The sequence below is a fragment of the Mustela putorius genome, unplaced genomic scaffold (genome assembly GCF_011764305.1).
Source record: "Mustela putorius furo isolate JIRA1106 unplaced genomic scaffold, ASM1176430v1.1 tig00000281_pilon_pilon_pilon, whole genome shotgun sequence".
NCBI lineage: Eukaryota > Metazoa > Chordata > Mammalia > Carnivora > Mustelidae > Mustela > Mustela putorius.
Window position 1 is genome coordinate 800,449 of NW_025421343.1, and position 114,982 is coordinate 915,430.

Consider the following 114,982-nt stretch of genomic DNA (forward strand, 5'->3'; position numbering starts at 1 on the left):
AGAGCCTGGGCAGCTCAGTTGATTAGTTGTCTGCCTTTGGCTCAGGTCATGATCCCAGAGTCCCGGGGTTCGAGCCCCACGTAAGGCTCCTTGTAGCAGGGAGTCTGTTTCTCCCTCTCCCTCTGCCTGCCGCTCTACCTACTTGTGCTCTCTGTCAAATAAATAAAAAAATCTTTAAAAACAAACAAACTATGAAGAGCGGTGGGCAAATCTCTTCCTCTCTTAAACCTCTCTGCACAGGGGAACCTGGGTGGCTGGGTGGGTTAAGCTGCTGCTTTTGGCTCAGGTCATGATCTCAGGGTCCTGGGATCGAGCCCCGCGTCGGGCTCTCTGCTCCGCAGGGAGCCTGCTTCCCTCTCTCTCTCTCTCTGCCTGCCTCTGTCTACTTGTGATCTCTCTCTGTCAAATAAATAAATAGAATCTTAACCCACTGAGCCACCCAGGCGCCCCTAAATAATTAAAATCTTTAAAAAAAAAAAAAGAAAAGAAAAACCTCTCTGCACACACACTATTTAGTGTTCAGCTTTTTAAGGGACGCTTGGCTGGCTCAGTCAGTGGAGCATGTGACTCTTGATCTTAAGATTGTGAGTTCCATCCCTAAGCGCTGGGCCGGTGGGCGTAGAGATCACTTAAAAAAACAACAAAAAAAGAGTCGCCTGGGTAGCTCAGTCAGTTAAGTGTACTTCTTAAGTACACAAGCGCTATCGGTTGTGGCCTGGGGGTGGGGTGGGGTGGGGGTGGGGAAAGGGGCCTTTATCACTTTCTGGAAAGTAAGGACGCGTTTCCTTGCACTGGTATTTGCTAAGAAATACGGGATCAACCACCAGGGCCAGACCTCGGGGAGGGGACAGCCAGGAGACTACAGCAGTGGCTTGGCAAGGTGACAAATGAGGCCCAAAGAAGGCGGAGTCAGAGGAACAAAAAGGAGGGATGAGAGAAGTAAACACTGCAAAAGCTGCAGTGTCTGCGCCCAAGGCACCTGATAAGATAAGGAAAGGAGCGTAGTGGGAGGGACTAGAATGGAGTTTCCAGGCCCTGAAAGAAAGCAGCTTGCACGGTGTGAGAAGGGCCGAAGGGGAGGATGGGGCAGAGGCTGGTGAGGAGCCAGAGAGAGCAGGTGGACTTCCAAGAAGTTCTGCGCCAATGCAGAGTTGTCAGCGCCTCTGCGGCTGTTTGTGGGACACACACACCGCTAGAACTCTGCGGGGGTAAAAGTACAGAAGCGTAGGCGACGGTGGCCTGGGGGTAGGGGAGCGAGCAGACAAGGGTCGGCTGGCTCTCCCCTTCAGAGTCCATCTTTGGATGATGAACCCTGGGCATCTAAAAGCGAGGTCAACTAACCAGAAACAGTCTTCCAAGTTGTGTAGTAAATGTCAGGAGAGAAACTGGGCCTTAGCAGAAGGGAGTGGCCGCTCCTTTCCTCCTGAGAGCACCTTGGCCGGCCGAGACCGAAAATGTGAGGGGGAGGGGTTAGGGGGACCCAGGCCGGAGTGGGCGGAGAGCGCAGCGAGGGCGCACGGGGAAGCTCTCGGGGCGAGGAAGGAGAAGGGGCCCTGGGGAGCGGCGGGTGGGAGTGGTGAGGAGGCGGCGAGAAAATGGAGAGGGCGCTGCCCGGATGGCATCCCGGCGATCCCGGGCGCGGACGCGGTACTGTCTGCCGCGGTGGGACCTGCCGAGAGCTCTCGGGCCGGCGGAGAGCGCGCTCTCAGCCGCACTGGCGCGAACGGGAATCGTTTGGCGTTGGGGGCCGGGTGCTGAAGGCGGCGCCGACCGTGGTGGTGAAACACAGCAAACAAAGGGGAAGGGCAGGAGCCACAGAACTGTTACCGGAGCGGAGACGCCGTCACCCCCTGGTCTAATATTCGGCCCCTTGGTAGCGTGAACCCGCCTGGGACCTGGGGTTGCCACCGCGTGCTAGAAAAGCAAGATGCCAGTGGCGTAGGTTCTGGGATGCCATTTTGGAAAACAAAAGGAAACGTGTGTGCGTGCTGAGTGTGTGAGTGTGGTTTTACGCGAGCGCGGGGGAAATTACGGAAGTATCTGCTGGCTGGCTAAAACTGGGATGGTGGAAGAAGAGCAAGAGAGAGGGGGGAAATGCTCCATACTTGAAGAGTAAAAGGAGCAAGTGCAAAATAAAAACAAAAAACCACCTAGGGCCCCAGGCTCGGGGGTAAACACAGCGAAGCAGGGAAGATGCCGGCGCAGGCCGAGCGGCACCGGACCCCTGGCGCCTCCCGCTTCGCTGCCCGCGGCTATCTCCAGTTCGTGGACGAGTGTAGTCGGTGCGGGGTTCCTCGAGCTCTTTGTTAACCGAAGGTGGGGAGAAAGCGGAGCTCGCGGGACGGGGGGCGTCCGGCGACGACAGCTGCCCAGATCGCGTCTTCTCTGCGGCCGGCACTCCCCGGCCGGGACTGCTGCCGCCGCCCATCCACATAAAGCCGCGAGCGCCCGGGCGGGGAGCGCAGGGGCCCGGCGCGCACAGCCTGCGGGCCTTCTGTCTGCACCCTTCTCCCTGACGCCGCGGTGCCCGCACTCCCTCGTCTCTTCCTGCACCAGCAGCCATTTACTCCCCACCTCCCCCCACTCAGCTATGGGTAATCTCAGGTCTACTTCTAGCCTCTCCCAATTTGCCCATTCTAGATTATCTCATGGAACTGGAATCCTACGAGATTTGTCCTTTTAAAAAAAAAAATCAGGCTTATTTTGCTTAGCATGATGTTTACAGGGTTCTTCCATATTGTAATATGTAGGAGTTTCATTTTTATGTTTATTGTACATAAAAGGCACATACCATAAAATTTACCGCTGTAACCAAATTTAAGTGTATAGTGTTCAGTAGCACTAAGTACAGTCACATGGTTGTGCAACCACAGCCACTGTCGATCTCCAGAATGTTACCAACATCCCTAACGGAATATAGCCCTTAGACAATAACTGCCCCCAACCCCTGGAAACCACAATTCTACTTTGTGTCTGGGAATTTGGGGGGGATCATCTTTGTATTTGCAAAGACTGTTTTCTCTCTTTAGGAGGTTGTGGGAGACAAAGCCATGCACTGGAGAATAGGCAGATGTGGATGACAAGGTGGTAAAACCTGGTCAAATGAGAAAGAGTGGAGGGAACTAAGGATATTCAAGAAAGTGAGGTCCTGGAATGATTTTAGATCATACAAAACAAACAAACAAAAAAAAAAACTGGAGGTTTTAGTTTAACGATAAATTTAAAAGCCAACAGAATGATAACCATGAAACACTCAAGGGACCATGAAGACTGCCTTCACCAAAGAACAGCAGTATAAGAAAGTGGTTAGAACTGTCCTATGTTTCACATTTAAAATGTTCTAGCAACTACATTAAAAAAATAAAAATAAACACTAAAAGAGCCTAATGTATTCAAAATGCTGGTTCAACATGTAATCAAAATTAATAATGAGGTTACCTCCTATTCTTTCTTTCATACTTAGTCTTTCAAATCAGGCTAGCCACATTTCAAGTGCTCAACAGCCATTTATCACTACTGTATTGGGTAGTGCAGTGTTGGAACATGGGACATGGGTATCAGATGGGTTTGGGATCAAGATCCATATTCCATCCCTTAGTAGGCTGTGTGATTAGGCAAATTACCCTCTTATCTCAGTTTCTTTACTTCTAAAGTAGAACTGACAATAGCACCCACATTGTAGGCTAACTGTGGGGATTAATAGCACTTGAAGCACTTCATACATGTTCACTAAATGTTGAGGATTATTAGTGGTAAATAAGGTGATTATTAATTGAAATGATGAGATTTTAGTATTACTGTTAGTATGACCTCATTCATTTCCATCAGATGATGTGGCTTGGAGACATTCCAGAGGAACAAAATTAAAAGACAATGGACAAACTGGGAAAACCTCTTTGTAACACATATAACAAACAAAATGTTATTTTTCATATGTCGGAAGAGCTTGCAAATAAATAAGAAAATGAGGACTATGAATGGGAAGTTCAAAAAAGAAACATCTGATGTAATTTCTTTTTCTTTTTTTTTAAATTTTATTTATTTATGGGGGGGGAGAGCGAGCACAGGCACACAGAATGGCAGGCAGAGGCAGAGGGAGAAGCAGGCTCCCTGCTGAGCAAGGAGCCCGATGTGGGACTCGATCCCGGGATCATGACCCGAGCCGAAGGCAGCCGCTTAACCAACTGAGCCACCCAGGCATCCCTGTAATTTCTTTTCTAAAGAAGACCGATTTGAAGTAAGTTCAACTCTCCTAAGAACTGAATGAACACAAGAACATTGTTGAGTAATAAACTGCCAACAACCAGAATTTTTTTTTCAAAGATTTTATTTATTTATTTGACAGACAGAGATCACAAGTAGGCAGAGAGGCAGGCAGAGAGAGAGAGAGAGAGAGAGAGGAGGAAGCCGACTCCCAGCTGAGCAGAGAGCCCAATTCAAGGCTCCATCCCAGGAACCTGGGATTATGACCTGAGTCAAAGGCAGAGGCTTTAACCCACTGACCCATCCAGGTGCCCAACAACCCGAATTTTAAGGCACCTAATACGGAAGAAAATGTGAAGAGATCAAATCTGTTTTCAAATCAAGATTTTCTGAAGTTTTGATAGATCGGATTCCAAATTATCAGGATAAACAAACTCAGTTCTTGCTTAAGAGGGTACTGATGTGGGAAACAAAGAAGAAATACCACTAAAGTCCCTTTGACAAATAGCCCATTGACAAAGTCCTTGAAACAGGCAGGGTGACATTTCTCTAGGGACTCTGCCTCAATGTTAACACTTTGTTAAGGGCAAAACGCAATCCTAGCCCTGAACCGCCCCCTCGCCCCAAATCAGGATCCTGTAAGTCTACTATAAAGTACAAAAATTCCTTTGGAAACTTCATCTCTAAACCCCCCAAGATACGTATTGGCAATCATCCCCCAAGCATATGGCCCACCGATATATATCTGAAGGGTCTCATGACTAAGGTTTTATTAGACGGTAATAAATGACCTTTTCCCAACAACAGCTAGCTTCCTCAAGGTCCTGGAAACCTTGCTTCCAAAATTCCTCAGAGACTAACTCTATCCCTAAGGCCCTCCCAACTTGAAAGTATATAATGGTCACTCCTCATGACCGAATTGCAGCTCTTTCTACCCATGGATCCTGTCCCCGTGCTTTTATAAAATCACCTTTTTGCACCAAAAAGTCTCAAATAGTCTTTCTTGGACCTCAGCTTCAAACCGTAACATTATCTTTCCTACATCAGGTACTACCCAGACAGCCTTTTCTACCCACCATCTGCCTTTTCCAAATGAAGCTCGACAGCCAATGTACACCTAGCAAGTTTGATTTTTTCCTTATCACATGTGCATTCATTTCACATTTGCTTTGCTAATCATCCTCTGCCACTACTGTTGACATTTCACGTGGCTTGAAATAGCCCCAACATTGTTCCAGATTTGGGCAGGGCTAACTTACATTCTTACTGAAGCCATAATACCCCCAGAATATTCTTAGACTTCTGGCTAACTCCTTTGGGAATGCCTTCCCCACCAGTGGGATCACCTATGTAATTTGTGGACCTCAGTGTGAAATGAAAATATGGGACCCCCTTTTTCATGAAAGAAGGGAAGAGGCTCTTCCTTTCTTCTACAATTGCTCTCTTGGTTTCTCATGGTGTTTTTAATTTGCTATTTATTGTTGTGCTTTCAGGTACGGGGATACTTGAGAGGCAAGTTTGGATCCTCACAGGAGCCCAGTGGCAGGGTCTTGCCCTAGACAGTGTCTATTTTCCAGTCTGGGAAAACTTGATCTGGTGGGGGTGAGGGTGAGGACTAATCAGACAGATCTAAGTCCTTAGTCTTCTGTCGCCTGCACTATGCTGTTGAGTGATGCCTTGAGACAAAAGACGCCTCACAGCATACTGCCATGTCAGAGGGAGGGAGGGTTAGAGGGCAACAGAAAACTGAGAGAAAAAAACATTGGTTAGAAGATCAAAATACGATCCTTGCATGTACATAAGTGTCTGAGAGCTGGGTTAATGAGTCAGGCCCCTGAGAGCTGATCCAGTCTTTGTGTGTTAATAAATCAGCTCTTGAGTCAGGCAAGGCTGAGGGCCAGTCAGACTAAGTTCTGAGGTGAGTTGACACCATAGGGATCTCTGTGGGTGGTCAGCCATTCTTATCACAGGGAACCCATTCTGTCTCCCTGCATGTACTTCTAGAAAGTTCCTAGACCGTTCAGGGGCCTGAGTGGAAGAGAAGATGTGGTTAGTTAAAGACTAGAGGTGGGGTCTCACCCTATGCAGTTACCTTTCTTTCTTTCTTTCTTTAAAATATTTTATTTATTTATTTGACAGGCAGAGATTACAAGTAGGCTGAGAGGCAGGCAGAGAGCGAGAAGGAGGAAGCAGGCTCCCTGCTGAGCAGAGAGCCCGATGCGGGGCTAGATTCTAGGACCCTGGGATCATGACCTGAGCTGAAGGCAGAGGCTTTAACCCACTGAGCCACGCAGGCGCCCCAGTTACCTTCCTTTAAATCCTGTTTTATTGCACCACAAAATGCCTCTCTTTGGGGGCACTTTCGGGGGAAGTGAGGGAAGTGGAGCAGTAGCCAGGGAAAGGGGAGATCCTTTCTGAGTGACAAAACGGAAGGCCAAGACTAGCTGTTCTACCTTTGTGTCCCCTGCAAACTTTACTATGCCTGGCATCCAATAGACAGTCAGTGAATGTTTGCTGATGGGGTGAACAAATGAGTGAATCAGAAGATAGATAACATATCCAAAAAGTGGGGGGGTGGCAAGAGGATTTTCAGATTTTCAGAAGAAGGTGGTTAAGGCCACCCGGGGCCTTTTTTTTTTTTTTTTTTTTAAAGAAGGAGTGGCATGGGCACCTGGGTGGTTCAGTCTTTAAGTGTCTGCTTTCAGCTCAGGTCATGATCCAGGGGTCCTGGGACTGAGCCCCACATCAGGCTCCCTGCTTGGCAAGAAGCCTTCTTCTCTCTCTCCCTCTGCTGCTCCCCTGCTTGTGCTCCTCTCTATTGCTGTGTCTCTCTCTGTCAAATGAGTAAATAAAATCTTAAAAAAAAAAAAAAAAAAAAAAAAGGAGTGGCAGAGGAGCAATGGGAGAGGGAGAGAGAGAATCCCAAGTAGACTCCATGCCCAGAGCAGAGGCTGACATGCATGGTGTTTCATCTCAGAGTCCTGAGACCATGACCTGAGCCTAAATCAAGAGTTGGATCCTTAACTGACTTAGCCATCCTGGTGCCCCTAGCTTGGTTTCTTTTAATGCTGGATTTCCAGTGAGTGGGGGAGTAAAGAATACCTATGCGCAGAATCTTGCTTTACATGGAGTGGGGAAGATTGGTCTCTGAGCTTCAACTAAAGGCATCCTTAGGACTGTCTTGTTAAGTATCCTTTTCCTTTGGTTCTTTACCTTTCTCCTGCATGTCTTCACTCCTATAACTCCAATACCAACGCAGTGCAAAAGTCCCTTAAATCCTATCCCAGTTTAAAACCTGTTCCTGACCTCTAGAACTGATTTTCTAACAGCTGACCAGTTTTCTCTCTCTCTCTTTTTTTTTTTTTAAAGATTTTATTCATTTATTTGACAGAGAGAGATCACAAGTAGGCAGAGAGGCAGGCAGAGAGAGAGGAGGAAGCAGGCTCCCCGCTGAGCAGAGAGCCCGATGTGGGACTCGATCCCAGGACCTGGGATCATGACCCGAGCCGAAGGCAGCGGCTTAACCCACTGAGCCACCCAGGCGCCCTCTCTCTTTTAAAAAAAGATTTATTTATGTAATCTCCACACCCAACGTGGGGCTTGAACTCACAACCCAGACATCAAGAGTCACATGCTCCACGCACTGAGCCAGCCAGGCACCCCACTGACCAGTTATCTCTACCATGATGTCCCACTAGTAACTCAATAAGGTTCAATAAACCAATTCTTCAATTCCCCATCACCCCCACCCCATCCTGCCTCACTCCTCCTGACCATCTTCTCCTCCTGACTTCAGTGCTTATGTCAACAGAAACACTTGGTTTCCCAGGTATTCAGGATAAAACGTTTGGTGTGTTTGACTCCTCACCCACACCTCTGCCCCTCCACTGATCATCAGTAGTCAACCTCTATAGATTCTATAGCCATGCTGTGTTCCAGGATGTGTCTTCACTTCCATTCCCACTACCACCCTGGCTGAGGCTCTCCTAGACTGCTTAATAGCCTCCTACCTGGTTTCCTTGGTTCTGACTTTTCCTCTTTTTAATGCAGTGCTCCCAACGTGCTATTTTCTTCTCCATGGGTTCACCACTGCCACCAGAATAAAATGGAGAATCCCTAACCTCACATCTAACACCTCATCAAGACAGCTCTGTCCCTTTCCCACATATTCTGTTTTTACTGAACACAGACCCTGAGCTTCTGCCACAGGGCTCCACTGTATTCTTCTCCTTTGCTCAGGCTGTTTGCTCTGCCTACCATGCTTCCCTAACCCCTATTTCCCCTGGTCCACATCAAAGCCCAACCCACATCTTTCCTATTCCACAAAGCCTTTCTCTTTTCCCAAATAGCTGGAATTTCTTCTTCTCTAAAGAACCACAGCCCTTGATGTGTACCTCTCTGAGACCAACATTTCTTGTATTGTCTTACCTCTCCTAGTGAATTGTAAACTTGAGGGCAGGGAGAGTTGATTTCCTTCCCATGGCTGAATCTCCCAGAGCCTAGCAACAGAGGCTTAAATAGAGTAACAACAAAATGAAGCAGAAAGAGCAAGGACTTAGAATGAGGAACCCTGGTTACTGGTAAACTCTGGTCATCTCACCGAAACTTTCTCAGCCTGCTTTCCTGTCTGCTACTTCCTACCGCACAGGGTTTATTGTACATCACACATATATATGAAACTCCTTATAGACAGCAAAAATAACCCACATTAATTTATTTAGTGAACAACATTTTTTTTTTAAGATTTTATTTATTTATTTGACAGACAGAGATCACAAGTAGGCAGAGAGGCAGGCAGAGAGAAAGAGAGGAGGAAGCAGGCTCTCCGTGGAGCAGACAGCCCGATGCGGGACTCAATCCCAGGACCCTGGGATCATGACCTGAGCCGAAGGCAGAGGTTTTAACCCACTGAGCCGCCCAGATGCCCCAAGTGAACAACATTTAATTCATTGAAAGGGAAAAGGTTGAAGGGAACCACACAGGGACTGTGGGAAGATATTCGAGAGTAAGCAAGCACAGAGAAAAATGCTATCCCAGAGGGCCGCTTCTATATTGCCTAATACTCCCCCTTCCAGTTGTACCTGGTCCTATGATGGAGAGAAAGTAATCAGGCCCACCTTCAGCATTTGCAGCAAGAGTCCAAACAGAGGCCCATATATCATATGGAAACACAATTTCATAACAACAAAATTGCAAAATGTAAATGAATGAAACTATGATTTTCACATTGCTGAAAGTTTGAAAAAATACCAAAGTTGACTGAATTTAATCACTTTTACATTATATCAGGATGCACCGCTAAGAGACATATAATATATAACAAGTAATAAGATACACATAATTCTTAAGTTATCATACATGGCACAAAATTATTTTTCTTGTATTCATTTGGCAAATCTCTAATGATATGGTAAAATACACATGGATTTTGAAAACTCACACACACACAATAAGATCATTAATAGGGGCGCCTTGGTGGCTCAGCGGGTTAAAGCCTCTGCCTTTGGCTCAGGTCATGGTCCCGGGGTCCTGGGATCGAGCCCCACATCGGGCTCTCTGCTCAGCGGGGAGCCTGCTTCCTCCTCTCTCTCTGCCTGCCTCTTTGCCTATTTGTGATCTCTGTCTGTAAATAAATAAATAAAATCTTAAAAAAAAATCATTAATAATTTTTGTATTGAAGGGCGCCTGGGTGGCTCAGTCGTTAAATGTCTGCCTTGGGTTCAGGGTCCTGGGATCGAGCCCCACATCAGACTCCCTGCTCAGTGGGAAGCCTACTTCTCCCTCTCCCACTCCCCCTGCTTATATTCCCTCTCTCGCTGTCTCTCTCTGTGTCAAATAGATAAATAAATAAAATCTTTTAAAAAATAATTTCTGTATTGATTACAAAATGAAATAATATTTAGGATACACTGAATTAAATAAAATATAATATTAAAATTGATTATACCCATTCCTCTTACTTTATAAAATGTAGCTACTGCATTTAAAATTATATGTTTGCTTGATTTCATTTCTTTTACATAGCACTGACCTATGGATTAAGAATTAAAATGTGATTGTACTTGAGGTATATAAAATTTGAATAACTCATGAGAATGTAAAATAAATCACCAAAAAATTAAAGCTATTTTCATGTTTTCACAAATAATATTTCTTCTAAGATATTTAAAAGTATATACTAAAAAGCATGTCACTCCATTCTCACGGTTGTGGGTTTGAACCCCCCCCCGTCAGGCATAAAGATTACTTTAAAAAAGTAAAAATAAATAAAATATCTACTAAAATTAAAAGGCAAAATAGAATTCATAATTAATGAATAGAAAATATTTATTTTTTTCCTTTTAAAAATTTTTTAAAAATTTAAGTTCAATTAATTAACATGTATTATCAGTTTCACAGGTAGAGGTAAGTGACTCATCCATCCTATATAACACCTAGTGCTCATTACATCATGTGCCCTCCTTAATGTCCGTTACCCAGTTACCCCATCCACCCCCACTCATCCCTCAGCAACCCTCAGTTTGTTTCCATGATTAAGAGTGTCTTATGGGGGAGGGGCCTGGGTGGCTCAGTGGGTTAAAGCCTCTGCCTTCTGCTCAGGTCATGATCCCAGGGTGCTGGGATCCAGCCCTATGTCGGGCTGGATTGGAAGCAGGGTTGGAAGCAGGGAGCCTGCTTCCTCCTTTCTCTCTGCCTACGTGTGATGTCAAATAAATAAATAAAATCTTAAAAAAAAAAAAAAAGAGTGTCTTATGGTTTGTCTCTCTCTCTCTGATTTCATTGTTTTATTTTTTCCTCTCTTCCCCTATCATCTTCTGGTTTGTATCTTAAATTCCACATATGAGTGAGATTATATGATAATTGTCTTTCTCTGATTGACTTATTTTGCTTAGCATAATACCCTCTAGTTCCATCCATGTCTTGCAAATGGCAAGATTTAATTTTTTTTGATGGCTGAATTATAAAACATTTAAACAAATCCAAAATTTTGTTTAGTTTTTTAAAAGTTTAAATATGATCTATTTCTATAAAACCAGAACAATTTATAATTCTGGGATTCAATATATATCTAATTTACAAAAAAGCATGCATGCTGCAGATATATAAATTTAAGAACAATAGGAGTCTTTTAATATTGAAAAAGCCATTTCTTCAGCTGTTATGTGCAAACCTGTGAATATTTGCTAATCCATGAGTACCTCTGTAACCACAAAGTAAATACAAAGAAGGCTGATGTTCTGCACTACTGGGAAGCCATACTTTATTTGGCAAGAATTTGTTATATCTCTGCTATCGCATGCTGAAAATAGCCCCCACAGATGGCCATATCCTAATCCCCAAGACCCATGAATATGTTACCTTTTATGGCAGAAGTGACTTAGCAGGGGGGATTAAGGATCTTTAAATGGGAGACTATCTGCGTGGGCCCAATGTAATCACAAGGGTCCTAGGAGGAAGACAAGAAGGTTGGAGAAAGGAAAAGAAAGTGATTGAAGATCATTTGAAGATGGAGGATAGGGCCACAAGCTAAGGAATACAATGGCATCTAGAAGCTAGAAAAGGCAAGGAAGCAGATTTTCCCCTAGAGCTTCCAGGAGGAATGCAAACCTGTTGACACTTTGATTTTAGGACTTCTGATCTCCCGAACTATAAGATAATACATTGGTGTTCTTTTTTTTTTTTTTTTTAAGATTTTATTTATTTATTTGACAGAGAGAGATCACAAGGAGGCAGAGAGGCAGGCAGAGAGCGAGGGGGAAGCAGGCTCCCCGCTGAGCAGAGAGCCTGATGTGGGGCTTGATCCCAGGACCCTGAGATCATGACCTGAGCTGAAGGCAGAGGCTTTAACCCACTGAGCCACCCAGGCGCCCCCATTGGTGTTCTTTTAAGCCACTAAACTTATGGTTACAGCAGCAATAGAAAATTGATACCGGCTGAGAAGTATTATTTCATGTGTTTGTGATATGTGGAGCCCTGTAAGGGTTCCAGAGTAGGGACCTCTCTTGCTTGGGTCTAAGTTCAGAAGTATCAGGGCAGTAGAGAGGGCAAAATAAAGCAGGAAACAATGAATTACTTGCTTTTTTAAGCACTGATCTAATTTCAAATATAGAATAAAAAGCAAGTGATAGAAAAACCTCTTTTTCTTTGGCTCAGTTAAGCATCTGCCTTCAGCTCAGGTCATAACCCAGGGTTCTAGGATCAAGCCCCACATTGGGCTCCCTGATCAGTGGGAAATCTACTTCTCTCTCTCCCACTCCCCTTGCTTGTGTTCCCTCTCTCGCTGTCTCTCTCTCTGCCAAACAAATAAATAAAATCTTAAAAAAAGAAAAAGGAATTTGACAAAGTTACTCTAAAATTATGAAAGAAAAAGAACATAAGAATGGCCAAGACAAGAGAGGGTAGAGTTTGTAAGGGGGCCGGGAGGGAAGGAATGGCCAAGACCAAAAAAAAAAGGCCATAACATTCTTGAAAAACAGAACTGTAAAGTACTTGTACCACTAGAAACTTAAATGTATTTTAAAGATTTTATTTATTTATTTGATAGACAGAGATCACAAGTAGGCAGAGAGGCAGGCAGAAGGAGAGGAGGAAGCAGGCTCCCTGCTGAGCAGAAAGCCCAATGTGGGGCTTGACCCTCAGGATCATGACCTGAGCCGAAGGCAGAGGCTTTAACCCACTGAGCCACCCAGGCGCCCCTAGAAACTTAAATGTATTTTAATCAAATTGTGATTGCTATATAAGCATAAAGAAGGCAGTTCACAAAATAAAATCTAAAATCAAATCTACCTATACATTTATAAAGATTTAGAATATGATTAAAATAGTAATTCAAGGGATGCCTGGATAGTTCAGTAAGCATCCGCCTTCACTCGGGTCATGATCCCAGAGTCCTGGGATTAAGCCCCACAGGGAGAGGGTCCCTGCTTCTTCCTCTCCTTCTGCGTCTCCTCCAGCTCATGCTCTCTCTCTCAAATAAATGAATAAAATCTTTAAAAATAAATAAAAATAAAATAGTAATTTGAATTGTTAGGGTAAAGATGGATTATTCAATACAGAAAGTTAGGCTAGGGCACCTGGGGGGCTCAGTTGGTTGAACATCTGCCTCCGGCTCAGGTCACGATATCCAGGGTCCTGCCAAGTCCCACATCAGGCTCCCTGCTCAGCGGGGAGTCTACTTCTCTCTCTGCTTTGCCACCCCTCTTCTGAGCACGCTCTAATAAATAAACAAATAAAATCTTTAAAAAAAGAAAGTTAGGCTAACCATTTGTAAAAAGGAAATTTAGATTACTGACCTTATATTATATATCAAAATTAATTTCAAAAAGATTAAATAGTTATGTATGAAAATGTCTACCCAAAGAGAATTGTTAATAAATTACTCTATATCCATAAGTTAAAATGCTATACAGTAATTTAAAACAATGAGAAAAATATTTTATGATATGGAGAGATGATTGTAATACACTGTTAACTAAATAAGACAGATTACAAAATAGCACGTATAGTACCATTCCACTGAGAAATTGTTATGTGTACTTTTTTTTTTTTAAAAGATTTTATTTATTTATTTGACAGAGAGAAATCACAAGTAGTCGGAGAGGCAGGCAGAGAGAGAGAGGGAAGCAGGCTCCCTGCTGAGCAGAGAGCCCGATGCAGGACTCCATCCCAGGACCATGAGATCATGACCTGAGCCGAAGGCAGCAGCTTAACCCACTGAGCCACCCAGGCACCCCTGTTATGTGTACTTTTGATTAGAGAAATAACTAGAAAGACACAACTCAAAAGTTAGCAGTAATTTTTTTGAGTGATAAGATTATAAGCAATTTACATTTTTCTTTTACTTATCTGGACTTTTTAAAACAAATATGCAGTGATTCTTTAAAAAATGTACTTAAATGTATATGATTGCTCTATTTCAGGAGGAGCAATCAATGTATCTTCTTTTTCAAGAATATGTTCTAGGGGCACCTGGGTCCTGAGTTCGAGCCCCACTTCAGGCTCCCTGTTCCATGGAGAGCCTGCTTCTCCCCCTTCTTCTGCCCCTCCTCCCTGCTTGCGCAGTCTGTCAAATAAGTAAATAAAATCTTAAAAAAAAAAAAAAAGAGTATGTTCTAGTATGCCCTGTTGCAAGTTATATTGTTTTTACAGAGCAGGTACTATCTCTTAAGTTTCGTTGTGTATTATATTATTTAATCTTTCACAGCAATGTATGGGACAGGTAATAAAAATCTAAAATAATTCCCACTTTACAGATGAGGCAATGAGGCCTAAAGTCAATCATCTACTTAACATCAGGACTGGGATTTAAAAGAACATCTGTCTTTAAAGTCCATACCTTTATTTGCAATTTGAAATAACCTAAGTATCCCTCATTGGTAACCAGCTAAGTTACAGCACAACCATATACTGTAAAAGTCTATAGCCATAAAAATAAAAACCACAATGCTCTCTGTATTACTGATAAGGAAATGTTTCAAAAAGGCAGCATTGGGGTGCCTGGGTGGTTCTCTTGGTTAAGTGTCTGCCTTTAGGTCAGGTCATGATCTCAGGATCAGCCCTGCATCAGGCTCCCTGGCCTGCTTCTCCTTCTCCCACTCCCCCTGCCTGTGTTCCCTCTCTCACTGTCTCTCTGTCAAATAAATACATAAAATCTTAAAAAAAAAAACAAAAACAAAAAACAGTGTCAAGTGGGGGGACCCCAACAAGGTGCAGAAGATGTGTGTAACATGGTACCATTAAAGTTAAAATGGAATAAAGAGACGTGTATCTTTGTTCTAGCTTGCATATAATAAAAACACTAGAGGGATAAACAAAAACCTAAATAGACAGCTATCCATTTGAGGTGGGGGAAACGGGCAGATGGGGCACAGGAACAGAACAGAGACTTTTCGTTCAATACCTTTTTATATTTTCTTAGTTTTGAGTCATGTAGATGTATAACCTATTCAAAAAGTAGCCACATATAAACATTTTAAAAGCAAAATAAAATAAAATAAAACAAAGCTCCTATCTTTTCTATAGTCCCACACCCCTCAGACATCCTTAGAGGGCAGTCTGCATCTCCTTCTCAATGAGACACGCAGGGCAGCCTCTAGACTCCTCCAGTGGCTCTAACAACAGCATCAGCACAAAGCCCAGGGGAGACTGCCTTGCCAGCAAGCAGAGCCAGGCCAACCACACTGTTTCCTTATCCCTGACTTAGAAAAATAAAACCAGTAGGCAAAACCACTTGTCAGCATTTCTGAAGCCAGCTGTTAACCAATCCTCTTCTTGCCCTTTCCTCTTTCTTTTCTTCCTTTTTCCAGAAAAACCTGGAAAGCTCGGCAAAACTTTGTAAAATGCTTTAGTAGCTCTGGCGGCCTTATTTTCCTTTTCTCCTTTGGCCTGTGTCATGCTCACAGGCAAGGACCGCAGTCTGACTTCCTGCCAGCCCGCCCTGCTGGGTTCATCTCAGAGCCTTAAAAAAAAATCTGCATTTTCCTAAACCTACAAACCTCAAATTAGAAGTCATTTTGTACAACTCCCCACCCAAAGTAGAACATTCCAGTTGTAAAATTTAGCAGAGTAAATATATTTGGTTTAAAAACACACTCCCCTTGGTTTCACTTTGTCTCGCCAATCATCGAGTGACAGCTCCCATAAACTATCTGCTCTTGTTAAGGATCCCACAGGGCAGATCTATTTGTGTGCGGAGTCTAACAGTGCAGAGAGCTCCAGTAAATTTCCATTTAGTAATTCCATGACTGTTCATCGACACCTAATATGTATCCATGGCTATCAGAGGCCCTGTGCTGGGGACAGAAACAAACATGAGACCCAGCTCCTGTCACATCTCTAATAACCCTATTAGGACACTGTCAGCTCATAAATGTGTCTGGACTCATTAGTTAGGTTCTTTAAATCCATTTGCAAGGTATCAATTATATCACTGCATTGTGGACATTTTTGTGGTTAGCTGTGTGTGTCAGAAATAAGACTTATAGGAATGGCTTTCTCCTACCTCTCCCCTTGTTAAAATTTTGGGGAAATAGCTTTTATATTGCAAAGATCACAGCCAGAGGTCAACCTGTAGGCAACGTAATCCACGTAAAATTCACTAACCTTTCAGGGTGTTAATTTAGTCATAACAGTGCCATAGCTTTCAACTTCCAGCTTTCATTAGCTAGAATTCTTTTGCTAATGTGCAGGAAATGTGAGATGTATGTATGCCAGATGTGTTCAATGAAAGGTTCTGCTTAAATCTAATGGGAGTCTAAAAGCAAGTCATTCTCAGCAAGGCCAAGCCTGGTAGGGATTCAGGTGTCTAGAACTACACCATATATTCCTGGAGGGTGCTGGGTGCTGACTGCTGGGCCCGAACACTGCCATCAAGCATTGTTAAATTTGCTAGGAACGTGAAGCAGAAAGCCCCATGGACTACATGCCCACTCCTTATTACACATGTACAGTATCCCCAGGAGTGGTACCACGAGATTCATTCTGCATCAGCCTATTCTCCGAGGAAAAGCCCAACCAGGTTAAGGGATAATGAACAGCACAGACTATAAAAAGCAGCAAGAAGCTACTGCACCATTGTGGCTTCTACATATCCACACAGAACACATCAGCAGGAAGACGGAGCATTTTATTACTCAGGTTTCCTGTCAGGACATCCTGGCTTGAAACACAGTTTTGTAACTGAAAAATAGAGGATAACCGACAGATGCGAAACTGCCAGATTGTGTCCCTGAGGCTCTCAGAAATCTGTCAGCTTGCAAGGAGAACACAAAAGCAGGTATGAAAATCTGAGAGACAGTTTGCTTTGTTTTGTTTTATTTTATTTCCCAGGGAAGAAGAGCTTGGGACTATGGAGACATGAACTGATTCAAGGAGTCTGGCCTGGGGAAGCCCTCATGCACAGATTCTGAGCAGACAGGGCCCTGTCTTAAATGGCCTTGGACATGGGGTACAAGCCTCACCACATAAAGTGGTAGGTGAAACCAGGAATGTAAATTACTGAGCCTTGTTTAGCTACCAACCTTACCTCCTCCTCTGTTTCCCCAGCTTCAAAGAGAACGTAGGTGACCACAGCCTCTGACGTCTTGCAGGTTGGCACAGACGTCTGAGGGCCCGCTGTGCATCTCTCCGCCTTGTTCCGGTGGGTACCACCTATTCACACTAGTACTCATACTGTCCCACATTTGATCCTTCCTTCCTCAACCACAAACTTCTACTTCCTTCTACCATTCTGTCTTCAGAATGCCAAAATTTTTGTGTTCCAATTTCACCTCTGGCACTGAGCTGTACGACGAACTCAATAGTTCCGAAGTTCTTGGTTCAGAAAAACAGTGCTGCGGAGCACAAGGTGGACAGGGTTCACTCTCCCTCATGCCTAAACCTGTGAATGGGGGACCTACTGAGGAAACACATGGTCTCAGCATATTCCCCAGCCATGTGGCCACCCATCTCCAGGCCTGACTTCCTCTCCTCCCCACACCCTGGGCAGGAAAAGTAGTGGAGAAGGTGCTTCTTTGGCTCCTTCCTCTTCCCTACTTAGCTCTATTACCGTTCACCAGGCCAACACTTGTCTTAGAAGCAAAGTGTTTATATTTATGGGTCTAGGGTACAATTCCATTTTCCTCTGTCATCACACCTGGCTTTTCTGGCTTTCAGAAGAAAATGTTCCACTCAGAGATCTTGACTTATTTCTTCCCAGGCAATGAGTCATATTCACAAACTCTATCTCCTGGGTCACAACCTGGTCAGCTTCCAACTCACAGAAAATGATCAAAGACTATATGTCCTTGTACCTTATATTAACTTGCAAATAATTCACTTAAATCGGGAGGCAAACACCTCAGCATATCCTCCTATTCTCCCACCCCTTGTTTTAATTTTCTCCATAGCACATCCGACATACTACACCATTCTTCCTCCCTTCCTCCTTCCTTCCTTCCTTTCAAAGTCTTTCTGTCTCTTTCCTCACTGGACTATTAACTTTCTGAAGGTAGAGCTTCTGGCTTTGCTCATTTCCGTATCCACAGGACCCAGCTTAGTGCCCGGCACATGGTACTCAGTAAATGTTGAGTGAAGAAACTGTTGAATGAGCAGGTGATCTTTACTTCATTTTCTCTGGGACTTACTACCCCCTCTCTGGCCACAAGGTTTTTTCCTTTGGCTTAACAGCTAAGGGATCAGATGACCGCATATTTTACATGAGCCCTGGAGGGGAATTTCACTAAAGTGGCAGCAGATACTTCTTCTCCTTTTCTGATATCTCCATCTGCTGAACTCACATCCACTTGGCAAGTCTTACCCACCTTCTTAGGGCATCATCCTTTAACCTTCCACAGTAATCTCACCTTCCTCCAAATCCACAGCACTCAATGCTTGTATCACTCAACTACAGTTTAGCACTTTCTGCCTTGTGCTGATAATGTGCCTGGATGTGACTGCAATAAGAAGGTCAACAATTAAGACAAAGGGTAGTGTTTCCTTGGCAAAGCTGGCTTCCTGTCCTTGCTTCCCACCACCTACCCTTTTTCCACAGGTCCCCGTGAGGCAGTCAGTACTCACCTTGCTGAATTAAAACAAGAACCCAGATCTGAGCCTTATACCTCTAGGCTAGCCTACTGCAAGGGGACCCATCTCTCAAGCACCTATTAACTAAGTTCACACAGAACCCAAGGCCATATAAATCAAATGCTAATCAATATACAGATTCACACAAAGAATAGCAGACATTCTAAAGGATTGGAATGCTTTCATTTACCTGACTGGCTGATCTTTTCCTCATGGTCTTAAGATTGCTTAGTAAATGTGGAACTTACAGGGCACCTGGGTGGCTCAGTTGGCTAAACATCTACCTTTGGCTCAGGTCATGATCCCAGAGTCCTGAGATTGAGCCCCATGTAGGGCTCCCTGCTCAGCAGGCAATCTGCTTCTCCCTCTGCCTCTGCCCCTTCCCCTGCTTGTGTTCTCTCTTTCTCATATAAATAAATAAAATCTTTTTAAAAAGTGTAGGACTTAGAACAAAAATAGCTAATCTGAAGTCACATCTCTCCTTTAGGGCAAGGCCTCTCTTCCCTGCTACAAGAGCAGTCTGACCAAGGAAATCATGGAGCTCACCTGCCCTTAGTCAAGACCCACCCTGCCATTCCCGTGCTGGGGCTTACTTCTATGCTTCCCAGGATGGCCAAATCCCTTGTGTTCAGGTCTCCAAAATGCTTTAGAACTCAATCGATTAGACTTAAATTACAACCACTTTCCTTCCTGAGATTGCTCTCAGTCATCTATCAGTGTTCGGGGTATCCTCAAACTTTCAGGCAATAAATTTACAACTTCAGGGTTTCCTTTCCTGGTTAGCTAATCATCCATTACATGTGATTTTACTGGGCTAAAGGCAAACATTTCCTGTCACTTAGGTGTGCAGGCCGTATTAGGCAAAGTAGCCCTGGGTCACGTAGGCCCATGTGCTCTCGTGAGCAGAAGCTACCTGCCTTGCTCAAAACCAAGGAATATTTCCTTACCAAGCCCTGAGTTGTTGTTGTTGTTTTTTAAAGATTTTATTTATTTATTTGACAGAGAGATAGATCACAAATAGGCAGAGTAGGGGCGCCTGGGTGGCTCAGTGGTTTAGGCCTCTGCCTTCAGCTCAGGTCATGATCTCAGGGTCCTGGGATCGAGTCCCGCATCGGGCTCCTTGCTCAGCAGGGAGCCTGCTTCCCCCTCTCTCTCTGCCTGCCTCTCTGCCTACTTGTGATTTCTCTCTATCAAATAAATAAATAAAAATCTTAGAAAAAAAAAATAGGCAGAGTAGCAGGCTGAGAGAAGGAGAAGCAGGCTCCTTACTGAGCAGAGAGCCCGATGCGGGGCTTGATCCCAGGACCCTGGGACCACGACTTGAGCTGAAGGCAGAGGCTTAACCCTCTGAGCCACCCAGGCACCCCCCAAGTCCTGAGTTTTAAGGACCTACTCCTTATTACCTTGCCTTATCCCTGTAATTTCTCTATCTTTTGCACTAGTCAAGTTCAAGATTTTAAAAAATGAAAATGGAGAGGGGATTTCTGCCTTTGTTGCCTTTTTCTTGTCTCCTGCAGTTCCACATACCACCTCAGCGGTGGGCACAGGCTGCCATTCTCACAACATAATACAGAGAACACAGCCATCCCCCCTGAGGTACATCGGATCCAAATTACACAGGCAGCCACATTTCTGCCTTTTCTGTTGCTGACTGGCAAATGAGCAATGGTTTGTAAAAGCAGCAGGTGCAAGGAGAGGTGGCTCCTGCCAGGTTTAGCTCCTGCTAAAAAAAGGCCCAAGTCTAATATACAGGAGTCCTTCCATTAACACATCCATGACTAAGGCAAAGTTGGGGGAGGTTACCCCTTTTCTGTCTTTTGGAGCCACAAATGCTGCCCTTTATCTGTCACTGAGTCTGGTTTTGCTTTGATACAAATGGCAAGCATGGCCAGAGTGGGGATATGGAGGTGAAGCCCTCAGTGTAATATGCCTTCACACATACCCTATAGGATGGTCCTGAGCATAACATACCCTAGAGAAAGGCTGACTAGGCACTGCCTCTTTCTTGCTAGAACCATGCAACCAAACCTTAGTATGGTCTCCAAGCACACTGGCTCTACCACATCCTTGCTGTGAGGCATGTTATTTAACCTGCTGAACCACAGTTTCCTCTTCTATGCAAAGGGATGATAATTCCACCTGGCTCACAGGACAGGGTGTAGAAATCAAATGAGATGGTAACTTGTGCGAAAAACCTAGCAGGGTCTGTGACACATGCTAAATAAGCCTTTTGGGACACATCAGTTTTCCTCCTTCCAGGAGATAATGTTGCATTCTGTTTACTCAGTTAAACCAGCCTCCTATAAGCTATGGGAGGCTCGCATTTCCTCAGGGATCAGGCTATTCCAAGAAAAATGACTTGGCCACAGCAATGTAATATGAGATGAAGGATCCTGAGAAGGCACAGCAACAAGAGGAAGACAACTGAAGGGTGCCCCAAGACAGTGTGCACCCTGTAGACAGGGCTCCCAGCAGGAAATCCTGTGGTTCCTCATTAAGTAGTTTCACAGGGGGCTGGCACCCAGGGAAAATTCTAAAAACCACTCCTCCCCAAATTCTGATTAGACCCCAGGTTCAACATATTAGGTCCCGGATGAGCCCTTTGCCCTCTTTCCTTCCAAAGCCACTGCGCAGGTTGTGGAGCGCATAGAAAACGGAAGCCCTGTCTCTTAAAAACCGGTACACGGAACTACACCGTCTCTTAAGGGCACCCAGCGACTAATGCCAGACCCGTGGCAAAAAGTGGAAATTAATTTTTATATTTTGATTGATCATCTTCCCTTGTTGAGTAGATCTGTTAAGTGGATGGTGCGATCTGTATCTTACGAAGGACAAAACCGACATTCGAAGGTAACTGAATGACTCGCTCAGGAAAAACAATAGGCGGGGGGTCGGGATTCAAACCCACGCCTCCCGCGCAGGACGCACGTTCTTCCTCTCTCCCCCGAAGGGAGGACCAGCAAGGGGGAGGGAGGCGGGCGAGGAGGACGGGCTGGGAGGGAGCGGTTACGCCTTCCCCAAAGAGCCGCGCGGTCTGCAGCCGGGGTGCGGCCCGGCCCCACGTGCCCGAGTCCACGCCGCTGCCGGGAGAACGCGCCGGTCGCAGCGCGGGCTCGGACCCGCCCCTACGTGGGTGCCAGAAAGTTGGTGCCCGGCCCAAAGGCGGGCCTAGAGGCGCCCGGGACTCCCGCAGCACGTCTGAGAGCGACCCGTGCCCAAGAACGACCTCCTAAGGGCCCCGTGCTGGGCCCGGGGCCGCTTCCCCGGTTTAGACCGCCTCGTCAGCACCTTTTTCAGCCGCCCGGCCTCACAGTGGGTCACGAGGCGGGCGGGGCGCAGTCAGCCGGCGCGCGGCGCCACCTCCTTCCCCTCTTCCTCCGCCGCCCGCCACGTCCCCGGCCCCGCCTCCGAGAGCCACGCGGGGAACCCCAGTGTCGTCACCACCCTCCAGCACACTCGCCTTCCCGCGCTCTCCAGAAAGGACGCGAAGGTGGTGACGTGTCCCGGCCGCCAGCGAGGCTGCGCAGAAGGCGTCGTCAACAGAACGTGCTGCGGCGCCGCCTGGTGGAAGAAAGAGCTGCCAAACCGGCCGGAAGCGGCGGCGCGGGCGGGAGAAGAACGTGACTGACGTCATCTCGCGGGGGAGGGGGCAACGGGTGGCCGCCGCGTGACGAGCCCCCGCCCGCGGCCACGGGGCGTCTTTCTTTTTTCTCTTCCACCTTTCTGTGGAGTGCGGAGTCATTTTTATGCCCATTCTTTTAAGGGTATAACCTTATATTTTCCGAACTTATCAAAGTAATAGTGTTCGTCATACAAAATTTGGGGAAGAAAAAGGGAAAGGATATGAACAAAATGAATACCAGCATCACACACACCCCTTCATATTTACTTGCAGCCTTTCTGTTACATTAAACAAGCACCATTGGAGCCTCGAGGCTGTTGGGGGTGGGGAAACCGGTAGAAGAAGAGAGAAGTGCAAACAATAGGTGAAAGGGTAATAGCTACTATGCAGATGAGGACACCGGACTATAGGGCTGAATAACTTGCCCAAGGTCACACAGTTAATAGCGAGTGGTAGAGTCGGGGTTTGAGCCCAGGGCTTAGGAACAATGAAAAAGTGGTGCTGGAGAGAAGGAAGGAAAAACCCGCGCGGGGAATGTGTGTGGTTACGGACAGACTTTATACTTCTCTGACGCTAGTTGGAACCAGTTCAGAGGCGGCTGGCTAGTGGCTCCAGGCGTTGGAGCAACTTCGTGGGAGCGTGCCATGAAGCAGCGCACAGTAACACGCCGCCTTGAAGTACTTAGGTGCAGTGTTCGCTAGTGCTCTAGCAGCCACCACTGACGCTAGGTGTCATCGACTTCCGGCAAGGCCCTCTCCGATTGGTGGAAGTGAGCGGTGGGAGTCACAGTACCAAGTCAGGTATTGGGTCTTGTTCTCAAAGTGCAGTCTGGAGTCCAGCCGCATCTCCGCAGTCCTGTACTTTCTACATCCAGCTCGATGATACAAATGCAGAATCTTGGACCCCCACCCTAGAACTTCTGCATTGGAATATGCATTCTAACTAGATCCCTGGGTGATGCCTATGCATGTTAAAGCGCTATTGTAAAACAAGGCATCTTGCTCCCTTGGTGAGGCCCCTGAAGGGTGGTAGAAAGATGTGGAGGAAGCTTGGAGAGCAGGATGGTGGGAGGGCAGTCAGGGAGGAAGGTCTGTAAGGAAGGGTTAAAAATAAAAACATGGAAGTGGGGCCTGGTTGGCTCAGCTGGTGGGGCATAGAACTCTCGAAGTTGCGTGTAGAGCTTATTTAACAAACAGAAGCATTCAATAAGGAGTATCAGAAAATATCACAAAATCGAAAGGAAGAAAACTAGGAAATCAGAATCTAGATTTAAAAAAAGAGAGAGAGCACGCACGCCAGAGAGAAATAGGTTAAGGGGTAAGGTTTTTCTCTGTGGTTGACTTTTCTGTGTTATGTGAGACAGAATTGAGAGGGTCCAGGTCATTCAAAGCTTTGGAGCAGGGCAGTCCCTGCCCATTCTCTCACCTTCAGCAGATACAGTGGGTTTCCCTGGGTTATTATAGCAGAGGGCAAGTTCTGGGCCCTGACAGGGAAAACCAGACATTGACAGACAATGCCTTTTATATGACACGTACAGGTTACATTCTGTAGGTGGCCAGAGCTAGGGGCCACCTACTTATGAGGGGGCTGGAGTGTGTGTGGTGTGTGTACGTGTACGTGCAAATGTGGGCTGGAGGGAAGCCATAGATTATTGGCAGACGGGATGGAACAGGAATCAGTGAAAGGATGAACTTTGATGACTGGGAATTGCTGGGCCCAGAAGGCCACAGGGCTGATGACATCTGGTACCTTGAGAGAGCCATGTGGCAGCCCTACAGACCTTCATTTAGGTGGGTGGTTCCTGGAGTCACATATTTAGGTTCTGAGCGGCTTATTACTCCTCTAAGCTAGCAAGCTGCTAAGATGACAGTAGTTCTGGTAGAAGCAGGGACAAGATAGGGTACAATCTAACTGTTGTAGGTGTAGCAAGTTGTTCTCATGATGCCCACAGGAGGGGCACAGCCATGTTGCTTGGAGAAGTTAAGACCTGTTAATACACTCAGTCTGATGATGATCAGTCTATGCAGTAAACAGGCAGCTATGTGAACATGGAGGATTTTGAGCTATTCACTCCAGAGTACAAACGGTAATTGCAGTGTTGAAAGGGAGCAGCTGCAGAGTCATCTCCCAGGGATGGGATATTCCTAGGACTAATGGAGGTGGTGTACAACGGATAGCAGGTTCGTGTGTGGCTGGGTGGGGAGCAGGTGGGTGCAGGGTTTGAAGAGCTCTTTCTGGTGGGAGTATCTAGGATCACCCTGCAGCGGTAGTATGGGGTAAGTCTGAAATGAGATCAATGCTGGTGGTGTCCCAGGGGTGTCTGGATGTTGAGAGTGGGTGCAGCAGTCCCATTGGTTGTTACTCCTAGGCCCATGCTTGACCTGTCAGAGAGGATGTCAAGTTATAAAAACTCTGAACCCCATTCCAGATTTTGATGGGCTGTGATGGTGGGCCTGGGTGGCCCTGGGTCGAGACCTTAGCACTTGAGTGTGAGCCTCTTTGGGCAGATCACTTCTCCCAGCCCTGTGTTTTATGGCCTTTATGGTTCTTCTGGTCCCTGTGGCTATTGTCAAGTACTGCTAGACCCAGGCATTGCTTGTCACTCACAGATCTGTTTTGGTCAAAAAGCTGTGACTACTATCCTCAAAGTACTCAGGTTGAAGGATTTCTTGAATGGGTTAATCACTATGCTTCCTTAGGTGTTCTTTTGAGGTAGCCTCTCCTTTACCTAATTTTAATTTCTCCTCTTCATATCTATGCAAACCCTTTCTCCTTTAAAGTCCAGTGCAAATTCTGAGTTCTCTGTGGACCTCTCTGGAGTCTCTCAAGGAATTCCACCACTGTCTAAAGCATCTGTGAGCTCTCCACACATGCTATCCCCTCCATCACACAGGACACTTAATTTGCCTACCTGTCCCTCTGCACCCAACCCCCCATAGGGGCCCAGCTTCCCCTTTTACCAAAAACATCAATCAGAGTCTTTCCTCAGGGTCCTTGCCCCAAGACAGAGACAGAGCACAGCAGCCAGTCCTTCACTAGTGTGGAAGCGGAAGTCTACTTTCAGGTGCCACAGGAGTCAGAATTCTGGCCAGAGGGAGCTGTCTCTGCTGACAGTGAGTGAAACCCCAGGAGAGACAGTGATGGGTCACATGGACGAGGGCTCCAGAGTTCTGCAGGCCTATTCAAAACCCCAGTGCCACCCCATGACAGCTGTTCAGCCCTATTTTAGAGTCCACGAACCAATCATTCATTCCCATTTTTGCCTGAGCTGGTTAGAATTGGGTTTTTGTTACCTATAGTCAGAAGAAAATGAGGAGCCTCCTTTATATGGATTTTTCTTGTGTTCCCAAGGACAATGAATTACAAGGAATTTATATCAAAGTAACATGATAAGGTAGAAAGAACATGTCCTTTGCAGTAAAATGAAACATTATATTTTTAATGCTGTTTCCAGCAAGATAACCTCAGAGAGGCTGTCTCTTTAACTTAAAAGAAGGATAATGACTAAATTCAAAGAATAATGAGGACTAAATGAGAAAACTGGGAATGTAAATGAGAGTGCCTGATACATAGTAGGCTATACGAAATGTTCATTCCTTTCTTTTCTCCCTGAAGATAGGCTTCCACCTCTGTGTCTTTCAATATCTCCATTCTGTGATCAATGAACTCAGCAACAGGAATTCAGTCTTAACTGGCTATTAAACTTTTTCGAGAATAAAGAAGGAAATAAATATCAATGAAATAAGCAATTAGAAGCATTAGTTTGAAATGTTGATATTGCCTTGACATTTGGACCTCTTTTTCCTATTTCACTATTACTTAAATCTCCCCAAAGGTTTGTAATTTTATAATCAGGCCAACATGAGAAATACTTTGGAAAAACTAGTGACACTGTGCTTTATTCGAGAACAGGATAAAAGGACATGACTGGAACTCTGTCAGGATGGTCCATAACATTCTGCCCTAACCAGGGTGTTGTTAACTCTCCAGCACTGCTGGTGTAAGGCAGAGTGCTGCTAACTTCTTAGAGAATTAGAAAAAGGATGAAACAAACTCTAAATGGGAGTTGTTAAGAAGGAAAGTGAGTTGGTTTCCTTTTTGTTCCTTTAAAAATTCGAGCCAGAAATATCACCCAATTTATAAAGAAGACTATACATAGCAGCACCAAAAAGGCCATTTACAAGAAGAGTTTTTCTGCAATAGAATCCACTCGAATGCGCTGAGAAATTGCATCTTAGCTAAGAGGAGTTCACTAAGGAACAGGGCCATCTAAATGCCTAACTAGTACTTAAAATTGTCAAGGGTTGGGGATGTGCAAATTTAGCAGCAAAAGACTGTTTTGTTTTGCCTCAAGGGAAAGTGATGGTGGTTAGAGGGGCCAGTTCCAAGGGCTGGTCCAGTGGTGGGCGCTGGTCTTGGTACTCTGCAACATGCCCATTTCGGTGGTGGCCATACTCAAATTTGATGCGCAGCTCACCAATCTTGGATTGGGGAAGGATATCTGGGATCCACTCAATGATGAAAGGTGTTGGCTCCTTTTGATCTGGGGAAGTGTTGCCTGAAGACAAGACAAGACAAGAAAGGGAAACGGAAAGGGAAAGAGAAAGAGAAAGGGAAAGGAAAACGGAAACGAAGGGAAAGGAAAGGAAAGGAAAAGAAAGAAAGAAACACTGATTAGCGTCATTCCAAAATTTGAGGCTGGCCAGATGTTATGCTGTTCTGGAATAAAAAAAGAAGAAAAAAAAGAAAAAACCGCAAACAAACCCTAGGAGAGAAACAAGGGGAAAAACAAGAAGAATCAAGGGAAGAGAAAAGTGATTACTGGTATATCTATCCTAAAGAAAGTTTTAGGGTGAAAAAAAAGGGGGGGGCATCTGGGTGACTCAGTTGTTGTATGTCTGCCTCCACCTCAGGTCATAATCCTGGGGTTCCGGGATTGAGCCTTGCATTGGGTTCCCTGTGCAGAGCCTGCTTTTCCCTCTCCCACTCTCCCTGCTTGTGTTCCCTATCTTGCTCTATCTCTCTCTCTGTCAAATAAATAAATAAAATCTTAAAAAAAAAAAAAAGGTTTCAGGGAGGCTGCCTGCGTGGCTTCCTTGGTTAAGTGTCTGCCTTTGGGTCAGGTCATGATCCCAGGGTTCTGCGATTGAGCCCTATATTGGTCTCCTTGCTCAGTGGGAAGCCTGCTTCTCCCTCTGCTTCTCTCTCCTGTTCCTTCTCTCTCAAATAAATACATAAATAAATAAATAAAATCTTTAGTGGGGGGAAGAAAAACTCAGGTTAAAGAACATTAAATAAATAAATAAATAAATAAATAAAACGCTAGCAGAATTAAAAATCCAGTATAGGGAGGGGCACCTGGGTGGCTCAGCGGGTTAAGCCTCTTCCTTCAGCTCAGGTCATGATCCCAGGGTCCTGGGATCGAGCCCCACGTCAGGCTCTCTGCTGAGAAGGGAGCCTGCTTCCCTCTCTCTCTCTCTGCCTGCCTCTCTGCCTGCTTGTGATCTCTGTCTGTCAAATAAATAAATAAAATCTTAAAAATAATAATACAGTATAGGGACGCCTGGGTGGCTCAGTCAGTTGGGCATCTGCCTTTGGTTCAGGTCATGATCCTGGGGTCCTGGGATCAGGTCCTGAGTCTGGCTCCCTGCTCAGGTGGGGAGCCTACTTCTCCCTCTGCCTGCCACTCCCCCTGCTTGTGCTTTCTCTCTCTAAGTAAATAAATAAAATATTTTCAAAATAAAAACTAAATTAAAAAAATACACTACTGGGGCGCCTGGGTGGCTCTGCCTTCAGCTCGGGTCATGATCCCAGGGTCCTGGGATCGAGTCCCGCATCGGGTTCTCTGCTAAGCGGGGAGCCTGCTTCCCCTCTCTCTCTGCCTGCCTCTCTGCCTACTCGTGATCTCTGTCTGTCAAATAAATAAATAAAATCTTAAAAAAAATACACTACTACTGTGTAGCTTGCAAAACTATGGGGTACCTGCCTGGCTCAGTCAGGAGCGTGTGCAATCTTGATCTTGAGGTTGTGAGTTCTAGCCCCATGTTGGGCATAGTGCTTACTTTAAAAAAAAAAAAAAAAAAAAAAAAAGGAAAGAAATTTGACACACGCTCCAATATGGATGAATCTTAAGGACATTGCACTGAGTGAAATAAGCCTGTCAGAGAAAAGACAAATACCGTATGATTCTACTTAGATGAGGTACCTAAAAGTAGTCAAATTAGTCAATAGGAAGTAGAATGGTTGCCAGGGACGAGGGGGTTACTGCTTAATAGTCACAATTTCAGTGGAAGACAACAAAAAAGTTCTGGAGATGGATGGTGGTGACAGTTGTACAATGCCAATGGACTTAATGCCTGAGAGCCTTATACCACTTTAAAAAATTGTATATTATATATGTTTTATAACAGTAAAAGATAAAAAATAATGTTGAAGATAGACATGGAAAGCTATTCATGATATATTTTTATGTTAAAAAAGCAGCTGAGGTACGATGCCATGTTTTACAAATTCTTTTCACGCACAGAAGAGAGTCTGAAAGGGTACAGACCAAATCTAATGGTGATGTATTCTGTGGTGCATGGGATTATAGGTGGTTTATTTTTCTCTTTGATGCTTTATAATGAAATCTATGATTTCTCTATAATGAACATGTGTCACTTTCATTCTATTCTTTTATTTTTTAAGGTTTTATTTATTCATTTGTCAGAGAGAGAGAGAGCACAACAGGTGGAGCAGCAGGCAGAGGGAAAACAGGCTCTCCACTGAGCAAGGAGCCGGATGTGGGCCTCGATTCCAGGACCCTGGGATCACAACCTGAATTGAAGGCAGACACTTAATCCACTCAGTCGCCCAGGCATCCCACTTTTATTCTACTCTATTCAATTTATTTTTAAAGACTTTATTTTTAAGTAATCTCTATATCCAACATGGGGCTCAAACTTACAACCCCGAGATCAAGTCATGTGCTCCAATGACTGAGCCAGTTAGATGTTTCTTGTCATTAAATTAAATTAAATTAATTAATTTTTTGGAAAAAGAGAGCCTGTGTGCAAGCAGGGGGTAGGGAGGGGCAAAGGGGGAGAGAGAGAGAGAATCCCAAGCAGGTTCCACACCTAGCACAGAGCCCGACACTGGGCCCCATCTCACGACGCTGAGATCATGACCAGAGCCGAAAACAAGAGTCAAACGCTTAACCAACCAAGCTCCTGTAATTTTAAAAGCACTGTTTCCAAAGACACAAAACATTTTATTCCATGACGGCCTTTACAAAATGAATTAAAGTGTCTTCTTTGTTAAGGTCAAGATCCAAAGTCTAGGACAGTACAAGGCACACAGCTGACCCTCCAAGGATGATGCGCTATTGAAAACACAATTTCGGGTGCTTGGGTGCCTCAGTGGGTTAAGCCTCTGCCTTCAGCTCAGGTCATGATCTCAGAGTCCTGGAATCGAGGCCTGCTTCGGGCTTTCTGCTCAGCAGGGAGCCTGCTTCTCCCTCTCTCTCTCTGCCTGCCTCTCTGCCTACTTGTGATCTCTCTATGTCAAATAAATAAAATCTTTAAAAAAAAATAAATAAAAGAAAGAAAACAATTTCACTTACCAACTTTGAGAAAAGTTTTTAGTTCCAAGGGTCGCAGCACGGGTTGCTTTTCTATACGACCATAGGTTTCTGCTATGCTCTCTACTTCCACTTTAGGGCATTTAAACAGCTCGTAAGTCCCATCCCGGTTCTGTATAAAACTCCGAGTGATTTCCAAGGGCATCTGGACATGGGGACAATACCAAGAAATGTGAGAAAGGAAAAACTCAAAGTAGACAAACAGTTGAATGATGGCAGATCTTTCACTTACTCTTTTTTGTTAAGTATACTCCAGTTAATTACAACTTCCTCTTGTATTTTTCAAGTGAATGCTGTAAAAAAAATCTGCCTTTTCTCCTTTACATCATTTTTCTTCTGTAACTTTAAGTTGCACCACAGCCAAAGTGTATATGAATTGAACCCCTAACATCTTCATGGCTATTCAATGGCTACTAGCAAGGACTTGCTCTCAAATCCATTTTATTCCTTCCCCTGCTGCTCTGCTAGCATCATTCTTCTCCTAACTGCTCCACTGACTGTCTACAGCTGACCTCACACCACGTATGCTCTACACCATCCCTGGGACTGAGCCAGACAGAACCTAAACTGGTCTTTGCCACTAAACAGCAGGGTGAATGTCTCACAGCCTGTTTCTTATCTGCAAAATACAGTTAATACCAATGCACAGTTGAGAGTTTGAATGAGGTGATGCAGGTAAGTAATGGCCAGCAGATCGACACTCCAGGATTCTCAGCTCTCTTCCCTCGCCTGATAGGACCTTGCTGAACCCCTGCCCCAGGCCAGAATCCATCTCTGTAACATCCAACATTTACATAAGTTTCTCAAGTGTTTTTAGTGCTAACACAGGCATTTTCTAGGGTTCAAAAGTAAGTTCTATAGCTTCCCAACAACTTATTCTTTTTCTGAATGTAACAATGCCTTACAATTAAACTAATCTTAATGTATCAAATCACACTATGCTGAATTTTCTACAACATTCCATTACAGGAGGAAGGGAAAAACCTCAAATTTTCAGGATCTGCTTGAAAAAGAAAATGGATAAAAATATGTAATATTTCCCTTAGAAAAAAAAAGAACGCAAACTAATTAAGGGTCATTTCTCTAATGAGGACTAAATTGCAGTTTGCAGAGAAGCATTTAATTGTGCTGAGTTCACGGACTTTACAAATGCTGTATCGTATCAAATTATTTACATACTTTCTAGCTTCCTGCCAGTTAAACGAGGGCTCACCATAGCTAGTAGGGGTTCGTTATTTAATTCACAAGAAAAATAATCTCTGTTTTCTGATCCCAAAGATAAAGAAAAAGAATATTCCAACTTAATATATTTTTCCAAGCTATAGGAAATACCCATTAAAATCATAGTCATCACCGTACAGCCATGAATATTTCTGAATAATCTCTTAGTATGAGAAAAAAGAATTCTCTTTGGTGTCTATAACTCAAGGAATTAGTGCAGATATACTTCTTGCACTTGCTTCTCTCTCTTCCCCTCTTTGCCCCCTACAATTGTAGAAATACCCTCTTACCTCTGGGGTATCTAAGATTTGTTTAACTTGCAGGATATTAGTGATATGCCAGGTATACTTGGAAAAGGTTCCCAGTGGCAAGGCATCTTTCCGAACAAAAGCTTCAATGTAAAAAGGGAACAAGATTAGATTACCAAAAAATAACATTCTCTTTCATTGTATTTGTTATCCAGTTTCTAGAAAGTTCAGTGCAGTGTTATCCTCTCCTTATAGAATCTCAGCACTTTGAAAAGGAAATTCTAGAGGCAAATCTATAATAGGTTTGGCAAAATGTGATAATGAATGATAAGAGATTTCTGCTGAATAAAGTCTCCGATATTTCTTTGAGATACTATTTATTTTGGCTACCTTTGAAACTTACTTCTTTGTTTGCTATAGCCACATACACTGGACTACATTGTAAGATGCCTCTTAAAATCTCTTGTAACTTTAGATATATCAGAGGTCAAATTATAGTTCTTAAAAGGATTATATGGAGTTTAAACTAGTTAATGTGGTTGCCAACCTATTGCCTTGCCTGCAGGATTATAAGAGATTTTACCAAAGGGCCTGCAAAAATAGTGAAGGGATGGGTTAAAATTAATGTAGTAGGAGGCCTGAAGTTTAACGTGAAAGAATCAACACTGCCTCAGGTAGATAAGCTGTGAAGACAAAATTTTTATGGCCCTAAACAGTGATTCACAGCTTGAACTATTCAAAGATAGAATTAAACCCCAAACAGTCCCTATCAGATCATCAAATAACTACTAACTAAAGAAACAGCATTGATTTCTAGCTGTAGTTACTCTTGGGCTCTTTGCCACGGAGCCATCCTTTCCTCCTCTTTTTCTCCCCCTTAATTCCTTTTTTTTTTTTTTAAATATTTTATTTATTTATTTGACAGAGATCACAAGCAGGCAGAGAGGCAGGCAGGCAGGGAGGGAGAGGAGGAAGCAGGCTCCCTGCTGAGCAGAGAGCCCGATGTGGGGCTCGATCCCAGGACCCTGGGATCATGACTGGAGCCAAAGGCAAAGGCTTAACCCATTGAGCCACCCAGGCGCCTGGAGGGTGATCATTATTCTAAGAGCTGACTGGCTAAGCTTTCACGTTCTGAGCATGTGACTCAAAGTCCTAATCCTGAAAATTCCACACGTTTTTTCTAAACATAATTCTTTTTTTTTTTTTTTAAGATTTTATTTATTTATTTGAGAGAGAGAGACAGTGAGAGAGAGCATGAGCGAGGAGAAGGTCAGAGGGAGAAGCAAACTCCCCATGCAGCTGGGAGCCCGATGCGGGACTCGATCCCGGGACTCTGGGATCATGACCTGAGCCGAAGGCAGTCGTCCAACCAACTGAGCCACCCAGGCGTCCCTCTAAACATAATTCTTAAAGGTCAAAATATCTACTGCTCTTGTTGAGGAAAAAAATCCCATACCTGTGGTGGAGTTGGGAAGCCGTTTCTTCGCACTTCCTATAGATATTCTTTGTTGCAGGGCATCGAAAAAGGACTGTGGAATGTGGAACACCAGTGGCTCTGGTTTGCCTAGAGCAAATAAGAAGAAACTCAGGTGGAGAAACTCAGTGGGCTTTAGGACGTGTAGGGAGAAGAGCAAGAAATGGAACTGGGTGGTCATAATAAGGAAAACCGCCATGGAGGCGGCTCTATGCAGAGGCAAAAGAAGGCTCTGAATGACTTTTATGAGTCAAGCACTGTCGCCAACCCTACTCTTGATCCCTTGCTGTACAAATACAGCAGACCCCTGGCATCCACCAAACATAACTTTTCAAATCCCGTTTCGTAAACACCACCACAACCCAGACTTTTCCCTTTATTGAGTACATGACATGAGATGAGAACAATGGGGCTGGACTGAGAAGGTAAACTTGATTCAATCCTGCTCGCCGTCCCTAGACATTTGCTTGGTCCATTCATGTCTGAGCAAAGTAACTGCAAGCTCTCTCACCACATGGTCTGGGCCATGAATGCCACAGACCCCAGAATCAGGACACTGTTTATCTAATAAGCATTGGCTTTTTTCTCTGAATGTGATCCCAAAGCGGGCAAATTGTTTGAAAATACCTAACAAACCTCTTGAACTTGTAAGATACAAGGATCAACAAAAGTCGGCAGAAAGAGTGTTGAGGGGAGGGGTCAGAGAGTTCAGACTTTTCCTTAAGAATTGTCCAAGAGTGGGGGAGTCTGGCTGGCTCAGAGGGTAGAGCATGTAATTCCTGATCTCAGGGTCATGAGTTCAAGTTCCAAATTGGCTGTAGAGCCTACTTAAAAAACAACAACAACAACAACAAAAGACCAGGCACTGTGTGGCTCAGTCAGTTGGGTGTCTGGTTATTGGTTTTGGCTCAGGTCATGATCTTGGGGTCATGGGATTGAGCCCCACATCAGGCTCCACACTTGGCAAGATGTCTGCCTTCTGCCCCTCCATACCTTCCCCGCTACAATAAATGGGTAAATCTATAAAAACGAAAAGCAAAAAAAAAATTGCCCAAGAGGTTAGCCACAACAGAGGGGAAACATCCAGAACCACTGCCTGCCTAGATATAACTTAAGAGTGGCTCTTAGGGGTGTCTGGGTGGCTCAGTCAGTTGAGCCTCCAACTCATGATCTGGGCTCAGGTAATGATCTCAGGGTCCTGAGACTGGGCCCCTTGTCGGGCTCCATGAACAGCACAGCGTCTGCTTAAGACTCTCTCCTTCTCCCTTGGCCCCTCCCCCCCCATCTCTCTCTCTCACTCTCTTACTAAATTAAATAAATAAATCTTAAAAAACAAAAACAAAAACAGGATAGAACTATCATTTGCCATGACATGGATAGAGCCAGAGAGTATAATGATAAGCAAAATAAGTCAGAGAAGGCAAATACCATATGACTTTACTCATATGTGGAATTAAAAGACAAAACAAATGAGCAAAGGAAAAAAAGAAGAAACAAACCAAAAACGAGTCTCTAACTATTGAGAACAAACAGATGGTTACAGAGGGGAGGTGAGTTGGGGGTGGGGGAAGTAGAGGGTGGGGCTAGAAGAAGTATACTTGGGGTGAGCACTGGGTGAGGTATGGAATCCCTGAATCACTGTTTGGTACACCTGAAACTAATTAAACACTGTACGCTAACTATACTAGAACTAAAATTAAAACTTAATTTAAAAAAAAATAACAGACTAGAACTACAACACAAGTAGTTTAATTTCTCCTTTCAGCAACAGCCAAGTTAGGTGACCAGACTTACCATCAAACTGATAGTGCATGGTTTGATGGATGCGTTCCGTGACACTGGCCAGCCAGTCTTGGAAGGATAAGGTCACTTGTGCCTCATCTAACAGCTGACCACAAGCTAGGAAAACAGATAAAAACACTTTTCAGTAACTTTTATTTTTTTAAGATTCCAGGATTTTTTTTCTTTTTAAAGAATCCTTCTAGAAAGAGAAATAAAAAGCTGTAGAAATACTAATAGGTTTAAGGTTATTAACCATAGTCAATTTGTAGCCTTCCTTTCACAGTTAAACAGCAAATCGAAGGAGTGCTTGGGTGACTCAGTTGGTAGAGCATGTAACTCTTGATCTCAGGGTTGTGAATTCAAGTCCCATGTTGAGTATAGGGATTATTTAAAAATAAAATCTTTGGGGCGCCTGGGTGGCTCAGTTGGTTAAGCAGTTGCCTTTGGCTGAGGTCATGCTCCTAGAGTCTCAGAATCAAGTCCTGCACTGGGCTCCCTGTTCAGCAGGGAGTCTGCTTCTCCCTCTGACCTCTCCTCACTCATGCTCTCTTTCTCTCTCATTCTCTCTTTCAAATAAATAAATAAAATCTTTAAAAAAAAAAAATCTCTGAGGGGTGCCTGCTTGGTGCAGTCACTTTTGGCTCTTGGTTTTGGCTCAGGTTCTGATCTCAGGGTCATGAGATCAAGCCCCACCTTGGGTTCCGCACTCTGCACGGAGTCTGCTTGAGACTCTCTGCCTCTCCCCCTCCTCTCTGCTCTCTCTCTCTCTTAAATATGTAAATCTTTAAAAATAAATAAATAAAATAAAATCTTTCAAAAACAAAATAAAATCTTTGAAAGAAAAAGTCAATGCAAATTGGAAGAATGACCTTGTATAATGGCTTGCTTTAGAGACCTATAAATCAGGAGATAATGATGCCATAACTACTATTCATTTGAAATTAATTCTCATTAGGTAAATGAATATAGTGATAATTTGGATGAAAAGCTATTTTATTCTTTTTTATTTTTTCTCTGCACCAAAGAAGTGAAGAAATTTTGTTAAAAATTTTGTAACTGGCTGGGGCACCTGGGTGGCTCAGTGGGTTAAAGCTTCTGCCTTCGGCTCAGGTCATGTTCCCAGGGTCCTGGGATCGAGCCCCGCGTCGGGCTCCCTGCTCAACAGGGAGCCTGCTTCCTCCTCTCTCTGCCTGCCTCTCTGCCTACTTGTAATCTCTGTCTGTCAAATAAATAAAATATTAAAAAAAAAATTTGTAAGTGCCTGGGTGCCTCACTTGGTTAAGTATCTGACTTCAGCTCAGATCATGGTCTCAGGGTCCTGGGATGGAGCTGTGCTTTGGGCTCCCCACTCAGTGGGGAGTCTGCTTGTCCCGCTCTCTCTCTGCCCCTCCTCATGCTCATGCTCTCTCCCTCTCTCTCTTTTTTAAGGATTTTGTATATTTATTTGACAGAGACAGATCATAAGTAGGCAGAGAGGCAGGCAGAGAGACAGACAGAGAAGCAGGCTCCCTGCTGAGCAAAGAGCCTGATGCAGGGCTCGATCCCAGGACCCTGAGATCATGACTGAGCCGAAGGCAGAGGCTTTAACCCACTGAACCACCACCCAGGAGCCTCTCTCTCCCTCTCTCTTAAGTGAATAAGTAAAATCTTAAAAATCTTTTTTTTTTTTAAATTAAAGATTTTATTTATTTGACAGAGAGAGCTCACAAGTAGACAGTCAGTCAGGCGGAGGTGGGGGGGAAGGAGACTCCCTGCTGAGCAGAGATCCTGATGTGGGGCTTGATCCCAGGACCCTGGGATCGTGACCTGAGCCAAAAGCAGAGGCTTAACCCACTGAGCCACCCAGGTGCCCCCAAATCTTAAAAGTCGTCTACCTGATATATTTTTTTAAGTTTAAGCCATATATATATTTTAAGATTTTATTTATTTATTTGAGAAAGGGAAACATAAATAATGACAGTGATAGTGAGAGAGAGCACAAGTGGTAAGGAAGAGGGAGAACACTCTTCACCAATGATCAGGGAGCTTGACTGGGGCTTGATCCCAGGACCTTAAGATTTTTAACTGACTTAGCCACTCACGCATCCCCAACTTGATTTTTTTTTTAATTTTATTTATTTATGTGATAGAAATCTCAATTATGGGGAGAGGCAGGCAGAGAAAGAGAGAGAGAGGAGGAAGCAGGCACCCCACTGAGTGGAGAGCCCGATTTGGGGCTCGATCCCAGAACCCTGGGATTGTGACCTGAGCCGAAGGCAGAGGCTTTAACCTACTGAGCCACCCAGCTACTCCCTGATTTTTTTTTTTTTTTTAAATTTTACTTATTTGTCAGAGAGACAGAGAGACAGAGACAGAGTGGCAGGCAGAGGCAGAGTGAGAAGCAGGCTCCCCACTGAGCAAGGAGCCCAATGTGGAACTTGATTCCAGGACTCTGGGATCATGACCTGAGCTGAAGGCAGCCACTTCACCGACTGAGCCACCCAGGCATCCCTCCTACCTGATATATATATATTTTTTAAAGATTTTATTTTTTTGACAGAGAGAGATCACAGTAGACAGAGAGGCAGGCAGAGAGAGAGAGAGGCAAGCAGGCTTCCTGCTGTGCTGAGAACCCGATGCGGGACTCAATCCCAGGACCTTGAGATCATGACCTGAGCCGAAGGCAGCAGCTTAACCCACTGAGCCACCCAGGCACCCTCTGATATTTTTGATCATACTCCCCGACCTTCCAAAAACATTTATTCCTGGAATGTGTAAGTTCTTAATTAATTTGTTAATTATGATTTAGTCTTGTATTACTTGCTATTTATGTACTGGTTTTGTCTTCAAAACCATAGTACGAGAGCAGGGATGATGTCTGGTTTTTAATCACACAGCCATAATATATGAGAGTTAAAAAAATGTTGATTTCCAAATGCACAGGTTAATTATTTGGAGGAGAAAAGTAAATAATGGGGTTCCTGGGTGGCTCAGTCACTAAGCTTCTGTCTTTGGCTCAGGTCATGATCCTGGGGTCCTGGGATCAAGCACACTGGGCTCCCTGCTCAGTGGAAAGTCTGCCTCTACCTCTCCCACTCCCGTGCTTGTGTTCCCTCTCTTGCTGTGTCTCTCTCTGTCAAATAAATAAATAAAATATTAAAAAAAAAAAAAGTAAAGTAAAAATATAAATTAGGTGCAAATTAAGTCATTTTGTCTCATTAGTTCAGAATGATACCCATGCTACTGATTTTAGGCAGGTTTTCAAACTTAATTTTTTTTTTAACACATGTTGATTTTTATTTTATTTATTAATTATTTTTTAAAGTAATCTCTATCCCCAATGTGGGGCTCAAACTCATGACTGGGAGATCAAGAGTCTCCAGCTCTACCAAATGAGCCAGTAGGTTCCCCAAACTTACAACTTTGGAGAACCGACTGTATTTGTGTTTCTCAACAAATATCACTGCATAATTATAAGATATGTTTCTTCTTCAACCTTGAGGCTCCATACCAACTGCATGTGGGTAACAAGCAACAAAAAGAAAATATCCTATAGAACGTGCGCTACCAAAACCCAAAGTAATTTCTGTTGTATTTGTTCTTTAAAAGACATGATTTGGTTTTGAGTAGGACTAGAAACCAGTGGAACAGAACAGACCTCAACCTCAGTGTCAGCTCGTGTTTATCTCAGCACTCTCTGGGGGATAACTCGCAACATTTCTTTCCATTATATGGCTTTGGGATTCTTTAGGATGATTTCCACCCCTTTAGCCTACCCTGGGGAAGGGAAACTTACCCTGCCTTTTTAATGAAGAAGCAACCACAGGTTTTTTCAGGCCACTTTTCCTTAGATGACTGCTCACTGCATCCTGAGGCAGTAGTGAACTGTTCATCTGTGCCCCTAAACCACAAATCATTACAGTGTTTGATAACATGTCTGCAGAATAGAAATGGATTCAACATAAATTTCTCAAGAGTCTAAAACATAAAAAATCTTTGGTCATTTCTAAGTTAGCTTCAGTTTCTAGAAAGAATTAGCATCAGACTTTATACATAACATTTTAAGTTTTATATGCTTTTTACAGGAAATTGGGGTGGGGGTGGGGGACCTAGAAGTGAAAGGAAGAAAAAAACTCACCCACTGCTCCCACCTCTCAGAAAATCACTATCAATTTTCTGGTGAACTATTTATTGTCTCTGTGTGTATGTGTGAATAGTTAATTTTCCTGGTTTTGTGATTTTAAGTAACTGTGATTGTACCAGGACTGCCAAATTAAGCAAAAAAAAAAAAAAAGAAAATTCTGAATTTCAAATAGTTCTTTTTTTTTCTTTTTAAAGATTTTATTTATTTGATAGATAGAGATCACAAGTAGGCAGAGAGGCAGTCAGAGAGAGAGGAGGAAGCAGGCTCCCCGCCGAGCAGAGAGCCAGACACAGGGCTCGATCTCAGGACCTTGGGACCATGACCTGAGCCGAAGGCAGAGGCTTTAACCCACTGAGCCACCCAGGCGCCCCCCCCCCCAAATAGTTCTTTTTTAATATAAGCACATTTCAAATACAGCATGGGACACACTTGTACTAAAATTATTTATTGTTTATGTGAAACTCAAACTGAACTGAGCATTGCTTTTTACTTGAGTTATCCAAACAGTTCTCTATAATTCTTTTTTATTTATTTTTATTTTTAATTTTTAAAAAAATTTTATTTATTTATTTGACACACAGAGAGATCAGAAGTAGGCAGAGAGGCAGGAGAGATGCGGGGCTCGATCCCAGGACCTTGGGATCATGATCCGGGCTGAAGGCAGAGGCTTAACCCACTGAGCCACCCAGGTGCCCCTATTATTCTTTAAAAAATATATATATATTATTTATTTTAGAGAGAGAGAGAGTGTGTGTGCATGCACCAGCAAGGGGAGGGGTAGAGGGAGAGGAAGAGAGACTCTTCAGAAGACTCTGAGCTGAACGTGAAGCCTGACACAGGGTTCAATTCCAGAGCCCTGAGATCAACACCTGAGCCAAAATCAAGAGCTAGATGCTCAAATAACTGAGCTACCCAGGCACCCCTATAATAAACCTTTATAATAATTTTATAATTCTTTATAATAATTTTTAATGGCTGCCTGATATTCCATCAAGTAGCTTTACATGGTTTACTTAACTATCCCTAGTGGTAGGCCCTTACTTGTTTCTAATTTTTCAGTAAACTATAAAATGAGTATCTGTGGACAAAATGTTTTTCCTATATCAAGGATTATTTTCTTATGAAAGATTATTTATAATCCCCCTGCTCTCACACACATGCACACAATCTCTGTTTCTCTCTAAAATAAATAAATACGGGCGCCTGGGTGGCTCAGTCGGTTGAGTGTCTGACTTCAGCTCAGGTCATGATCGTGCAGTCCTAGGATCAAGCCCCATATCAGGCTTCCTGCTCAGCGGGGGTCTCCTTCTCCCTCTGTCATCTCTCTGTTTCTCTCAAGTAAATAAATGAAATCTTTAAAAATAAATGAAATAAAACAATCTTAAAAAAAAAAAACCCACAGCTGGGGTGTCTGAATGGTTCAGTCGGTTAGGAGTCTGCCTTCAGCTCAAGTCATGATCCCAGAGTCCTGGAACTGCATCAGGCTCCTTGCTCAGAGGGAAGCCTGCTTCTCCCTCTGCCTGCTTCTCCCCTTGCTTGTGCTTGCACACTCTCTCTCTCACAAATAAAGAAATAAAATCTTATTTTTAAATTAAGATGAATTTTTAAAATTTTATTAACATATATTATTTGCTTCAGAGAAGAAATAAAATCTTTTTAAAAAAATGTTTTTAAAAAGATTTTATTTATTTATTTGACAGACAAAGATCACAAGTAGGCAGAGAGGCAGGCAGAGAGAGAAAAGGAAGCAGGCTCCCTGCTGAGCGGAGAGCCCCATGCAGGGCTTGATCCCAGGACCCTGAGATCATGACCTGAGCCAAAGGCAGAGGATTAACCCACTGAGCCACCCAGATGCCCCGAAGAAATAAAATCTTTAAAAACAAACAAACAAGCAAACAAACAAAACCACAATTATTTAGAATCAGGTCTACTGAGTAAATGGATAAGAACTTTCTTTTTCTTTTCGAGGCACCTGGGTGGCTCAGTGGGTTAAAGCCTCTGCCTTCAGCTCAAGTCATGACCCCAGGGTCCTGGATCGAGCCCAATGTTGGGCTCCCTGTTCAGTGGAGAGTCGGCTTCGCCCTCTCCCTCTGCCCCTCCCAACCATTCATGCTCACTCGCTCTCCCTCTCTCAAATGATAAATAAAATCTTTTTTTTTTTTAAGATTTTATTTATTTATTTGACAGACAGAGATCACAAATAGGCAGAGAGGCCGCAGAGAAAGAAAGGAAGGGAAACAGGCTCCCTGCTGAGCAGAGAGCCCGAACACGGGGTTTGATCCCAGGACCCTGAGATCATGACCTGAGCCGAAGGCAGAGGCTTAACCCACTGAGCCACCCAGGCGCCCCGATAAATAAAATATTAAAAAAAAAAAAAAAAGAACTTCCTTTTTGAATTTCAGATTTTCTTGGGAAAGATTAATAAATAAACATTTAACAACAATCTCTGTTCTATATTGCTGTCAGAATTCTTTTTTTTTTTTTTAAAGATTTTATTTGTTTATTTGACAGACAGAGATCACAAGTAGACAGAGAGGCAGGCAGAGAGAGAGAGAGGGAAGCAGGCTCCCTGCTGAGCAGAGAGCCTGAAGCAGGACTCAATCCCAGGACCCTGAGATCATGACCTGAGCCGAAGGCAGTGGCTTAACCCACTGAGCCACCCAGGCGCCCTGCTGTCAGAATTCTTAAAAACAGAAATAACCATGTCCCTTTGTGTCTCCATCTTTCTCTACCATCCCGACACCAAAACTCCTGTGCATGACCATTTGAACCACCTCTAAAAATACTCTATCCACAAAAATGTTTCTACCCACTGGACTGGAATATTTTTCTTTTGTTTAGAATCTAGGTCTTTTAATACTTATTTACTAGAACTTATCTGAGTAACTGGTACACTGGTACACTTACATTAACTGACACTGGTACACTTATATTAAAAAAGAAAAAATATATATATGGCACTGCATATTGAAAATGAAGCTAAGAAACTACACTCTTAAATTAGTTTGGAAGATATAATTAAACATTGTCACAAATTTTTAAACACACTCTATGGATAAAAACTTCATGATACTGTCCTAAGGCAGATTAAGGTATAAAACTAGTCCAGGGGCGCCTGGGTGGCTCAGTGGGTTAAGCCGCTGCGTTCGGCTCGGGTCATGATCTCAGGGTCCTGAGATCGAGTCCCGCATCGGGCTCTCTGCTCAGCGGGGAGCCTGCTTCCCTCTCTCTCTCTCTCTCTGCCTGCCTCTCCATCTACTTGTGATTTCTCTCTGTCAAATAAATAAATAAAATCTTAAAAAAAAAAAAAAAACTAGTCCAAATGTCTAAGGGCTAAAAGACATATACAATAATAAAAGCAGAGTCTGGCTGGATCTTATTCCTGGCCAAAAGAACCAACCCTTAGCTCCACTTGAGAAAGAATCATCAATGGACGATAAAACTTTTTTTGGGGAAAAAACATCACATTATTTCCATATTCGCTAATATGCAATGAAACACAAAATACAGCAAAACCATCTCTGAAGAAACCACCACCAAACAAACAACCCAAACGGCTTCTCACCAGGGACTTCCTCCTTCTTCCTCTTCTTTGGCTTGGAGGCAGTAGGCTCACAAGCTGTTACGGTCGATTCTGAATGGCAACCTAACTGGGGCACAATAACCTCTTTAAGACCTAAAATACAACAGATTTCTTAATTACTAATACCATCCAAGAGTAAGTATGGGGCCCTGCCTATAGAAAAATTAATTTATAAAAAATAACATGGAATACTTAGCTAATGAATCATTGAACACTCCATCAAAAACTAATTATGTACTCTATGGTGGCTAGCTGAACATAATAAAAAAAAAAATAAATTATGGAGTGATTGCCTACTTTAAAATACTTTCCTTTAAAGAACTCCCCAACACATGGGTTTTTATTCATGGACCCTTAACACAATAAAAGACTTTACAGAGAAATTAAACTAAAAAGTTGGGAGCTACTGCCAACTGATCATTAAGAAATGAAAATAAAAAGCATCTACGAGATAAACTCTGTTAAAAACTACAACAAAAGACTTGCTGTACAATCTTTAAAAATCTTTCAAGCAGGTAATAGCTTTCCCTGTCAAGCACCCCAAATTAAAAGTTTTTTTGTTTTGTTTATTCTTTGTTTTTATTAACATAGGGCATCTGTGAAAAAGTTTTTTTAAAAAAAGGTGAAACAAAGATAAGCTAACTTTTGCTAGATTCCCTGTCTCAGTGAAAATGTCCAAGCCTCCTGATCATTAGTTTCAATCAACCAACCAACCAATCATCCAACCAATCAACCAACCAATCAACCAACCAACCTTTATGCAAGTGTGCTGACTGGGATTAAAAGAAGGAATGTTTTTCATTTGAATTATCTAGCAACTGCTTCTGAAGGTTGCTAGGACAATCTCCAAATGCCATCAGTGGAACTCTTTCATTGCCATTTTAGAAAAACAGAGTAACCGTGTCAACACAACACCTACCGCTAGAATCAAAATTCAGGAAGTCTGAGAATTCCTGAGCCAATGTCTCATCACTGGCAAAGGCACAGATGCAAGCAAAGAAGTGAATACATCTCTGGGCCACCTCCTCCTTGGAGGCATTTGACTTGTGCGATTTCAGAGCCTGGCAGGAGCAGAAGAAACGGCGCTCAGGCAAGCTTTTGGCACTGATTTTCTGTACAAAGGAGGTATGCAAATACCCTAAACTGTGCTTCTGGCTCGCCTTGCACTTCACCACCAGAATGTTTTTCGTAATCCTCTGTACGAGGGGACCCGTGGGTTCCGTGGCCAGCTGCCAGATGGTTTGCTTGGTTTCTGGGGAGGCTTGCATTGCATTCAGGACCGAGCTTTTCAGCGTCAGAGGGGTGGCCTCGGCCTGGCAGCTCACTGCCAGCTTGATGTGCTGGCACTGATTTTCCACCACACCCTGGGTGGCAGCTTTCAGGCACGAGGGGACATAACAGCGCCCCGAGCTCAGCTGAGTGATGATTGTCCCATCCACAGTCTGGATTGTCGTCTCTGACACGCCTAGCTCCACAAAGCATCGGTGATCAGGGCCCCGGTCTCTTTGCCGCACCGAGTAAACCTGCAGATCGGAGCCCGTGATGATTTTGACAGCTTCAACACTAGGCTGCTTCCGTGCACCATAGCGGAATATGGTTCCACATGTCTTGTTCTTGCAGCTCAGTCCCCGGGTTCCATTGTATGTGCCGCATCGGGGACACTTCCTGATTCCCCTCAATGTGGCCTTCCCCAAATCAGACAAGAAAGCTGGGACTTTAGTCCTCAGAGAGTTGGGTTCCATTTTTCAAAGGCCCTAGAAAAAGCATAAGCCCATCAGCATGGATATTCATTCATACAACACATACACAAAGTTAAAATCATTTATAATATTAGTACAGACAGTAAAATGTAAACAGGTTAGCTACTGTTTCCAAATCACACGCTCCAACAGAACATTTGCTTAAGCCATCAAACAAAAGTGAAATACTGTTATGCTGAAAAGAATTAAACACACACACATACACACACACACAAAAACAAAAGTGAAGGAACCCTTGCCCTTGCCTGTCACAGCATTATACATTTTTAAAATCCTCATATAGTAACTAAAGCATTTCCCTAGCCTCAATACGATTTTACACAACAACCTAGATTAGTTAACCGAGTTTTCACATGCACTAATGTTTCTTTATTTATTTATTTATTTATATATTTGCACTAGTGTTTAATCTGAACAAGAACTGGAGACTGGGAAAAATGAATTCTTTCCTTTCCTCCATTGCCCACAAAACCCAGTCCAATCCTACCTGAATCAGGTGCCAGAGCATCTGGGAAACAGTGTAACCTGAATTCATAAGACCTGAAAGGTGTTTCATTAGTTTGTGATGATCATAGAGGACAGGGAAAGACATAATCATTTGCAGAGTAAATGATACTGTTTAACCCAAAGTCTTTTGAAGTTTGAACTCTATGGTGTAACAATGCAGACATTCTGCCTCCTCCTTCTTGGCCAGCCAATGGTAAAGCTCCTGCCCAGTGTTCCAGAGTCAAAGAAGATTCCCATTGCCCTAAGTGGAGATCCTGGCAATCTAGAAGTAAAACAACAAAAAAATATTAAAGTTATAAAGGTAGAGTCTGTGTCTCCTCTTAGAATAGGAATCTAGGTCGTCCGGAGGTATTTGAAAACTATTTGACAGAAATTGTTATGGAAATGGTTGTTCTGTACTTCCAACTTAAAGCAGGTCAAAGAGTGCTAATGTCATTATGTGGGGAGTTGTCAAGAATACCCAGGGCCATGACATATAATCGGCCAAATACTCATTCTTCCCAATGACAATGCATTATATTTTGGAGTGCTTTATGCTTTTCAGAGTGCCTTCACATTATTTCATTTGAACCTTGCAATACTAGTATCTCATTTGAGCTAAAGAATGACCACGTTTCACATGAAAATTTAAAAAGTTAAGTATCCTGGGCTGCCTGCCTGGCTCAGTCAGCAGAGCATGAGTCTTTTTTTATTTTTCTTCTTCTTCTTTTTAAAAAGATTTTATTTATTCATTTGACAGAGAGAGATCACAAGTACACAGAGAGGCAGGCAGGGAGAAGGGGGAAGCAGGCTCCCCGCTGAGCAGAGAGCCCAATGTAGGGCTCGATCCCAGGACCCTGAGATCATGACCTGAGCCGAAGACAGAGGCTTAACCCACTGAACCACCCAGGCGCCCCGAGCATGTGACTCTTGATCTGAAGATCCTGAGTGTGAGCCACACACTGGGCATAAAGAATACTCTTAAAAAAATAATAATAATAATAATAAAATGCTAAAAGACAATTTGAAGGTTTGTGGGTAGCTCAGTTGATTAAGTGTCTGACTCTTGATTCTTGATTTCAGCTCAGGTCATGATCTCAGGGTCTGAGATCAACCTCCAAGTTGGGCTACGTGCTCAGCTGGGAGTTGGCTTGAGATTCTCTCCCCCACTCTCCATCTGTCCCTCCCTCTGCTCATGTTCTCTTCTAAAATAAATAAATACATCTTTTTTAAAAAATTGACATAAAAAAAGTAACTTGCCTGAGATCACCCAGCAAAATCAGCAATGTGGTTTCCAGTGTCTGCTAAGAAGAGTGTGAATCTCTGCTTTGATTTCCGCTCCAATATTATGAAAATTTTCACACGCAGGGCACCTGGGTGGCTTAGATGGTTAAGCATCTGCCTTCAGCTCAGGTCATGATGTCCAAGGTCCTGGTATCGAGTCCCGAGTCGGGCTCCCTGCTCAGCAGGGAGTCTGCTTCTCCCTCTGTCTCTTCCCTCTGCTCATGAGCTCTTTCTCTCAAATGAATAAACAAAATCTTAAAAAAAAAAAAAAAGAAAATTTTCATACATATTAAAAAACAATTTTTTGTTCACTATAGAACTTCTACATTCCCACCCATTAGATTCTATAACTAACACTTTATTTATTTATTTATCTATCTATTTATTTATTTATTTTAAAGATTTTATTTATTTATTTGACAGAGAGAAATCACAAGTAGATGGAGAGGCAGGCAGAGAGAGAGAGGGAAGCAGGCTCCCTGCTGAGCAGAGAGCCCGATGGGGGACTCGATCCCAGGACCCTGAGATCATGACCTGAGCCGAAGGCAGCGGCTTAACCCACTGAGCCACCCAGGCGCCCTATAACTAACACTTTACTGTACTTGCTTTATTACATATCTATCTATTCTTTACTGTACCCATCAATCCCTCATATATTTTATTGCATTTCAAAGTAATTTTTAAAAAAGATTTATTTATGTATTTACTTGATAGAGACACAGCAGGAGAGGGAATACAAGTAGGGGGAGAAGGAGAGGGAGAAGCAGGCTCCCCATGGAGCAGGGAGCCCAATGTGGGATTTGATCCCAGGAACCTGGGATCATGAGCTGAATGGAAGGCAGACACTTAACTAAGCCACCCAGGTGTCCCATCATCTCAAAGTAATTTATAGGCATCAATTCAGCACTTATATTAACTAAAAGTTCAACTTTTTTTTTAAAGATTTTATTTATTTTTAAGTAATCTCTACACCTAATGTGGGGCTCAAACTCACAACGGCAAGATCAAGTACTCACATGTTGTACCGACTGAGCCAGCGAGGCTCCCCAAAGTTCAATATATTTTTTAAAATAATCTGCTTGTGATGTTCAAATAGGCTTGTTAGTATTGCTCTGGCCCCCTGACCCCAAAGGATGATGTTGATAAAATATTTTCCCTCCAAGGGCGCCTAGGTGGCTCAGTCATTGGGCATCTGCCTTCAGGTCGGGTCATGGTCCCCACGTCCTGGGGTTGAGCCCCATGTTGGACTTCCTGCTCAGAGGGAAGCCTGTTTCTCCCTCTCCCACTCCCCCTGCTTGCGCTCCCTCTTTTGATGTGTCTCTGTCAGATAAATAAATAAAGTCTTAAAAAAAATATGTTCCCTCCACATGTTCTACTGTGTATTTGTTCATTAACAAGCTCTAAGGTACAGGGGCACCTGGGTGGCTCAGCGGGTTAAGCCTCTGACTTCAGCTCGGTCATTATCTCAGGGTCCTGGGATCTAGTCCCACATTGGGCTCTCTGCTCAGCAGGGAGCCTGCTTCCCCCTCTCTCTCTGCCTGCCTCTCTGCCTACTTGTGATCTCTGTCAAATAAATAAATAAAATCTTTAAAAAATATAATAAAAATTAAAAAAATAAAAATGTCTCCAGATATTGCTGGATGTCTTCTCAGGGGGCCTAAATCACCCACTAAACTCTCCTGATCTAGAGACAGTGGCCTCTTTACACAGCATTTCCTTTCCAGGGCAATAAACTTCTTTAGAAGTTATTTTCATTCAGCCACACAGGTTCTTAGAAGAGAAGGTTGTTCCAAAGTCAAAAGATCAAAGATTTAGTTTGCCCTTTATCACCAATTACTTCTGTGACCAAATTTATATTCTGAGCTTCAGGTTGTTTTTCATTTGCAAAATAGAAAAAAATATATATAGGGGTGCCTGGGTGGCTCAGTCAGTTAAGTGTCTGCCTTCGACTCAGGTCATGATCCCAGGGTCCTGGGATCAAGCCCTGCATCAGGCTCCCTGCTCAGCGGGAGGTCTGTTTCTCCCTCTCCCCCTCCTCCCACTTTCTCTTTCTCAAATAAATAAAATATTTTTTTAAAGATTTTATTTATTTATTTGACAGACAGAGATCACAAGTAGGCAGAGAGGCAGGCAGAGAGAAAGGAAGGGAAGCAGGCTCCCCGCTGAGCAGAGAGCCCGATGCGGGACTGGATCCCAGGACCCTGGGATCATGACCTGAGCCGAAGGCAGAGACTTTAACCCACTGAGCCACCCAGGTGCCCCTAAATAAAATATTTTCAAAAATTACTTTGGGGGCGCCTGGGTGGCTCAGTTATTAAGCATCTGCCTTTGGCTTAGGGTCCTGGGATTGAGCTCCGCATCGGGCTCCCTGCTTGGTGGGGAGTCTGCCTCTCCCTCTGCCTGCTGCTCTTCCTACTTGTGTTCTTTCCCCCCATCTATCAAAATAAATAAATAAAATCTTAAAAAAAAAGAAAAATATACATAGTATATGAAATATATATAAGAAAGAGCTTAACAAAATTGTAAAAATTCATTGATGGTGATTACTCAACATACCATTAAAGTAGAAAAAAACAACTTTGCTCATTAAGGGAGGAACTGGTTTGCCAATTGTCATAGTGAAGCCTTATTTTTAGCATCATCACAGGGATTCCACTTCTTCCTCTTATTTTTTCTTTTCTTTTTGTGATTATTTTTTGTAGAGGGCAATTGGTTAGTATCTCTCAAAATTACAAATGCACATTTCTTAAAAAAAAACTTTTCATTTTGGGGTGCCTGGGTGGCTCAGTTGTTAAGCATCTGCCATCAGTTCAGGTCATGATCCCAATGTCCTGGGATCCAGTCCCACATCAGGATCCCTGCTCAGTGGGGAGCCTGCTTCTCCCTGTCCTGCTTCCCCAACTTGTGTTCTCTCTCTCACTGCCAAATAAATAAATAAAATCTTAAAAAAAATATTTTCATTTTGGGATAATTTTAGATTTATAGAAAAGATAAAAAATCATATAGACATTACTGTATATCCTCACCCAGCTTTCCCAAATGTTAACATTTTACCTAGCCATGAGATATTTGTCAAAACAAAGGTTTTTTTTTTTTCTAAAGATTTTATTTATTTATTTGACAGAGAGATCACAAGTAGGCAGAGAGGCAGGCAGAGAGAAAGAGGAGGAAGCAGGCACCCTGCCGAGCAGAGAGCCCGATTCGGGGCTCGATCCGAGGACTCTGGGATCATGACCTGAGCCGAAGGCAGAGGCTTCAACCCACTGAGCCACCCAGGTGCCCCAAAACAAAGGGTTTTTTTTTTTTTTTTAAGATTTTTATTTATTATTTATTTGACAGAGAGAGAAATCACAAGTAGGCGGAGAGTCAGGCAGAGAGAGAGAAGCAGGCTCCCGCTGAGCAAAGAGCCCGATGCGGGGCTCGATCCCAGGACACTGAGATCATGACCTGAGCCGAAGGCAGCGGCTTAATCCACTGAGCCACCCAGGCTCCCCAAAACAAAGGTTTTAACTCTGGTACAATACTACTAACTCTACTACATACACTTTATCTGGATTACACCAGGTTTCCCACTAATGGCACTTTTTTTAAAAGAATAAAATATTTTTTATTTTTTTATTTTATTTATTTATTTATTTTTAAGATTTTATTTATTTGACAGAGAAATCAGAAGTAGGCAGAGAGGCAGGCAGAGAGAGAGAGAGAGGAGGAAGCAGGCTCCCCGCAGAGCAGAGAGCCCGACGTGGGGCTCGATCCCAGGACCCTGGGATCATGACCTGAGCCAAAGGCAGAGGCTTTAACCCACTGAGCCACCCATGCACCCCAAGAATAAAATATTTTTTAAAAGACTTTATTTATTTAAGAGAGACTGAGAGTGTGCAAGAGAGAGCACAAGTGTGGCAGAGGGAGAAGCAGACTCCCTGAGCAGTAAGCCTGATGCAGGCGATCCTAGGACCCTGGATCATGACCTGAGTGACAGCAGATGCTTAACCGACTGAGCCACCCAGGTGCTGCATGAATAAACATTTTTTAAAAGATTTTGTTTTTAGGACGGCGCCTGGGTGGCTCAGTGGATTAAGTCTATGCCTTCAGCTTGGGTCATGATCTCGGTGTCCTGGGATTGAGCCCCGCATCGGGCTCTCTCCTCAGTGGGGAGCCTGCTCCCCCTTCTCTCTCTGCCTGACTCTGTCTACTTGTGATCTCTCTGTTAAATAAATAAATAAAATCTTTATTTACTTATTTATTTGTTTGTTTCAGAGAGAGACAGTGAAAGAGAGCATGAGCGAGGAGAAGGTCAGAGAGTGAAGCAGACTCCCCATGGAGCTGGGAGCCTGATGTGGGACTCCATCCCGGGACTCCGGGATCATGACCTGAGCCGAAGGCAGTTGTCCAACCAACTGAGCCACCCAGGCGTCCCGAATCTTTAAAAAAAAAAAAAAAGATTTTGTAATTAGGGATGCCTGGGTGGCTCAGTTGGTTAAGCGACTGCCTTTAGCTCAGATCATGATCCCAGTGTCCTGGGATCCAGTCCAACATCAGGCTCCCTGCTCAGCCAGGAAACTGCTTCTCCTTCTCCTTCTACCTACTACTCTGCCTACTTGTGCTCTTTCTCTGTCAAATAAATAAATTTAATTTAATTTAAAAAGATTTTATTCTTACTGGGGTTCTTGGGTGGCCCAGTCAGTTAAGTGTCTGAATCTTGATTTTGGCTCGGGTCATGATCCTGGGGTCCTGAAACAGAGCCCAGCATCAGGCTGCTGCTCAGCAGGGAGTCGGCTTGAGATTCTCTCCCTCTGCCCCTCCCCTCCACTTGTGCATGCACATTCACTCTCTCTAAAATAAATAAATAAATCTTAAAAATATTTTATTTTTTGGGGCGCCTGGGTGGCTCAGTCATTGGGCGTCTGCCTTTGGCTCAGGTCACGATCCTAGCGTCCTGGAATAGAGCCCCGCATTGGGCTCCTTGCTCGGTTGGAGGCCTGCTTCTCCCTCTCTTTCTGCTTGTGTTCCCTCTCTCACTGTGTCTCTGTCAAATAAATAAATAAAATCTTTATTAATTTTTTAATTTTTTTTAAAGATTTCATTTATTTATTTGACAGAGAGATCACAAGTAGGCAGAGAAGCAGGCAGAGGGAGAAGGAAGTAGGCTCCCTGCTGAGCAGGGAGTCCAATGCGGGGCTCAATCCCAGGACCCTGATCATGACCTCAGCTGAAGGCAAGCACTTAACTGCCTGAGCCACCCAGGTGCCCCAGTGTTTTTGTTTTTAAGAAAACTTTTGGGGCACCTGGATGGCTCAGCTGGTTAAGCACCTGGCTTTGACTCGGGTTATGATCCTAGGGTTCTGGGATTGAGCCCCGCATCGGGTTCCCTGCTCAGTGGGGACCTGCTTCTCCCTCCCCACAACTCCCACCAAACTGCTGCTCGTTTGCTTTCTCTCAAATAAATAAATAAAATCTTAAAAAAGAAAAAAGAAACTTCCTTATTAAGGTATATTTTACAGACCATAAAATTCACCCATTTTATGTATATGATTCAATGATAACCATTACCTTTGTAGAGTTGGGTATCAACCACTATAATCCAGTTTGAGAACATTTCTATCACCCTAGAAAAATCCCTCTGTCCTTTCACAATTACCATTCCCATCCCCAGGCAATCACTCATCTGTTTCCTTGTCTCTACAGATTTAGTTTTTCAGGAAATTTCATACAGATGGAATCATACAATATGTGGTATTTTATGTCTGGCTTCTTTCACACAACATGCTATTATCAAGATTCAAACACATTGTAACCTGTATCAGTACTGCATTGTCTAAATTGCTGAAAAGTGTTCCATCCAATGGATATATCATTTTGTTTACCCATTCACCAGCAGACAGATAACTGTTCTGTTTCCAATTTTTAGCTATTATGAGGGGCACCTCCTGGCTCAGTCAGTAGAGCACACCACTCTTGATCTCCGCATCACAAGTTCAAGCCCCATACTAGGCCATAGAGCTTACTTAAATAAATAAATAAATAAAGTTAAGACTGATTATATTTGATACATAAAAATGAAAATTTTCTGCATGGAAAAATGTACCATAAGCTAAACTCCAAAGACAAAAACAAACTGAGCAACAAAAGCAGTGCCCAGATTTTTTTTTTTCCAGATTTGTATACTGAATTTGTACCTAAATTTGTACACTGAAGATTACAACCGTCACTTAAGGAAATCACAGACCTATGGGTGCCTGGGTAGCTCACTGGTAAAGTGTCCAACTCAGTTTCCAATCAGGTCATAATCTGGGAGTTATAGGACCAAGCCCCATGCCTGGTTCCTGCTCAGCTTGGAGTCTGTTTGAGATTCTCCCTCTCCCTCTCTCTCAGCCCCTCCCCCCACTCATGCTCACTCTTTCTCTCTAAAATAAATAAAATCTTAAAAAAAAAGAAATTAAAGACCTAAAATAATGGAAAGATATCTCATGCTTGTAGATCAGAAAACTAATATTGGGCGCGTGGGTTGGCTCAGTTGGTTAAGCGACTGCCTTCAGCTCAGGTCATGATCCTGGAGTCCCAGGATCGAGTTCCGCATCAGGCTCCCTGGTCAGTGGGGAGTCTGCTTCTCCCTCTGACTCTCTCCTCTCTCATGCTCTCTCTCAAATAAATAAATAAAATCTTAAAAAAAAAAAAGAAGACTAATATTAAGAAGGTACTACTCCCAAAACTGATCTATAGATACAATGTAATCCCTATCAAAATTCCAGATGCCTTTTTCGCAAACCAACAAGATGATCCTAAAATTCATATAGAAATGCAAGGCACCGGGCAGAGCCAAAACAATCTTGAGAAAGAAGAACAAAGTACAAGGACTCACACTTCTTCATTCTGAAACTTGCTTAAAAGCAAATTAAGACAATGTGGAAAGAGAAGACAAATACTGTATGATTGACCTTTTATGTATAATCTTAAAAAGCCAAACTCATAAAAACAGAGAATGGAGGGGTGCCTGGGTGGTTCAGTGGGTTAAGCCTCTGCCTTCGGCTCAGGTCATGATCTCAGGGTCCTGGAATTGAGCCCCACACTGGGCTCTCTGCTTGGCAAGAAGCCTGCTTCCCTTCCTCTCTTGGGAGGAAGGGAATAAATACATAATCTTTTTTTTTTTAAGATTTATTTATTTATTTGACAGAGAGAGATTACAAGTAGACAGAGAGGCAGGCAGAGAGAGAGAGGGAGGGAAGCAGGCTCCCTGCTGAGCAGAGAGCCCGATGCGGGACTCGATCCCAGGACCCTGAGATCATGACCTGAGCCGAAGGCAGCGGCTTAACCCACTGAGCCACCCAGGAGCCCCAATAAATACATAATCTTAAAAAAAAAAAACCAAACAGAGAATGGAATGATTGCCAGGGATTGAGGGGTGGGAGATATGGGGAGATATCAATCAAGGGTGCAAACTTCTAGTTATAAGATGAATAAATTCTGGGAATCTAATGGGCATCATGGTGATTATCGTTAATAGTAGTATATTATATTGCTAATAAACTTTTGCTAACACCTGAAAGTTGTTGAGAGTAGATGTTAAATGTTCTCACCACACAAAAAAACCTGTAATTATATGACATGATGGAGGTGTTAGCTAATGCTTTTGGTGGTAATCATTTTGCAACATATAAGTGTATCAGACCACACTGAACGCCTGGGGAGCCTGGGTGGCTCAGTGGTTAAGCATCTGCCTTTAGCTCAGGTCCTCAGCTCCCAGGGTCCTGGGGTCCCTGATCTCGCTCTCTGCCCCTGCTCATGTGCACGCACTCACTCCCTCTCTTTCAAATAAATAAAGCCTTAAAAAAAACCACACTGAACACTATAAACTTATATAATGTTATGTCAATTATATTTCAAAAAAGCTGAGGAGAGGGGCGTCTGTCTTCCACTCAGGTCATGGTTTCAAGGTCCTGGGATGGAGCCTTGTGTTTGGCTCCCTGCTCAGCAGGGAATCTACTTCTCCCTCTTCCTCTGTCCCTCCCCCACTTGTGCACACTTTCTCTCTCAAATAAACAAATAAAATCTTTTTTAAAAAAAGAGAGAGACAGGGGCACCTGGGTGGCTCAGTGGGTTAAGCCGCTGCCTTCAGCTCAGGTCATGATCTCAGGGTCCTGGGATCGAGTCCCGCATTGGGCTCTCTGCTCAGCAGGGAGCCTGCTTCCCTCTCTCTCTCTCTCTGCCTGCCTCTCTAATAAATAAATAAAATATTTTTTAAAAATAATAAAAAAAATAAAGAGAGAGAGACATAACCCAATTTAAAAACGGACAAAGGAGGGACGCCTGAGTGACTCAGTCAGCTAAGCATGTGCCTTCGGCTCAAGTCATGTTTCCAGGGCCCTGGGATTAAGTTCTGCATGGGGCTCCCTGCTTAGTGGGGAGCCTGCTTCTCCCTCTGCTTGCGGCTCCCCTACTTGTGCTCTCTCTCCATCTCTAAGAAATAAACACAATCTTAAAAAAAAAAAAATGACAAAGATCTGAATGGATATTTCTCTAAAGAAAATAAACAGCCAATAAGCATATAAAAAATGTTCAACATCATGTAATTAGGAAATTATAAATCAAAACCACAATGTGATACCATTTCACAGCCACTAAGATGATTAAAAAAGCAGGAAAATAACAAGTGTCATGGTTATTGAAAAACTGGAACCCTCATACATTGTTGATAGTACTGTGAAATGGCAGTGCCACTTTGGAAAGTGATGGTTGATGGTTCTCAAAATGTTAAACATAAACAGTTACTATATGACTCACAAGAGAATATATGCCCAGCCAACTGAAAATACAAAAATCTGTACATGTATGTTCATAGTAGCATTATTCATAATAGCTAGAAGGCAGAATCAATACAAATTTCCATCAACTGATGAATGAACAAACAAATGTGGTCTGCACACACAATGGAATATAATTTGGCCTTAAAAGGGAATGATATTCTGATACACACTATATGAACCTCACAGTATTATGCTAAGTGAAAGAAGTCAGACACAAAAAGCTACGCGCTGTAAGATTCCATTTAAATGAAATATGCAAAATAGGAAAATGCACAGAGACAGAAAGTAGGCTGGTGGATGCCAGCGGAGAGAAAAAGAGGAAACAAGAGCGCCTGCTAGTAAGTATGAGGTTTCTTTTCAGGGGATGAAAGGCTACAAAACTCTGTAAATATATTAAAAAAAAAAAAAATCACTGGATTACAGCACTTTAAAGGAGTGAATTTTATGTTATCTGAATTACATATTTTTGTTATTGTTTTTTAAGTATTTTATTTATTTATTTGACAGAGAGAAACACAGTGAGAGAGGGAACACCGGGAGAGGGAGAAGCAGGCTTCCTGCTGAACAGAGAGCCTGATGCGGGGCTTGATCTATAGGACCCTGGGATCATGACCTGAGCTGAAGGCAGACGCTTAATGACCAAGCCACCCAGGCACCCCTGAACTATATTTAAATGAAGCTCTTTAAAAAAAGACAGATAGATAGATTCATTGATTTATGAGAGAGGGGAGGGGTGGGAGGAGTGGGAAGGGAAAAGCAGACTCCATGCTAGGTGTGGAGCCCAACACTGGGCTGCATCCTACAACTTGGAGATCATCACCTGAGCTGAAACCAGGAGTTAGAGACTTAACTGACTGAGCCACCCAGGCGCTCCTAAGAAAGCTGTCATTAAAAGAGGCTGGCTCAGTCAGTGGAGCTTGTGACTCTTCATCTTGGGATTGTGAGGTTGATCCCCACACTGGGTATACAGATTACTTAAAAAAATGAAATTAGGGGTGCCTGGGTCGCTTAGTTGGTTGGGTGTGTGCCTTTGGCTCGGGTCATAATCCAGGGTCGTGTGATGGAGTTCTGTATCAGGCTCTCTGCTTGGTAGGAACCTGCTTTTCCCTCTCCCACTTCCTGCTTGTGTTCTCTCTTTCTCATATAAATTAAAAAAAAATTTTTTTAAAGCTGAAAAATAAAATAAAAAGGCATCATTAAAAATAGAGGGTAAATATTGGGGCGCCCGGGTGGCTCAGTGGGTTAAGCCGCTGCCTTCTGCTCGGGTCATGATCTCAGGGTCCTGGGATCAAGTCCCGCATCGGGCTCCCTGCTCAGCAGGGAGCCTGCTTCCTCCTCTCTCTCTCTCTGCCTGCCTGTCTGCCTACATGTGATCTCTCTCTGTCAAATAAATGAATAAAATCTTTAAAAAAAAAAAAAAAAGAGGGCAAATATTTGGAATGCAAATGCCAAAGAGCTAATTTTCTAAAGTAAGAGTCTTTTACAAATCAATAAGAAAAAGAAACAAACCCACTAGAAAAATGAGCAAAGAGCATGAAAAGACAGCTTGTGAAAAATAAAAAACAAAAATGATTTTAAACATCCAAAATTCTATCTTAAAATAAGCAAGAGGCAAATTAAAACAAGACAATACTTTGGCAAAATGACAAAAGAGATGAATGTTATCACTGTGTTCATGAAGATGTGGAGAAACAGGCACTGCATATCTTTGGTGGGGACATAAACTGCAACGGGATGTAAATAAAATAAATGTAAAACATATACTGTAACTTAGCAATTCCACTTCTAAGACTTCATGAGTTCTCCTCTCACATGTACACAAAGTATGTACAAGGACACCCCATACAAAGTTGTTCAGAACTGCACAAGAATGGAAAAAGTCTAAGCACTGACTAAAGAAATTATGGTACAGGCCTACAATATGCTACTGTAAAGCCATTAAGAAGAATAAGATAGATCTATAGGTACTGATACGTAAGAAGTATCAAGATATCTCGTGGGATGAAAAAAGGCACTTCATACAGGACAGTCTTGATTTAAAAAAGGAAAAACAAGGTTTACACACACATGTGTATGATCTTAGAAAAAGTGACTTAGGACTTGGGAAACAGTACAGAGGAGACTTACATTTCAGTTTTATATTATTTGAATTTTAAGTTTTTTTTTTTAAGACTTTATTTATTTATTTGACAGAGATCACAAGTAGGCAGAGAGGCAGGCAGAGAGAGAGAGGGGGAAGCAGGATCCCCGCTGAGCAGAGAACCCAACGTGGGGCTCGATCCCAGGAACCCGAGATCATGACCTGAGCTGAAGGCAGAGGCTTAACCCACTGAGCCACCCAGGCGCCCCTACTATTTGAATTTTAAACATGGACTCCTGTCACTTATCATAGATTCTATATTTCAAGCATATACAAACAAGTAACACAGCTTGTAAAGAACCTGTATTTGCCAAAGAAAACGAAAACACTAATTTGAAAAGATATATGCACCCCTATGTTCACTGCAGTTTTACTTAAAATAGATAAGATATGGAAACAACCTAAGATGGATGAATGGATAAACATCTGGTGTGTATGTGTGCCTGTAAAATGGATTACTATACTGGAATACACCTGGGAATACTACTCAAGACATAAAAGAGAAGGAAATATTGCCATTTGCAACAATGTGGATGGACCTCAAAGGTATTATGCTAAGTGAAATAAGACAGAGAAAGATAAATACCGTATGACTTCACTTGTATGTAGAATCTAAAAAACAAAAACAAAGCAAAACTCATACATACAGAAAATAGACTGGTGGGTGCCAGAGGGAAGAGGGGATGGGAGGGTAGGAGAAACGGGTGAAGGGGATCAAAAGGTACAAACTTCCAGATATAAAATAAGTCATGGGAATGTAAGGTACTGCAAAGTGACTGCAGTAGATAGTATTATATTGCATATTTGAAAGCTGCCAAGAGAATAAATCCTCAATATTCACATCACAAGAAAAAAACATTTTTTTTTAACTTTCTTTGTATGGTGACTAATAACTAGACTTATTGTGGCAATCACTTCACAGCGTATACAAATACTGAATTACCTGGTACACCTGAAACTAGTATGTTACACATCATTTTTTACCTCAATTTAAAAAAAGAAAGAAAGAAAGAAAGAAAGAAAAGAAAAGAAACGAAACTGTATTTGAATCCTGCCTTTAAAAAGGTGTCTTATCGGGCGCCTGGGGGTCTCAGTCGTTAAGCGTGCGCCTTCAGCTCAGGTCATGATCCCAGCATTCTGGGATCCAGCACCACATCAGGCTCCGGGCTCCACAGAAGTCTGCTTTTGCCTCTCCCTCTCCCACTCCCCCTGCTTGTGTTCCCTCTGTGTGTGTGTGTGTGTGTGTGTGTGTGTGTGTGTGTCTCTCTCTGTCAAATAAATAAATAAAATCTTAAAAAAAAAAAAAAAAGGTCTCTTCTAATCAAGTTTACAAAACTGCCTGCTCAGCAAGATGGTGTAAACGGACCGACGCTGGAAGAGCTAACCCAGGAATGCTTCCTGGAAGTGGTGCGTTTTAATCCAGGTACTGTTCAGCTGTAGTGCTGTACAGTTTGGAAGATACTGTTTAATGCTTGGGAAGCAACAGTAACGGAAGGGAACGAATCATTGTCATGAATAAAAAGTAAAACTTGCTCACTTTTACCGAGTACCAGCCCTTCCCATGCATTTACTCAGGTATTGCTCACCAAAATCCAGTAAAGTGGGTACTAATACCATTTTAGAGTTGAAGAAATTAGCTCAAAGACAGTAGTGATTTGTTGAATGTCTTACAGCCAGCAACCAGATAATCTAACGTGAGTTTGTACTATACAGGATTCCTTGTCAAACCACAAGTAAAAGGAAGGGACAAGCCTAGAAGCCAGGCCTCCTGATCTAGGTTTCCATTAGCCCTGCGCTGCCTCGGAATAGCGGAGAAAGGCCGCCCCGGCCCCGCGGACGCGTGCCTGGGAACCGGGCCTGCAGGATGCGCACCTCCCGCATGGTTTCCGGGACCAGGCCCACCCCAAGAGGCACCACTCCGGGACCTGCTTCCCGGCATCCTCCCCGCGCGACGGCTCACTTCCGGTTCTAAGTAGGCCCAAGCAGAAGCATCACCTGGCCGGGACCCTGCTCCTTGGCCACGCTCTCCGCCAGGATTCCCAGCTCTACGCCTTCGTCGCACTGCTGCCCCCGCCTTCTGTCAACACGGCCCCCTTACCAGCCCCGCGCCCCCCACCCCCCACCCGCGGCTCCAGGGCCCCAAGCTGATGACCGCCCTCACCTCCTCTCTCTTCGCCTGCCGCGGCCTTTTACAAACGCGGCCAAACTGTTCGCTGTAACGACCGTCGTTATTGGTCAGGGCCGCCCACGCGCAGCGGATACCCGCCCACTCGGCATGCCTGGTCTGATGGGAGTTGTAGTTTCATCCTGTAGGCGGCCAAGAATTGCGGCGGAGTATCGCGGTGGAGTCTGTGCTAACGCGGCGGCTGTGATGCCTAGGTTCTTCCGAGGGGCCGAAGTACTTCTGGGCAACCGTGCTGGTACAGAAGGCACCGATAGGGTTCTCGGGCGGATCATGAATGTTTCAGCCCCGAGAAAGCACTATTTCTGCGAAGAATTCACTGGTTATCGGAGCAAAAATCGCCGTAAATTACCTGCATTATTAGCAGATGTTGGCTGTGATTTAGCGTTTTGTCAAGGGAAGTCTTGTCCTCTAGGGTATTCGTTGTTTGTAAAACTTGTGTGTTTGTATCAAGGGACTCACAGAACTCGTTTCTCAGCCTTCTTTTTCTACCTTAGCTACATTCTGACGTACTACTTGAACGTTTACATTTATAATGAATTGAAATCGGCTTCCTGGGTGTTTTAGTTCTGGTCCTTGGACTCACACAGAATAAATCTCCATACTCTGTTCATGGCTGAGGACAGCTTCGGAATGCACTGAGGCCAGTGTGTTTTGGAAAATTCTGAAATGAGATTTCCTGTGGCTTTGGCCTTGACTCTGTTACTGGGGGTGACACTGTGGGCAGGTTGACTAAAAACGTTAATCTTCTCGTCTATTAGTAAGAAAGAAATGGTCCTTTCCAGAACTCTGGTTTGCTACATTTCTCAAACTGGAGGAAAGGGGAGAAGGACACAATTTTCCGCGATATTTTTCCAATTTTATGTCCATTTTGATTACAAGTGGTTATGCTTTTGTTTTAAAGATTTTATTTATTTGACAGAGAGAGGAAAAAGCACAAGCCAGGGGAGCTGCAGAGGGAGAAGGAGCCCCATGCAGGGCTTGATCCCAGCATCCTGGGATCAAGACCTGAGTTGAAGGCAGGTGCTTAACGGACTCAGCCACCCAGGGGCCCCTCCACTCTTGAGTTTTTAAAATGATGATCAGTATATCCTGGGTCATCTGGATGATCACCTAGTCATACTGTAGGGCTTCAATGCCTGTTGTGTTTACGAGTGTATGGGTGTCAAGTGATTCTCTAAAGCACTTCACCAGGAATATGGCTACAGGCCTCTAGTGAATAGATACCATGGATGTTATTAAAGATCCCAAGGGGCACCTGGCTGACTCAGTCAGTAGAGCCTTGACTCTTGATCTCAGGAGTTGTGGGTTGGAGCACCAGACTGGGTGTAGAGATTACTTAAAATCTTGTGGGGGGGAGGAGGAAAATGCACAGGACAATACACAGGATAGTCCTCACAACAAAGAATTATCTGACACATAATATCAATAGTGCCAAAGTGGAGAGACCCTGTGTTAGAAAGTGGGGGGGAGGGACTCGGAAGTATCCTCCAAATGGAGAAGGCACTTTTGAAGCCAAAAAATGAAGTGGTCAGCTCCCTACAGTTTATAGAATTTTATTAATTGGGTAGTGATCCAGGCAGCTGTGCAGGTATTCTCTGCAAAATCCAGACCGCAGTGTATAGATTTTATAAAACGAAGGGATGTTCAGGAGGGCCCTGTAGTGAGGTCAAAGGGTCTGAATGCATTTAACTGATAGCTAACATTTAACAGACCTCATTACACCCCCTGTGCATCAGGGAATGGGTGGGGGGTACTTATCTCTACGAGTTATCTAAGCAAATTTAGAGAAGGCAAGAGCAAGCTTCTCCACATTCTGGTCATGGCATACATTAACTCTAGGGGACCTAGAACATGCAGCTCCAGGGGAGGTCATCACAGACACATGGATAAGTTTGTGAGGCCAAAGACGGAGTCAATACTATCCACACTCCTACACCCTATTTTAGAGAGCGTGTTTTAAATTGTTTTCACTTGATTTGCCTAAATGTGTCCTAAGAGATTTGTGGGTTTTCAGTTTAGACATGTTATACATTCCAGTCAGGAAAGAAGCTATCAAACAGCCCCATTCTAGAAGAGGGTTCTTCCTTCCAAGTCAAAAACACACAGGGTTCTTCTATTCCTCCTTCAAAGAGTGGCCTTTGAAGAAGTGTTAACCTCACAGAAGTCCTTTACCTCATAGAAGTCCTTTCTCAGCCTTCTCATAAATAAAATTCTCAGAATTGTTTAATACTCTCATTATGGTTTGACATAGTAGACCTTCTTTCCCTTTTCTCAAAACATCATTTTTTCAGCCTTTAGGCAGATTTTTGTTGTGATCCTTGAGTCAAGCTATTAATTCAGTGATCCTCCATGGCATGAACATATGCTGTAATAGTACAATTATTACACAAGAAAAGGAAAACGTGGGCGCCTGGGTGGCTCAGTGGGTTAAGCTACTGCCTTCGGCTCAGGTCATGATCTCAGGGTCCTGGGATCGAGTCCCACATCGGGCTCTCTGCTCAGCAGGGAGCCTGCTTCCTCCTCTCTCTCTCTGCCTGTCTCTCTGCCTACTTGTGATCTCTGTCTGTCAAATAAATAAATAAAATCATTTAAAAAAAAATTAAAAAAAAAAAAGAAAAAAGAAAAGGAAAACGTTAGAGAAATGATATTGTAAAAGTTCCAACTGTATGGCAAACCAGGATATGAAAATAATAGTGACTTCTTCCCCACCTCTGCTGCTTTAAGATCTTCTGTCATTGATAATCTGCAGCTTGACTGTGTGTGTCAGTACGTATTTCATTTTATTTATCCCTCTTAGGAGTTATTGTGACTCTTGGATCTGAGAATTCCTAACTTTCTATAATTCTGGAAAATTCTGTCACTTATTTCTTCAAGTATTATCTATCCCAAATAGTTTTATTTTGTGAAACTCCAGTTTAAATATATTTTAGGGGCACCTAGCTGGCTCAGTTTAGAGCCTGGGACTCTTGATATTGGGGTTGTGGGTTCAAGCCCAATGTTGAGGGCAGAGATTACTTAAAATCTTTTTTTTAATGTATTTTAGATTTCTCATTTTACTTTCCATGCTCTTTTCCTATATTCTATCTCTGCCTCTGTACTGTTCCAATGTACAGATTTCTTCATCTCTAATTTGGGCTAGTCAGTCCACTGAATTTTTAAATTTTAGCTGTTTTATTTTTAACTTCTAAAGACTTTATCAATTCCTTCTAAAATTCTACTAATGATTTGATAGTTACTTCTTCCTTGCTCATACTTTTATTACAGCCTTTATTTCTAAAGACATATGAAAGGGGTGCCTGGGTGGCTTAGTGGATTAAGCCTCTGCCTTTGGTCATGATCTCAGGTCATGATCTCAGGGTCCTGGGATCCAGCCCAGGTCATCAGGTTCTCCGCTCAGCAGGGAGCCTGCTTCTCCCCTATTCTCTGCCTGCCTCTCTGCCTACTTGTGATCTCTGTAAAATAATGAAATAAAATCTTTAAAAAGATATATGAAATATAGTTATTATGTATTTAATATTTGATTACTATAATGGCTGAAGTCCTTGGAGGTCAAATTCTGCTGCTCTTTGTTTCTGTTGAATCCCTCCTGGGTCTTGGTTCTTCATGTGTTTGGGAGTTTTTGTCTGTGAGCTCCTAATTTTAAACTGAGTTAATATTGAGGGGCCTGGATATGGGATACACTCTTCTGGAAAGGATTTGTGAGTATTGAAGCTACATACAGGATTCCTACCTACTGATAAAACTAAAAATCTAATCAAGAAAGGGACAGAGAATATGAACAATTATGTCAGAAAAGAAATACAATAGCCAATTATCATGGAAAAACTGATTTAACTTTACTTGGACTGGTGTAATACAATTAAAGAGATTATTTTACATGCATTACCTTGTTACAAAAATAAAAACGCAACAATCAGCAGCTGGTAAAGGTGAGGGGAAATAAGTACTTTCTGACATCACTGGTTAGAGTGTAAAATGGTACCAGTCTTTAGGAAGGCAACTTAATATAATTTTTACAATTCATGTTTCTTTAACCTGTCCTTTAATTTTTTAAAAAAAGATTTTATTTATTTATTTGCCAGAGAAAGAGTGTGTGTGTGAGTACAAGGGGGGAAGCTGCAGGTGAGAAGCAGACTCCCCGCTGAGCAAGGAGCCCGATGTGGGATTCAGTCCCAGGACCCTGGGATCCTGACCTGAGCTGAAGGCAGACTCTTAACCAACTGAGCCACCCAGGCATCCCCCAAACTTCAAATTCTATGTATCGTAGAGAAACACTATACACCTGTACAAAACACATTCTTTTTTTTTGTAATTTTTAATTTTCTTATTTTTTATAAAGATATACAAAAACACATTCTTTAATGGTAGTTCCAACTTTTTATATAAAAAGGTGGTGAATCTTTCTGTTTTATACTTCCAGATGATTGAATGGCAGGGTTTTTTTTTCGGTGGTCATTTAATTTTGTTATTTATTCGTATTTATTATATTGAGACATGTTGCTTTCTTAAACCCATCTCCTCCTTTTCGCCTTCCTTATCTCTATAGCCAAATGAACAGGAAGCCAATCTGCACTAACTAAACTGTTCTCATCTCCCACTCCTTAACCCACTGTAGTCCACAATCTGCACCCACTACCTCACTGAAAATGCTCATTTTGAAGGTAAACCCAGTGTTGTTTTTCTTCCCCACACTTACATTTTTCCTTCCTGCAGTATTTGACACACTTGGCTACTATTATTTCCTTGAAGTGTTTCCACCTCGATTTCTGCAATGTCAAGGACCCCCTGTATTTCTCCCACCGATCAGGCAGCTCTTTCTCATTCTCCTTTGCAAGCTTCTCTGCCTCTGACTGATGACCTAAGAGTTTTTCTCACTTTAGCATTTCTGGGTGATTAGCATTTCACGGATTTCAAGCTACCACCTAAATGCTGATGACTCTCATCTCTATATTCAGCCTGGATTTCTCCTCTAAATTCTGTATCCTTACTCACATGTCACACATGTCCAGGCTGCATGTTGAAGGCTGGAACTCATTAGCTCTCCTCCCCTGCCCTCTAACTAGCTTCTAGCCTTACTTGCCCTCCCAAACTGCACCTCTGCCTTTTCCTACCCCAGTAACTAGCCCCACCATCCACCTGCTCGCTCAAGACAAGAGCCTGGGAGACATATTGACTAAACACAAATTAGATCAATGGATCCCCTGGACCTTTAGGATAAAAAAAAAGTTCAAATTACTTGGCTTGTCATAAAGAATTGGCCTTGATTTGATCTTTTAGTTTTAGCTTTTATCACCTCACACCTAGTATTCTAGTTGGTAGCACATGGCAGAAAAGCCATTTAGTCAAAATCAGACTGTACAAGAAAAGTTTAATTGATTGATTAAACTTGACAAATATGTATGAGCAACTATTATTTTGCAGGTACCGGACATTCAGGGTATTAGAGAAAACAGCTGTCAGCTTTTGGTTTAGTGAAGAACACAAGTTTTAAAAAATAGGATCATACAAATAAATACACCAGTTGGCCCTTTTAAGCTGTGTGGAGCTACTTATATACAGATTTTTTTCATTACAGTATACTATTATGATTTTTTAAAAAGATTTTATTTATTTATTTGACAGATCACAAGTAGGCAGGGAGGCAGGCAGAAAGGAGGAAGCAGGCTCCCCGCTGAGCAGAGAGCCTGATGTGGGGCTCGATCCCAGAACCCTGAAATGATGATCTGAGCCGAAGGCAGTGACTTTAACCCACTGAGCCACCCAGGCACCCCGATACTTTTATATTTAAAAAAAAAAAATTCGAGCAAGAGCAAGCATGTGTGGGGGGAGGGGCAGAGGGAGAGGGAGCAGCAGACTCTCTGCTAAGCAGGGAACCTGACGTGGGCCTTCATCCCAGGACTCCAGGATCATAAACTGAGCTGAAGGCAGATGCTACCATCTGAATTACCCACATCCTTCCAGTTAGGATTTTCTAAATAGCTTTTCCTCTAGCTTTCTCTATTCTAAGGATAGAGTTTAGGGGTGCCTGGGTGGCTCAGTCTGTTAAGCATCTGACTCTTGATTTCAGCTCAGATATTGATCTCAGGGTAGGGAGTGTAAGCCCCATACTGGGATCTGCACTGGGTGTGCAGCCTACTTAAAAAAAAATACAGTATGTAGTATTTATGACATAGAAATTATGTGTTGATCAACTGTTTATATTACTGGTTAAATTTTCCAATCAATAGTAAGCTAGTAAAAGTTAAGTTTGGGGGAAGTCAAAGGTCATACATAGATTTTCAACTGTGCACGGGGTTGGTGCTCATCTGTATTGTTCAAGGGTCAACTGTATTAATTAAAAATTATGACAAATGCTATAAAAAACTTCTTAAGATTTGAGAAGCTACTGATTTATGATTTAGATTGTTGGTAAAGAAATGCCTTTTAGAGGAGGAGACATTTAAGTAGAGACTTGAAGACAAACTGGGCAAAAGGCAGATAGGTGGCAAGGAGCCATGGAATGATAGCAGTCTCAGTCCCCACCCCACCCTTCTTTTCCTTGTTTTGTCACACATCTTTTTTGCCAGTTGGCTCAATGTTAGGCTTTGTCAACAGAGGGCACTGGGGAAACAATGGAAGAGGATAATGATGGGAAAGCACTTCCTTTATGGTACTAATTCTCTTTTTAATTCAGTGCCAGTGGATCAGTGTATGGGAGACCCACTGACACTCCCCTCAGGGGTCTCTGGGACCTGTCCCAGCCAGCTGCATCCTCAGACTACACACCCCCCCTACCCCCCCGCCCCCCTAGCACCCTCACAGCTACTTCCTTGGCAGCTCTGGCTACAGCAGCTTACAGATGTTTCTAGCAGTGATATACAGAATACCAAATTAAATAATGCTTAGTTTAAATATACTCCTTGCACTGTTTGGGATTATGTTTTAACTTGTTGAATCTGGAGACCCTGGGCTGTTTTTTCCACCCAATGGAGCATCGCTATAGACCAGCGTCAGCCTGTTCATGCTCTCTGGCAACAGTAGATGACTTCTATGGACCAGCTATGGCTCATGCCCTCTGGCATGTTTCTTTGCCAGGCTGCACAATCTGTGGTAACCAAGTTCCCTTGGAAGAAGTCAGAATCTCAGGGCTCTCCTAAACCCCTAGTTCCCTCCTTGTCCACTGTTTTTTAAGCAGTAGCTGCTTTCATTTTCACCTGCGACTTCTGGATCCCTTTAATGGTTGTTTTACCCCTTTTAGTAGTAAACCACCCCTTACTATTTAGCAATTATTTATATTAAGATATCCTTTTTGGGGTGCCTGGGTGACTCAGTTAAGTGTCTGTCTTCAGCTCAGGTCATGATTCTGGGGTCCTGGGATAGAGCCCCATATCAGGCTCCCTGATCAGCGGGGAGTCTGCTTCTCCCTCTCCCTCCTGCTCCCCCTGCTCCTGTTCTCTTTCAAACAAATAAATAAAATCTGGGGGAAAAAAAGTCACATCCCAAGACAGATAATTCATTGTTGCCGGAGGAGGAGGTGAGAAAACTGGACAGGGTTCCTCTCTACATTCTCCTAACAGTTTCAAATACAAATAAATGGAAAGGATAACACAGCACTTGTGCCATACTCTTAATTAAAAATATGAAATAGCAAAACTTACCTAGAGTTTCATTCGAGAACACACAAGATAAATGTTCCCACAAAGCAGCTGCAAATAATACACCAACCATCCAATGTGAATTAAACATAACTAATGAAACAAATGCAACTAAGTAGTACAAGAATTCCTCACACCTGTCAGGATGGCAAAAATAAAAACAGAAGGAACAAGAGTTGGTGAGAAGGAGAGAAAAAGGAACCCTCGTGCGCTACTGGTGGGAATGCAAGCAGTGCAGCCACTGTGGAAAACAGTATGGAGGTTCCTCAAAAAATTAAAGAGGGGCGCCTGGGTGGCTCAGTGGGTTAAAGCCTCTGCCTTCAGCTCAGGTCATGATTCTGGGGTTCTGGGATCGAGCCCTGCATCGGGCTCTCTGCTCAGCAGGGACCCTGCTTTCCTCCTCTCTCTCTGCCTGCCTCTCTGCCTACTTGTGATCTCTGTCAAATAAATAAAATCTTTAAAAAAAAATTAAAAATAGAATTACCATATGATCCAGTAATCTCACTACTAAGTATTTCCCCAAAGGATATGTAAGTATTAATTCAAAAAATATATATGCCCTCTTCCAATCTGTGGCAGCAGTCCAAGTACCCACTGATAGATGAATGGATGAAGATGTGGGGTTTACACACACACACACACACACACACACACACAATTACTTAGCCATGAAAAAGAATAAAATATTGCCACTTGCAACAACATGAATGGGTCTGGAATATAATCCTAAGTGAATTAAGTCAGAGACAAATGATTTGACTTGTATGTGATTTCAATTATATGTGGAATTTAAGAAAAAGAGACAAACCAAAAAACCAAACCCTTAACTACAGAGAACAAACAAATGGTTGCCAGAGGGGAGGTGGGTGGGCTGATGAGTGAAATAGGTAAAAAGGATTGAGAGTAATTTACCTTGATGAGCGCTAATACATAGAACTGTTGAATCACTATACCATACACCTAAACTAACTCTACTGGAACTAAAATTAAACAATAACAACAACAAAAACCCCCAAGAACTCAGGGATGATACGTCCCTGAAGCAAAACAGAAATTGGTATTAACTTAGGAAACAGAAAGTGACAAAACTATTTCAGACATAAAGACTAGAGGTGCGTTGGTGGCTCAGTCAGTTTAGCAGCCGACTCTTAGTTTCTGGTCGGGTCATGATCTCTCAGGGTCTGAGATAGAGCTCCACATCAGGCTCCACGCTCAGTGGGGAGTCTGCTTGTGGATTCCCTCTCTCCCTCTGCCTCTCCCCTCATTCATTCTCTCTCAATCTCTAAAATAAATAAGTCTTTTATAAAAAATTACTAAATTAAAAGAGCACAATGAGTCTGGAAATTATAGGAAGCATGTTACCAAACAAGAGATTAGAAATGAGAAAAGCAAACAAAAAGATAAAAAGAACCAAGAACAAATGTTAGAAACAGATGATAGGCAGGGGAAATCCAACAATATTCTAAGCAGTGGAATACTACAAATTATTTACCAGTGTAATTCAGGAAAGCTTAAATCTTTGCAGTGTGTATTTGTTTGTTTTTTTTTTTTTTTAGATTTTATTTATTTATTTGTCATAGAGAGAGAAGCGAGAGCAAGCACAGGCAGATTGAGTGGCAGGCAGAGGCAGAGGCAGAGGGAGAAGCAGGCTCCCCACCAAGCAAGGAGCCCGATGCGGGACTCGATCCCAGGACGCTGGGATCATGACCTGAGAGGAAGGCAGCTGCCCAACCAACTGGGCCACCCAGGCGTCCCAGGAAAGCTTAAATCTTAGTACACGTACTCTGCCCAGGAAGGGAATATTTCTTTAACAGTAGGAAAATTTTCCCGACAATTGCCTCTTCTCACCTGCCCAATTTTCTTCCAACATCAAAGGCTTCTTAAACCCTCCACCTCACTGTAAAATGGCTCATTCTGTAATTATCTACATAGCCAAACTGTCAGATGATCAAGTTGAGCCCTCTGACCATCGATCTAGACTCACCGCCAAGTTGCTTCACAGCTGTTATCCATGGATCCATGTTGGATCCACTTCCTAGATACATTTTTTTATTTGCTCTCATTTTATGGAGCTTATCTAGTAACTGAGAACCAATAAACTCAGGGAAGAGAATCTTTCAAGTTGCACATCCAAAAATTTTATTTTACGGTCACCCATGACAGTGCATGTGTGTGTATAAAAAATCATTGGATATATAATTCAAACTTTTGGAGGCACTACCCCATGGATCTCTAGTTTCTAGTATTGCTGTTGAGTATTATTCTCAATCCTTCTGCTCTCTGGTAAATTTTATTCTCTTTATGTCTGGTGTCCTAAAGTCTCATGGTGATGTGCCTTCCTAAGGGTCTTTAATATTTATTGTGCTAATTTAGTAAGAGCTTTTTTCAATCTTTACACTCATAATTTTATCAAGAAATTTTATTTTCTAATAAATTTCAACCATTGCTTTATTTTCTCAGTTCTCTTCCTGGAACTCCTGTTGGCTGTATTTAAACCCCCTGAATTGATTCCTATTTATTTTCTCCCTCTACTTTTACTGATTTCTGTTCTAGAATATTTCCTTTTAACATTCTCACTAAATGTATTCGTATTTTAATTTCTTCTGACATTTTATTAGTATCCTGTTCTAATTTTTTAAAAAAATTTTAAGGTTTTATTTATTTATTTGTTTTTTTTTTTTTTTAAAGATTTTATTTATTTATTTGACAGAGAGAAATCACAAGTAGATGGAGAGGCAGGCAGAGAGAGAGAGAGAGGGAATCAGGCTCCCTGCTGAGCAGAGAGCCCGATGCGGGACTCGATCCCAGGACCCTGAGATCATGACCTGAGCCGAAGGCAGCGGCTTAACCCACTGAGCCACCCAGGCGCCCTTATTTATTTATTTGACAGAGAGAGCACGAGCAGGCAGAGCAGCAGGTAAAGAGAGAGGCTCCCCACTGAGCAGAGAGTTTGATGCTGGGCTCGATCCTTCCACCCTGGGATCATGACATGATCTGGACAGAGATGTTTACCAACTAGCTGAGCCCCTAGGCGCCCCTCCTGTTCTAATTTCTTAGAGTACCTTCTTTTATCTGAGAATACTACAGTTCTTAGAAGTTTTTTGGATTCCTGAGAATTGGCTTTTTGTTTACATCTTTCACAAACTTTTCCTCAATTTCTGGTGATATTTGTTGCAAGACTTTATTTATTTGAGAGAGAGAGATTGAGAGTGAGCGCACAAACAGGGGGGAGTGGCAGGCAGAAGGAGAGGGAGAAGCAGGCTCCCTGACAAACAGAGAACCTGATGCAGGGCTCGCTCCCAGGACCCTCTGATCATGACCTGAGCCAAAGGCAGGCGCTTAACTGACTGAGCCACCCAGGTGCCCAATTTCTGGTGATCTTTAGCTGTCTTTATTTAAATGTGAAGCACTGAACACCTGTTTGGAAGACCTGTGTACATGGGCAGGGCTTACTTAAGATTGTCATTCTCAACTATAAGGGGATTGTTGCCCAGCTTGGGTTTTTGGTGGGGACCCTCAAATGTTAGCATCTGTCTTTTCTTTCAAAGGTGGTTTATTTTTTCCAAAATCCTAGAGCTGAACAAGGATAAGCAGCTAGGAATCACATTTACTTAGCATTAATAAAATTGGACTTAATCCCTATTCTGAGCCCAGTAATCCTGAGTCAGATGCCCACTTTTTCTTTTTTTAGCTCAATTACTATTAGAACTTCAGCCACTTCCAACTTCAGAGGCCGTAATACAAAATCCTATTCAACCAAGACACATTCATATATGTTTTATTAAGGCTCCTAAATAAAAATGTGTTATTTTGGGGGCGCCTGGGTGGCTCAGTGGGTTGGGCCGCTGCCTTCGGCTCAGGTCATGATCTCAGGGTCCTGGGATCCAGTCCCGCATCGGGCTCTCTGCTCAGCAGGGAGCCTGCTTCCCTTTCTCTCTCTCTCTGCCTGCCTCTCCATCTGCTTGTGATTTCTCTCTGTCAAATAAATGAATAAAATCTTAAAAAAAAAAAATGTGTTATTTTGAAATACGTTCTTTCAGTTCTAAACACAACAGTCAAAAAGCAGTCATAGGAAAAAATGGAAAAACCTCCTACAAAAAATTGATTTTGTTTTTAGAAATCATCTGTCATTGAAAGAGGTTTGTTGGGGCACCTGGGTGGCTCAGTGGGTTAAGCCGCTGCCTTCGGCTCAGGTCATGATCTCAGGGTCCTGGGATCGAGTCCTGCATCGGGCTCTCTGCTCAGCGGGGAGCCTGCTTCCCTCTCTCTCTCTCTCTGCCTGCCTCTCTGCCTACTTGTGATTTCTCTCTGTCAAAAATAAAATAAATAAAATCTTAAAAAAAAAAAAGAAAGAGGTTTGTTAGCGGGGCACCTGGGTGGCTCAGAAGGTTAGGCCTCTGCCTTCACCTCAGGTCTCAGGCAGAACTTCAGCCACTTAGGTGCCTCTAAAGGGTTTGCTTTTTAATTCCTACGAATACACTCTTCTAATTTAACCATAACCTCAAAGGCCTTTGCCTCATGGTCTCAGGGTCCTGGGATCTAGCCCCACACAGGACTCTCTGCTCAGTGGGGAGCCTGTTTCCTTCTTTCTCTGCCTACTTCTCTGCCTACTTATGATCTCTCTCTCTGTGTCAAATAAATAAATAAAATCTAAAAAAAAAAAAAAAGTGTTTTGTTTTTTTTTTTTTTTAAAAAAGAGAAATCACCCAAAAGTGGGGATTTGTGCTCACAACCCCAAGATCAAGTGTTGGATGTTTTCTACTAACTGAGCCAGCCAGGTGCCTCTAAAGGGTTTGCTTTTTAATTCCTATGAATACACTCTTCTAATTTAACCATAACCTCAAAGGCACCCCACAGTACTTAGTAAACCTAACTCTCTTTGTATATACAATCTAGTCCCTACCAATTGCCTTCTCAAATGTCAACTGAACTCTAACACACATAAAAAAGGAAAACAAGCAAGCATAGGGACAAAACAGGAGAATAAAACTACAATGTGGAACTCATCTTCGACAGGGAAATAATACCAACAAGGAAAATTAGATCCTGGTTTCAAAATGAGTTAAATCTACAGAATGTCAATTCTTTTGTGGTATTAAATCATAATTCAATGCAAACCATGGTTTCGGAATAAAGTTAAAAAAAAAATTAACAAATACCTGAGTGAATATAATATGGTTAAACCAAAAAGAAAAATCTTTCACACACAATAATCACTGCAAGAAGATCCCACAGGTTATAGAAAACATAAAGGAACTTTAATATCCAAACAGGGCAAAGAATACTGAATTAACGACCCATTAAAGTGTGAATCACTTCAGGTTCTTTACAGTACCAGATATATTATAGTAAAATCTGAATGCATATTGCAGAGAATGAAACCATTTTTAAAACTTTAATTTCGTGACCTGGTAGTAATACCAGTTTTATTTTTAGACTAAAAAAATCTTTAAATGATTTTAACACTATGAGTAAGACTTAAACCAAAGTTAGCAATGTTCCTGAAATGTCAATTTGTTCAGTAGTAACTTTTTGAGAAATACCACTTTCTTCTCAAAAAGTAGTTAATGTACACTTTTAAGATTTGTGCAATAAGAAAATATACTGGCTAATAAAAAATGTTACTTGAGAAAGCCAAAATGAAAGAAAAACTATACTTTTGCTTAAATTACTTATGCCCAAATAATTTACCCTGCAGTCCATAGAATGTATAGGAAATAAAATATTTTTGAGTAAGAAAAATAATGAGGGTCCTAAAATAGAAACATAAACCAGAAGAATCTAAAAATAGCTTCCTGATATTTTATTTTTTGAGTATTTCATTTAAGCTGCTTCTGGTTGCATGCCCTGATCTGTAGACGTTAACAAGGAAATAAAATTCCCAAGTATTTAAAAAATTTACTCATCTTCCATAAAGCAACATTTAATGTATCAACAATTAAAAATACACAGTGACATAATGAAACATCAGTACAACTGCATAGAATTGAGCTCCAGAGAATTATACACTTATGAGCTGTCTTTCCTGGGCTCTGGTTTACATGAATATTGGCTTTAGAGACCAGTTTAATTTGCTCCTACCTGGAAGAGACAAGGCCAGGAAACTTAAGATTTCACAGGCCTTTTCTGCTGCTAAATGCTAGGAGCTCTCTGAAGGTCTTAAAAACAACAAACCATCCAAATAAGTATACTGGGGACTCTTCCCCTTTGTGAGTAAAGGAAGAAGAAAGTTTGTGACTTTCACTGAAAACAAAACAAAAATCTCCCACAATGTTTCTAAGAGACTCTGAAATGTACTAGAAATTTCAAAACTAGAACAATGCCATCAAAGATTAAACCTCTTAATGCTCGGAGCCACCCCAAAATAAAAGGATTGGGAACTCCAGGAAACAGGTACCAAAAGAATCAAAATAATGATTGCACTGAGGATTCTCCTCTTTGAAGGCTGTTTAAGGAGGTAGGATTTTAAGGTTTTTTTGTTTGTTTGTTTATCTTTTGGCCTCTGAACATTTAAAAAATGCTTTGCCCGGCTGGTCCTTCAGGCTAATTTTGAAGTTCACAATGAACTCCAAGCCTGATATAGGATATTCTACAGTTTCACAGCTGTCATTTGTACATATTAAAACTAAGTTGATTTACTCTTTTTGAGTAAATATAACTAGAAAATGGCAAATTAATATATTCCTTTACATACAACTTTGTGTCTCAAAATTCTTGAAAAATAAGAGCAGATGACTTTGTATTCAAAGACTACCAAAGTGTGTATTTGATATTCACATGCAAACAACTTAAAACCTTAGAAATCTCCTGTCAACTCTGCATGATTGATGCCTTTAAGAAGGAAATGACGTACAAAGCTTGCTAACTGTGCAAAATATTAAATTGCTAAGCATTTTACAGAATGAAACAATACATGTAAATGTAGAAGTTGACACATGAAATTAACATGGGCTCATAAAAACTTCTCACATTTCAGAGATTTTCTTAAGTAGCAAGTTTTTGTTTTTATATTTCCTGGTACACAGCAGAGTTTATCAGAGAAGATAAAAATCCTTTAAACAAATCCAAGAGGGAATTCTTGAGGCACCTTCTCATATAAAACACAAAATGAATGCAATTATCAATCCATCTGAGAAAAGTTTTCAATCTAAGTGAACATCATTTTTTCCCCATTTAAGTATATTTTACAGAAATTTAATAAGGCAAGACAAATTTGTGAAAAATGTAGTTACAAAAATGATGTAAACTAATAATTTATATTTTAAAACCCTGAAGGGAAACAGTGGAGATGGGACAGTTCAAACAATGCCTTAAAAAAACAAAAACATAAACAAAAAACAAACCTAAAACAGAATTGTGCACAAGCTGAAGATTACAAAGAACTTCTAGACTTTGCACAGTTTTGGTTCTTCATTTTTTTTTTGACATCTTTATATTACATGTTTTAAATCATATCAGGAATGCAAACTAGAACTGCACACTACTTTAGTGGAAAAAAGTTCAACATTGTGCAATTTTCTGCCTCTTAATTTTAAAAAAGTGGCAGCAATCCCTGCATTTGTATTTGAAACAAGGATCTGAGAAACTTTATCAAAAAAGGTAATGAAGGCAAAAATTGGCAGACATCCAGCATCTTGTTTCTTTTTAAAACAATGTGGATGATAAGTAATTTCATGATTAAAAAATGAATCTTTTTAAATAAATACATTGTATCTGACATTTGCACTGACTGATTTGATAAATCTTTAAGTAAACACGGCTTTACTACACTCCCTGTAGCCTCAAGCCACTGGCTTTAGATTATGGAGTCCTTTTTCACTGGGTTTCATACCCTGCCACTCGGTACCCTGCAGGCTGATTAGGCAACATGCTGCCATTCTGTCCTGGAGGTGGCGGCACTCCATAATTTGGTCCCATCCACGGTGCGGAAGACTGTGTCTGACTGGTAGAAAATGTGAAAGAAGCAGAGAGGAGGGGAAATCCACTGGTTAAAATAAAACGTAATGCCAAGGAAAAAATAACATATACATGGAAAAAATACTTTTACTTAAGCCCAAATATGAGAATAACGGTTATGCCAGGGAAAGCAAAGGCAAAAGTTTTTTCTCTTAAAAACAAGCATGCTCATAGGTTTAATTTGTGCAGTTTGATTTTGTTAGTTTAATACAGCTAAAAAAAATAAAAATACCCTTTACATTTATCCCCTTTGAATTCAGAAAAAAAGTCATTTCTGACCTCAGAAAGGAAAACTGTGCATCTGGGTTAGACATACACTGAAAAAGTCACTACCTGTAAGAAACTTGATCATTTGGCACAATAGAGACTACCACATACATTACTCAAAGAAAAAATTAAAACAATTATTAGCATATGAAAGCTCATAATATTTTTCAACATTACAAATATAAGGTTCTTTTATTTTTTTAAAGATTTTACTTTTAAGTAAACTCTACATCCAATATGGGGTGTAAACTTACAACGCCAAAATCAAGATTCTCATGCTCTAATGGCTAAGCCAGCCAGGCAGTCCACAAATATAAAATTCTTTTAAAATAAAAACTACAAAGTATTTTTAGTTTCTTTTTCAAAAATTTGTTTCATAATTCAAGGTGTAAAAAAAAGTGTCCATATAACAATGTGTGAAGAAACCCTATATCGCAAAGTAAAAAGCATAAAGAATAAAACACTAGCATCAAAATAACTGTATCCAAGAATGGCTAAAGGATCGGTAGTCACGTAAAAAGCTTAGCAGTTATTAAGCTCTTATTTTTTTACCTAAATATTAGTTGATTCATTACTAAGTATTACAAAAATTCTTTTAATACTGGTTATGCCTCAGAGCAGCACATTTCCAGATAAATTTTTAAAGAAATACACTTAAAACTATGTATTAAAAATAGCTCTAAACTAAGTCCTTCAAAGGCTAAAACTTGCTTTACAGAGGACCACATTACCTATTAATTATTTAAAGTCTCTTCCTAAGCTCTTTTTTCAAAGCTAATAAAAAGGGAAAAAAAGAAAATATGCTTACTTAAATCCCTGCTGATTCCATGCTTGGCCATACATTCCATATGCAGGTACTTGCCAACCATTAGGCATATACTGGCCAATTTGTTGTGCATTTCCATACCACTGGCCCCACTGGCCATAAGCTTGTGGATATCCAATTTGATTCTGCTATTAAGTAAAATTGTAACAAGTAATTTAGTATTATTTGAAGTTACATGTACACATACAGTACCACAAATGAACCACAATTTGTGATGTATCACAAATATATAGGGATAACACATTAGGCCATCACTGCAATTAAAATAAAAGGATAAACAAGAGTTTATAAGATGAGTTAAAAAAAAAAAAAAGACAGTGAGGTTATACTACTGTAACTCCATATGATGCTCTAAATGGCACACTCTTTGTAAGGTAGTAGGTAATCTCCCAGTAATAAATATCAAACTCAGTACAATGTTTAAGTGTTTTATAAATTAAAACTAGATAGGGAAGACAGAAAAGGATTACTTATACCTATATTTAGTTTACCTAAGAAAGTTATATAGCCTATATAGTTTCGGAGTTTCTAATTCCTATCTTGATGCTCCACTTACAGTTTCTTCGCAGAAAACTTATTTTCTTTTAAAGAGAGAGTACAAGAGCATGCAAGACAGAGAATATTAAGCAGGCTCCATGTCCAGCATGGAGCTGACCCAAGGCTCGATTTCGCAACCCTGAGATCATGACCTGAACCAAAACCAAAAGTCAGATGCTTAACTGACTGAACCACCCGAGGCGCCCCTTCACAGAAATCTTTATGGGATCACGTTTGAACCACTAAAGCTGCCGGGAAAAACAAAAGCAGCAAAATCTAGAAAAAATGCCAAGGCTCTAAATATCTTTATAGCTTTTGTTTCAACTGAGTCAAACACGTTTGTGAGTTATCCAAATAGTATGTGAATAAATCTACCAAGTATTAAGAAAAAAGCCTGAATACCCCATTAGGTATACCCTAGAACTATAATACATGTAGGAAGAGCCCTTATGTATTATCATTTTAGCTAGAAACTATTAACAAGGATTATCAATAATTTCACTTTAAAATAATCTAACATTAGCCCAGCAATTACTGTCCAAATTAAAGAACCCTCTCACCTGTTGCACAGGATTTATCATATCAAGAGTTTCTTTCCCCCAATAGCATTTCACCACATGACCTTCGATGGTAGTTCCATTAACAGAAACAATTGCATGTGCTGCACTTTCATGGGAATTGAACCTATTGAAAAGAATATTAAGAATCAGCAATATAAACTGTTTAAAGTACTTATGAATAAAACCTATTCTTAAAAATCAAGCTGAGCCTGAGGTAAAATAGGCACTTCACATGAAAGAGTAACATAGTGTACTTTCTTCCATATATTTCCCAAAAAATCTTCTAGCTCTGAAAAAATGTCCTCTAATAGAGAATGTTTTATTGATCTTGTGGTTACAAGGAGGGAGCCACCAAAACACAGTGGTAAATGTTGCTAAATGCTAGAGAAATTTCTATTTCTTTACAATCAAGGTTAAATTTTTAAGAAAACTACTAGGTGAAATATTCAAAATGATTTCTAGGGAAAGTTTTTTTTAAAAAAGCACCCATACCGAACAAATGAATATCCTTTATCTGGAAAGACTCGAATTTCCATTATTTGTCCAAATGGTGAAAAAGTCTGACGCATTAGTTGTTCTGTTAGACAAAAACAAAAACAAACCATACCAAGTTATATAAAATCCTACAGACATTAAGCTTTTCATTTAAAAAATAAACCTCAAAATGCCACACAGGTAAGACTCCCATACCTGTCAGCCCAGAAGTGACACCTCCACAGTATACAGTACAGTTGCTCGGACTAGACTGATTTACAACTTCATCATATGATAGCTGTTTGGTGTTTGCTGGGGAGGGAAAAGTTTAATATTCTAAATTCATTAAATAATGAATTTATCAGAAAGAGAACAGCAGCCATCAACTACACTACTGTAATGATAATTTTTACCTTTACCAAAATGCTTACATAATACATTTGAGGATTAAATCTCCCCCAAGAATATCTAAAAAATTACTCAATATTCTCTCTTTAATAGGAGACTTGACATTAGAGACAGTATCATTTATTACTTAAAATTACAAAAATGAAAACTAAGTACATTTTCAACAGTAGTCTTGATTTGCTTCTCATCTATTTCTGCAATAAGTCTCCGGGAACAGCTCTAACATTTAAAATCTAGTGTATTTTTCTCCAAAATTCCACATTTCCTTTTCTTCTCCAATACACCTACACTCATATGTACTCTTTGGAGCTGGAGGCTTTCGGGTTGCCCAGTTAGTTCTGATTTGTCTTCCACCAAGCCATTGGCCACCCATCTGTTGAATGGCGTTTTCGGCATCCTGTTCCGCACAACATTAGAAATGACAAAGACGCTACCATTAGTTGATGTTGAAAGACTATTCGCAGTAGAGAAAATTCAGCTGCTTTTCACAAATGTCTACTAAATGAAAATGCTTTATAAAATATATAAAATACAATGTGCTTCCTAAAGTGCAATGATGTTTTAAAATTATCTTTCTTTCATTTGGATATCAGACTTCAGGAATGTTAACTACCTGAAAAAGTTATGAGCTCCAGAGCTCTTATGAGATAGCTGTTATAAAGTTCATGTAATAATCACTCTATTATGGATGAAAACCTCACTTTACACAATCCAACAAACTTGTAACAGTATTTGGTTTCTCATTCATCCAACAAGTAAACACCAAACAGCTGTAATGTTCTACCAGCAGATTAAGTGTTAGGGATTCACTGGTTAATGAGACAGACATGGTTTCTGCTGCCACAGAACTGACATTCTTTTGGGGCCACAAACTTATTACAAATTGTGGTAAATGCCATGACAGAAGCAAAAGGATTAGGGTGCCTGCGTGGTTCAGCTGGTTGTCTGCCTTCAGCTCAGTTTACAATCCCAGGGTCCTAGATGGAGCCCTGTGTCAGGCTCCCTGCAAGGAGCCTGCTTCTCTCTCTGCCTGCCAATCCCCCTGCTTGTGGACTCTCTCTCTCTCTAATACATTAAAAACAAACAAACAAACAAACAAAAACCTTTTAAAATTAAACACAAAAGGATGACCTAGAGAATAAGGGCTTTGGGATCTATTTCAGACAGCATGATTAAAGAAGGTCTCTCTAAAATCTATCATTTAGTTAAACTGAGAGGAACAGGAGGTAGCTAAGTACAAACTCCAGGGAAGAAAGCCCTGGTGGAAAAAAAGCACTGTAAAGTGTGTTCCCACAGGAAAGTTTGGTACGTATCTGAAAAAAACATACTGGGGCACCTGCATGGCTCAGTCGGTTAAGGGTCTGCCTTCAGCTCAGGTAGAGAACCTGGAGTCCCAGAATCAAGCCCTGTGTTGGGTCCTCTGCTCCATGGAAGCCTGCTTCCCTCTGCCCCTCACCCTGCTCTTGCACGCATTCTCTCTCAAATAAATATATAAAATCTTAAACAAGAAAAAAAAAAGGCATGTTAAAGACTACTAGTTTCAGTGGATCTAGTGAGCTAAAAAGGGTGCCAGAGGAAAAAACTAAAGATTTTAAGTAAGAAATTGTCATGATCTGATTTATGTTTTAACAAGGCCATTCTTAGCACTAGGAAGAGAACAGTTTAGGGAGATGGGTAGTAAGAGGAAAAAGACACTCTGAGACTAAAGCAATACACAAAGAAGTGGATATAACTTACAGGAAGATTAAAAAGAATTCTGATTATAAGTAAAAGGAGAGGAAATCAAAGATAATTCCTACAATGCTTCTGGGGCAGTAGGGAGGATAGTGTTAGTTAGCATTTAATGAAATGTGAAACATAGGAGGGAAGAGGAAAACACGTATGAGGAAGAAAGAAAGTACTCCATTTAAGACACGTTAAATTTGAGACATCCATAAAACATCTAAATGAAAGACACTTGTTAATTAGTATGGAGCACAAAGAAGTAAAATGAATTGGACATATGGAATTCAGAATCATGAAGAAAGACTAGGGAGAAAAGAAGGCATCCTGGGACAGACCCTTGTAAAAAAGCAAAATCTGAAAACTAGGTAAAGGAAAAATTCCTAGTGAAGGTGCCGAAGAAGTTCCCAGTGATGAAGGAAGAAATCCACAAAAGTGTACGGTTCCAGAGCCAAAGGAGTAGAAATCTAGTAGTAAACCTGAAAAGAGTAGTGCTGGTGGGCGCCTGGGTGGCTCAGTGGGTTAAGCCTCTGCCTTCAGCTCAGGTATCTCAGGGTCCTGGGATGGAGCCCTGCATAGGGCTCTCTGCCTGGTGGGGAGCCTGCTTTCCCCTCTTTCTCTCTGCCTGCCTCTCTGCCTACTTGTGATCTGTCAAATAAATAAAATCTTCAAAAAAAAAAAAAAAAAAAAGAGTAGTGTTGGTAAAGAGTGAGAACAAAAGCCAGCTTACAGTGAACTGAAAAGTAAATGAGGTACAATTCTAATTTGTGCGTATGTGGGCTTGACCTAGAAAGAACGAACAGGCAAATTCAAGGCTAAAGGCCAGTCTTAAGACACATAAAAAGGAAATGCAAATTCTTACAAAGAAACCAACATTGTCTACCATACTTACCAGTTCAAATTCCAGGACATATTTATTGTTGTGGGTTGAACAGTGTCCCTTAAATTGAAATAAAGTCCTAACTACCACTTGCCCCCAACTGTGAATGTGATCCTAATTGGAAATAGGGTCTTTATAGATGTATTAGTTAAGATCACTCTAGCGATGCCTGGGTGGCACAGTCGGTTGAGTGTTCAATTCGGTTTTGGGTCAGGTTGTGATCACATGGGATATGGGATCAAGCCCTGAAACTTTAGGCTCCATGCTCAGCAGGGAATTTGCTTCAGGATTTTCTCTCTGCCCCTACCCTCACTCATGAATGCTCTAAAATAAATAAAATCTTGGGGCACCTAGGTGGCTCAGTTGGTTAAGTGTCTACCTTTGGCTTAAGCCATGGTCCCAGGGTTCTGAGATAGAGCCCCACAGTGGAATCCCTGCTCAGAGGGGAGTCTGCTTCTCCATCTCCCTCAGCACCTCCCCACCCCACTCATGCTCTCATCTCTCAAATAAATAAATAAAATCTTTACTGTGATTTCACTCATATGCGGAATCTTTTTTTTTTTGTATTAACATATAATGCATTATTTGTTTCAGGAGTACAGGTCTGTGATTATCAGTCTTATACAAGTCATAGCACTCACCATAGCACATACCCTCCCAGTGTCTATCACCCAGCCACCCCATCCCTCCCACTACCCCTCCACGCAAGCAATAAATAAAATCTTTAAATAAGGAGCACCTAGGTAGCTCAGTGGGTTAAGCTTCTGCCTTTGGCTCAGGTCATGATCTCAGGGTCCTGGGATCGAGCCCCACATCAGGCACTCTGCTCACCAGAAAGTCTGCTTCCCCCCTCTCTCTGTCTGCTCCTCTGCCTACTTGTGATCTCTGTCAGATAAATACATAAAATCTTTTTTAAAGAAAAAGGTGAGATCATCCTGGATTAGGAAAATCCAGTATGAATGATGACCTTGTAAGAAGAGAAGACAATGTGGACACACAAAGCAAGAAGGCCATGTGAAAAAAAGGGCAGAAACCAGAATGATGTAGCTACAAGCCAAGGATAGCAAGGATACCAATGATTGTTGACAACGGTCAGAAAGTACAAAGGGAGAGTTCTCCAGAGCCTTGAGAGGAAGCACGGCCACGATGACAACCTTGATTCTGGACTTCTACCTCTAGAACTTTGACAGAACAAATTTCTCTTGTTTTAAGTCATTCAGCTTATGGTACTATAATATAGCAGCCCTAGGAAACTAATCAACTATTGATAAAAGAGGGGGAAAATTTTGTATAGGGTGTGTGTGTGTATGGTTGTGAATAGGAGATGAAGAAGTGGAAGCACATGGACAAACATTTTGAGAAGTCTGATTATGAATTACGGCAGAGAAATGCGGAGATACGTAGGAAAGGGATACAGGGTCAAGTCTGTGTGTGTGGTTTTTTTTTTGTTGTTGTTGTTGTTTTTTTTTAAAGATTTTATTTATTTATTTGACAGAGAGAAATCACAAGTAGGCAGAGAGAGAGAGAGGAGGAAGCAGGCTCCCTGCTGAGCAGAGAGCCCGATGCGGGACTCGATCCCAGGACCCTGAGATCATGACCTGAGCCGAAGGCAGCGGCTTAACCCACTGAGCCACCCAGGCGCCCTGTTGTTGTTGTAAAGAAAGTCTCCATGCCCAACATGGGGCTTGAGTTCACAACCCTGAGATCAAGAGTCACATCCTCTACCAATCAGCCAGGTACCCCAAGCATGGTTTGATTAATACATACTAGAAACATGTTTTTTCTTTTCTTTCTTTTTTTTTTTTTTTTTTAAAGATTTTATTTATTTATCAGAGAGAGAAGGGGAGAGAGCAAGCACAGGCAGACAGAATGGCAGGCAGAGGCAGAGGGAGAAGCAGGCTCCCTGCCGAGCAAGGAGCCGGATGCGGGACTTGATCCCAGGACGCTGGGATCATGACCTGAGCCGAAGGCAGCTGCTTAACCAACTGAGCCACCCAGGCGTCCCTCTTTTCTTTTTTTAAAAAAGATTTTATTTATTTATTTGACAGACGGAGATCACAAGTAGGCAGAGAGGCAGGCAGCTGAAGGCAGGGCTTTAATCCACTGAGCCACCCAGGTGTCCTGAAACACGTTTTCTTGTTCACACGAATGATCCAGTGGAGAGGGAAAAACCGATGACACAGGGCAAGAGAACACCAAAGAACATATTAGCCAATTCTATTTATAGAAAGAAAATTTTCAAAACAGAAAAATCTACAGTAGTAGTAGTAGATTAATAACAGTAGATATAGTAGTAGATTGATAGTTGCTCAGGGCAGGGATGCCTGGGTGGCTCAGGCAGTTGTGTCCAACTCTTGATTTTGGCTCAGGTCATGATCTCAGGGTCATGAGGTCAAGCCCTGTGTGGGGCTCCACACTGGGCATGGAGCCTGTTTAAGATTCTCTCTCTCCAGGGCACCTGGGTGGCTCAGGTTATCTCAGGGTCCTGGGATTGAGCCCCACTTTGGGCTCTCTGCTTGGCGGGGAGCCTGCTTCCCCACTCTCTGCCTGCTTGTGATCTGTCAAATAAATGGATAAAAATCTTAAAAAAAAAAAAAAATTCTCTATCTCCCTCCCTAGCCTTCCCTCCAACAACAACAACAACAACAACAACAATAACAAAAGTTGCTCAGGGTTGAAGAAGAGGGTAATAGAAAGAAAAGGACAGTGACTGCCAAAGAGTATGTATCTTTTTGGGGTGATAAAAATATTATAAAATTGTGATAGTTGTAAACATTCTAATTTATAAATTCAACTCGTAGGAGCTGAATATTTTTTTTTTAAATTTTATTTATTTATTTGACAGACAGAGATCACAAGTAGGCAGAGAGAGGAGAAAGCAGGCTCCCTGCTGAACAGAGAGCCTGATGTGGGGCTCAATCCCAGGACCCCGAGATCATGACCTAAGCCAAAGGCAGAGGCTTCAACCCACTGAGCCACCAAGGCACCCATTATAAACATTCTAAAAACAACTTAATTGTACACATAAACAAGGAGATTATATGGTATGTGAATTATATCTCAATAAATGTATAGTAGGGAAAAAATATAAGAATAAGCATAGGAACAAGGTCCTTGAAAAGGCAAGAAAAGTTAAGATCCCAGTTTTAAGTACTTTGGCCTCCACAGGAAGCACACTTCTACTGTAACAGAAGAGGAAGGTGGATGATTTCTATGTAGATTTGGTGGTTCAAAGCTGAGGGAATTCCTGTATAGCTTCTGTTTTCTCACTAAAGCATTAATCTTGTCATCTTTGGGGTGATGCTGTAGAAAAGAGGAATACAGAGGAGATAGGAGGGGGCATGAAACAGTTGTAACAAAGAACGGGAACTCAAATTTACACTAAAGAAACAGGATGGTGAAGATAGTACCATGCACTCATTTACCATGTGTAACCATTAAATTAGAAACGAAACCAACTGACTCAGTTTTTCTTTAGCAGAATTTTGTTACTTGAGTAAGCAGAAAAGCTATGTTCCACCAGTACTGGAATTTGCCCATAGCATGATTGACATGGCAATAGAGGCAAGAGAGTTGAGAGTAGCCACAAGTAGGGCTGGGGCACTTCAGCACACCAGAATGCTGCCAATCACATAAAACAAATTTTATAGATGCTGAAATGTGAACTGAGGACATTAAAGTACTTTCTCACAGTTACCCTACCACAGGATGGCTATTAGGATTCAAATCCATCTCTGGCTGACTCCAGAGGCCATACACAATCATGCTTGGCCGACTCTATGCATTAGTAATTTCTATATAGCAGGGACCTATATGCCATAATCTCAAATGGAAAAAATTAGTTCCTAGTCCACAGAAGCCTACTTCCCCAACATAACACAAATCATTAGAATCCTATGTATCAATCCTCCAAGGAGCTCACACTAACTTCGGCTATCACCCCACTGCATGAAGTATTTTTCTACTTTTCCTAAATTTTATGCTATGATTAACAGTAAAGCTTTCGAAACCAGTAATATTGTCGATTTTTATTTTCTCATTTCACAGGAAATAAAACCCTTATAATTGGTAGATGTGATATGTACATGACAGAGCTTTTATCTTTTCACCTCTCAAAATCCTTAACCACTTCAAAGTTTTCTTCTAATATTCTAATACACGGAATTTTTTTCATTCACTTCCTGAAAGGATGAAAACTATACTGCACGACACTTTTTTTTTTAAATACAGATTTTACTTATGTATTTGAGAGAAGGAGAGAGAAAGCAAGAGCAAGGGGAGGGAGAAGCAGACTCCCACTGAGCAGGGAGCCAGATTTGACTTGATCCCAGGCCCTGGAGATCATGACCTGAGTCAAACACAGATGTTAACCATCTAAGCCACCCAGGTGCCCCTGCACACACAATTTTTTTTTTTAATTTTTAAAAAAGATTTTATTTATTTATTTGAGGGAGAGAGAGAGAGAGAGCGAGCGCACGCACGATGAGAGGGGAGAAGGTCAGAGGGATAAGCAGACTCCCCGCAGAGCTGGGAGCCGGATATGGGACTTGATCATAGGGCTCTGGGATCATGACCTGAGCCAAATGCAGTCACTTAACTAACTGTGCCACCCAGGCATTCCCACCCCTAAGGTATTCTTACACAGAAAGTACAGCAGTGTTTCTGTAATGTATCTTTGGCAAATGTCAGTCCTAACAGAAGCAACATGATAAAATCTAAGGTTAATGAAACCTTAGTGTATACTCCAGTGCGTATATATTCGTCCATCATTTACCCCTGTATTTTTGAAGTCTGATATCTCTGGCATTTAACTGTTTTGAACCTTGAGTTATCACACTAAAAGAGGTAAATCATTTATTTGTATTTATAATACATTTACAAGGTTCAAACTTCAAGCAGTACAATACTGTGATAAGCTTCCCACTCTGATCCCCATTTGCCTCTCACTTCCAACCCCCAAAGAGGAAAACTGTACAGCGAGTTTTTTGTTTATACCTGTGAGGGGAATACATATACCTAAAAAATACACACTCCCCTTTTTTACACAAATGAGGCTTTCACTTAATTTACCACAGAAGTATTTCTATAATCAGTATGTACAGAGATTCCTTTTATTGTTCTGTAAGTACTGGCTATAGTAAGATTTCCATGGTGTATATATATATTTTTTAAAACAGCAGGACATGATTACATTGTATGGAGGACATGCCAAAGATTTTATCCAGCTGATATACAGGGGATGAGGCTTTTCCTTCTGTGTATATCCTACTCTCACCTCTCATTTGACAAACTGAACTATCCTTCCTTTTCTCCACAAAACCCAGAAATTTCAAGTCCATGTAAATGTGTTTAAGAAATGATTGTTAAATGAAAGAAACGAGAAGACATTTTCAAATACATTAGTATATAATTTCTAAAAAGTCCCCACCCATTGGAGCATTTTACTGTTTGGGTTTTTTTTTTTAATTTTTTTTCTTAATTTTTTTAGTAATCTCTGTACCCTATATGGGACTCAAACTCAGGACCCTGAGGTCAAAAGTCTCATGTTCTACTGATTGAGCCAGCTAAGCATCCTATCAGTTACTTTCTTTTGCAGGTAAAAAAAATATATATATTTTCAGGTAATAAGATTTTATATTTTAAAAATTCACAAGAACCAATGGAAAATTACTATGAATAAGAGAATTTAGTAAAACAGCATATTAATAATCAATAGCTATATTCATATATATAAAGCAAATAGAAAACATTTTAAATTACCATGAGAATATAAACAGATCATGAATTAAATAAATAAATGAGATTTTCAATATCTACCTTTGGCTGATAATTTAAACATCTTGACTTTCTATATTCTGTAAACATTTTAACAGTACTTTGCATGTATCAGGTGCTAAATAAATGCTGAAGAAATGACCAAATGGGAAAAAAAAAGATATCCTCTTGCAAAGGTGTTAATTATCAGTAAAATGAGCAAGTGGCAGATCAAAGATAATTATTAAAACAAAATGCGTATCTTTAGCCTTTGGTATTAGCACCACACATGCACTTTTTAACTGAGCTCACCCATTTGTTGAAAAAGGAGACAAAGCCATATCCTTTAGACTTTCCTGTTGCCATGTCTTTTACCACTCGGGCATCTCTGAAATCAGAAATAATCAGAAGTTTAGATTTGCAAACTGTCCTCTGGATATCAAGTGAGACTGTCATATACAACTCATTTTTATGTTTCATCTTCATTAAAACGAACCTTTAATGCAATTTCACCTTTTATTCTATAAAATTTATCATGTATTAGCAAATGATGCTTAATAAACATGCAAATCAATAACTTCTTAAATATATATGTATATTGTAAAAAACTGCCTCCCATTTCAAAAATTTTTTAACTTTTAAGTATTAAGCATGGTAAAAGGAGCTATTCATACGAAATTACTGGAACCATTTATAGGGTTCACAGGCACATTAGAGGAATAGCTTTCTTTAACCATGCAATTGATAATTTTCTATTTGATACCATATACTATCTAATCATTAAAAAAATTAAAATAGAAAACTGGAAACTAAAAGAATAAAAAGCTGTATATTTCCTAAATTAATTAAATTATTTTGTTTTCTCAGATCAATTGACACCCCCCTTTTGGACTATGGGTAAATTTTGAGAACTTGATGTTTTCAGAAATGTTAATAAATCATTGAAGAAAAACACTAGACACACACTTTAGTTTTAAACTATATAAGAAAAGATTTTATACTGAATTTTAAAATAACAATCATATAAGATTGATTGGAAACTATAAGATATAAAAGCAAAATTTTAAAAAGTCAGAAAGTAAAAAAGCACGCCAACATTTATCCACTGTGAACCGTAGCTTGTAGTTAGCCAGGGCAATTCTGTCCATTCTTCAGAGATACTCTGCAAAATAACCAGAGCCCTATTATTTGAGATTGAGTAAAAAAACCCAGCCATGATAGCTAAAACTCCATACCTCAAAAAATTGGGACTCAAATTGTGCTTCACAGGCAATCTGCTTTTAAGTTAGCCAGGTATGTCACAATGCTTGTTCTCTCAGGACACATGAACAAAACAGGCACTTTCACAACAAAAACCCAAGTCAGAAAGCCATGCAATATAATTTTATATTAAAGTATACATAAGCATATTTTGATCAATTTAGGAGTGATTTATTAAGAGTTTAGGGTCAAAATGACAAAGAGGTGCTGGTGAAAAGGGAAAACTAATGCAAGTCACTTCTCAATATGAAAAAATACTTATTAAATTATCGGTATGGTACACATGCATTTAATTTGGTAGTTGATTCACTTTTATACCAAAATTTGTTAGACTACGCTAAGTTCAAGTAATAGAGTATAAACTGTATAAATTAGTGTAGGAAAGTACCGTATCTTTCATACTACATATTTTAACAGGCCACCACTTACTGAACACCATCTATAAACTGAGAACTGTTGCAGGATCTCTACAGAGAATATCTGGCTATCATGAGAACTGTTTAATATATGTATTTACCAATTTATTTCCTTTAACAAAAAAATTGGGAAATGATGCTGCCAACTAAAAAGGGTTCTTTTAAATTTAGAAACAGTAACTCCTTGGGTAGCATAAAACTCAGACATTATATATTACCTCCACTGAAAATTATAATCCATAAATTGTAAATTATAAAGGCTTCACAAAAAAAAAAATCATGGTTGATCATAAAAGAATCTAGACTATAATTATGATACCAACATATTTAACAAAAAGAAATTACTGATCCATGATTAAAAAGTCATTATTAAAATTAGAATGTCATGAAAACTTAAACTTGCTGATTGTTAAACAATCTTTATGTAATCCCAAATTAAAATCCCCATGTTTTCAGAAAAGCTACTTCAATCAAAATCAAAGCATTTAATAAGATAGCTATTGAATCTGTTAAAATGTTAGAAAATTTCTTTCTTCTTAAAGTTAAGTTTCAGGACATGTTAGCCTTGAAATATATTTTTAAGTCTTACTTATTTCTGAAAGGATTCTCTAAGGAGGAAGCAGCAAAGATCTAGATCAGGGTTCTTTAATCCTTCTTTAATCCTTTCATGGTCCTGTGACTACTCTGAAAATAGGATAAAACTTAAAAAGATACTCCACACCAAAAAGAAAACAAACACAAAATTTTGTACACTTATAGAGCTTTGGAGCTGCCAAAGGTTAACACCTTCCAGTCTAGGTATTTGAAAGCAAGCTAACCATCATCAACACCCTACTAACAGATTAAAGGGAACAATCAAGAAACTAGAACTTTACTTATTTTCCTAATCTGTTCTCACAGACAACAAAAAAGAGTCCATTTATAAACTCTAATCTGCCTGCCTTTAAAGTTGGCCTCTACCAAAAAAAAAAAAAAGTTGGCCTCTACCTATGACAATTCTTTGGTCACTGTTCATTTTCATCCTCCTACCAATGAACTACAACTCTTCAAATGAACACTCCCCAGATTTACTACGAATACTATTGGCATTTACTTTCCAGTCTCCTCACCTTCTCATCTCTGCTGTTGTTCTGTTCCTCAAACCAAACCAAAGCTAACGTTTCCTTTTTACTACTCTTCTAGTTGGAACAACAATAAAAAAGCAACCAGAAACCCCAAGATTCTGTTTTCTAAATTCAACAAGTACTTCTAATACTATAATCAACTTATTCTTACTCCACTATGGCATGCTTTTCAACATATTAAGATTCTTTTATGATGAACAATACCTTGAGTGAGCTACTTACAAAGGGCCTAAACTATACGACTATTAAGAAATGCAACCAGGGCGCCTGGGTGGCTCAGTGGGTTAAGCCACTGCCTTCGGCTCAGGTCATGATCTCAGGGTCCTGGGATCGAGTCCCGCATCGGGCTCTCTGCTCAGCAGGGAGCCTGCTTCCTCCTCTCTCTCTGCCTGCCTCTCTGTCTACTTGTAATCTCTCTCTGTCAAATAAATAAATAAAATCTTAACAAAAAAAAAAAAAAAAAAAAAAAGAAATGCAACCAAAACAGTGCTCCACAAAATACGAAAAGGCATTATTTTTGAAAGTAACAACGACAAAAGGGTAGATACCTGGGGATTAATATTTAACTGCTTTTTAGGTTGAATTGTTAAGGTTTCTTTTTGTTAAAATATATTAATACAAAATGCATGGTATCATAGAAGTACCCCAAGAGTCTAAATTCCTCAGTCAGAGCACAAGATTACTAAAGATTATGTCCAAGCTAAGCAAGACACTTACATAAGAAACAATATGTACCATAGCAAATTTGTCTCAAGAGCTAATGCTAACTGAAAAAGGATTTTAAAATACTTGGAATACAAAAGATTTATCATTGGGGAAACAATCTTTGGCTGTTAATGGCTTAAATGATCTCTAAACAACATGACGAATTATGTGGAAGGGTTAAAATTCATAACAGATTTTCAAATTCTATATAAGCCTGTTTCTAATTAAAATCCATTTAAATTTATCTCCTGTTACTTACGATATTCTTCCAAATGGTGCAAAAGCAGCTTTTATATCTTCAGTTGTAATTTCTGGACTGAGATCACCAACAAAGACATGGAAATGATCTTATAAGAGGAAGGAGGGGGAAGTGAAAAGAAAAATAAAATTTTAGAATTTAAGATATACTAAAATCTATTCAATAAAATAATCTTAATTTATGGATTAAGTATAACACTAGCCTATATCTATACAGATCCTATAAATTTTATAATGAATGAAGGTGATAATATAGGAAAGATTCTCTTAAAGACTGCTATCTCTAACTGGAAACTGACAGTTATATTTCTACTTACAGCCAATTATTACACTGGTCTAAGAAAATAAACTAATAATATATAACAAGCTTTGCAAAAAAAAATTAATGACTTAATTACCATTCTAATAGTGATTACATTTATCCAGTTTACCACTACATTAAGGTTTTAAAATTAAAATAAAATAGTGGTATTGTGAGTTATGTAGACTAGATTTGCCTCAGTTAAGACAATTTGCTGAAGCTAGCTACATAATATACTTGGTTTAACCATATTTTGTGAAGAACAATCAAAGAAATACCTTGCAATGCAACAGTTTGATGTTAAAGTATTTGACAGTTTTCTCAAAAGCCAACAGTTTTGGTTGCCCAGACATTACACCATTCAGTTTATGTGAATCCATGTGCAAGTGAACTAAGACTGAAGGCAACAGAATGAAAACAGTAATCCCTTCACTTTATATCAGAGCCATCAAAAAAGCATTGGAGAGAAATAACGATTCCATATGTGAAGTGTTTTTTTTTTTAAAGACAACATTCAAAAAAGAAACACTTTAAAAATACAAAATAGTTGGATCAACACTTTAAAAGGAACACATACATCAACTCTGACAAAGTATATTTGGAAAGAAAAATGACCCCCATCTGGCAGGCTTTAAGCAACATACTGGGTTGCCATTTGGGAAACGCTGTTTTGGGAGCAATCGGCAGATCTGGTATGCAGCACAGATCGTGACCTCAAGAAAGCAGGGTATCTTGCCTTTTATTTAGTTGGTGAAAGGTGAGAAAGTATTTCTAAGGTATCAGCTGCTACCAAGGGGATCAGAGAGCTTGAAATAGCACCAAAGTAGTGGACAAGCCACATTTGGTCAACGTTGGGAAGAAGGGGGGAAAATACTGCCAGAGAGACAAACAGAAATACGACCCCCTCCCTCCCACCACCCCCAAATATCAAACAAAAAAACTTCAAGTGGTTAGTGAATACCCTTTCAAGAGATTTCATTTTATGTTTAAGAAGATACAATTACCTTGTGAACGCTGTGTGCTGACAACGGTACTACCTGATGACAAAGATTAGATTTGTTCTTAAATTTATTAACACAAACACATTCAATCATATCTTAGGATAACGATCAAAACATTACTGCAAACATGTACGATGTTTATATGCTTTACAATAAAACTACTGTGTATAATAAAAACAAATATTCAAAGAGTATAAAATATACTTACTGCTTGTATCTTTCTTTTGACTGCTGGGGGTTGTTGCCCAATTCACTTTGACTTCCTAAAAAAATGTTTCTATATTTATATTCCATAAAAATAAAGCTCAAAAACATATATAACAAGATTTGCATCTATAAACGCACAGGAAGGCATATGCTGGAGATGAAACATTCAAGAGGATAACAGTTCTGGTCAAAGTTTCAATACTTACCTTTTAACCTATACTTCCTCAAATGCTGGCAAACCTAATCTTACACACTTCTCTGTTAACATTCAAATAACTTTTCTTATCTAAAGTAACAATCATTTCTTTCTTTTTATTCTTCCCCATTAGTACCCAAAGTTCTAGAGGTTTTATCCAAGCTTGAGTAATTCAACAAATATTTTAGTATTTACCATGTGTGAGGAATCTTGAAGAATACCAACATAAACAATGCCCTCTAAAAAGCTTTATTCCATCTTTTAAATATTAAATGTGACCTTCTGCTATGAAGTGATATAATGCCTCTAAAAGGTAATCAAATTGGGGGCATCTGGGTGGCTCAGTTGGTTAAGTGTCTGACTCTTGATTTTGGCTCAGGTCATGATCCTGGGGTTGTGAGATCATGTTGGGCTCTGCACTGAGCATGGAGGCTGTTTGGGATCCTCCCTCTCCCTCTGCCCTCCCTGCCACCCCCGCTTATGTGCACTCTCAATAATGAAAGAAAGAAAGGAATAGTTAAAAAAAAAACCAAACTATATACAACTTAAAATTTTCAAGTCACCTTCTTTAAATATGACAGCTTACCTTACCCATTATCTTCCGCCCATTCATAGCAGCCAGTGCTGCAGCTGCATGACGATGCTCATAAAACTCCACAAAACAATATGGATCATTTCCAGCTGTCTGTTGAAAGAAACACAAAAGCCAAATTCAAGTTGTATACACCCATTACCTTAAAATTCTGTGAAGTTTTATATATCTCAAATATCAGGCCAAGGAAAATGAAGGGGTCTAGTCCATGAGTTAATCTTTAGATTAGAAAGTAGACACTTCAAAAAATTGAATGGTCTTAAAGAACACTGTCTTCTTCAACAAGTTATTCTTTAATACTACATAGAATTTAATCTTGTATTAATGATTATCCTAATTTTAGATGGATACATATAGAAACCACACACACATTCCTCATATAACTACTTCTTTATGCTACGGACTAGACTCTTACACTTTCAAGTCTCAGTACTGGCTTTTAATTATCTTTCCTCTCTCTCCCCTGTTGTTTCGTTTTTAAGGTTTTATTTATTTATTTGACAGAGAGCGAGATGGCAAGAGACAGAACACAAGCAGAGGGAGGAGAGGGAGAAGCAGGCTTCCCATTGAGCAAGGAGGACGTGGGACTCAACCCCAGAACCTTGGGATCATGACCTGAACTGAAGGCAGACGCTTACCAACTGAGCCACCCATGATCCCATCTCCCTTCCCTGATAAATGTTACCTTTTACTGCTATCAATGTACACATATCCTTGCTGCTTCTAACTAAGTAGCAGAAAATATCAAGCCAACCTTCTTAAACCTATTTCAGGTTCTGAAAAGTGAAGAGGTTTTCCGATAAAGTTTTTAGAATAGGTTTCAGAATGTGGACTTTCTTTCTTTCTTTCTTTTTTTTTTTTTTAAAGATTTTATTTATTTATTTTTCAGAGAGAGAGAGAGAGAGAGCACAGGCAGACAGAGTGGCAGGCAGAGTCAGAGGAAGAAGCAGGCTCCCTGTGGAGCAAGGAGCCCGATGTGGGATTCAATCCCAGGACGCTGGGATCATGACCTGAGCCGAAAGCAGCTGCTTAACCAACTGAGCCACCCAGGAGTCCCCAGAATGTGGACTTTCTGACATCAATTTTTTGCTTATCATCTCTTAAAAATTCTCTTTTCTGGTGTTCCAAGTAATGGAGGTCTGATATGTGCATCTTGGATGCTTTATTGTAAATTAAAGAAGGAAAAACACCCCATATTTTATACCTATCTGCAAAATACAAAATGACTTAGACTCCATTTTTTAACTCTTTCCATAAACCCCTAAGCAAAATTCAAAATTTGAAATCAAAATTTAAAATCGAATGACATTAGAATAAAGAAATTACTATTTTGTTACAAGGAAATTAATCGTTTAAAAAAGTCACTGGCAATGATTTTTAAGAATGTTAGAGCGAGGAGGAATTTTTATAATTTTAAATACTGAAACAATTGTTTTATTTTAAAAATATTAAAGAGGGGCGCTTGTATGGCTTAGTCGGTTAATCATCCTACTTAGGTCATGATCTCAGGGTCCTGGGATAAAGCTCTGTGGCGGGCTCTGCACCTCTGTGTGGTGGGCTCTCTCCCTCTCCCTCTCTAAATTTAATAAATCTTTAAAAATCTTCAAAAAAAAAGTAAATAATATAAAAATATTTTAAAAATTACATAATTCAAACTAACACTACACTTAATGGTAATTCTATTACAAAGGTCAATGTTGTCAAACATTAGAATGTCGTTACATAAAGTAGCCTAGATTTCAGCACAATCAAATGAAAAAAGAATCTTAATTTTATATAATTTGTACCCAGAAAAAACTGCACCTGTTAGATAAAAAGATCTAAGCATTCATACTATCAGCCTTCATACTCCAGAGTATAAAATTCATATCTATGAACATCAATCAGTCCAACAGTATGAATAGACTGATATTTAGACTGGTCTTTTTTTTTTTTTTAAAGATTTTATTTATTTATTTGACAGACAGAGATCACAACTAGGCAGAGGGGCAGGAAGAGAGAGAGGAGGAAGCAGGCTCCTTGCTGAGCAGAGAGCCCGATGTGGGGCTCAATCCCAGGACCCTGGGATCATGATCTGAGCAGAAGGCAGAGGCTTTAACCCACTGAGCCACCCAGGCGCCCCCCCCCTTTTTTTTGACAGAGAGAGACACAGCAAGAGAGGGAACACAAGCAGGGGGAGTGGGAGAGGGAGAAGCAGGCTTCCCTCAGAGCAGGGAGCCCAATGCGGGGCTCGATCCCAGGACCCTGGGATCATGACCTAAGCCGAAGGCAGATGCTTAATAACTGAGCCACCCAGGTGCCCCTAGACTTGTCTTTTTACACACACTATGATTCAGGATTAACAGCAATTACAGATGAATGATACAATGTTTTTCTATATGGTAAGGTCTAATGGACAGGAACTGCCACAATGCAAGAAAAGCTTTAATCAGGGCATTTTTTTTTTTTTAAAGATTTTTTATTTATTTATTTGACAGACAGAGATCACGAGTAGGCAGAGAGGCAGGCAGAGAGAGAGAGAGGAGGAAGCAGGCTCCCTGCTGAGCAGAGAGCCCCATGCGGGACTCGATCCCAGGACCCTGAGATCATGACCTGAGCCCAAGGCAGCGGCTTAACCCACTGAGCCACCCAGGCGCCCTAATCAGGGCATTTAAAGGTTAAAAACACACCCACACACTTAAACACTTTCACAGTTTATTTTTTTTTTTTTACCTAATTTTCCAATGTAATTGTAATAACTGAATTCCAGATTAGCCAATCAACTGACACCACATAAGAAAAAATACTGATACCTCAATGTACCTTAAAACAAGAGCCTACATATAGTTCTTATTTGCTCTAAAAATGATTAGTTCTATTCTCTTCCTCCTTTATTTATTAGTAAAATAAGCTAAACTCAGTGGCTAAGACTGACTTAAAATCACTAAAATTACTAGGAATTTAGACTGTATAAACTACTTAAAAAAAAAAATGAAGACCCTGCAGTTTTTTTTTTTTAAGTTTAATTTTTTTTTTAGTAATCTCTTCACCCAATGTGGAGTTCAAACTCATGATTCCAAGATCAAGAGTCCCATGCTGTTCCTACTGAGTCAGTCATGCACCCCTATATAAACTAATTTAAGAGTTCCTGGAAGAGAGGCACCTGGCTGGCTTGGTAAAGCATGCAACTTTTTTTTTTTTTTTTTTTAAAAGATTTTATTATTTATTTGACAGAGAGAGATCACAAGTAGGCAGAGAGAGAGAGAGAGAGAGAGGAGGAAGCAGGCTCCCCGCTGAGCAGAGAGCCGGATGCGGGACTTGATCCCAGGACCCTGAGATCATGAGCTGAGCCGAAGGCAGCAGCAGCCTAACCCACTGAGCCACCCAGGCGCCCCAGCATGCAACTCTTGACCTCAGGGTCATGAGTTTGAACCCCATGTTGAGTGCAGAACATACTTAAAAAATAAAACTGTTCTTTTTAAAAAAAAGAGAGAGAGAGAGAGAGGGTTCCTGGAAGTAACGGAGTTAACTAATCCATTAAAGAGGAAGAAAGTTAACTAAGTAAAATACCCTTACATCCATAATCATTTTGCAGTTTTTACAAGGTCCAATCTGGCTAAACAGCTGGAGAATTAGAGCTTCTGTCACATCTCTGGAAAGGTTGCCGACATATCTGAAACACAAAGAAAAACAACTTACCATTTTAAATTTGCTCCTTTGCATCAGTTTCTAAAGTTGCTTACTGAAAAAGAAATCTGGGGAATAGACAGATCTCTGCATTGAACTACACCACCGGGAACAGGTTCCAAAAGTTGGCCAAGACTTCAAAATTTCTTTCAAAGCAGACACATGACACGCTACTTGTAATCTCATGGACATCAGTAGTAAAGGGGAATCCCGTGTGTGTGTTTATTTAGTCAAGGTTTTGTAAAATAAGCCTGGTGTTTCTAAGTCTGTAGGCTTACCTTAGGAAGATCTGCTTTCAAAAACTCTCAAATGAGGACATCTGGGTGGCTCAGTTGGTTAAGCAGTCTGCCTTTGGCTTTGGTCATGATCCCAACAAGGTCCTCTGAATAAGTCCCGCATCAGGATCCCTCCATACTCAGCAGGGAGTCTGCTTCTCCCTCTGCCTGTCCCCACCTGATACCCTCCACCCCCTCATACAAGCACCTGTGAGTGCTCTCTCTCTCACAAAAATAAAATCTTTAAAAAATTTTTAAAAGATCTCAAATGACTCATCAGACGCATAGAACATTTAATACAATCAATCTTGTGAAGCTTTAAAATTACTTCTTCAGTATTACTGAGACATTAAAATTTCCTCAATTTTTAATCCACACAATTCCCTTTTGTAGTGAGTACGAACCTTTAATAAATAAAGTGTAATAAATAAATGAATAAATAAATAAATAATATGTAGTAAGTGCAAACCCCTACTAAATGAAAAACAGGCAAAAGGAACAAAATACAAACTAACCACATAGCAAGTAAGCCTAGACCATATGCGTGTAGTGGTAAGATTAGCGCAGAGCAAAAAGTTGTAAATATTTTTAACTTATGCGAAATATCGTAGACCAAAACATGTTTTCGACATGTGTGTGTTTTTGGTGTGTAAGCATGAGAAAAATAAGTGATGTAATGTGTTTTTGAAGGAGACTTAGCACAGTATATAAAGAGGCATCGGGTTGGACTGAGGTGAAGCGAGTTCCCTGTCGGGAGGACATCATCGCCGGTGTTACCGCCGCCCCAACAGTTTCGTTGCCGACCACTCGCTGGTTCTCAGTCTCAACTTCTGCGGTGACCTCTGTCTAGATTGTGAGGCGACGTCTCCTTCTCCGTGACAACTTCAGCGGACTGTGACTGGACCACGATGGTGGTGCGGACCTCGTCCCAATAAAGATCAAGTGAGTTACATCATATCCACTTCTCTATCTCTTCTTTACACGTCACGACCTCCTGGCGGGATGCAGGGGTTTTGCTCGCGTCACCTTTACACTGTCCAATTTAGGTATACTTCGGTTTACACTGTGTGTGTGTGTGTGTGTGTGTGTGTGTATTTAAAGATTTATTTATTTGACAGAAGAGAGCCAAGAAGAGCACAAGCAGGAGAAACAGTAGACAGAGAGGGAGAAGCAGGCTCCCCACAAAGCAGGGACCCCTGATGTGGGGCTCAATCCCAGGATCTTGGGATTATGACCTGAGCCAAAGGGAGACGCTTAACCATCTGAGCCATGCAGGCACCCCTACAATAAATATATTTTTGAAAAATCATGGGTAAATTACTTATTAGGTATTACATATGGACACAAAGGGATGGGAAAACTTTCCATGAATATCACTAATCAGTGATAAGTGTAGAAGTGTAGAGAAGGATTCCAGGAGAGATTTTTAACAGGTAATAGGCTTCGGTGACTAACAAACTTAGTGTAAATACTTTATTACAAAACCACACAGCAGGGGGCCCAGGGAGTCTGCTACTCCCTCTCCCTTTGCCTGCCACTCCCCCTGCTTGTGTTCTGTCAAATAAATAAAAATCTTAAAACACAAAAACCCAAAACCACACAGATTATTACATCAAGTCCTTATTCTGAGTATCTGTAATTAAAGGGAAAGAATTAGGAATTTATCGTGCTTTGAGTAGAAACTCCAGTGTAGTATATATATATATTTTTAAGGGATAGCACAATTTTTTTTTAAAAGGCTTTATTTATTTGACAGAGATCACAAGTAGGCAGAGAGGCAGGCAGAGACAGGAGGAAGTAGGCTCCCCGCTGAGCAGAGAGCCCAATGCGGGGGCTCCATCCCAGGACCCTGACAGCACCACCCGGGGCCAAAGGCAGAGGCTTTAACCCAATGAGCCACCCAGGCACCCCAGTTTTTTGTTTTTTGTTTTTTTTGTTTTTAAGATTTTATTTGTCAGAGAGAGAAGCAGACTCTGCAGAGCAAGGAGCCCAATTCGGGACTCGATGCCAGGACCCTGGGGTCATGGCCTGAGCTGAGGGCAGATGCTTAATCGAATAAGCCACCCAGGCATCCCCAGTGTAGTATAATCTAATAGTTCTAGATGATGAGGAAAAAACTCCTTTACAGAAAAATGCTAGTCAATAAGTGTAGACAGAATTAAATTAGTAAACAATGCAAAAGCCCTACTGAAATGATTAATTCAGGTAAGAATCATTAATAGCTACAAAACCATTAGGTGAACCAACTGTGTGAAAATGGTATTTGCAGGGTGCCAAAGTTATTACACAGATTACTGAACACTGCAAAGGGAAAACTACCTTAAAAGAAAAAGCTTTGGCTGTTTTACCTGAGATCAAACTTTAAAATCGTTTTTATAGATAGACATTTCCGTATACTATATCATACAATATCACCTATGAAGTATTTATATACAAGTCTCACTTGAATCTAATTAAGCATAAACTTAAACCCAAGTTGTAAAATACTGGGGGATGCCTGAGTGGCTCAGTTGATTAAATGTTTGCCTTCAGGTCAGGCCATGATCCCAGTGTCCTCGGACAGAGTGCCACATCCAGGGTCCTTGCTCAGTGGAGAGGTTGTTTCTCCCTCTCCCTCTGCCCCTCCCGCTGCTTGTGTGGGGACTCTCTAATAATTTTAAAAAAGTTTATAGAATACTGGGCATATAAAACAATTATACAAATTCAGATGGGGAATATAAGACAACTTGATCTCTTGAAAAAAAAATTGTCCTAAAAAAATCTTTAAAAAGAGAGGACTGTTTTTGATTAAAAGAAACCTGAAAGACACTGATAACCAATGCAATGACTAATCCTTGACTATAACCTAGATTTGGGGAGAGGAGTTAACTTTTTCTGGGAGAACTCTAATTAATCAATGTAGAAGGAATGAGGAAAATCACCAGAAAGCCAGTACAGTAGTAACTGCTACTGGTGAGATCCACCCACGGATCTTCAGTTGATGCAAATTCTAAGGAGAAATAGGGTATGTGTAGAGCCTCAGAGTGCCTCCGCTAAAATATTTAATGATTGGTTTTTAACCAATAAACTGGTTGTTTTAACATATGTCCAAACCTCCCTCTATGAAGTGAAGCTTTATTTCCCTCTTCTTGAGTGTAGGTTAGTCTTAGTGACTCAATTCTAATTAGCAGTGTTGAAGAAGAAAAAAAAAAAGGTAGCCATTGTATAGTGAAAAAATACTACCCTCACAAGACTGCCACAGTCATGAAATGCATCCCCTCACATATTAAAGGAGGGTAAAGAGATAAGACAACTACATGCAATGTAGGATCTTGGACTGGATCCCAGAATAGAGAAAGGACATTAGAAGAAAAACTGGGGATACTGGAATAAACCTTGTAGTTAATAGTATTGTACAATGTCAATTTCTTACTTTTGGTAACTATAACGCAGTTTTGTAAGATGTCAACATTAAGGGAACCTGGGCAAAGGTTATAGGAGAACTCTGTACTATCTCTAGAACTCTTCCATGTCTATTTTCACCTGACTCTTCATGTCTGTAAGAGAATCTCAAAATTGCTTTATGTCTAAATGAAAAAATGGCTCTAACATCTATTTCGGTAAAGCTCGACAATCTAGCATCAAGTGGGCAGTATTTAGGGAACGGAATTTCTTTTACTCTTTGCAAAACTGTCTAATTTTCTGAGAAATATCTTGAGTGATATTACCTACTTGAAGATATATAATTTTAAAAATCGACTTTAAAAAGCACTAGGATTTGTATTACTTTACAACTCAATGTGACCTGTGGTATACTGTAAACTCCAGGAGCCTCTATCAATTAACTCTACATATACCTGTCTAGAGAAAAGCTCTTCAGGGGGAAGTTTCGCAAACAACTTGCTCTCAACCGTCAACATCATTACAATAAACTACGAGTAACACAGTAAGTTCATATCCAAGAAACCAAATGACAAAATCTTTTCCCTTCTCATGCAAATAAAAATAATCCATTAGTTTTGCTTTTCACCAATAAGTTAATCATTAATACCTACTTCAAATTTTTAGAAGCAACTTAATGTTATTACTTTCCAACTCTATCTGCTAAATAAATTAATTAATCGGAAATGGAGAACCCAAATTTGAAAACTACAGATTCTTTTTATACTCACCATACTTTCAATGGAAGAATAAACAAGTTTCTTAGTTTGTAGAATGCACTATACTTTACAAAGCTCATTCTCATCTTTATGTACCTATGTTTCTTTAGCTGTTCCATACTTTGTTACATTCTATTGTTTCTGAAGCCAAAGGATTTCCAATTAACAGCACAGATTTGTTACAGGTATAGTGGATTATTTTAGGGGTGGGAGGGTTCTGAATCCTCACTCTATGGCAGAGGCTCACTTCTCTACAGAAGCTGAAAAGGCCTGATATGGTTCTGCAGTCTCTCTTACATGTGATCCAGGTTGGGCTGATTAGGGAAAGAGACCTGAACACAGAAGACAAAGAGAGGATTAAAGAAGCAGAGAAAAAAGAAAATACATTTTGGTGGCAAACAGCAGTGGAGTCCCACGTCCAGTGAAAGTGAAAACTGTGGTATTTGGTCCTCAGTGGATGTGGTAGTAACATTATTTCTGGGACAGTCAGTCTGTGCCTTGGTAAGGACTGTGGGCCTGACAGCTGTCTTGTTTTCCTGAACATTTGCTAAGCCAGGTTCTATAACCTTCCTGTAAATGTGGGAGTATCCAATATCTTGATTTTATTTTATTTTATTTTTTTAAAGATTTTATTTATTTATTTGTCATAGAGAGAGAAGCGAGAGCAAGCACAGGCAGACAGAGTGGCAGGCAGAGGCAGAGGGAGAAGCAGGCTGATTTTATAAACCGCTTTTATGCTTAAAATTTTTTTTTGCTTCCTGCATTAAAAAAAAAATCCCAACTGATAAACATACTGGAGCAGTGGCGAGCCAAGGTTCCCTGTCATGTATACTAGACCACTAAATAAAAATGTAATTTTCTTACATTTATGCAAGTTTTTTATTTTTAAGAAGATTTTATTTGAGAGAGAGACCATGAAAGAGTACACAAGAGAGGAGGTTGGAGGGAAGCAGGCTCCTCGTGGAGAGCCCAACGCAGTTCCATCCCAGCACTCCAGGATCATGACCTGAGCCGAAGGCAGCTGCCCAACCGTGCCACCCAGGTCCCTGCCAAGTTTTTATTTTTCAAAATGCTTTAAAAAATATTAAAATATCCCTTTTTAGCTGTTCCACCACGGATTAAAGTATCCCATATTGATATTTATTGTATCACCACTGAGATTATTTCCCAATCTGTGCAGAACTGTAAAGTAAAGAGAGGAGTACAAGAGACTTAACTGTTGAAGCAAACAGACTTCCATGGACTAAAAAAATGTCTTCCTTGGGTAACTGGTATATTAGCTAACAATACTGGGGGTTTTTTCGTTTGTTTTTTAAAGATTTTATTTATTTATTTGACAGAGAGAGAGCAAAAGCAGGGGGAGCAGCAGAGGGAGAAGCAGGCTCCCTACTGAGCAAGAGAGCCCAATGTGGGACTCGATGCCAGGATGCTGGGACCATGACCTGAGCTGAAAGCAGAAGCTTAACCATCTGAGCCACCCAGGTGTCTCAATTAGCTAACAATACTGTATCAATGCAGTCACCTTAATATGACAATTGTATTGTGGTTATATAAGAGAATGGTCTTGTTTTTGGAAAATATATGATAAAGTACTTAGGTCCGAAGTGTTCTTTTCAAATGGTTCATTAAAAAAAGAGTATCTAGGCGTCTGGGTGGCTCAGTGGATTGGGCCGCTACCTTCGGCTCAGGTCATGATCTCAGGGTCCTGGGATCGAGTCCCGCGTCGGGCTCTCTGCTCAGCAGGGAGCCTGCTTCCCTCTCCCTCTATTTGTGATTTCTGTCAAATAAATAAATAAAATCTTAAAAAAAAAAAAAAAGAGTATCTAAATAAGGCAAATATGGCTATGGGCAACTGGTTATTAGCACACAAAAGGTACCTAAGTCCTCAACATAGTATTTTTTTATTTTTTTTTTTTTTTTTTTTTTTTTTTTAAAGATTTTATTTATTTATTAGCAAGTAGGTTTAGAGGCACAGAGAGAGAGAGGAGGAAGCAGGCTCCCCGATGAGCAGAGAGCCCGATGCGGGGCTCGATCCCAGGACTCTGGGATCATGACCTGAGCCGAAGGCAGAGGCTTTAACCCACTGAGCCACCCAGGTGCCCCAACATAGTATTTTTTTAAAAATATTTATTTATTTGACAGAGATCACAAGTAGGAGGAGAGGCGGGGAGAGAGAGAGGAGGAAGCAGGCTCCCTACTGAGCAGAGAGCCCGATATGGGGCTCCATCCCAGGACCCTGAGATCATGACCTGAGCTGAAGGCAGAGGCTTAACCCACTGAGCCACCCAGGCACCCCTCAACATAGTATTTTTGTTACTTTTCTGGTTTTTAATTTTTCAAAATAAAAAGCTACCTGGGAAGATTCAATGGAAAAGTCATTAATGGTACCAGTTAACAGTTGACAGTTCAGCCAGGGATAGGATTTCACATCAATTTAATACATATTTTGAAGCTGATAAGTAAGTTCAAAGAGTTATACAATTGGAATCCAAAACCCTTAAAATATTTTTATTGGGGTAGCTCTAGAAAATCTGATAGTCTAAATTTACAAAGCAGAACACTGTATTGGGTTTTGAGCTGCAATCACTGTATAAAAATGCAGAATTTGGTATGAAACTTCTGTGAAAATGAGTGAAAAGCATAAATAAGATTTTATGTAATGATAAATTCCATAAGAGTAGAGATTTTCAGTGGGGCACCTGGTTGGCTTTGTTAGAGGAGCATGCAACTGTTGATCTTGGGGTCGTGAGTTTGAGCCTTAAATGAGGAGTAGAGATTTCTTAAACTCTTTTAAAAAAGAGGGGGTAGACTTTCATTTTTACTCATACTATATATTTAGTGTTGAGAGCCCTGCCTCAAACATTTTAAGTATTCTATAAATAACTATTAAAGAGTTAACGGTATTCTCTTAGATTTACTTTTGAACATTTTCAAACCGCTTAGAAATAACCAATTTCTCCTGATTCTAATTTAGGGGGAATGTGTATGTCTTTCACTGATTATGAATTTATGTACAATAGTAAACGGTACACCAGCATCATCAACTTACTATTTTATTAACAACTGTTACTTTTCTGATGGCTGAAACTGCTGTTTTTCATTAGCTGGCACCTCCTTCACTTGGAGATCAGACCATATACATAAACCAGATTGAACAAATGTATATTATGATACACCCCAAGACATCCTAAGACATCCATGCTCTCAAGACTATTCTCATTTTTACTTATATTTTGCAACAAACATTTTATTTCTAAAATTTTATTTCTAAGTAATCTTTATACCCAAAGTGGGGCTTGAACTTACACAACCTGGAGATCAAGAGTCCATGTTCTACTGAGCCAGCAGGCCCACCCCCCAACACACTAACATTTTATTTTATTTAAAGATTTTATTTATTTATTTATTTGTCAGAGAAAGAATGAGTACAAGTGGCGGGGCGGGGTAGCAGCAGGCAGAGAGAGCAGCAGCCTCCTCACTAAGCAAGAAGCCTGATGTGGGACTCCATCCCAGGACTCTGGGATCATGACCTGAGCCAAAGGCAGCGGCTTAACCTACAGAACCACCCAGGAGCCCCCAAACTAACATTGTCGTAACTGATACGACAAATTTGTAAGCAAACCTACTTACTGACTTCATTCTCACACCCCACATCCAGTCTATAGGTAATTCTTTTTGTTCTATTTTCAAAATATTCCCCAAATCAAACCACTTTTCATAATATGTCCCCAAAGTCCTGCTGACAAGGAACTGAACACTGGCAATCTCTAACTTAATGCTGAACACTCATCTGTGACAAATGAAGTTATCTCCTCTGAGCCATTTACATACACAGGTGATACTGAGATTCGACCACCTTTCCCTCAAAAATGTAAAAATCTTGACTCATAGCTTGAAATTGTACCAGCTTTCAAAACAAATTTACTGATCACTTACCGTAGACTAAACACTGCTAAGAACATACTGAAAGACCCTGACTTGCAGGTCATTAAAACAAATATTTTATATAAAAAGTAAAAACACCGCTGGTAAAACAAAACAATGTTGGTAAAACTTAGTGATTTACACCTACTCACATTTAAACAAGACAGGTTTCACTGAAGAATGAGGAGTTTTGGTTGAGGGAGGTAGAAAGAAGGGAGATAATAAGCAGTTAGAACATGGACTACTCTAGGGAAGAGATTCTTGGATGGGGTGTTCTAGTGAAGAATACAAAGCACAGTTAGCAGTAAGAGTTAAAGAGAACAGCAGAATTGCAGGATGAGGAACAAAAAGGTATATGACTCTGGGTGACTTATTTAAACTTTTAAGCTTAGCTTTTCCCAAGTTGCAGAATGGACCCTTTATTGCAGAGTTCTGATGAAGATGAAACAAGCATGTAAAGCATTTAACACAGAACCTGGCAATCAAAACATTCAATAGTGAATAAAAAAATTTCCTTTATTATTTTTCCTGCAACAGTTGGTCCCCTATCCCCAAGCTAGTACAATTTTAACTACCTGCTTTTGTAGACTGGCCTGAGAAAGCTGAGGTTGTCTTCATTATTTGACATTCCCAAATCAACGTAATAAAAAGGTTTAAGTTCCCAGATATTTCTGGCAGTTTCTGAAATTAAAAATTTCACAATCATGTAAGAATCTTAAATGTAAAGACATTATAAAAAATGATCAGTGCTTAATCCAATATTCTGCTGGCTGTCATACTTCTAGAAAAGAGTAAAGGGAAAAAAATGATTTCCATAAAGCCTATGAGGCTAATAGTTGTTTAGGGAATATTAATCTATAGATATAATCTTTCAAAAAAACAAGGGACACCCACTAATTCTTGCATCCTATTAAAAAGACAAGGTAACAGATTATTAGATAAGCTTGCAAAAAGTTTACTAATCTCTGAAGAAACAGGAGTGACTGTTTCTCAACACAGATAAAAACGGACACTTTTCAGGGTGTAAAAATAATTGATTACGTTTTCTTCATAGCAACTGCAACATAAAAAGTTGCAGGAAGAAATCTAAAACTGTATTTTTAACGCATGGCATTCTCAAATCGCCAGTATGCTAAGAAAGAAGGTCAAAAACTCATCAGGCCTATTCTCCTTTTCGAGAAAAGCAACAAAGACAAGATCACCTCTTCTGAGAATACTTTGGAAAAACAAAGGAGAATGCTGTGGGGGAAGCTACTCCACAAAGAAAATATCCCCAGCTGAGATCACTTAACACTAACAACTCTCAGAGGTGACTGAATCTGTAAAGGTATTTATCAACTGTTGCTTCATAAAAACTGTCCGCTTGTTCAGCAACATGTCAATCACTAAAGTATCAAGTGATGATAAAAATGTATCAAATCCACTTCCCCTCGGCTCAGAGAGTTATAGATACCTCCGGGTGAGATTTCCATTAAAAAAAAAAAAGGAAGGAAGGAAGGAAGGAAGGAAGGAAGAAGGAGAGACAGACATAAAGAAAGAAAGAAAGAAAAGGCAGTTTCAAAATCCTTACGGTGCCGGGTTTTCGGCTTTTTGGTCGGGGGAGGGGGTACTACAGAAGGAAAGCCAGAGAGGTTAAAGAAACCTATTTGGCTTTTTTCCAGCTGGCAACTGCGAGAATAAAGTTTATCTCACTGAAAACCGAGCACAAGCAGCCTCAAGAGAAAAACTCCTATCAGCGAGAAGAAAATGAAAGGAACAGGGAGAGTTTCTGGAACAAATCAAAGTAAAATGAAAGGGACGGCTATAAAGATCAAGAGATTAATCAAGAAGCGGGGAGAACGGGACACAGAAGGAAAGCATTGGACAAAAAAGAAGGTTCACCGAGTTCTGAAAAGAGGTTTGAATGAAAAAGTCTTTTCCCCAGGCCTAGGACCACAGAGGGCCCGCGGCGAGGCCAAAGGCCACGCTATCTCGTAGTTAAGGTGACGGGATTAATTAAGAGGGCTAAGCCCCCTCTTCCTCCACCTTGTCCTCTCATAGCCCGGGGCTCGGTCCCTAAGCATCCAGGTGAGCGCCACGGAGAAGAGACAAGATATTGCGGCGTCCACGGAGAACAATAGGCTGGGGAGCGCGCCGAGCCGAGGCCTCCCTCCGGGACGACCACCATCCCGCCCCCCTCATCGCTGCCCCAGACTCACAGAGTCTTGGGCATCTCGTCCTCCATGGCTGCTGCTGTCGCGCCGGCGCCTCGGGGTCCAGCTCCCTAATCTTTACTACCTCCCAAATCTTTTGAGCGGTTATGGCTGCGGAATAGCGGGGTTTCTCGCCTGACCGGAGGTTACTCCGCCTTCTCCTTCCGCGGCAATTACACTAAACGGCCGAGTGCAGCGCGAACAATGAAGCCCCAATACAAGATGGCGGCGAGCCGGGAGCTCAGAAGCAGCCAGCGAAGTGACCCGGACCGCGCAGGCGCAGAATAATCTTGCACTTTCAACCTCCCTCAAGCCATAGGTTCACTTGTTGCGCAGCCGCTCCTTCTAGCCGACACCAGGGTATAGCAGACTGCGCAGGCGTAAGAATTAACTCTTTCAGGAGTTGCGTAAAGTTTTTTATATTCAAGCTCCAGATTCGAATGTTTCAACAGTGACTTATAATGAAATAGAAATAGCCACGGAAATTAAATATCCCCAGTGTTTCGTGAGGAATAAAGACTTATTAAAACTATTCTAATCACCTCATTTTGTAGGCGGCGGGAGTCAAAAAGGAGCTGCGCCGCCCGGGAATCGAACCCGGGTCGCAAGAATGGGAATCTTGCATGATACCACTACACCAGCGGCGCTGATGGCTTGTGCTTTCCTCAAAATATCTTAGAGCAAAATGCAAGCAAACATTTGTTCCTATGTGAGGATTTATTCATTTAAAAATAAAGTTTATATCAGCGCCGCTGGTGTAGTGGTAAAAATAAAGTTTATTAAGAGTCTATAATCTTAAAAAAAAAAGAGTCTATAATCTACTTTTCATTGATCTAAGGAAGGATGTTATCTCATCCCAATACAGTTGAATGACTCTTCTTAATCCATTAAGTTATTGTTCATTAATGTTCATTAAGAAGACTTTGTCTTTAGTAACCAAACTTTGGAGAGCCAGGAAAATCTTTTCAGGTATTTTCATTTCCTTGGTATACTCAGTGCACTTTGCAAATATTTAAAAAATAGTTATTTAAATAGTTATGCAAATCGGTCAAAGAATTCTAAAACTAAATGAGTCAGAAGGTATATAAACTTCAGTCCTCTGGGAAGGGGGTGGAAAAATTAGGACTCTGAAATGTGTGTGGTTCGGTGTAACCATTATGCATTTCGTGTTGCATTTTAGAAATTATGTGAAATATTTTTTTTAATTTTATTTTTTTAAGATTTTATTTATTTTACAGAGACAGACAGAGAGAGAGGGAAGCAGGCTCCCTGCTCAGCAGGGAGCTCGATGCGGAACTCGATTCCAGGACCCTGAGATCATGACCTGAGCCGAAGGCAGCGGCCCAACCCACTGAGCCACCCAGGTGCCCCTATGTGAAATATTTTTAAACACAGGAGAATGTACACATCCAAAACTGAGATGTCCTCTTTAGAGTAGTTTCTTAAAACTATACCTTTAAGATTTCTATTTTGGGGATTGTTTTTAGAATCTGGGGCTCGTTCTTCAATTTTATTCAAAGATGCCAAATATTAGTCTTTTGAGGCTGAATAAGACAGGTGTTAATAGTGGATAAAATTTTTTAAAATAGTGTTTTGAAGTGTACAATATAGTGGTTTTTAGTTTACTCACAGAGATTTGCACCATCACTATAATCAATTTTAGAACATTTTCATCACTCCAAAAAAGAAATTCTTACCAATCAGAAGTCACTCTCTATTGCCCATCCCACCTGACTTCCTATAATATACTGATCTGTCTATAGATTCGCCTGTTCTGGGAATATCATATAAATGGAGTCATGCAATATGTGATTCTTTGTGACTGGCTTTTTTCATTTAGCATTACGCTTTTATGGTTCATACAAGTTGTAGCATGCATCGGTATTTCATTCTTTTTCTTTGCCAAATAAAACTCAATTGTATGGATATAGCACAAGTATCTTTTAGGCTTCAAAACCTTTATGAAAACTTGATTATTTTTATATGTTTTAAATTGTTATATATGTTACATTATGATATATGTTTGTTATATTTGTATAACAATATAAATATATTACTTACCTTAACATATATTATATTCAATATAAATATATAAAATACATATAAATATGTAATTGTAATATATATTGTATATACTAACATATATGTTATATATTTAAGTTTTAAAGTTACAAAATTAATACAGCCTCACTATCACAAATGAAACAATATACGACAGCTGAGTGGCTCAGTCAGCTAAGCATCTGCCTCTGGCTCTGGTCGTGGTCCTAGGATCCTGGGATTGAGCCTGCTTCTCCCTCTGCCTGCTATTCCCCCTGCTTGTGTACTCTCTCTGACAAATAAATAAATAAAATCCTTAAAAAAAAAAAAAAAAAGTGAAGAGGCGCCTGGGTGGCCAATGGGTTAAGCCTCTGCTTTTGGCTCAGGTCATGATCTCAGGGTCCTGGAATCAAGCCCCACATCAGGCTCTCTGCTCAGCCGGGAGCCTGCTTCCCCCTCTCTCTGCCTACCTCTCTGCCTATTTGTGATCTCTCTCTCTCTCTCTCTCTGTCTCAAATAAACAAATAAAATCTAAAAAAAAAAAAGTGAAGCAATACAGATAAGTAAGGAAAAGACTAATTAATTCTCTCATTATCCCCTTCTTGATGTAATTAAAATGCTAACAGTTCAGTCAGATTAATCATTAGGCTTCCACATTGTAATCATACAAATGCAAATGTATTTCAGTGCTTGGGATTTTTATTTAAAAAACGTCATTATGGGATGCCTGGGTGGCTCAAGTGGTTGGACAACTGCTTTCTGCTTAGGTGATGATCACGGAGTCCCAGAATCAGTCCTGCATCGGGCTCCTTGCTCCGTGGGGAGTCTCCTACTCCCTCTGAACTCTCCCCTCTCATACGTGTTCTCTCTCATAAATAAAATCTTCAAAATAAGTAAATAAATAAATAAAATTTTAAAATGTGGTTAGGGCACCTGGGTGACTCAGTCTGTTAAGTATCTACCTTCAGCTGGGGTTGTGATCCTGGGGTCCTAGAATGAGTGGCATGCAGGGTTCCCCACTCAGCAGGCAATCTGCTTCTTCTTCTCCCTCTACCTGCTGCTCCTCCTCCCTGGTTGTGCTCTCTCTCTTTCTCTCTCTCTCTCAAATAAATAAAATCTTTAAAAATAAAAAATGTGGTTAGTCCATGGATATTACTTCGCAACTTTCTGTTCTCACTTAAACTTACATCATAGATATTTTCCAGTTGAATCAATTCAGATCTAATTATTTGGTTTTTTGGTAGCTGCAAAACAGTCCATAGAATGAGTGTGCCACAGTTTATTCAATGTTAAATTGAATAAATGACCATAAATGGTATTGAAGAACATTAGGTCACCCCATTTTTGTTTTTTGTTTTTCCACTATAAACAATGCTGCACTAAACATCCTGATACATATATCCTTATAAGTGATTCTTTCATTTCTTTAGAATAGATCTCCAAATGTGGGATTTTTGAACTAGGCAATATATCTATATATTAATCTTAATAGATAATTGTTTTAAAAAAAGTTTTTAGTCATTCGCACACTACAACAATGTTTGAAAGTCAGTTCCAGAGAACTCCATCCATTCTACCTTGTTTTTCCCTGCATTGTCAGTCTTATTAATTTTTGCTAATATGAAAGATGAAAAATGGTATCTCCTTAATTTGCATTTGCTTAAACTACTCCTAGAATAGAGCATCTCTTCATGTGTATTTCATTTTTAATTTTTATTATTTATTTTATTTATTTATTTTTAAGATTTTGTTTATTTATTTGACAGAGAGAGACATCACAAGTAGGCAGAGTGAGAGGAGGAAGCAGGCTCCCCTCCAAGCAGAGAGCCCGATGTGGGACTCCATTCCAGGACCCTGAGATCATGACCCGAGCTGAAGACAGCGGCTTAACCCACTGAGCCACCCAGGTGTCCGTATTTCTTTTCTTTTCTTTTTTTTTTTTTTTAAGATTTTATTTATTTATTTGACAGAGAGAGATCACAAGTAGGCAGAGAGGCAGGCAGAGAGAGAGGGGGGAAGCAGACTCCCCGCTGAGCAGAGAGCCCAATGTGGGGCTCGATCCCAGGACCCTGAGATCATGACCTGAGCGGGAGGTAGAGGCTTAACCCACTGAGCCACCCAGGCTCCCCCGTATTTCATTTTTTAAAGACTTTATTTTTTTCAAAGCTGTTTACAACAAAATTGAAAGAAAGGTAGAAATTTCCTATTTACCCAATGCCCCCAAATTTGCATTCATGTATTTTTTTCTTTTGTTTTGCTTTGAGCATGGGCACTAGCTTTCTCTTTTGTGAATTGCCAATTTATATAGTCTGTATTTATATTGAATTGTTTACCTCTTACCAACTTGTAGACCTCTTTGTATGTTTGCAATACATACCTCAAACTTGCCTGCCATATTAGTGGCAGATGCTTTCCTCATGTATTATTTTTTTTAACTTCTAAAATTCTATTTTTTGCCATCTGAAAATGTTTAAGTTTTATGTAGTCAAATATGTTTCTCTTTTCTTATATTGTTTCTGAATTTCCTGTCTTGCCTAACAGGGAATAAATATTACTTAGTTTGTTTAGAGTAAGAAAAAAGTGAGATGTAAAGAAGTAAGAAGGTTAAAAAAAAAAAAAGTAAGAAGGTATGAAAATGAATTTTTTCAAGGTAGTTTCAAAAAAGAAAAAGAAACACAGAGCAGTGGCAGAATTACATACAGATTTAAGTATTGTCAAAGATAAGCAAAGCCAGCACTAAAGTTTTACTTTTAATCAGTAATATACTATTGCACAAGGGAAGAGTCTAGCATAATCTGAATTAAACTTCAATTTGTATAGATGTGACCTGGCATTTGGAAGGGAGACTGCAGGTACAGGGAGGGAGATGAGCAGGGGCCACACTGAGTCCATTAGTGAAAGATTACAAAACTTCAGAGAAAGGGTGGTAACTGGTGCTTATCAGTTAGGCTCCTGTCCTCCCACAGAGGTTATGAGACAGAGGCTCTATCTTCCGTGTTGGCTGGAACAAACAGTAAAGTCTTGGGAGCCTTGAGTTTTCTCAGACAGGGACTTTAAAAAAAGGTAGCTAGGGTCATTCCAAGGACACAGCTTTGAGCTGTTAGAAAATGTTAGTGTTCTGTTCAAGTCTTTTTTTTTTTTTTTAATTTTTTATTTGACAGACAGAAATCACAAGTAGGCAGAGAAGCAGGCAGAGAGAGAGAGGAGGAAGCAGGCTCCTCGCTGAGCAAAGAGCCCAATGCAGGGCTCAATCCCAGGACCCTGGGATCATGACCTGAGCCGAAGACAGAGGCTTTAACCCACTGAGCCACCCAGGCGCCCCATGTTCAAGTCTTAATAGGCCAAGGCTGGGGTACCTGAGTGGCTCAGTCGGTTAAGAATCTGCCTTCTGACAAGAGAGGATCAGGAGGTAGACAAACCATAAGTGACTCTTAATCTCACAAAACAAACTGAGGGTTGCTGGGGGGAGGGGGGTGGGGTTTTGGACATTGGGGAGGGTATGTGCTATGGTGAGTGCTGTGAAGTGTGTAAACCTGGCAATTCACAGACCCGTACCCCTGGGGATAAAAAATACATTATATGTTTATAAAAAAAAAAAAAAAAAAAAGAATCTGCCTTCTGCTTAGGTCATGATCCCAGACCTGGGATCATGGCTGCTCAGCATGTTGTTGAAGTGTGGAGCTGTAACTCTGCATGGACTATGAACAGTCAACAATATGTACTTAAAAGTTGCACTATTGCAAAACGTGTGTATTATCCAGCTACGCATACACTATTTTTTTGTACTGATGGTCCTGTACCAGAAACATTTTCTTTTGTTGTTACTTACTTTTTAAACTTTTTTAGCCACTTAAAGAATATCTGCTCATGGGGTGCCTGGGTGGCTCAGTGGGTTGGGCCTCTGCCTTTGGCTTAGGTCATGATCCCGGGGTCCTGGGATCGAGCCCCTCATCGGGCTCTCCGTTCCGCGGGGAGCCTGCTTCTCTTCCTCTCTCTCTGCCTGCCTCTCTGCCTACTTGTGATCTCTCTCTGTCAAATAAATAAATGAAAATCTATTAAAAAAAAAAAGAATATCTGCTCATGGCGCAATTTGTCTCATTAGGCTCCCTGTTCACCAGAGAGTCTGCTTCTCCCTCTGCCCCTCTCCTCAGCTCATGCTCTCTCTCTCCCTCTCACTCTATCTTCTCTCTCTCAAATAAATAAAATGTAAAAAAAAAAAAAAAAAAAATAGGCCCAGCCTAAGGCCTGTCTAGTGGAGAAGATTGCTCAGAGGAACCTGGCTGGAATTTGGTTAAGGAGAGAACCTTAGTGTTTGTTCTCCTGGGGCAGGGGGGAGTCTGGGGCGGGGGGAGTCTGCTTTTTTGAACAGCATTCCTTTGCATGAATGTTTGTTATATTATCTTATTATTACTTCTCATATGTATGGTAGCAATTTCTATGACCTTTTTAAAAACCTTTTGAGGGGGTGCCTGGGTGGCTCAGTGGGTTAAAGCCTCTGCCTTCGGCTCAGATCATGATCCCAGGGTCCTGAGATCAAGCCCCGCATTGGACTCTCTGCTCAGCAGGGAGCCTGCTTCCTCCTCTCTCTCTGCCTACCTGTGATCTATGTCTGTCAAATAAATAAATAAAATCTTAAAAAAAAAAAAAAACCTTTTGAGTTTTCAGTGGCAGTGTTATTTTAAAAGGGCAGGAGTGCAGAATGAGAAAGCCTCTGACCCACCTTCCACATTGCAAGTCCTTTACATTGTGTCTTCACTGAGCGTTCTTTCAGTAAACTCCTTCCCAAGGTTTCAGCAGCAGCAGTGAAAGCTTCAAAAGATGACACATGGGTCAAAGTCACTAATATGGTCAATTCTAATCAACCAACAAACATTTATTGAGTGCCTAGTGGGCTTAATGCACTGATAATTGTGTTGTGGGGATAATGTAGTTTGGAAAACGGAAAATAAAACACACAGAGAATTTAGTTCTTTGTAATTTCTAGATGTAGTCAAAATGGAGCTTACTCTTAATCTTTTTATGTTAATTAGGAGTGTTTATTTCCTGTATGATTTCATCTTATTTCATTAATACCACCTTCACTCCCCCTTTCTTTTTCTGCTTAACTGGCCTCCTTGCTGTTCCTCAAACAATGTCAGGTATTTTACTTACCTAGACAGCTCTTTCCCCAGATATTTGCTTGACCCACTCTCTCACTTCCTGAAAACTTTTGCTTGGATTCTATCCTGTTCAATGAGGCCTATACCAACTACCCTATTTAAAACTGCAACCCCTTCCTCATTCCTCTCTCCCCACTCTTATAATATATAATTTACTTGTTATAATTACCATATCTCTTTCCACTGGAATATCATCTTCATTAAAATAAATATTTTATTTTTTTTTTTTCTGACAGACACAGATCACAAGTAGGCAGAGAGGCAAGGGTGGGGGCGGGGAGCAGGCTTCCCGCTGAGCAGAGCGCCTGATGTGGGGCTTGATCCCAGGACCCTGAGATCATGACCTGAGCCAAAAGCAGAGGCTTTAACCCACTGAGCCATCCAGGTGCCCCAAAATAAATATTTTAAAAAATGTTTTGTTCACTGATTTTTCTAAAGCACCTAGAACATTACTTGCCACTTACAAGAAACTCGATAAATATTGGCCCAATGAATGAATGCTTTTTGCACTGGGTTTTATACTCCCTTTTTCTAAGTTCAATCTTTGTTTGTATCCAACTTCTTTTCCTTCCATCCATACTATTCTTCATGTTCACATGATGGTTTTTTTGTTTTGTTTTATTTGGGGGGGAAGAGTGGAGGTGGGGTATTTATTTTACTTACAAAATGGGATCTTATAACACTCATCAGTCAGTCACTGTTTTTCTCACCTACCGATACCAGGAAAAATCCTATAATTTTTTTTTAAATTTTTAAAAAATATTTTATTTATTTATTTGACAGACAGAGACCACAAGTAGGCAGAGAGGCAGGCAGAGAGAGAGGAGGAAGCAGGCTCCCCGCTGAGCAGAGAGCCTGATGTGGGGCTCGATCCTAGGACCCTGGGATCACGACTCGAGCCGAAAGCAGAGGCTAGGACCCTGGGATCACGACCTGAGCCGAAAGCAGAGGCTTTAACCCACTGAGCCACCCAAGCGCCCCAATCCTATAATTTAAAAAAAAAGATTTTATTTATTTATTTGACACAGAGAGAGACAGTGAGAGAGGGAACACAAGCAGTGGAAGTGGGAAAGGGAGAAGCAGGCTTCCTGCTGAGCAGGGAGCCCCATGCGGGGCTCGATGCGAGGACGCTTGGGATCGTGACCTGAGCGGAAGGCAGCCGCTTAACTACTGAGCCACCCAGGTGCCCCAAGCTCCTACAATCTTACTAATGCTTGCATAATGTTCTACTGTGTGATACGAGTGCATTACTTTTATTCATATCTGCCATTACTTTCCATCTTGGACCACCTCATCTCTGGTCGCCCTTTTTCCCTTTCACCCATCGTGGTTTACCCATTCATCTTATGCCCAACAGTCCTCGGAACATAATGGTCACTCAGTAAGCATTTGTTGCTCCGCGCGTCTGACAGCAGTT

General features: G+C 41.1%; 2 protein-coding genes, 1 long non-coding RNA gene and 1 other non-coding gene across 24 annotated transcripts; 1 reads left to right on the forward strand and 3 right to left on the reverse strand.

The window, feature by feature from the left end:
• Positions 1–16,814: 16,814 nt before the first annotated feature.
• On the forward strand, positions 16,815–19,765 carry LOC106004768. Its single transcript, XR_001177765.2, has 3 exons — positions 16,815–16,978; positions 17,248–17,341; positions 19,253–19,765. It is a non-coding gene; the product is annotated as an uncharacterized LOC106004768 (long non-coding RNA).
• A 6,494-nt stretch (positions 19,766–26,259) lies between these two features.
• On the reverse strand, positions 26,260–59,092 carry CUNH2orf42 (chromosome unknown C2orf42 homolog). 3 transcript variants are annotated; one of them, XM_013051133.2, is made up of 10 exons: positions 59,069–59,092; positions 44,684–44,965; positions 43,356–44,190; positions 42,419–42,529; positions 38,506–38,646; positions 34,743–34,847; positions 32,931–33,038; positions 31,517–31,617; positions 29,988–30,150; positions 26,260–26,945 (listed from the first exon to the last, which is right to left on the reverse strand). In XM_013051133.2, exons 3-10 carry the CDS (start codon positions 44,176–44,178, stop codon positions 26,737–26,739), a joined length of 1,761 nt encoding a protein of 586 aa, XP_012906587.1. In that variant the 5' UTR covers positions 44,179–44,190; positions 44,684–44,965; positions 59,069–59,092; the 3' UTR covers positions 26,260–26,736. The 3 variants fall into 3 exon arrangements, with proteins under 3 accessions (XP_012906587.1, XP_012906588.1, XP_012906589.1); XM_013051134.2 differs by having other exon boundaries at positions 38,506–38,610; positions 59,069–59,091; XM_013051135.2 differs by lacking the exon at positions 38,506–38,646.
• A 12,870-nt stretch (positions 59,093–71,962) lies between these two features.
• TIA1 (TIA1 cytotoxic granule associated RNA binding protein) lies at positions 71,963–106,647 on the reverse strand. Of its 19 annotated transcripts, none has more exons than XM_045078981.1 (14): positions 106,373–106,630; positions 104,750–104,855; positions 95,726–95,822; positions 92,165–92,263; positions 91,384–91,438; positions 91,179–91,211; positions 89,875–89,962; positions 86,423–86,498; positions 78,043–78,151; positions 77,563–77,658; positions 77,365–77,449; positions 76,873–76,996; positions 75,758–75,900; positions 71,963–74,668 (listed from the first exon to the last, which is right to left on the reverse strand). In XM_045078981.1, exons 2-14 carry the CDS (start codon positions 104,800–104,802, stop codon positions 74,542–74,544), a joined length of 1,185 nt encoding a protein of 394 aa, XP_044934916.1. In that variant the 5' UTR covers positions 104,803–104,855; positions 106,373–106,630; the 3' UTR covers positions 71,963–74,541. The 19 variants fall into 19 exon arrangements, 15 of the variants coding, with proteins under 15 accessions (XP_044934916.1, XP_012906591.1, XP_012906590.1 ...); XM_013051137.2 differs by having other exon boundaries at positions 95,720–95,822; XM_013051136.2 differs by having other exon boundaries at positions 75,758–75,903; positions 95,720–95,822; positions 106,373–106,629.
• A 295-nt stretch (positions 106,648–106,942) lies between these two features.
• TRNAG-CCC lies at positions 106,943–107,013 on the reverse strand. Its single transcript has one exon. It is a non-coding gene; the product is annotated as a tRNA-Gly (tRNA).
• Between the last annotated feature and the right edge of the window lie 7,969 nt (positions 107,014–114,982).

Coding starts and splice junctions, on each gene's coding strand:
- CUNH2orf42 (XM_013051133.2), bottom strand. CDS start 44,178: ATGGAACCCAACTCTCTGAGGACTAAAGTCCCAGCTTTCTTGTCTGAT. Junction 38,647..42,418: donor GAAGAAGGAGGAAGTCCCTG/GTGAGAAGCCGT, acceptor TCTATTCTGCAG/ACATGTTATCAAACACTGTA. Junction 34,848..38,505: donor TTCTTCATTAAAAAGGCAGG/GTAAGTTTCCCT, acceptor CTGTTTTCCTAG/CTTGTGGTCAGCTGTTAGAT.
- TIA1 (XM_013051136.2), bottom strand. CDS start 104,802: ATGTCAAATAATGAAGACAACCTCAGCTTTCTCAGGCCAGTCTACAAA. Junction 95,823..104,749: donor AGGCCAGTCTACAAAAGCAG/GTAGTTAAAATT, acceptor TTTGTGTTTCAG/ATATGTCGGCAACCTTTCCA. Junction 77,659..78,042: donor TCCAAAGAGTACATATGAGT/GTAGGTGTATTG, acceptor TTCCCTCCCCAG/CAAACACCAAACAGCTATCA.